Source organism: Nannobrachium achirus (assembly GCF_963921795.1).
Source record: "Nannobrachium achirus genome assembly, chromosome: 19".
Taxonomy (NCBI): domain Eukaryota; kingdom Metazoa; phylum Chordata; class Actinopteri; order Myctophiformes; family Myctophidae; genus Nannobrachium; species Nannobrachium achirus.
Genome location: NC_137826.1, coordinates 29,280,240 through 29,387,636, shown reverse-complemented (window position 1 = coordinate 29,387,636; position 107,397 = coordinate 29,280,240). Strand labels below are relative to the sequence as shown.

Below are 107,397 nucleotides of genomic sequence, written 5' to 3'. Positions count from 1 at the left end.
TATTTGGGCAGGGAAAAAACCTAGGGTGAGGTTTAAAATATTACAACTATAAAAGGAAAGAGGGGGTCTGGGTCTTCCATGTTTGAGAGATTATTACAGAGCAGCTCAAATTAGACCTTTGATTGGATGGTGTAAACCAAGTTACGAATCAAGATGGAAAGATATAGAATGCTTGATGGGGAGGGACCTACCAATTAATATGTTGATTGGAGACCCATCTTTAGTTAAACATCTGTCAGGTTCATTGAGAGTGTGGAGAGAATTAATTAAGAGGTATCAGCTGAGGGACAAAATTGGAATTTTGAAGTGGTTTGCATATGATTCGGATTTCGTACCTAGTACACAAGACATGACGTTTAAAAGATGGGTTGGGAATGGTCTTACTACATATTGTACACTGTTAAAGCAGGGTAATGTTATGAGCTTCCAGGACCTGAAAAAACGTTTTAAATTACAGAATCAGGACCACTTTAGGTACCTACAAATTAGAGACTTTATTAACACAAAATTACTAAGAAGAAACTCTGACCTGGGAGTAGAGATCATTTGGCTTTTCCGAAATGCATATGAAGACTATACCTACCAAAAGATAGTTTCGACAATATATGCGCTTCTTCAAAATTTGAAAGACGAGAATACTTTGAATATTAAAGCAAGATGGGAAACAGAGGGCAACCTTACAATAACAACAGAAGAATGGGGCAGGATATGCGAACAGCAATGGAAAATGACTTGTTCTCCCACATGGAGAGAATTCAGCTGGAAAAATGTGTCTTGTTTCTTCTGTACTCCAGCACAGAAAAGCAAATACTCTATTCAGACTGACTGCTGGAGATCATGTGGAGAGACGTTGGCGAACCATTTTCATATTTTCTGGGGTTGCCCTTCTGTGGTTCCATTTTGGAGAAGTGTTCACAGTGTCCTGGAAGCAGTTTTCAGAGTTACAATTGAATTTGATTTCAAAACCTTGTACCTAGCTGATATAGAAGAACTTCACTGTTCAAAGCAGGATCAATATTTGCTAAGGGTACTATTAGTAGCATCTAAAAAGGCCATAACAAAAAAATGGCTCACTAATGTTATACCAACTATAGATGAATGGATTGATTTAATCTATAATATATATATTATGGAGAGAATCACATTTAACTTTAGGGGTCAAGGGGAGATTTTCATCGACAACTGGTCTAAATGGCTTACTCATGTCGCTAATATAAGGCCTGATTTAATTTTTTCTTTTATGTGACATTTATTCTATGTATATTTTGACCTCCTGTTAAGAGATGTGGTTTGAGTTCGCCCCATAGCGGACCGTGCATTTTGAAATGAATGTGCTATATGTATAGAGAGTAACTAATGTGTAGAGTGGCAGATACCTCCCCCTTGGATATGTGTGTATTTCTATAAGTGTTTATTTTTTTATTTTATGATTATGTTTGCTTTGTTTTTGTGATTTATATGAAAAATACAATAAAACATAAATGAAAAAAAAAAAAAAAAAGATTTTTTAAACAAACAAACAAATCTAATACATTCCATAAATAAAAAATATTAATAATTTATAAGTAGTGAAAATAGCGAATCTACAAGCTCGCAACGCGGTGCGAAGCGATGCATTGTGTGCTTGTAGATCTGCTATTTTCACCAGTTTGGGTCCCAGGTTTTCCGATCGCCAAAATAAAAGCCTGGGTTCCCGAGGCTAGGTCCCAGGCAAACGTCTAATTTCTCTTTTGGGTCTCGACCTGAAAAGTATGGGAACCGCATTACTGTACATGATTAGGACTAAGGCACTGCAACCTTTAGAGAATAGGCATGATGATGTCAGATGACAGGCATTGAGTGAACTGCTTTAAAATAAACATTTGTTCTTTAAGGAAAATATTGTTAAAGGTTATCTGATATGACCAGCTAGCAAAGTGAGCACAACTATATTTTGTTTGTTCATATTTGTGTGTACAAGGCTGGCTACTTTAAACAGTTGAATTCCAGTTTGAAGGAGGAATTATTATTTATTTATTTATTTTCAGAAATTTCAGAACAGTAAGTTTCATTAACTATTATTATGGTTACAGGTGAGGTAAGTAAGTTCTAAATAATCTATAGTTGCGTTTCCATAAAGCCTCTTAATGTGCATTAAGGGTTTTGCGAATAAATCTTTTTATGGAAACACTTCAGTGTCATAGCCTGGATAATACCGAATCTAGGTGATTAATTGTACCGATACAAGCGGTTTAACAAACATATAGCCTAGTAATCACGCAAATCATGAGAGTTGACTGCTTTCCACTCAAACTGTTTGTGTATATGCTTCTTTCTGTTGGAATACACCCCCAGCGTTTAATTCACAGGAGAGATAAAGAGAGAAGTACAGTACCCTCAGAAAACCCTAACTCTCTAACTTCTTTGTAATTATTTCTTTCATTTTTGTCAGGTCTAATAAGCAATAAGCAAAATTGTCATATTTATTGATTTAATAAAGGGAATATATAATTTATATGTATCTTCGTTGAGGTAGGCCTAGCGTATCTGTAAGGGCACAAGAGGGGCAGCTGTTATGTTTTTCTTTCTTGTCAGAGGCTACCAGAGGCTCAGAGGTGGATGAGGAGGAGAGATAGAATCTTCCATAACATCTAATTTATACTGCAAAGTACGAACAACATTGTTGGATGACAATGTATACATTTTGCATTTGGCCCTCCTACCTTTCATGTTTCTCAGGCTCCGTGCTCTCAGGAGCTAGCTACCCACGCCAGGTGAACCAACCCACCTGCCTTTCTCTTTTTTGCTTACCGTTCTAACAGATTTTCCTTTTATTCTTTCCCTGCATTCTTGCATTTTTGTATCTCTCAAAAACAAATGGCCCAACAAACACCAGGGTTGTACTGTCACAATGCTTAGATTCTACTGCCTTGTCACTGGATTGATTATTTATATTTTTATTGAGAACTTTAAGGAACCAGTTGGACTAGGTTTTGGATCCTTGGTTTTTCTTTTGTTGGATTGTCACTGGAATGAATAAGAGCAGTTGCTTTTAGTCAGTGGCAACCCTTCTAGGGGTCATTCTTATAATAGGCCTTTGTCAAAAGTAGTTCCCAGACTACGAGTTGTTACTTATTGGGATGATTGATTACCGATTAATATGATCTAGGTGTCAGGTGTATGGCTTCAGTGCCACATATACAGTAACTCACTCATGTACTTTGGACAAAACAGAAGTTGCATGCATATGCACATATTGTGTGCTGTCATGCGCAAAGAACAGATGCTTCATGGACAGTGGTCGGGCCTGTGTGACACAGTCAGGAGTTTTTGCCGGTAGATTGCTATCCCTCCTGGGTGGATAAGACTGGTTTGGGGGACTGGCAGAGAGCCCACCACATGGCCATGCATCAGTGCTAACCATAGCAGGACAGATGAACAGAGAGACTGTAAAGGAGGGCAGAATGTTAAAAGGAAAGAAGAGATTGAGGTGGTGGAGTTATACAAGGCACTCTATACTATGTTACCTCTGTGCTGCAAGGGCACTGCTGCTACAATCAGGCTCACTGGGCCAACTACCCCCTCCTCCACCACATAGTGGACACTGCAGCACACATCACATACAAACAACTTTGCATGCATGCATATCACGCACACCTGCACACAAGCTTGACCAAGCTAAAACACAATGATGGCATCTTATTCTGTCATTTCAAGAGACAAATCATAAACTAAGTAAGTGTGGTGAGACGCATGAGTGGATAGACGGACCAAGGACGAAGTCATGTGAACTGGATAGATGGGGAGGACCTTTGGTGCACACCAAGGTACTTTTAGTGTAGGTCAAGAATGTTATTGAGATAAGTATCTGGGTATGCCATTCAGGCTGTGCCTCTGAGCCGACAGACTCCTGAGTATCCCATGATCCTCCGTCACTGCTGTTTTTGCATATTGTACACACTGAGAGGGAAATCACCATGATTAGGAGCAATCTCACCCACTGCCTGCGTGAACTAATCTTAGCTCACATACTCAAGGTTCATGGCAATATTGAACTCTAGTCTTTGAGATATATAACCAGTTTAAACCAATATATCTACTATTAAGACATCTATGTAGGCTTACAGCCCCCCACCACCACCACCCCTAAATGTAATAGTCTTCTGTTCTATCTCCAACTCAGGATTCACTTGCTCCACATCCACTTGGATTCAGGTCACACATAACTGCACAGCAATGTGCTGCAGTGGTCTGCTTGTAACTCTATCACTAACTTGGCGGCCCACAGTACACACATCTATTGTTCTGCTGTGTTCACTGTACTAGAACCCTTTTGGATGGATTTAGACGGTCCAGTGGAGTCAGCGCCTTGAAAGATGACACTACTATATATTTTTAATGGAGTCCCCAGTGCTTTGTAGATTTTATTCGTCAATGACCTTGATAGATGAAGCAGCTGCAATGCCAATGAACATGAGAGCTGGTTAATAGTTAATGTCCATGTCTATTACTGTGTTAACTTGAGCATTACAGCCCACACCTGTGTGTGTGTGTGTGATTGCGCATGTAGGCATGGGAGGGTGGTCGGGTCACAGCGGGTTAGAGGGGAAAATAGTTCCTGTCAATTTTGCTCAGTTTGCGTAAGTCCCAATCTTACAGAGAGCCATTGAGCCAACGTTACAAAATTGTGAAAGTCAAGCAGGCGAGGGTTACATAGTCATGAGGAACTATCCAGTCCAGATCTGCCACTATGGAGGCTGAGTGACAGCAATACTTAAGTATAAACAACGACCATCATCTTAGAATGATGCTCCAGACACTGTGTGTGTGTGTGTGTGTGTGTGTGTGTGTGTGTGTGTGTGTGTGTGTGTGTGTGTGTGTGTGTGTGTGTGTGAGAGAGAGAGAGAGAGAAAGAGAGAGAGAGAGAGAGAGAGAGAGAGAGAGAGAGAGAGAGAGAGAGAGATACTAGGAAAGAGAAAACTGACTGAACTTACTGTACATACATATAAAAGGCAGTGTCCTGGCTATCTGTCATTGGCAGCTGGTTTGTCACTAAATTTAAGACGCTGCTGTCTTAGCCATCTGTGTGTGTGCGTGTGTGCGCGTGTGCGTGTGTGTGTGTGTGTGTGTGTGTGTGTGTGTGTGTGTGTGTGTGTGTGTGTGTGTGTGTGTGTCCGTCCTGACAGGCCATGTTTCCTGGCACACATTTTGGACATCAAACCAACTGATTATTAGATTAGAATTACATTCTGACTACAGCTTGTCATATATTGTTGGCTTCAGCCAGACCATTTTATTGGCTGTATTTTTCGACAATGGATTTCTTTACATTTTCTCCAAACTTATTAAAACATTATTGAATTTACCTAAATAACCAAGTAAATACATTATTTTCTCCAGGGACTCTTTTCAACTACACATTTAAAAATCAGTCTGCACATTAAACCACTATAACTTTGTTAGTTAGTTGCTTTTCATACTGTACTGAAATTAACTGAATCTAATTACTTGCTACTTAGAAAATCAAACAAAGCACAGTATACTTTGAAAAACAGTCAGCAGTAATGTCAAGTATACCATGAGTTGGAGTCAATAAGCTAAAAACTATAGACCACCTGTACGGTCTGTTTAAGGTTTAAGTTTAAGGGGACATTATTGCTACTGGTACATCAGCCATGGAAGATCATTGGAGTTTTGGCTTAAAATAAATCTAAACGATTCTTTTCATGAAGTGAATTGGACCTTAGCTTTCATGAGCTGTCAATTCTATAGTGACAATGATATGTTCTATATTTAAACCGAAGGTGTGGCGTATTCAACTTCAGTGTAACTTCCTGTTCTCCCTTGTCCTTGTATCGGGTTGGTCAGCATGTACTTAAGCTCCTGCACCAATGTCCCAAATTCCAGCACACTCATTGCCGTTGGCAAGCAGCTAAAGTGATTCTGTTTTCCCCCCTCTTTTAATTTCCCCTTAAAATAGTTATTGTCACTTTTTGGATGGCAAGGTCATCAAGTACATAAATATGACAATAATTCGTCCACACAGACACCAGGCTCCCTTCACCCTGTCTCACTGTCTCACCTCTGTCAGCTCTTTTGCGTGTCCATCTCTGCCTGCCATCATTTGTTAGGCAAATGATGCACCAGGTCAACCAGCCTTCCACCTTCAGTCAGACACACCGGCCTTCAGAGAAGCCTTTCCCATGGCTTGTCACAGTGACAGAGGGTCAGAATGTCAAGGTCACAAACCGGTTACATGATAATGAAGGGTGTGTTCCTCCTGACCTCTCACTGTGTGTTTAAATATCATGCCTTCTCATCCCGTCTTGTCACGTTTGTGCAACTGAGAAATGTCAAGACTTTTTGAGCTTTGGACGTGTGCTTGCCGCCCGTCTGAATGTGCCTATCTCCTGTCCTGCTCTCTGCTGAACCGAGTTAGCCTTGCATGTGGGCCATGAGCAGGCTGTTGCGCGCTGCCTGTATCTGAAGCTGAACACTGTTCTGGGGAGAGAGAAAGAGAGTAGAATCAGGCCAGAGTTTTATTTAAAGGCTGTAACGTGGGCAGCAGCAGTCCTCTGGGGCTCCGATGCTTCACAGCTCTTATAGAGGTGATCAGAGCTTCCTACTAAACTTTAACCACCTCAGCCCTTTTTCTCCAACCCATCCTGGAGTCTGGTGGAGTCCACAGCTGGACCGGGGGGCTTTGCTGCGTTATCATTAGTTTTTATTTTATTATCATGAGCAATGGTGAAGACACACGATGAAGGGAGATAGATTAGAGGTGTTCGTAAGTTGAACATTGTTTTGCACACATGCACATATGTTTATCAAAATATGCTGGAATGAGCAGAGTCGAAGACTTTTTACGTTTCATTAATGTAGCAGGTGGTGTTGGCTCTGGCTGTTGGGTAAATAATTAGGTTCCATGTAAGAACAAAATTCTCTGTACCAGATATACAAGTATCCAAAAAATTTAATTGGAATTGATAAAATCCTAATCATTAAAGGGTCCAGTATTTTCCTATGAATAAATCAAGAATAAAACAAGCTTTACTGTTTTTTTTTTTCTTTTTTTTAAGATTTGTTTATGGGCTTTTTATGCCTTTATTGATAGGACAGTAGACTGACAGGAAATGGGGAGAGAGATGGGGAGTGACATGTGGCAAAGGTCGTCCGGATCGGGAATCGAACCGGCGACGCCAGCAGGCATCATAGCCCAGTATGTGGTATGCGCCTTGACCACCAGGCCAGGGGGCGCCCACACAAGCTTTACTGTTTTAATTTGCGATGTCATGGAATGTCAAACTATGAGAGGTTACTATTCTTTACATTTCTTAAAGTAGACAATTCTTGACGGTTGCGTTTGGTTACAGTAAGTTAAACACCAATATTCTCAGTCAGGACAAAGTTTCAGCATTGGCTCTCACAGATGCCACTACACAGTTTGTATTAATACTTCAGTTAACACCCTCCCAAAAAAAACAGAATTGATAACCAGAAGTCCTAATGATATCCATCCCTAAGCGTATAGTAGGTGCTTGTGTGTATGTGTGTTAGAGAGAGAAAGTGACAGAGAAGGAGAGAAACTAAGCTAGTGTGTGGGTGTGTGTTTGACCAATGCAGTAATTATGTGTTTGTTTGTTGGCTGATGCGGGTCTGACATGCTGGTTAATGCGTGTGCCATGTGCATATCATCGTTGTCAGGTGGAAACCTTGTATGTCCAAAACAGTTCCTTTTTATCATTTAGAAAAATGAACTAAATTGAACGCCTCGCGGTGCGAGGTGTTGTGTGCTTGTAGATCGGCTGTTTTCACAACTTTTGTGCGACGGCCTTGTCTGATGATGAAGCAGGGCTTTACCTCGCGAAAAAACATACACATTTGAAATTTGGAGATACGAGGTTTCTGCCCCACAGTGACGATATGTAGGGGGAGGAGTATGCAAATGCAACACTTTTGTCGTTGTGTAATGTGGGTGAGAGGAGGATGTGGGAGGGCTGGAGAGTGACTTTGGTGAGAGCTTGAACTCGCAACCAACGTTGTGATTCATTAGAGCTTTAAAGGTCCAGGAGCGAGGGAGGCCAGCCCACCTGAAATAACAAGCGCTCCCAAAATCACAACAGCCGTAACAGCACAGCAACAACAGCAGTATAGGAGCTTAAAGGATGAACAGTGGTGGATGTCTGCCAAACACCCTGCAGGAGGCAAGAAAGATGCACTGCTGTGGGTAGGAGGGTGAACCAGGCGCACCACACAACACAGTCAAACCCTCAGGCTTAATTACACTCTCAGAGTTATCGGAATTCTGAGTATTACAGTGCAATGGTGCACAGGGGGGGAAAAAACATTTGATAATGGATTGATTGCCTCTTTAGACACTGTAGATTTCAGACAACACAACATAGTTTAGGAATGAGAAACATCATCGTGCAAGTCATGCAGCAGGTGCACAGTAAAGTTCAGAGTAAGAGAAAAGATATGGAGCGCAAGGGTCATTGATCCTCATTTTCACTGACTATCCCAGCTATAAGCTCATGAGATGTAAGCTACCAAGCTTATCTTCAATGGCCCCCTAATAAATCCTTAACCACTTAAACCCTCTGTATTCAGTAAAGTTGACCTAAGTTGGCTTGTACTGTACGCTTATTTTTCCCACTACACCAAATCTCTCCGCCAATAATAGCCGATCTACAAGCTCACAACACGTGACAAAGAATAGGGATGCTAGGATTCAGGTGGTCAAGTTCATCAGGGTCTATTGATTATTAGAGGGAGCGACAATGATCTGGTACCTACTTACAGAACAAACATGAAAAAAATCTCATTCTACTACTCTGCCACCAAAATGTGGAATACCCTGACACCATCCCTTAAAAAATGTGGATCACTGGCTTCTTTCAAAACAGACCTGAAAAAACATCTATCAGGAGACCACAAGGGGAGGTAAATGCATGTTTCCCATAGAAATGGTGTCATTCACAGCTGACATATATTCCCTTTTCTCCTTTGTACATACAGTATAGTGTTTTGTATTTGTTATTGATATGTATTATTGTGTTGATGAACTGAATACATAGTACCACAATGGAAACAAGTCTCCAGGACTTTTGTGTTATACGTTTTACCTAAATGTCTGACTGTACCTCGTACTGTTTACATTTCTGACTAATAAAGTATTCAATCAATCAATACCATGACTTACTGTACATACTTTATGTGACCAAAGGGGCATTTACTGTAGGCTCTTTGATGAATGGTTTCAAACTTTGTAACAGTTGCGATGGGAGGAAGAAAGTTGATTTCATGTCAGGTAAAAGAGCAACATATTTTGACTTGAAGATGTCAGAACGAATGCTTATAAAGATATAATGGGTGTTGGCTGGTAGACTTGGTGAGAGAGAAGCTTAACTTTGAGAGGCATTATGTGTGAAACAGAGGTTTGTGTTCAGTCACATCCGCTGAAGTCGGGATGCTTTGCATGAAGTGTTTTGTTTGCTTTCCCATTATAATCCAGTGTGTGGATTCAGGTTCCCTCAAATGGAGCCACACTGCAGTTGGAGAGAAGGACACTGCTCACCACCAACTATTAGTCTAAGCAGCTGGCATGACTATGATATATAACACTATATAACACTTCATTCAGTGGGTTGAGTTTGCCACCTACCACAAGCTGATGTTATTCCAATGCCCCAAAATGACACATTTTAGATATACAATCACAATGTACAAATATTAGATGGATTGCAGTATTAGAGGTTCAATAATTTGTTGCCTTCACTATATTTCCCCCTAGATCTTCTCAGGTTCAAGGGAAATTGCTATGAGTATCATATTCATTTGCCTAGAATTGCCATTTATGGCTATGTTGTCATCAGCAAATTTATGTTATGATGATCATTTGTTTGACTTAGCAGAGAGGAGGAAGGAACCGTGGCTTCAGCATGTAATGAGATGACGGTTGTAACTCTGACAAAGACCAGCCTGTGGTTTGTTTCTAGATTTCCTTTTTTCTCTCTTTCTGTGGAATGACTTAACCAATTAAATAAAGCCTTTTTGGTATTCTTAGAGAAGAGTGAATTTGGACTGTCTATTGTACCTCTCTATTCATTGCTTGTCCCTTGCGGCTTTGACCTGTATGCAATGTGTTAGTAATATGCAGTACGCTCTTTTACTTATTATGCATGTTCCCCTTTGGTTTTATACTGTAGAACAGGGGTCTTCAACAGGGGGTCCGGGACCCCTAGGGGGTCCTCAGAGTTACTACAGGGGGTCCTCCAAATCTTTGTGTGGTAGAAACCTTTTTTCTCCTTTTTTATATTAACAATTTCAACCCTAGCGTCCATATTCTGAGAACTTTAGTCAAAAATAGCCGATCTACAAGCTCACAACGCCTCGCAGCGCGAGGCGTTGTGAGCTTGTAGATCTACTATTTTTGGCAAAGAGCTTTGGTGTATAGGGGAAAAAGAGATGACTAATTACAGAGTGAAAGGTCAAGTTTATTAAGTATTGACGGCTCAAGTGGTTAAATATCTGAAAACCCAAATTGACATGAATCCAAGATACACTGATGATTGTGCTGTCAAACAATGAAACTATATGGAATCTATAAAAAGGTTGTGGGGGTCCCTGCCTCATCTCTCTCTCAACTAAGGGGTCCTTGGCCTGAAAACGTTGAAGACCCCTGCTGTAGAATCATGCCCAAATTATGCTCTGTCGTATGACGTGTCACACGCCGAAAATAGCTGATCTATAACCTTTTGTCTGAGGTTATTTTCGGCATGCAACATCGTCCGGCGTACGACAAAGTATAAATCCTGCTTCAGTCTCGCATCTTGGACGAGGGTCAGGAGATACAGTAGTCCCCAGGTACAGGAATGAATGCAGAATTCCATAACAAGCTGTCATGTAAAAACTGCCAAACGAACAGAGGTGTAGGGCAAACACTGTGTGTGTGTGTGTGTGTGTGTGTGTGTGTGTGTGTGTGTGTGTGTGTGTGTGTGTGTGTGTGTGTGTGTGTGTGACTGATTGACAGACAGACAGAGTGACTTAAGAGATCTACAGCGTCACCTATATTTGGAGCTGTGTGCAGCTCCCTATACGTGGCTGTGTGGGTCTGTCTGTGTGTCTGTCTGTGTGTGTGTCTGTCTGTGTGTGTGTATGTAGCCTGACTTCGGCGCGTAACTAGTGCCGCACCATTTACGCCACTCGCGCAATATATACATCAAAATGTGCGGCTCGGCCGGGAATGGTGTTCTATTACCTTTCGTTCCGATCCGCCTTACCATGCCGACGTAATCGGCAAAAAACAACGCTTAATTGTCCCCATTGACTTATAATGGGACAATGCAAGAAATCACTTTCAAGTATTTTTCTCTCGTAAACCATAGGAGCTACAGTTTCAAACCTCGGAGAGGAGATTCATAATGATTTTAAGAATGAATCGAAAAATAATTACATCACTCGGCCTCATGGTGGCGCTATAACGGCCCACTTTACGTTTTGCCCCGTAACTCTTGAACCGTAGATCGGAAAATTAAAATTCCTTTTTCCCTGGATTCCTTGGGTCAAGACGCATCTCCCCATATAGGCCACGCCCATTTGCGCCAGGATAGATTTTCCGCCATCTTGAATTTTCTCCAAAACACACTTTTTGCTCCTTTTCCTACATATTTTCTTCAAATGTCACAAAAATCGGTACACATGATTTACACACACACACACACACACACACACACACACACACACACACACACACACACACACACACACACACACACACACACACACACACACAGCTCCACTTCACACGGGTGTGATTTTTGTATTCTGAGGCTGTGCCTGACAAACTACCTGTCTAACATCAGTCTACAGGAAAGGGCTTTGTGTGTGTGTGTGTGTGTGTGTGTGTGTGTGTGTGTGTGTGTGTGTGTGTGTGTGTGTGTGTGTGTGTGTGTGTGTGTGTGTGCGTGCGCGCAAATACATATAAATCAATGTGTATTTAATGGATGTGCTTGTTTCACTGAATTACATTCAAGGTTATGTAACCAGTGACTGCATCAATCCTCCTCATTCTCTTGAAATGTTAAGTCTGGAGAGTGAGACTCTCAGTAATAAACAACATGTGTCTCTCCAAACAGCAAGATATAGTGAATCTCTCTCTCTCTCTCTCTCTCTCTCTCTCTCTCTCTCTCTCTCTCTCTCTCTGTGTCTGGGGCAGCGTGACTGTGTGAGAGTCAGTCATTTTACCTATCTATACTATAATTTTGCGAATGTCTGAGTGAGTGAGTGAGTGAGTGTCTGTCTGTCTGTCTGTCTGTCTGTCTGTCTGTCTGTCTGTCTGTCTGTCTGTCTGTCTGTCTGTCTGTCTGTCTGTCTGTCTGTCTGTCTGTCTGTCTGAAACAGCGTTTCTCCTCAGTGGCTGGAGCAATTGATCTGAAATCGCATCACCATTAGCATATGAACACACCTAACATAACTGTGAAGCCCGTTTGTCACTTTCACAAATCGTATGCTGTATATTAGCATTTTTATGGTGCACAGCCTGTTCAGCTCAGCCTGTTGTCAGGGTTACAGTCCGTTCCTCCAGGCCATGGGATCCCACACACCTCTCTCACAGTTAGGAACGTTGCAGTGAAGAGACACACGCTCTCGCTCTCTCTCTCTCTCTCTCTCTCTCTCTCTCTCTCTCTCTCTCTCTCTCTCTCTCTCTCTCTCTCTGCATTCATGGGTCATGCATGCACCGGGTCATCTTCCAACGGGTATGGAAAAAACTATGTGGAGACAGTAAGTGCATACATCCCCATACTTCTATTCACCTAATTTTGCTGTTAAATTAGTTGTATCCATCATAAATATACACTCCTCCATGGGCTGCTCCTTACATTATGATGCTCCCACATATTCTCATGCATGCACCAGTTACAGTAACTTGGAGCACATATCTTTGAACGGGTAAGGTCTAGTAGTTTTTAATGGAACCATCTTCTCCAGCCATCACATATGGGAAAGTAATGGAGTGCTTACAGCAGAGAAAGACAGAGAGAGAAATTAGGTGTCAGGCTGGTGCAAGGAGATCTCAGCAGCCAGTGAACTTTGTGTCTATTAAAAGACTGAGACTTCCCAGAGGACCAGTACTCCCCACGGAATCAACATCCGCTGGCCTAATCGCTAACCCCCATCACAATCACTCCACTCGCCTCCCTTCTCTTCTCTCCTCTCCTCCTGGTGCATTCCCTCCCTCATACCTACAGGCGGCAGATACAGAGATTACAGCAGGAGAGAGGAACGTAAGCATAGGAAGCACTGAATCAGTTTGTGCGACAGGAGCCCCAATTTGTCCAAGTCTGACAACATTGTTTCAGAAGGTTCAAGTGTTATGATGTGAGGGCCATATTATACTCATTTTAGGCGTACGTGAGATGTGTGCCATCCCCTGTTTTTTGATTCTAAAATCATAATAGGGGGTGGGGGGATTAATCACTATAATACAACGCAAAATGACAGGAAAACTTGTCAGGAGACTATTACGGTTACCATTGGCAGTTGATGTGATGAATTCAAATGATCTTTTGTTTTGTTGCATTGTACTGTAGGTATGTTACCTTTTGAGACTAGAATTGAGATTTACAAGTACAATTTTTAGTTATTTGTACTTTACAATACTTTTACTTCTACTCCATTACATCTCTGGTCCAAATATTGTACTTTTATTACAATACAGTTATTTGAAAACTTTAGTTACTAATTATAATAAACATACATTAATGACTTTAGCCCTATTTTATAGGCCTACCTAGGCTATTTGAAAATAGACAATCTACAAGCATCACAACGCTTTGTGAGCTTGTAGATCTGCAATTTTCAAACATTTCGTACTTTTACTTTTTGTACTTTGCGAACATTTTTAAGCTTTCATACTTTTACTCAAGTAACATTTTGAATTCCGGACTTTTACTTGTACATTGTAGTATACCTTTACTTAAGTTAAGTCAAATATGTGAGTACTTTTTTTCCCCCCACCACTGACACAGACAGTTTTCAAAAGCTTTCAATTCAATGCACCTTTAGAGTAGCCAGGCACAGCTAGAGAGTTGCCATAATGAACTGTTCTTCTCTATTGTTTTGCCATATTCCAGACAATTAATGTAGTTAGCTACTTGAGAGAAAGGATTTGATCCAGGGAGTATTCTTCTTCTTCTTCTAGTTGAGAACTTCACAATTAAAGTAGGTGACACTGTGATAGAAAGAAAAAACACATCTGCTACCTGGGTTGCATCCTGGAGGCTAACCTATCCAGTGAAAAAATGACTACCAAGGTAATCAAAAAAGTCAACTAACGAATTCGTTTCTTGCAAAGGGTTGCCCCGCTGATCAATATTAAATCTCGAAAGACACTAGGAGGTGCTCTTATTGGGCCCCTCATTGATTACGGAGTCTTTGTCTGGTATCGCGACGCCCCAGCTACCTTAAAGTTAAAGCTCCAAACAGCCCAGAACAAACTAATTAGGGTTGTGCTTGGTCTTCCACCTCAGACCCACCTTACCGATCATCACCACGAAAGCGTGGGATGGCTCAAAGTAGCTGACAGAGTACAGCATCTTGCAATGGGCCTGGTGTACAATATTCACTACACCTCCAAGATACCCATGTACCTGGCAAACTACTTCTTAAAGGTCAAGGATGTTCACGATCACAACACCAGAGGCAGCTCCACTAATCATCATCAACGTAGATTTAACACTAAACAAGGCGCTAACTCGTTCTCCTGCTATATCATCAACATGTGGAACGCCCTTCCACAAGCCTTAAAGGAGAGCAAATCCCTAGCCTCCTTCAAAATTGGTATGAAAAGTCACCTTCAGACAGCTGCTACCCGTGACTTGTAAATAGACTAAGCCCCCATGCTCTCCCCCCCCCCCCTTTTCTTTTTTTTCTGCCTTTGTATTTGATGTTATGCTTTTGAAACGGATATTATCCTAGATAAAGTACTATGTTCTATCCGTCTGTCTTTCAATGTTATATGAGATATACTTAAAGTGTGGTTCCTGTGGAAATAAGCCTCGGCTTTCTAGGATCTCCTTTTAGTTGACCTTGTACCAGTGATTTGTACTGTCATGAAACTGTACTTTTTTCTATTGCAAACTTCTAATAAATTCTTCAATCAATCAATCAATTCTACAAGTTTGTTGCACCATGCATCTTGACAACTTGCCCCTCCCCCTCCTGTTATTCTTCCATTTCACAAGAATATTGTCAGCACCCAAGTCCTCGTAGATGTGTTTAAACACTCTTCCTTTGTCTGGGGTGCTTCAGCTGAAATTATATTTGACAATATAGCAGCCAAGCACCCAGCCATTGTGGGTATTAAGGCTTTAAAGGGCAATTACCCGGGCGGGCACACACACTTACAACAATTAGTGATAATTACGAATAGGCTAATCTGCTCTATCAAAGATGGAAGGAATATTCTTCAAAAAGAATGTCAAGTGTTAAAATTTCAAGTATACCTTTTCTTACTACTGACCTCATGCCATTTCAGTAAATATGCCTCAAGCAGAGAGGAGTAGTATGTGGTAGTGGTATACTCCAGAATATGTGTTCACTCTGTTCATTTAGGCTATGAGTCCCATCCCTGAAGCTTTCAGCACTAAATGTAAAAGTAAAGAGGGTGCTTTTTCAATGAATTGTGTCTTTGTCCCTTTTATGCCCATATGGCGATCCCTGATGTCATCATATTAAGCCCATATCTGGGAATGCCCATATAAGGATATATTGTGTCAGTCTCTGTTGGTTCAGCGCAACCGGTCACTTCTCACCCTTAGGGTTACTAAATATATATATACTTTATATATATATATATACAGTAGTTAGGTGAATGTAAATTCACGATTTATATAGGTTGTACTGGCTGTACAAGCTCACAACGCCTCGCACTACGCAGCTTGCAGATTTGCTGTTTCCGCTCTTCTGAAGTGAATACAAGTCTGTTCTCTGCCCCATTGTGGGCATTAAAGATGAATCAGTCAAACACTGACAAGCCGGCAAAACATGGTGGCCAGTTTCTCTTACACTGACAGCCAGGACTCAAAGCAGGAGGGGAAGTCTGCCTCTCTTGGCTACTTTACATAAACACGCACGCTTTCTAAAAGGGGAAGTATTTGATATTCAAATGAAGCCGTCAATAATATCATCCACCTGCGCTCGCTCTCTGACAGTGTCATGATACAGCAGTATGATACTTTTCCCTGACGTGGCCCTGTTTACCATCTCGATACCATTATGGAGGGGTGCACCTATACAGACAACAGTGGCCAGTGTCTTTAAGCTGCTGCTCCCCTTCCCTTTACACTGCTGTAATGTAGCCAGATAATAATGAGAGAAAGAGAGAGAGAAGAGAGAGAGAGAGAGAGAGAGAGAGAGAGAGAGAGAGAGAGAGAGTGAGAGAGAGAGAGAGAGTGGTAGAGAAGCCAGTTTAGAGGGCAGTCTGCAGGTCAATGCTGGAAACAGTAATTTCTTCATTCTGACAGACAAACGGGTATGCTCTCTTTCTTACACGCATGCGCGCGCGCGCGCGCGCACGCACGCACACACACACACACACACACACACACACACACACACACACACACACACACACACACACCACGGATGTGGAAAGCCACTTGGAGGGAGAATGGTTTGTGTAATTCCCTGGTGATGCAGGACAAGGCAGGAATCCCACTCTGTCACAGGAACCCAGAAAGTACAAAAAGTGATGATATTGAATGCTTTTTGGTGGATGAACTGAATACCTACAGTAGGACCCCAATGGACCACAAGGACTTTTTCGTGTTATCCTTTTAGACTACGTGTTTTGACTGTACTCTTACATTTCTGTCTAATCAATCAACCAATCAGTAGAGGGTTTAGAACTGGGGAAAAAAGAGCATACCTTGTTGAGCAACATTGTTGTTTTTAAGCATGTCCCATTTGTGTTATAGTAAAGACACAAGACACAAATCCGCTTACTGTATAACAAACTATCTATCAAACTATTTTATCACTATTTTCACACACCTCTTGGTATAATAATTGCCAGGCCCTATGAACTTAAGGCCTTCTGATACTCATGCTATGAAGCTTCACCAATAAGGTGGAGAACGCAGCCCTATCGTCCACATGTGCTACACAACCTCCACCTGAGGGCTTTAACTGTCCCCAGTAACCCATGGCACCTAAAGGCGCAATTATACTCCCCAATCAAAACAAATATGTGTGCCTATATATATTATACAAATAAAAGCACTGTTCTTCACATACTCCGATCAATACTTGTCTTAATTGAGATTAAACCATTTAGCCGATAACTCTTGAACTGTAGGTCGTACAATCAAAAATGTTTGCACCCCTGGATTCCTTGGATCAAAACGCAACTCCCAAGAGTTTCTGCCATTTCCAAACTTGTTGCTACTACTCAAACTAACCCAACTTGGAATACCTTATATACTGTATGTAATCATGTGATCAAGATGTTTTTTCCGATTTTTCCAATTTTGACACTTCAAATGTTTCAAATAAGCCTCATGATGGGCCTATAACTGGCCTGGCAGTAATCTGCGCTCCGTGCAGCATGTTTTTGGAGCTGTGTGCAGCTCCCTATACGTGGCTGTGTGGGTCTGTGTGTGTGTCTGTCTGTCTGTGTGTCTGTATGTAGCCTGACTTCGGCGCGTAACTAGTGCCGCACCATTTACGCCACTCGCGCAATATATACATCAAAATGTGCGGCTCGGCCGGGAATGGTGTTCTATTACCTTTCGTTCCGATCCGCCTTACCATGCCGACGTAATCGGCAAAAAACGACGCTTAATTGTCCCCATTGACTTATAATGGGACAATGCAAGAAATCACTTTCAAGTATTTTTCTCTCGTAAACCATAGGAGCTACAGTTTCAGACCTCGGAGAGGAGATTCATAATGATTTTAAGAATGAATCGGAAAAAGATTACATCACTCGGCCTCATGGTGGCGCTATAACGGCCCACTTTACGTTTTGCCCCGTAACTCTTGAACCGTAGATCGGAAAATTAAAATTCTTTTTTCCCTGGATTCCTTGGGTCAAGACGCATCTCCCCATATAGGCCACGCCCATTTGCGCCAGGATAGATTTTCCGCCATCTTGAATTTTCTCCAAAACACACTTTTTGCTCCTTTTCCTACATATTTTCTTCAAATGTCACAAAAATCGGTACACATGATCTACACACACACACACACACACACACACACACACACACACACACACACACACACACACACACACACACACACACACACACACACACAGCTCCACTTCACACGGGTGTGATTTTTCTAATTTAATTTAACTCTGGGAGTGTAAAATGGATCCAAAGTGACCCTTACGGGTACACTAACACTGAGGATTCTACAGTGGAGGAATATTGTGGAGGCAGGTGGGTCAGAGAGATCTGATTGGTTATTAAACATCTCATTTGTCAGAATCACAGATTATTGCTTTGTGCATCACCTGCTTCCTTCTCTCTCTGTTTCTCTTGTTCCTTCCCCGGTCGTTGCCTACACCGGTCAGTGTTCGGTAACAACTGTCTGAGAGGAAGCCTGCGTTATTGTTGTGGCCTGTCTGTCCTGATGGGAAGCAGCAGTGCTCATTGGGAATTTACATAAAGGCCCTTAGGGACATGTACTGTAATGTCCCCGTCTGTATGCAGGCAAGAGACAGTTCCTAGAGAGCACAACATGATGCTAGTGACGAATACAAGAACGCTCGCCCCAAAACAAACTGCGGTGCCTCAAGTCTGCTTCAGCCTCTGTTGTTAACGTAATAATTGTCTCCGCCAGGCCGAAGGCGTGGCGAGAGAGTATGTTTTGCACCCTGTCCTTGAGTCTATGTGTCTGTCTGTGAACAGCTAATCTCCGGCACCGTTGACACGGTTCATAAAATAATTTTGTTAATTCATGAAAGATACAATTTTTTGGGGAATGTTTTTTGAAATGTTTTGAAATAAAATATAGAAAACAAAAAATAAATGGACCCATAAAAATGTGTCCGCGACCCACAAATGTGTTCCGACCCAGTGTTTGGAAACCAGTGCCTTAGAGCACCTCCTGGTGACAAGTTGTCATATTGGTGGTCATTTGTCTGCATGACCTGTCAATCAACTGGTCTCTGCTTGGCTAAACACAATGAGTTGGTAGGGGAGATCACAAACACGACATAGCCCTATTGTAACTATAACTACAAAATTGGTTTCATTTTGACCAGGCACGTGCACACATAGACATCAAAGGGGGCTTGAGCCCTTTTATGCGCCTGTAAAAAGTGCCCTCTCCAGACACTGAATGCAGTTTTTACTATGATGGAAGAAATGCAAATGCCCTCTTTCCATGCCATACCTGAAGGCAGCATTCAAGAGAAATGCCATGTCCAAACTCTCCTGAACTTGAATGCAGCATCCCTTGCCCTCTCTGTGTAGAAATCCATGCCATACGCCACATCTGCAGTATTGACTTGATTGTGTGTTGATTCAGTGTGGTATCACGCACCGAAAATAGCCGACCTCCAAGCTCACAACTGCGACATGTTGTGAGCTTGGAGGGCTGCTATTTTCAATATTTCCACCAAAAGGCCCTTTTAGAAATGTCAGCCCCTGCCTCTCTAACATTCTCAGCACGTTCCTGATTTGAACACCTTCGGAGTCCAAGTCAAATGAACACAGACGATTTCACAGTGCAGGTTCACAGAGGAATACCAGTGAAATGGCCGTGAACTGTGATGTCCCAGGGTAACCCCTAACTGCAGTGCAGTTTCTCAATCTGTGACGTAACTAACAGACAAAAAGGGACATTATGGAGAGTCCACTTTGGCTTTCTTAGATATCACGACCATAAGATGAAGTTCCTTTGAATGCAAACAGATGGGTAACAATAAGTAACTTATACTAGGGTTCTTGTAATAAGCATTAACTAACAATTAATAAGGCCCTTATAAGATGCTTATTACAGTAAGTGTATAGGGCGGCATAGCTCAGGGGTAGAGAAACCGTTATTAGAGCACGAAGGGTTCCCGAAGGGTTCCCAGTTCGAATCCGGGCTCCCCCTGAGTTAATGTCGAAGGGTCCTTGAGCAAGACTCTGAACCCCTAATTGCTCCTGGTGAGCAGGTTGGTGCCTTGCATGGTTTCCTCTGACATCGGTGTATGAAAGTATGGGTGAATGTAATGCACAATCTATGTAAAGCGCATTGGATAAAAGCGCTATATAAATGCACCATTTACCATTTATAAGACCATAAAAGTGTTAGCATTGTAAACATGTTCATTGCGCAGTTAACTATGAAAACCGGCACATCTTGTCCGCGTATTTCTGTAGGTCACGCCTGACACTGTGGTTCCCCTGACACATCACTGCGACATCACAGGTCTATGGGTTTGCTGTGATGTCAGGAGAACCAGTCTTAACAGAATGGGTTTGCCGCGCTGACATCACGCTCTGGCTTCACTGTGATTGCACACTAACAGAATCCCTTTTATGCCCATATATGGAGTTCCCTGATGTCATCAATACTAAGCCCATATCTAACAGGACTTCTTATGGGAATGCCCATATATGGAGGCCACATCAGCCACATACCACACTAACAGAATCCATATAGGCCAAGACAGATTGCCAAGACAGCCCATATCTGTGTGGCTGGTTCTACAGACAGGGATCTCCATGTATGGGCATAAAAGGGTATGTCAGATGTCATAGACATAATAGGACTTTCACATAACGAATAACCGAGTAAGCATATTTGGGCTCTCACAGCATATTATCTCCATATACAGTACATGGATCTCCGTATATGGGTACCAGGGGTCTCCATATATGGGTAACTGGTCCGATTACAAGACATTTAGTGCTTAAGAAACAACAATACTTGTGAGTGTCTTACAATTATTTATAATAGCATTACCAAAACGGACGCTTACGGGTCCATTTGGTTGAATTTTATGCTCTTTAGAGTTAAATGATTGTTAAACATCTGCATTACTTAATTTACAAGAAGTCTAACACAATTAGAGAAAGTAGAAGAATTGTTATTTTGATCAACGTTTGACTTTTATCTCTCCTATGGTACAGTACCATGCACATCAATACAGCATGGATACAGCATATCACACCCTATGTCTATGATTTTAAAGCCCACTTATTAGATTATTGGTGGACTGGGATGTGGGCTGTGCTCTCATGACATCGATATGGTGTTTACTGTAGAATGATAAGAATGTATGTCCTTTTACTTACTGCATGAAAAGCTTGACTATGTAGAATGTCAACCTCCAAGACATCAAAACATATTTGAAATGCGACAAATATAGCTAGGTTCACTGGGTGCGCTTAAGAAGAAAATAAGTGCCTGCATCTGCGTTAAGGAAAACAAATTGCTGTGTTGTCTTTGATGTGATATGATGAACACTGTTTTCTCCATCACTCCTCTGTCCTTCCAGGATCTCCTCTATCAATATTTCTGAGATATTGTACAGCTCTGACCAACCCTCAGCCGCCTGTTACATGGAATAATATAATTGCCTCTGGTAATTGCTTCAAATGCAGCGTTTTATTCCATTAATTACTGATGGACAGCAGCATGAAAATTAGCCAGCCATTCCTCAGTGAGTCATCCTGCTCATAAATGATTACCGTAGTCATATGTGGACGTGATAAGTGGTGCGTGCGTGCGTGCGTGCGTGCGTGCGTGCGTGCGTGCGTGCGTGCGTGCGGGCGTGCGTGCGTGACTCATTCTGATTTCAAGTGCTGGCTTTATGAATAGAGAAATGTTTTTGCGACTGAAGGTCGCAGTATACCATGAGAAATGTCGCAGCTTGTCTCCGTGTCAGTCAGTCAGTCAGTACAGTCTATTGGTTACCTTGTCACTGTGACATCACAGGTGATATCACAGGTGACATCACCTATGTAAAAATCCATATGTGGGTATTCCCCAGAATCTCTTTTATGCCCATATATGAAGATCCCTGATGTCATCGATATATATATATATCACTGACCAGATGGCCAAGCCATGACCCTTATCTGTGTGGCTGGTTCAGATAGGGATCTCCATGTATGGGCATAAAATATAGTGTATGCATATGGATGCATATTATTAATAAAGGATAAAATAAAATAATATATATGGGCATTCCCAGAAACAAAATCCATGTTATGCCCATATATGGAGATTTCTGATGTCATCAATCCCAGGCCCTAACTGGCCCAAGAGCCTGATTTACACCCTACCTTCCCAGAAAACGTTAATATTAAGTCCATATATTATATGGATATATATTAATAAAGGATAAAATAAATAACATTTCCATATACAGTATGGGCATTCCCAGATGATGCCCTGGCTGTTAGGGTACCCCCTTATGCCCATATATGGAGATCCCCAGGCATCAAACCCAGGCCCTAACTCGCCATGGCCCTGCTTGGCTTTACTAATTAACATACGTTTTATGCCCATATATGGAGCTCCCTGTCCCAATGTCATCAATATTAAGGACATACTGTATCTGGGAATGCCCATATTTGGTAATGCCCATATATGGGCATGTTTTGACATAACATTGTTGTCTATCATGTAGGGATCTCCATATATGGGTAAATGGTCCGATATACAGAACATCACTGGCCAGATGGCCAAGAATTGGCGCGACCTCACCCTTTAGAGCGAGTTCGCATGTCGCCCTGAGGCAACTTACTAGTAATTAGTGTTGAAGATATCCTGTCAAAGGCTATTTAACCCCACATCACACACAACTATCAAGTTTAATAAAAACAGATTTGAAAAAGTTTTACAATATTGGAACTAAAAGAACCAACAAGGGTGAAACAAACAGAAACAAGTACAACGGGTGATGCTTTACTGTACAAAGCATCTTTTCTTTTGGGAGTTAATTACTTGAAAGAGAAAATAGTTTGGGATGCTCAATGCTGTACCCCCTCCAACTGTATATATTCCCCATTTTCAACTGTTTTTATTATATTTGTGATACTTGCTTTGGCAATGTAAACGTATGTTTTCTCATGCCAATAAAGCTCCTTTGAATTGAATTGAATTGAATTGGATGAAATAAATGGATATACTGGCTGGCTTTTCTTTGGTTAGAAAATGTCCCATTTTGCCAATTTCACTGAAGTCATAATGAATCAGAAAAGATTTTTTGGGGGGCTTTTTCTGCCTTTATTGATAGGTATATAGTAGGTCAATCTGCTCGAACCCGCAACACGCTGTCAGTCAGGATTAGAAGAGTTGCTACTTAAGATCACGTACAATCAGACCTCCTCTGACAAAAAGAAATGCTTCTCTTCCCAGGGCAGACAGACTATGTGGCATCCCTCAGAGCCACACTGTGAAATGATGACTGCGTCACAGATGTGCACTGTGCAGAGCCCCAATGCGGGCACAAACAATGGGGAATGGATGAAGCGGGGAAATGTGTGTGTGTGTGTGTGTGGGGGGGGGGGGGGGGGGGGGGGTTATTAAAGGAGATAGAGGTGAGTGGGGTTGACTCACTCCTTCAGCTGCTTGTCAGGTACAGATGCTTCACACTGGGGTTGTTGACACCACATCACAACTCTTCCATTCCAAGTCAATGGCAGCAGCAGCTGTTTTGTCCCTCCAGCATTCAGCATTGTGGAACCATCAAGCAGAGATGGCACAAACATAATGCACCGAGCGCTATGTGGGTATATCAGAGGAAGAGTCAAATGCAATATAACAAACGTTGTTTGTTTGTAAATAAAAGTGCAAAGAATAACTAAAGCACTGCATCATATTAGGTTTAATGAGGATGAAAACAATATTGAATCAAGATATAGGACTATTGTAGAAAGTGGAATTAGGTCTTTGTGGCAACTCACATGCAAGGAGGAGGTAAAATGTGTGTCTTTCATGCATGGGAGGCCATGGCTCTTTTCCCTAATGCAAATGAAAGCTGTGAGCAAAATGAAGCCCAATGCTGCTGTATGCCGACAGTGCTGTGTGGAAAATGTAGTGTGACTGGAGCTGGGACTAGCACAGTTCCTCAGTGTGTGTGCGGCGTGCCACTGCGAAGGGGGTGGAGGTGGGTAGGGATATTCTTTTCATGAAAAATGAAAACGAAAAATGTGTGTATATAGGACTGTAGTGTTACAGTATGTTCTTCCTTTCTTCTTGCCACAATGATTTGAGTCTACTAAGACAGTCAGATATCTTTTTGGTGTGTGTGTGTGTGTCTGTCTGTGTGTCTGTGTGTATGTAGCCTGACTTCGGCGCGTAACTAGTGCCGCACCATTTACGCCACTCGCGCAATATATACATCAAAATGTGCGGCTCGGCCGGGAATGGTGTTCTATTACCTTTCGTTCCGATCCGCCTTACCATGCCGACGTAATCGGCAAAAAACGACGCTTAATTGTTCCCATTGACTTATAATGGGACAATGCAAGAAATCACTTTCAAGTATTTTTCTCTCGTAAACCATAGGAGCTACAGTTTCAAACCTCGGAGAGGAGATTCATAATGATTTTAAGAATGAATCGAAAAATAATTACATCACTCGGCCTCATGGTGGCGCTATAACGGCCCACTTTACGTTTTGCCCCGTAACTCTTGAACCGTAGATCTCCCCATATAGGCCACGCCCATTTGCGCCAGGATAGATTTTCCGCCATCTTGAATTTTCTCCAAAACACACTTTTTGCTCCTTTTCCTACATATTTTCTTCAAATGTCACAAAGATCGGTACACATGATCTACACACACACACACACACACACACACACACACACACACACACACACACACACACACACACACACACACACAGCTCCACTTCACACAGGTGTGATTTTTTATTTTCTCTTTACATTTTCTCCCCAATTAAGTCATTTGCAATCCATCTGTATATAGTGTAGACCTATGTAGTCTCTGTCACTGCCAAGCCCCTCCTACTGTTGGAGGGAGGAGAGGTTGCAGACAAATATGTCTCTTCCTATTCACATATTCACCAGCCACTTCTTTTCACCTGACAGTGAGGAGTTTCACTGTGAGTACAAAATACTATCCCAGTTCCGTTCCTTGCTGAACAGGCGCCCCGACCAACTTGCAGGAGTCTCTAGCGCAGCTACAGAGAAAAAGAAAGAGTGGGAAACCCTTCTGGTTTCCCACCTGCGAGCGAACATGGAAAGAAATTGTGTTTATTGCAGCGCTCGGCCAAGCCGGAGGCACAATGGAGGAATTGAATCCCAGTCTCCATGGTGGGCAGATACTTCTGTGCCACCTGGACGCCCCCATGCACGCGCGCACACACACACGCACGCACGCACGCACGCACGCACGCACGCACGCACACACACACACACACACAAGTATAAGTTAAAGGACCTACACCATGAATTTTCACTTTTTCTATTTTAAAACCTTTTTTTGGGGTCCCACTGGCACCTTCTATCCTCACAAAGTCCTATTTCTGACCATTGTGTCTTTCTCTGGTTTTGGGAAGACAGAGATGAAAAGCTTTCCACGGGTTCTCAGAACAGTGCTGTTCTGAGAGTTGATCCGTGTGACGTCACACGGATTCCCGTTTTTTTTTTAGAGTAAAAAAAAAAAAAAAAAAAAAATCTAAAAAAATTTTTTTTTACTTTTTTTTTTTCAAAAAATTTTTTTTTCAAAACTTTTTTTCAAAAAATTTATTTTTTTTTCAAAAAAATTTAAACTTTTTTTTCAAAAAACATTTTTTTTCAAAAACTTTTTCAAAAAACTTTTTTTTTTTTTTACTTTTTTTTTACTTTAACTTTCTGTAATGTCTGGTCTAGCAACGGTCGCCCTGTGTCATTTGACAGTAGGCCTAGGCTATAACATACAACATAGGCGGCCTACAGTAGGCTATAATCAGAGCTGCAACATTATCCTATTTTTGTATTGGCCCAATATTAACATTATTTGTTGTCAACGTGGGGTCCGGGGAGGAGTGAAGAGGAGGGGAGGGGGGAGGGGTGGAAAAACCCCACTAGATGCGCCCCTGAGCAAACAGAGGCCGTTTTGGTATTGCAGCTGGAGAGCCTCATTATAGTAGAGCTAGAACAAACAAAAATAATGGTCAGAGTGTTTGTTGAGGGTTAAAACCTGTCTAAGACTCAATTTTGAGCATATATTTATACAAAAAATATAGTTTTAAAAGCATGGTGTAGGCCCTTTAAGAATGAAATAAATGTTTAATGATTGTTTGGCTTATGTGAGTGGGTGTACTGGAGAACAAGTGGGACTGGTGTTTGTAGCCTGTGTATCTATCTATTCTGCTGGGAATGTGTGGAGGAGCGCAACTGTATACAGCAAGGTAAATTTTTTTTTTGTAATCTTTAAATAGAATCCTCTGCATGGGTCTGCCGATTGATGCAGCAGCACTTTGCAGGACGTTGGAGGACCCTCCAAGTTAAAGGTCATTAAGAAAAACACTGGCAGGCATTTAAGATCCAAGAACTTAATGGAACCAGCTACCATCATCTGGACAGTAGTTCTGGAAGTTATGTAACCTCTGGTTGTATTCATACTTTTTTATTTATTTTTTGCCATGAGAGAGGAGGCCAGCTGTGAGCGGGGACAGAATTGGAGCACCTTGTTCCTTTTATGCTTCACTTCCAAAGAAGTCCCAGTCCACTTCCTACCATCTCCTACAAGTGGACCCATTTCAGCCTCTGCGGAGATCACGCTGCAGTGACCTTTCACTAAAGATAAGGTGATGGAAGGGAATGTAGAACATTGCTTACCTTAATGATGTGTTTTGAGGGCTGCTCCTTCTGCAGGCGGCAGCCAACAGATACTGAGCAGCCTGCATTTCACAGAAAAGCAGGGATTTGGCTCCACGCTGCCCTGTAAACAAATGTTTTCAACTGTTTGCAAAGTTTTGATAATGTCTAGAAAATGCTAAATAAAATGTGTAATTGTAGCCTATACGCCAATTAAAGGCACACTTGTTCTCTGACACATTGTAAAGGGTTCCTAATATTGAGAGGAAACTAGATAAGTCTGTGTGTACAAACACCCCCCCCCCCCCCACACACACACACACACACACACACACACAAACACACACACACACACACACACACACACACACACACACACACACACACACACACACACACACACACACACACACACACACACACACTCTGACAGGTCTGACAGGTATCGAACAGGTACAATCAATCAACTCAGTTCACAACCCCTTTGAAGCTCAAAGGGAGAAATTAAGAGCTCTGGCCGAGCTCCCCCCTCCCCTCACAGAGAAAGAAGTCCCTGCAAGGTACAGTATGAATGACATAAACAGTGGAATGTCAACATAAACCGTGGAACAAAACCAAAATACAGCTAGAGGGATGTGTCTTTCTCCAAGAAAACGCCACAGCAAAAATAAATATATATATTAGGGATGCGAAGATATACCGGTACGGATCGTAATCGCGATACAAACATCCGCGATACGAGTGAATCGGTTCATTCAGTGTGTACCGGTACAATATACGGCTGAAATCGTGATGGATCGTTCCGTGAGTGACTGGATCGGTAAATTCCGCGATTGTATCGGTTCTTCCATTATAGTATTTCATTCTATCCTGTGTTTCCGAGGCGCCTTGAATGCACCATCAGCCCAGCATTCAGCCCCCTCCCCAAAAGCCAGTCTAAATGCGAGCTGCGACTCGGACAACATCTGCGCTCTGCATGCAGGCAACCAGGGAGACAGACAGTGCAGCGAAATGCGAGTGAAAGTGAATCAACACAGACGAACTAGCAGCCCCACGGGTTAAAAAGATGCAAGATTAGTAGCCTACTTAGCTTTATAACATCCAAGTCCGCTGCGCTGATTGTTGTCACAGAGTGGCACAGGCTGAGTGATATGTAATCAACAGCCGTTTCTTAGCGAATCTCCGACGGACAATTGATTGATAGACTATTAACTGCACGCACACACACAACAACAATGTTGCTGGGTGTTGTAGGACTACTGCTTGCGTTTAACAAAGTATTTGTCACTGTTCTGCAACTTTCCTGTTTGATGCAAGCAACTCTCACTTTCTCTGCTGCTAGTTGTGCTCTGGGAAAGAAGCCTACTTTATACAACGCAGTACAAGGGTGTCGCACCTAAAATAGCAGACCCTCAAGCTCACAATGCGTCGTGGATGCGACGCGCAGTGAGCTTGTAGGTCTGTTTTAAAACATTTTGGCTATAAAAAATGCATAATCCTGGATAAAATATAATATAATATGATATTATATAATATTATTATATCATATAATGATATAATAATACAAACCAGGGAGGGACTTTATAGTTTTTCAGGTTAAGGACCCCTTAGCTCAGACAGAGATCAAGCAGGGACCCTCGCTGTAGGCTAGGCATTATAGCCTACTGTATCACACAAATATTTGGCAGGCCCCCTGTAATAACCCTGGATTGGGGTCCCTGACCCCCAGTTGAAGACATATAGGCCTACTAATAATGACATAGGCCTTCTATATGATTAGTTATCAAACAATTCTACAATAGCCAGCAGCTTTGTGTTCTCCCAGAATACTATATGTTGGGTTGTTAGACAGAGCCTAGTACTATAGTGAAACAATAAATTGCCTTGAATTTAAATTTCATAAATTTTTAGTCGCTATGTTTTGTAAATTTTGGGATTTGGGCTTGAATCGTGGTGAATCGTGAATCGTATCGCATCGTGTCGGGAACAGGGGTAAATCGTGATGTATCGTATCGGCAGGATTTTAATGTATCGCAATTATATCGTATCGCTGGCAGTGTATCGAGGTGCGTATCGTATCGCGTCAGTGGTCGAGATTCACATCCCTAATATATATATATATAGACCTATATATATATATATATATATATATATATATATATATATAGGTCTATATGTGTGTGAGTGTGTGTGTCTATACACACACACACACACACACACACACACACACACACACACACACACACACACACACACACACACACACACACACACACACACACACACACACACACACACACAAATGGGCTTAAAGTTACCTAGTTTACCTTTAATACAAACATATTTTAATTTCATGTTTCTGCTCATGAAAATGTCCATTGTAAACGGATGAGGGGAAGAAACTCGCCACAGAACTCAGGTAGGCTAAATAACCAATAGCAGCAAGAGAGCGAGTGTGCTCTGTGGCGCTCCCCCACCATAGAGGCGGTCCGTATCTCTCACTCTCACTCACTCACTCACTCACACACACACACACACACACACGCACACGCACATACACACTTACCTTGGCTTCACATGTTGATGAAGTACGAACAGCAATCTGATCTACTGAGTGTGTGTTATTATAGCAGCGTCGCGACCAGGAACCCGGAGGTATCGTCGCTGCAGGTGACAGTCCGTGCAAAGGACTATACGGCATTATAGTAGCATTTTCAACGTACGTCGCAGGAAATTACGGTTGTTTTATGGTTTGTGTTCTCGCTGTCACGGTAGATGTTACTTACAACTACATGCATCTCGACCTGATCTTTTAGCCAGTCCGCCAAGATGGAAAATGCGCACACTAAATCGGCAACCGAAGTTTTAGCCAACTTCGGTGTCAACGAAAACACCGGGCTGACACTGGAGCAAGTGAAAATCAATGTGGAGAAATATGGACCAAACGGTGAGTATAGGTTTGTTTGTATTTACCTAGTCTAAGTCTAATAGAATGCACCTACATGAAAAGATGAATGAAGCAAAATACAACCGTGTCTGCTATGATAGACGTATTAAATTCCCTGTTGCGCACAGTCAATTGAAATGCTGCCCCATGTGTCAAGTTCATTCATGTGGTGAAATAATTTAGTGCATTAAAGTTATCGGTATTCGTAGGAGCAGCACTGGTGGAGAAAGTAGCCTACTCAAATTTTTTACTTGAGTAAAAGTACCGATCTGCAATGTACTCTTACAAGCCCGAAATTCAAAATATAGCTATTTGAGTAAAAGTATGAAAGTGGCATCAAAAGGTAGCCTACTTAAAGTACCAAAAATAAAAGTAGAATGTCCCATCTAAATTGTGTAAAAGTCTATTGAAATAGCTGATCTACACGCACACAACACGCTGTGAGCTTGTAGATAGGCTATTTTCAAATAGCCAAGTTTAAATTGGGTTCAAGTGGTAAAATGTATGTTCATCAAAATCTACAAAGTAACTATAGCAACTAAAGTTTTCAAATAGAGGAGTAAAAGTACAATATTTGGATCCGAGATGTAGTGGAGTATAAGTAAAAGTATTGGAAATTGGAAATACTCAATTAAAGTACAAATACCTCAACATACTTAAGTACATGTACTTAGATAGCCTACTTACTTTCCACCAGTGCGCAGGGGGCGCATTGATATTAAGCATGCACTGCACATGCTGCACATCATCGTGACAAATACACGTGGTCGGTTCACAAAATTGACTGAACGATAAACGAAGAATGGTGACGATGATGAATTTCTTTAATGAGGACCGCCGCTGTTCACTATGTGCGCACAAGACACCATTACGCAGTAAACGCACGATGCACTTTCTTCTGTCCTTCACTGTCATTAGCCACGATGAATGCTGAATCATTTAGGAGCACGTTTAGTGACGTTGACCTCCTAGAGTGAATAGGTATAAGACGGCTACAGCAGCCTATTTATTTATGTAATATTAGCAATTATTATAATAACCTCGTCTGCTGCAATGCATCTGTCGAGAGAGAGAGAGAGAGAGAGAGAGAGAGAGAGAGAGAGAGAGAGAGAGAGAGAGAGAGAGAAACGATTTATCACCCGTGCCTCTCATCAGTGATGGAAAAAGTAGCCTACTCACATATTTTACTTTAAGTAAAAGTGTCAATACTGCAATATAGAAATAGTAGCCAACTCTGTTACAAGTAAAATTCCGCAATTCAAAATGTAGGTCTACTTGAATAAAGGTATGAAAGAGTTGGCATGAAATTGTACTTGGGCCTACCAAAATGTAAAAGTACAAAATGTTTGAAAATGGCCAAGGTATAAAATGTATGATTATATATAATTTTCTGCAAAGTAAGTTTGTTGTGTGAGTAAAAGTAAAATATTTGAATCCGAGATGTAGTGGAGTAATAGTATTGAAAATTGGAAATACCCAAGTAAAGTTCAAATACCTCAAAATTTTACAGTACTTGAGTAAATGTACTTTAGTTACTTTACACCACTGCCTCATGCTGAGATAAGGAAGTGCAGTGCAGGATATAGTGGAGGAAGATGAACTAAGATACAAGGGGAAGAAAAAACTTGAACGACCTGTTTCCACTTTCAACAACTGTATGCCACATTATGGCTCGTACTTCTCGGTTTAAATTACATCATGTTGTTGTAGAATTATTATCGATACATACAGTGTTATATGCACTGTGATATTGTCACTAAGGCACAACGTGGACCAGAAGGAATAGCCTGCCCTATTTGACTGAAAAGAAATGCCACCAATTTAGCAGTACTACTAACATGTGAGGGCCTTTGCAATATTGCTTGGCTTGCAACCTTGGTAATTATTAATTAACCAGTTATTGTCAAGCTGGAATAAATTATTAGATTTAGGTGGAGCAGATTTCATAGAGTTCTGCTGGGTCTAAGCTAGCCAGGTCTTCTTGCATTTTGATTGAATGCTTTTTCGATGTGGATGCTGCCGAACTTGGGTGTTTGACATTACTACCTTTCCTCCAGCCTGTCATTTGCATGTGTGCCCAAGCTCTAGAGTGGAGCAGCATATTGTCCCAGTCAAACAGAAGCCCTTTTGTTGCACTCTACCCCAGCGGCTCCTGATGACTTCATGGAAAAAGCAACGTCTTGCTACAGATAGCATCTTTTTCGCTTTTAGTTGTGAACTTCCTGCTTGTGTGAGTGCACACATGAATGTCGGAGGGAATACCCTTTCCTTTTTTGGGTCGATTGTAGAGTCTTTCATTCTTGCTGGCTGCTCTTTTCTTTCCAGTGAAAATGTACATTTATCATGTGTTTGCTGTTTTTAGTGCATTTTACTGTGCCAAGTGATATATTGACTGCTGAATGGCTCATTCCCTCCTCTTTCAAACTTGGTAGTTGACTGCAAGGACTTTTACGAGCATTTGTTCCAACTAGCTTCCGTTCAAATATAATTTGTGGGTGGTGTTATCACCTCACTCAGACATCAAGTATGTAGGTACACCAAGCAGTAGGTTTCCTATTGGTTACAGGTAGAGAATTGTCATCATAGCATAACTAATTCAGCAACTCAACAAAAATGCTATCTAATGCAAAACAGGTCAACAGAGATTCCAGGTTTGCTGTGAATGTGACGTATGTACATGCACTGTGGGCTATCCCTCCAGAGGAAGACCAGAGGAACATTGTCATTTTTCAACAGCAGCAGCACTGCTCCAGGGTGCCCACTTGAGGAGGCACTGACATTCTGGGATTATATTATGTGCTGTCTCTGTGACTGTGTACACACACACACACACACACACACACACACACACACACACACACACACCACCGATAGAAAGTCTTCCCCAGGAGTCTTGGTATGGATGAGTTTGCCAAAAATAGCAGCAGATCTACAAGCTCACAGCGCATCGCTATGCTACACATTGTGAGCTTGTAGATCGGCAAGTACGGAACCAACGCGGGTCCTAGAGTAGCAGATCAATACCTTATAGTTTATTTAAGGTCATTTAGATAGTACATACTATTCTACACTACTGTAACAAACTATAGTGTTCATTAGTGACTTTTGTAGAGTTTATGGTTTCATCTTTATTATTACTGCACACAAGATCTATCAATTATGTATTTTGTGTGTGGGTGTATCTATGTAAATAAATTATACTTGGTGCTTGATGTCTCAGTAGCCGAACATTTATAATTTTATCTTTAACTGATGAGAAAGAGTCTCACCGCCAGTAGCTTTATAGAACCTTTGGAATTGAAAATGTAAGACTTATACGTACATTTCCTCTGAGGACAGTGGTTTGAGCCTAGTTCTGATCCTTAAGCTCTGACAGATCCGTCTGTCCCCAGGTCATAGAGAGATCATTGTGTTCTTTTGGGTCACCACAATTGGATTAATGTTTCTTAATATTACTGTACAGTATGACTGACAGGGAAAACATCAAAGCTCAGTTATGGTTATCCATGTTGCTTCCCAATTATGTGGTACAGTTTTGCATTGCCGTTTTATTAGATTTAATCTGATTACTTAAAGTTGTGTGTTGTGATGTGATCTTGTTCTTATTTGGACCTCTGAATATGCTGGCTTTATTGCGCGTGCCGCTTATATCTCTCATAATCTTGTTAAGATGAATATGCTGCCTTCCCATGCCATGAGAGAACCACTGAATGTGTGCTGGATGCTTGGCCCTATTAGAACATCAGTGCTTTCATGTGCCGTTGCAGAGGAACCAAAGTAAACATAATGTCCAGAGTATCTAGTCCTTTCTGGGATGTTGGAAAATTGGCTTGTTCTGCCCATCTGGTCAACCTTTTCTACAAAGCAGTCTGTGCGGGTGGAGGGAAGTGCCTGACCTTCTATTCACATGTTCCATTTATGGTCCACTCTTAATTTGCCTTACTTGCTAACACACACACACACACACACACACACACACACACACACACACACACACACACACACACACACACACACACACACACACACGTGCATATCTCCTATGGGCTGTTCTGTCCGTGATGTTAGTTGACTCCATACATGGAGTTCAGTGCTCATACGGACACTAACGCCAGTTATCTCCATACATGGAGTTCCGTGCTCAAACGGACACTCATACATACACACAAATCCGGAAGTACAGTAGCACCGCTCAAAAATAGACTTACAAATGCAGCATTTTTAACTATTTTTCCAGACTGTGTCAACTAGAGGTTAACATGGTTTCTGTTGTGTCTGACGTCGGTGCATTTTGAGAATCTCCATATGTGCATTTGATACAGTTTCTGTTGTCTGACTTGAAATTTAATTGAATCTATTTGCATTTGGTTCATGTTGTGTATGACATCAGTGCATCTTGATGTGCATTTGACATGACATCCGTGCATGTTCTCCATATACAGTATGTGCACTGGTGCTATGAGCATTTCACTCCATATGTGCATTTGACGTTTGACAGTGGGCTTTCATGTCATCTATGGTTGACCACATTAGATCGCCATTGTTACTCCAGTGGAAGTTACGGTACGTTCAGTGGATTGGTTTGTCACTTCGCTTCTCAGTCTGGCAAGCCTCCATTTGACTCATATTTCCGAACATCACCTGTTACGTAAGTGACGTCGTTGCTGATTGGATCATGTCCCGCCTCCCTTGGAGGAGCCTGGCCAGACTAAGAAGCAAAGTTACAAAACCAATGCTCTGAAAGTAGCGTAGCAGGCTGGTACCCAGGCTACTGGTCTACAAGCTAGCAATACGTTGCACTGCAAGGTGGTGACAGCTTGTCGAACTGTTATTTTTGACTCAAGGCATGCAGGGTCTAAAACGGCATTGCTCATGTTGATGATGTCATATTGATGACAACAGTCTCGCTCAAAGGGACTTTCATACAGATTGCCTGTTCAGTCGAGAGAGTCAGTACATGCATGGCATTACGTTTCTCTTGTACTTTCATTGTAAACAGGCTACTACCTTCATCACAATGGCTGATAAACTGACTCAGGAACAGGTTGCCGAGTTCAACGAGGCCTTTTCACTTTTCGACAAAGATGGCGATGGCACCATCAGCACCAAGGATCTTGGTAGCGTAATGCGCTCTCTGGGTCAGAGCCCCACAGAGGTAGAACTGCAGGACCTGATCAATGGAGTGGATGCAGACCGCAACGGAACCATAGACTTGTCAGAGTTCTTGACCTTGATGTCCATGAAGCTGAAGGATGCAGACAGCGAGGAGGAGATCAGAGAGACATTCCGTGTCTTTGACAAGGATGGCAATGGATTCATCAGTGCTGCTGAGCTGCGCCATGTGATGACAAATCTGGGAGAGAAGCTCACTGATGAGGAAGTTGATGAGATGATCAGAGAAGCAGATATTGACGGTGACGGACAGGTCAGCTATGAAGAGTTTGTACAAATGATGACAGCGAAGTGAAGGCCTTGTACAGGTTCTTCTAACAGAAATAGTTTTCCTTTTAATTATAAATTATAACAGATCCTTGAGTGTGTATGCACTGTAATAATTCACATTTTTGTATTGCCAGGATTCTCCTTTTTTGCCAACAATGTTTAATGTTCCGCTAAGCTCACATCAAATCAGAATCGGTCACATCAATCACTGGTTTACAGGTGTAAAGAAGAGGGTGAGATTAGTTGTTTAATCCACATGCATTTTGTAGTTTGTTGTGAGATGAAGAGGATGAGGGAGAGGATTGAGATAGTGTAAGATCAGAAGAGAAACTAGAAGCAGTGCTCTTCCGACCACAGGTCTCCACCAGGTCAGGAAGGTTATTGTGGCCTCCTGCTGGCGCTCTAATGGGTCAATGTGAAAAGGGTGCCGTGTCTTTTTCGGCCTTTCACGGCAATCGGATTCTGCATTCATGGTGTTGTTCCAAAAATGTGTTTTGCAAAAGTCGACCTGCTGTTGGCGCTATAACAGGCCAATGTGAAAAGGGTGGCATTTGTTTCTTGACCTAGAGGGAATGTGCGTGCATAGTTTTCGGAAAGCGCAAGCCGCGTTCATGATTTGAGGCATTTTGTTCTGCCAACTTTGGAAGCCAATCAGGATGGAATATGAAATATCTGAGAGATATGTCTTGATCACATGACAGTAGAGATACTCTGTACTGATTTGTGTGATTTTAGAAGTGATATTTGACCACCATTTGATGACATTTAGCCACTCAAACCCCTCAAGGACCATTGGTTAAAAAAAAAGAAAATTTTAAGGTTTTGAAGGTAAGAACCATAACAACCATTGCATACACTAGACCAGGGCTCTGTTCAACAGGGGTTCCGGGACCCCTAGGGTGGCCTTCAGATTTACTACAGGGGGGCCGCCAAATCCTTGTGTGATAGGATCATGTTTTTTACATTAACCATTTGAACCCTAGCATCCCCTAGCATCCCTATTCTGAGTGGAACATTAGCCAAAAATCCTTGTTTTTATAAGTAATATTAGACCACCATTTAATGACATTTAGCCACTCAGACCCAAAACATAGAATATATTGTCGTTGCCCGTAATGATCCATTGGGTTTCCTTTTACACTCATGCGTTAAAGATCTCATAAAGGGTCCATTTGGTTACCAAATCTCCATCATTTAGCTGTGGACCACCTGGAAACCCCTCAAGGACCACTGGTGGTCCCAGGACCATTGTTAAAAAAAGGGAAAAAAAGGTTCTGAGGTTTTGAAGGTAAGAAGTTTTTGAAACTTAGGCTATTTATTATTATTTTATATTATTACAAAACATCAGTTAAACATCGGCAATCGGTGGTATAGCACTCACCATCGGCAAACATCGGCATCGGTCAAGAAATATGGCATCGGTCGGGCTCCAATGTGAAATATGCAGGGCAAAGGTTTTTCCTTGGCCTCTAGGGAGTGCGCATACAAAGTTTTACACTATCAGTGGAGTTATAGGTAAAAACACAAATTGACCTGTCATAGCGCCACCATGAGGCTGATTAGAAATAAATCAAGTGGCATTTCTTCCTCGGCCTTGTGGGAATGTGCATGCAAAATATCACGGAGAAATATCACGGAAATCGCACTCTGTTCATGATTTGAGACATTTTGTTCAAAAGGGAGCACTCTTGCAAACTTTGGAAGCCAATCTTGGAAGCCAATCTTAGCCAATCAGGATGGAATGTGAAAAATCTGAAAGACTTGTTTCGTTTAATGGCTATAGAGATACTGTGTACCGATTTGCGTGATTTTTTTACAACATTTGTAGGAGTACCAAAAATGTGTTTTGCACAAACCCGTGCATGTACGGTTTCACTGCCATCGTGCCAACGGTGCCGGGGATTAGCTGTCCACAAACAGACGGAAGGACGGACACGGATGGACAGACGGACTGGGGCTCGGTCATGCCTTTCAACCTGGCGGAGACAATTTGCACATATTAAGCCCATATCTGGGAATGCCCATGTATGGACATATTCTGTCAGTCTCGTGATAACCAGTGTGGTTGCTGCAACATAAGTCACACTTGCAAATGAATTCTGTCCTTGTCCCTTTTATGCCCATATATGGAGATTTTATGCCCATATATAGACATCGCGACCAAGGTCGCTTCTCGCCCGAGGGCGCTTCTTGCCTGAGGTTGCTTCTCGCCCTTAGGGCATTTTACTAGTTTTAACAGTCGTTTGCGACATATGACGTAGTGTAGCACTTCATCTGTTCTTGAGAGATTAATGGGACCTAAGCGTCACAGGTCTTTGTGCGACAAGGAAAGGTACAATCCACCTCTAACCTATATTAGAATTTTCCGGCAGCCAGTGGACCATATCATCACGCTCATGTCGCTATGACTCAGCAATAACCATGTAAGGAGGTCCAAATGCAGCTACGCCCAAATATGGAATGTGTGACCTCACTGTGTCATCATGACATCAGGGATCAAACAAAACATTCAGCTCCATATGGGCAAAAAAGGCCCATTTATGGCCATGGATTATACTGATGACATCAGGGATCTCCATATATGGGCATAAAAGGAAAAATGGCTGACAGGTAGAGCGATGCCATAATATAATATAAGACGGAATTCAATGATGAATGTCAAATTGCATGAGATCTTATGACATTGAATTCTGGAGATAGTATCTGTTACGAAGGCTCTCACACAGGTCACCATCAAACCTGGATCTCCATTCATGGAGCTGACTGGATCATCACCCGGATCTCCATATATGGAGCTGACCGATACATCTACGTCTGAGTCTCCATATACAGTTATAACTCGCTGCTGACTCATTCTGACATCACCATGATGATGACATCACCATGATGACTCAACCAGCTCAGTGGAAGGGTATAAAGAGACCACTCCCACTCTCTCCTAGAAGCACAGATTCAACAACGCTCCCCAGGATCTCCAACAGGACTCTTCTCAGCACAGAACATAGAATACTTGACTCTGGAAAACAGTACACAGAACATTGACAGGACACAGACCTCTTCAGGACTCAACCAAGACCATCCATAGGCCTTCCGGATATGCATCATCAGGAATCTAGGACTCCTCACCATCTAACTTCCATTGGGGATCGAGCTCAGTAGCTACTGCGCTAGCCAGGGTGTCTGGCCCAGATATCCTGGATTGTACAGAGCCACCTTCTGAACCACACAGGTTTGATAGTTAAGTTCTAATCAGACACCACTGCGGCGGGTCCTAGTCGCCTTTGAATAGCGGTCCTTTTCTTAGGCAGTATTTTTCCATCTTTCCAGATAAACATTATTTTGCCACGCTACTCCCACAGTTTTGGTCAATCATCATCGGGAATCGTCTGCTTGCATTTTGCTAAAGGTTATGTTATCTATCTATCTATCAGACAAATCTATGCGTGTCTGAATGTCTGTGTTTACAATCAAATCAAAAGATGGGGAAAGCAGATTTCTTGAGCCCTAAGGCGATAGGCAACAGACTCAAAGCCAAGGGTCTTCGGAAGCTGAGATGGTATTGTCAGATGTGTCAGAAACAGTGTCGAGACGGGAATGGTTTCAAGTGTCACTGCATGTCGGAGTCCCACCAGAGGCAGCTGTTGTTGGCCTCAGAAGATCCTAACCAGTTCATGGACTTCTTCTCAGAGGAGTTTAAAAGTGACTTTTTGGACTTGTTGAGAAGACGTTTTGGGACCAAGCGAGTTCATAACAACATAATCTATAACAACATAATCTATAATGAGTACATAAATGACAGGGAACACGTCCATATGAACGCTACACAGTGGGAGACGCTGACAGACTTTACAAAGTGGCTGGGGAAAGAAAGTCTGGCAAAGGTTGACGAGACTCCTAAAGGCTGGTACGTTCAGTACATTGACCGTGATCCGGAGACAACACGCCGTCAGGAGGAGTTGGAAAAGAAGAAACAGGATTTGGATGATGAGGAGCGTCGTGCTAAGTTCATTGAAGAGCAGGTCCGCAGAGGCCGCAATGGCAAAGAACCAGCGCAAGCACCAGTTTACACTGAGCTCAAGCGAGAGAACGAGGACGAAACAGTTGTCTTCAATCTGGGAGCATGCTCTTCTGCAGCAGGTCCTTCAAAACCAAGTGCTGTCAAAGTTCCTGTCAGAGGTCCAAGTGCCCTGACAGTAGCGGCATCAGCAAAGAGGAAAGCACACTCTTCCATTTCAGAGTCCAAAGAAAAGAAGAAGAAATGTGCCCTGGATGAGATCAAGGAGATGGAGGAACAGAAGAAGTCAATCAGAACTGACTATTGGCTGCAGCCTAACATTGTGGTGAAAGTCATCACTAAGAAACTGGGAGAGAAGTACCACAAGAAGAAGGCGATCATCAGGGAAGTGCGAGACAATTACACCGCTATAGTGAGGATTATTGGTTCTGGAAACAAACTGAAACTAGACCAGAGTCATCTGGAGACTGTTATCCCTGCAGTCGGTAGACGTGTCTTGATTCTGAATGGCCAGTACAGAGACACGGAGGCTGTGTTGGAGGGTATCGATGAGGAAAAGTTTTGTGCTTCACTCACGCTCAACTCTGGTCGGATGAAAAGGAGGCGAGTTGATGGCATCGCTTATGAGGACTTTTCAAAACTGGACAGTCCTCCTGCCTAAAGACCCTCACTGACCAGTGACCACTGGCTGAGGGATTATACTGTGCCAGGCTCCCTCCCAACCTGTATATGAAGTACTGTGCGTGTACAGTGTGTGTGTGTGTGTGTGTGTGTATATATAATGTGTGTACATATGCCACAGTGCATTGTCTGTGCAGCTACAGTACCACCTTTACAGGTTGCTTATCTCTCGATTAGGGAGTCTTACTGGTTTTATTTGGTGAAATTAATGAAGTCACTCTTGACGATGAAGATGTATAATTTTTCTGGAATACAAACAAAAGTGAGAGGGGTAAGGATTGGTCAAGCTTCACGTGACATCATATACCTTACTATAAAACAACTTCAAGGACCCCCAATAACTCAGAGAGTGCACAAATGGACTGCAGGTTTCCTGTGCAGATAAGCTTAGTCTTTTCTAGGATTTCCTTTTAGTAGACCTTGTACCAGTGAACTGTACCGTCATGAAACTGTACCTTTTCCTATGCAAACTTCTAATAAAGTCTTCAATCAATCAATCAATCCATTTGGAACCCCTCCTTAAAGGGCCATTTCACCTCTGGGACAACCCGATCTTATTTTATTGTTGTTTGGGACACGATCAACACAATCCCGAGTTATTTTTTGTGTTCAATCTGGGTTTTTAGATATTTTAGTATTTCAGCATGTACTAGTGATGCGTTTTGCATCATATGATGCGTTTTGCATCACTAGTACATGCTGAAATACTAAAATATCTCAAAACATAGATTGAACACAAAAAATAACTCAGGATTGTGTTGATCGTGTCCCAAACAACAATAAAATAAGATCGGGTTGTCCCAGAGGTGAAATGGCCCTTTAAGGAACCCTGGACCTCACTTTGAGAACCACTGGGATGTGGAGCGGGCTTGGCCGTCTCTAGTATAGTTTAATTTATATTAATTTATTAGTGAATTAATTGTCTCCATTGACTTGAATGGAGAAAATGCAAAAATGTACCTTTTCCCAAATATGGAAATGACTGACATCATAGATGTCTGACGTCATAGATGTCATGAGACTGACATTGAAGCCAAATGGGAAAATGCAGATTCAACCAGTATGTCCATACAGGATATGAGCATTCCAAGATATGGGCTTAATATTGATGACATCAGGGATCTCCATATATGGGCATAAAAGGGATAAGGACTGACACAGAGATCTCCATGAGTCAAACGATTTTTACCATATTAACGATTATTCTGACGGTTCCCTACAAATCAGCCCGGTGATTTTACTAATGTTGAAAAAGTACTAATTTATTCAAAGAGGAAGACATTATTTTTTTCTCCAAACACAGACTTTAACTATTAACTAGAAATACTGTTCCTACGAAACGGTTTGGGCTCGCTCATGACTATATTCTGCTGCGTGCTAACTGTCATGTGAAGCTCAACCAATACTCCAGCTAACACCACTCCGCACCTCAATTGCACCTCATTGGCTAAGGGCCCTGCCTTTGTACTGTCGTGGCGGAACTTCATAAATAAACTAGACCAGGTCAACCTGGTTGTGCCAGACCCCCTGTCTGTCATCATCATTTATGACATCATGCCTTTTGTAGGCATGTCATCATCATGTCATCATCATATATACCCTTTATATAGAAAAGGGACAGACCGACATTTGCTTATGTAGGCCTACCCATTTCATGGGTCTGGCAATAATGAAGATAACATAGTGTTCTCGCGTTTCAGGCGAGCCCACAATTACTTTGGTACTCTATATGGATTGTTATATGATTTGTTTGAGTTTGATGTCACGATGACACGGTTGGTTGGGTCATGCTGTCACAGTCAGCATGACACAATGCCATATTTGGGTGTTGCTGCAGTGGGAACTATATTGTTATGTCTGACTCTGAGTCCTAGTGAACTCTATGGTTATGTCTGAGTTATAGTGACGGACGGTGGCCAGTGCCGTGGTGGTCCGCCAGTCGGATCTGCCAGACCCATTAGGCCATTTTAATTTAATCATAGGATAAAGGGGTGTAAAGACTTTGATAAAAATGTATAAGAATGTCTTGTTTGGACTTTGGAATGGCATTGGATGATGTTTAAAATTCTAGTCTGAGAGATCTCCTAAACTCTGCACTTGCAGTACTGTATGTACAAGTGTGTGCGTGTGCATCTGCACTCACCAGCCTGATTAAAGGCACAGTTTGTGCATTTGTAGAAGCTGCTACAATTTTGTGAGGCATGTTGTGTCTAAAAATTAAGCTTGAGACTTGTGCCACGACGAGATGCGGCGAGCGAGCTCGGGAATGTTTCGAATCAGTCAGACCTAGTGTGTGTGAATCCATTACAACCTGGCAGGCTATCCCAGTCACAATGACATTACTTTTGCGATTTATTCTTGTTTGTAACCTATTACTGTATTTAACCAGGAGTCATTTAAGAACAAAGTATATGAAGGACGGCCTTGGGCAGTGGGAGCCCCAGTGTGCACTTGCCTAGCTGTTGAATGGATCTGCAATCCTGAGCTAAGTTGTCACTTGGATTCTTACCCCATAACTCTCCAGCTGTCAAACGCCTTGTCATTGTGTAGGTGATGTAGTCACTGAGCCCTTAACACCACCACACCACACACTCCCGTTTTGGACAATCTGGTACACTGAGTACACTGAAAGTGCAAGGGCGTTATGAAGGATTATGGGTGTTCTTAACTACTTGACCGTGGTCCCTCAGGGCTCTGTACTTTCCCCCCTCCTTTTTCCCTCTATACCAATTCTCTGCCAAAAATAGCAGATCTGCAAGCTTGTAGATCTGCTATTTTCATTAAATGTTTGCCACAGAATAGGAAGGCTAGGGTTCACGTAGTTAGTGTTTGTTTTTCAATACATGGAGCATATACAGTACCTCTGCCCACCAATGTCAACATTAGGTTCTCTGTTTGCACTGCTGATCTGCTCTTTGTATAATCCATTTGATGTACAGTAACTTGTAGGTAGCAGGTTTGTATTAATGTAAAAGGAATCGTACATTTTTATGAGAAATGATGATATCTTAGGTTGAATCATAGTAGAATCTCATGTAATGGAATGAAATGGGGGTCCGACATGAATGAATGCCTGAATGACCAGAGCAGGTAATAAAAACATGTGGGCAAGTGAAACCTGTTGGTACTTGCCTGACCTGCCAGGTCAGGCAAGTAGCAATTGAGAGCAATGTTTTCTGTTTTCATTCTCAATTTCTCCTGTCAGTTGTGGCTGCCTCTCTCTGCCTTTTCTGAACCTCTCTACTTGAGCAGGGCTAGTCTGTAGTCTGTGACCAAAAACATTACCTGGTCCCATTTGTATGAGTGCATGGTGATCACGAGGTCGGTCTCGCCCCGGTCTCATCATCAGTGTGTGTGTGTGTGTATATTGATGAAAGTTTTGAAACTTTTTCAAAGCGACTGAAGCAAGACTTGCGTAACGCCATATGATGTCTTGTGAAGCGAGTCATTTAAATTAAGCTGGAGCCCTGCTGAGCATGTCTGATTTGAAATGACTGATCTGAAATGATTCAGTTTGTCATATTGCTTTTACCTGGCGAATGCGATGCTTCAAATAAATTAATAGGTGGAACTTGGAACCAATTCTCAACTATTGATTGTTGTAAGATAGTCGAGACTGGTAATGGATTTACATACATGAGAGAAAACTACATGTAATTCCAAGAAGAGGCCAACAATGGTAGGTTCACGAGATCTCAATCTGACAAATCAAAAGTCATCAAAAGACGGCATATCATTTTGACATGAATAATAATAATTAATATTCAAAACTTGATAGTTTTAAATAATTAACTATTAACTAACATCCATTGATTTGACCATCCTCAAAGAGATTACCGGTAGATATAAATAGAATGGTGTTGATACAGACATTTAAACCAAACATTGTAGGGCAGGGGTCTTCAACGTTTTCAGGCCGGGGACCCCCAAACTGATGGGGAGATGGAGCAGGGACCCCCTACACCTCGTAGGGTGGGGGGGGGGGGGGTCGGGGCTACGACATATTTTTTATTTTAAACATGTACAAGTTACAGCGAACAGGGTGGGCCGTACCACTACCATTTCTAAACACTACTTATTAACTGAGAACCAATGTCAATAATATCAACAATCTGTCAATTGCATAGTAATCATGTATTCAAGCTATTCAAAATGGATAGAATCATGATTTTTTTTTTACATAAATGTGGAAAAAAAAAAAAAAAATTTAAGCAATAATTTCGCGGACCCCCTGCAGTACCTCCGCGGACCCCCTAGGGGTCGCGGACCCCCTGTTGAAGACCCCTGTTGTAGGGGATTGCTCACTGACCAAAAATGCTGTTTCTCTGTTGACCTTGCAGAGGAAACTACTGGTGCATTGATAGGATAAATGCTACAAAAAGACAGTATGCGTCTTTCTCAGACAGCAGCCACTTTCCTTTCTTCTCTAACTCAGTGGTTCTCAACCTGTGGGTCGGGACTCCTGGGGGTCCCCAAATTATTTTGGGGGGGTCCTCAGATGATTAACTTAATGTGGAACATTGTTTTCTCACTCAACAGTAAACAAACCAACATAAAATGTAAGTGTATAGAGCGTATAGAGGGTATATGCACATTTCTAAAGTGACAATTTAAGGACTTTTTAATACCTCTAGAGGCAGAAATTGTGAAAATAGACTATTTACATGTGAGCATGTATATCTGCTATTTTCACAATAGAACATGTTATACACAATGTAATTCCTCAACTCTTAATGCTCGTCAGGGGAGAGAGGGGGGGGGGGGGGTCCCCAGTTAAAATATGATTATTTTGGGGGTCGCTGCCTGAAACTAACTAACTACTCTTAACTAACAGTGGAATTGTAAAACAACAATCTCCTTTTTATTAAATTGTTTTGAAAATCACTGTTGTGGGCGAGTGTTACATAACATGTTATGGGAAATGTACAAGGGTGTTTACCCGGGAGGATACAAAACACAAAAAAAGCTTTTTTAATCAAAACCTAATGATGCGCACATAGTTTCGAGGAATCCTCTTGACCAGTTATTTAGGTCCTTATGCAGTTTATTGACTTGTTTAAGAGCCACATCAACAGCCAGCAGCTGCACTAGCAGAGCAACTGCTTCCAAGGTTGTGATTATTTGGGGGGTTAAAGATATGACATTCATTTATATATTTCTAGTAATTTTGACATGTGCAAGGATTTCTGAGAGGTGTTAATTTAACATGCAACAACTTGAAGTTACAGCTCAACGTTGTCAACAGAATTATTTTTTGATTGATTGACAACTATAGAGTAGACAATACAATAGAAATGTAGTACAGTACAAGTAAAGTTAAACAACCTGCCTAAAAGGAACATCCCAAATAAGACCTTTTACGGTCTTATTTACGTTGGAAGTCCTTGGTATTTCATTCATGGACAAATAGCAAGCGAAAACATTCAATAATATCGCAGTTATAAAAACACTATGTACAGGATAGGGGAAGCAAGGGGGTGGGGCTAAGGTGTGTGTGTGTGTGGGGGGGGGGGGGGTTGCTCACTTCTCGCCTGTCTATGGGAGAAGTGATAACTACCTCCTTGTCTTTGTTGGCAGCGTTGAGTTTATTCCTCTGGTAGGGGATTCTCACATTATACTGGAGATGCATGATAACTGACTTACCTGACAAAATTCACTTATTGTGGCCTGCTACTCATATATATCTGTATAACAGAGGAAATCAGCCTGATGAGAGAATGGCACAATATATTAATATCGATTACTTCTTCTTACTACTTACTTCGAAACCGTGTGTCCCAGGCATTACTCGGGCGCTGCCCAAATGGCCTCAAACTTGCGATCAGTGTCCCATATGTGTGCGTGGCCGAGTGGAAATTCGATTGGACCAGCGTTTTCAAGAACCAAACATTTTTGTCCAACAAAAAAAACTATTTGTCCCGGCTCTACGGAGGACACTGAATATTTGTGTGTTTGGAGGAAGTGTATGCATCGGCTTCCCTAATTGGCCAACCAGACCCGTATACGGGTACAACGAGTACATCAGATAACAGTAGTGTTGCACAATGGGTGGGCGTGTATTACCGACCTGCATCTCTCCCAACTTGCATGCCCCGAGTAGGCTGAGTTATATTATTTATTTATAATTTACAATTTCTATGGTTGATGTATTCAGACCTTTCTGGAGGGAGGATAAATTAGTATTGGGTCTAGTGTTTAGCCTGTTACATATTCCAATGGTATCTTGCTCTTCGGACCTTTAGATACTCAGTAGCACCTCTCAATCTCGCCTCATCACTCCCTGCCACAGCAAATGGCGCCTCATTGCTCCTAGACCCTGCCACAGCAAATGGCAGGTTACTCAATTTACAATTCAAAATTTTTGGTATTTAACACAAACTCTTATCCAGAGCAACTTGCAAAGTGCAAGGTCAGAGTTGGCAGCACGAACCTCAGTCAAGCAACAACAGTGTAAGCGGTCGAGTAATTGGAGTGCCAAGAAAACAAACCTGTACAAACACTACACTGTATGACCAAAAGTCAGTTGATTCCCTTTCTAATTAGTGTTTCTAATGAGTGCCCTTTATTCCACTGAATGGAAATCTTCATGCTACAGTGACATTCTACCAACAGTTTGCAGAAGGCCATTTCCTGATACAGAATAACAATCCCCCTGTGCCCGTCATGCTCCCCCATACAGATCTATATGGTTTGTTGAGGTTTGTGAGGAATAACTTGACTGGCCTGCGCAGCCAGAGCCCTGACAAACGCCTATTAACCCTATCAAACACCTTTCTTGGAATGCCATGTGAGCCAGGTTTGAAATCATCCTCAATCATGATCTTGTTGGGCATGGGCATTGACATGGAGTTGGTCCCTCCTTTACTATAACATTCTCTACTATTCTGTGGCTTTTCACTAGTTGGAACATCTTCCGTTCAGCCACAAGACCGTTAATGAGGGCTGGCTCGAATTTGAGTTCGAGTTCATGCTATGTTTGATAAGGTTAAAGGGGTATTTTACTTTAAAACACTTCTGGGGTCATTTCATTTACTATGGCGTTTGTGTGCACCCCAGACAGTTTTTAAAGATTTTTCCAGGTCGTCCGGATCGGGAATCGAACCGGCGACGCTGTCAGACATCAATGACTATGTCTTTAAGTTTTTCACACAACTTGTTTTTAAGTATTATTATTATTAGTTATATAATTGATCATTGTCTATGTGCTACATAGTAACTAGTATAGAAGTAGACAACAAACCTGTCCTCTATCTAATACTGCCTCACAGCTAAATGTATATTCGTAACTTAAAAAGGCCACAAACTGAGTTCATCATTTGAAATGTAGTTATGATGCCTGGAGGCCGTTCATGCTATAACAAGGCCCTGCAGATTGCATAACAAGTTATTCTTGGTAAGTTTTGATTCTGGCACCGTGGGCGTGGCACATCAGCACGTTACCTATTGAAACTGTTTCCTGGAAGATTCATGAGCCAAGTTAGCTCCTTTCGGAAACACTCACTCGTCACTCCACGGCTATGCCGCTCCGAGATGTGGTTCCTACTCACTGCATGCCCAAATGAGGTTTCTCCGGGGTAGTTCGCCAGGTTATCAACCGCTCGTACCGTCACTAAGCGTTGTATCCAAAAAGCAATGGTCCTATACCTGTCTCTTGCATCTCTACTTTTTTAGCGGCGGGGGTAATCCAAGCGATGTGTTGAAAACAATACTTTAAACACGCTCTTTTTGTCAAGTAGCCATTGTAACAGTTCTGAAAACGTCTCCTCATATTTGCAGTTTACAAATGAGGTGCAAGATACTTGTATCGGGTCCTGATAATCTGGCCTCAAATGTGTTAATGAGCTCATTCACACCGTGTGTGTGTGTGTGTGTGTGTGTGTGTGTGTGTGTGTGTGTGTGTGTGTGTGTGTGTGTGTGTGTGTGTGTGTGTGTGTGTGTGTGTGTGTGTGTGTGTGTGTGTGTGTGTGTGTGTGTGTGTGTGTGTGTGTGTGTGTGTGTGTGCGGCGTGAACACAGGAACAGGAATGAGTATTGCAGATCTAGTGATCCCATATCGGCAGATCCCTTGCAGCACGGGTTAGGGTAAGGATGAATGGCAAGTTGGCAAGTTTCCTACTCCTCTCCCCTCCTCGCAGGCCATGCGGCACCCACTCCCCACTGTTGTTGGCAACAGTCTCCAGGAAGTGTTTCCCCTTTGCTCACATCACTGCTAAAGTGTAAACAAGCTGGCTCTTTTATTCATTGTCTGGCCTGGGAGGGGAGGAATGGGGGGAGAGAGAGAGAGAGGTAGTGAAGTCAGTTTGCAGGAATGTGCCTGGGCAGGCCTGGGTTGAGACGACCCAGATGACTGTGAGGGAATCCTTGGCAGAGGGAAGACGGGGAACCCCGATCAACACCTCCTCCAGCCCTCTCTCTCCCTCCCTCTTTATTTTTCCTTTCTTCTGTCTCTTCCCTCCAGTAATGCCTGCCTTTGTATCCAGCACTGGAGCTGCAGACAGCCTGTCTGTCATGAAAACATAATACAAGAACGGGAGGCAGAGTTGTAGGGAGAGGACTTGTGTCACACTGGTGGAGCATGGAAAACAGCGAGACACATTTCTGCTGCTTTTGGCATAGAGCGAAATCCTGAGTGTTTCCATTTAAGTCTAAGAGGGTAAATATTTATAGTCAAATTGACACACTGATCAGGATTTTGCCGGACTCACCCGTAAGTTAAACTGTGCGAAGCCTGAAAACGGACGTAATTTCAGGAAAGAAAACTAGAGGTTTGCAGCACGTGTTTAAAAAAGATTGTGACGAGACAGCATGTGTCTATAACGAGTTGACATGATGGATTGGCATGGATTTTATAGGTGCACTCATTATCAATGAATCTGCAAAAAGGGGGAGAAAATATGCATAAGATAATTGCATTTTGGGTTAAAAGCAAATGCTAGTGGGTGGCAGTTACCATCCAATGGGTCCCCAAATGATGCGCCTGTCTGATAATTCAGAAAACCCACCATGCAGCAAGTTTGAAAACTTGGAACACAATGGTTCATCAACTATCATTACAAAAGTTGATGATCTGTCCCATAGCTTTAACTCTGAGAGTGTACCAATGTAATCTTACGGGTCCATCAGGTTGCATTTTTACACAGCTCGCTCAGTCTACAGTATGTGTTGAAGTGTCCCTGAGCAAGACATTTAAGCCCTAACTGTTCCCTTGTTGCTGTGTTAATGGCACCCACTGCTCCTAACAGTTAAGATAAAATGCAGAGGACAAATTCCATGTTTTTGTACTCTGCCAAAATACCAACAATAACAAATGGATAAGTTAACACTGGGGCCTTTACTGTGCAGGAAGCTGCTTGTTGACTAATTCACTGGTTGATGTGCTGGGTTGCCTGAGGGCATTTTGAAAAAGTTTCCTAAACACAACACACACATTTGAGTAGGCTGCTTTCATGCAGCCTACTCAAATAGCATATTTTCTGAAAAAGAGACTAGACCTCTGTGTACTTAAAAACACAATAGCCTCTTTGTGTTTCAACAATACACTCTCACTGAACCTAAAATAAAACTAATTAAAAGAATATTATGAACTGACATAATCAGCAAACAAACGTTCCATGTTGCTGTTTCGAAATTAGAACATTTTGACTGTGCCAAGTGCCAACTTGGTCTTGTGTCTAGGATCATTTGGCTGTTCTATTCATTAAGAAGTTCTTGGGTGACTCCGGTGGTCGTGATATAAAATATTTTTTCTTTCAGCATGTGTAATGTAAGTGGCTTTTAGAGTTTTGTTTTTGGAAGGAGCTTGTGGGCTCACGTCATGGCCATGTCCTCTTTCCACCTCCCCTCTTCACAGGGTCATGTTTGATGGGCATGTAACACACCACAGAAACCTACTGCCCTGGTCAAAACACACCAGAGAAACATGGGATTTCCACTGCTTTAAATAAACAGATGTGATATGACTGAGGCTTATGAGAATCTTAACACAATGGTGAAACGCTGTCCCTGCCTGACTTAAAGCTACACTATGTAACACGGGCGGCAGTCAGGCATCTGCTTGAGAAAAGGCTCAGTCCCTGGGCCCCTGGCTTAGTATCGAAATGTCCTTGAGCAAGACACTGGTGCCTTGCATGGTTTGGTTTCCTCTGCCATAGATTAAGGCGCTATATAAATGCACTTTTCATATCCTACCGGTGATTCGAACCCGGGTCTACCACACATGTGCTGATATTTATTTATACTCACTTCCTCTCAAGTGAGTATAAAAGGGCCACTTTTAAATGTTTGGCCTGTTTTGTCAAACTTTGCACAACCGTCAATGTGCATGTGTTTATTTTCACCATAAGCCTTATTAACACTTGGGATGCCATTATTTTTGTTAATTATTTGGCTACAGAGTACCACGATTCACTGCGCTTAATTTTGAAGTGTTGTGGAAATTCAATAAATCTGGATGTAGACTGGGGTGTTCTAAGATCTAAGCGTTTTAAGACACCTGTCTATAAGCATTAAGCATGCAAGATGGCAGTGTGTGAAACACAGACATCAGGATAGGATGAGGACAGACTCGTTTTGTTTCATCATAGCTTTTTCATCATAGCCTTGTGGGAGTTTTCTGACTGATGTTTCATCATAGCTCTGTGGTTTCATCATAGCCTTGTGGTAGTCTTGATGAGCCAGTTGCAGACGATGAGCCAGGTATGTGTCTCATTGTTGTGGCCTATCAGTGACATTAAATTATTGATGTGTTGTGATGAACGACTAGTATTGACCAGTGTTGTGGCTAAGATGTTCAACTCGTAACCAACTCTAAAGAACTACTTTTTCAGATGAGTAATGCAAAATGACAATATCAGATGAAAGAAGTACAGTGACATCACTGACATGGGGTTCATTACAGATATTTCTAACCCACTGATCGATTCCAAATGCAGTTTATTTAGAACAGAGGCTGCTGTTAATATTAAATCACCACAACTTGAGAATAGAAAGGGTAATGTCTGGAAAATCCTGTTCCTGTTACCAAATATGTACATACGGGATCACTGATGTCGCCCAAAACTGCCGACGACGTGTTGATGACGTACATGGGCATAGAAGGAATACGGATGGACCTGCAGACAGACAGTGAGTGTGTGCATTGCAGAGTTCTATTGTGCAAGCTACCACTTGTGTTTTCCTTTTTTTAAATCCTAAAAAAAGAGAGAGACTTTTTTTTGTTTCGGTGACATACCCTGAAATCAAAAAATATTTGGTGACCATAAGGCTGTCTTACAGCACCCTCCAGTGTTGGATTGCAACAAGACTTAAGGCGTGTTTGGCAGTCAATAAAATATGTCCGTTTTCTTTATCTTTGCCAAGTAAGGTGAATGTGAAAAAAATGGCAAAATCGCGCTCTTTCGAACGACCATCATTTCGACCGGAGGGTTAGCGACTCACTCCACGGAGGTTAGGGTTAGGGTGAGAGTCGGGTGTCGAAAAGATGACATGTAGTAGTTTTATACCATAACTATTTTTAAAATTCCAGGTCAACATTGCTTCACCAACATGACTCTTTGCCGATAGCCCATTTACAAGCTACAACGACGTGTCATGATGAGCTTTTTGCAACCGCCAGGTCGCAAGTTACTATGAAAAGCTCCACCGTCTGTCTGTCTGTCCGTCCGTCTGTCTGTCTGTCCGTCCATCTGTATGTCCGTCACACCACATCACACTTTTGCCCCTACTTTTATCTCTGCCACCGTTGGCAATATCGATGCCAAACTTGCACACACACTCCTTGGGTGGCAAATCACAACCTCTGCCCCTGATTTCTCACATGGCCCGAAAACACATTATTGGAGACGGCTCCTACAGATTTTGGCCTAAAATCACGCAAAGCGGTACACACTACACAGTATCTCATGTCATCAACATGGATCTGTCCCATTTCCCATATTCCCTCCTGATTGGCTACGGTTGCATTCTAAAGTTTGTGTATGCGACGTGACGGACGATTAGGGAGTCTTACTGGTAGATCTGTTATTTTCTGTGTATGTTACGCCCAAAATAGCGATGCTAGGGTTCATTTGGTTAATTGCACTTTTGTCTTTCTCCCACCACCTGCCACTCCAACGCGCGTCATTCCTCTACAAACTGCATGGTGTGACATCCACAGAGCTCCCAGCTGAAGAAGGTAAATATTGATTTTTCCTGTGTGCTGTCTGTGATCCTCCTCCCTTTACTATCTGATTAATGTTTTTCAGATAGGAGGACCCATTGTGTTTTTTAGGCCGGGAGGTAAACTTGGAGAGTGTACACAGCCACAGAATCACACCCATAGACATACACACTACAACTCCTCTGTCAATACATCGATGGATCACCTTGCTTCACAGATGACTCAAGCTGCCTAATATTTTGTAGATCCAACAACAGGGAAAATATAAGTCAATATACCCTAGCCTAGATTCTAGCCATGCATTTGTGTAAAAACACACATTTTATGTATGTTTATTTAACAAACTGAAAAAGAATGAACCACTTCAGCCCAAATATACTTGTTGTAGAGTAAAACGAATAGGGAAAACAGCTGTTCCACCATGCACACTTGTGAATCTGCAAGTTTTGCTGTTTTATATTTGAGAAAAAAACATTTGAACATTTTTGCAAGTTTAAAACATTTGGGAGAGTTTTGTATACAATGACATGCCCAACATAGGGAGATCAGATTGAAAGTGGTTCATTCAGTTTTATGCTGGTCCTGTTGATGAACATTTGTGACTATGCATGTTCTAGGCAAATCGCTATGGGAGCTGGTGGCGGAGCAGTTTGAAGACCTCCTGGTCAGGATTCTGCTGCTAGCTGCCTGTGTCTCCTTTGTAAGTACCCAAACCACTAACCAGCTAGCTATAGCTACCAATAAATGTCACTGCTCACCAATGACTGACAAAATCTCATTTTAAGACAGAGTTCACACAGTGATTCGACGGCCCTGGTATTTTGCTCTGTATTTCTCATGTACATACTTTTCTTCTCATGTACATACAGTACCTCCATGTACAGTACAATATATTCTTCCCCGCTTATGAGTATACTTAAACTACAGACTTCCCTCCTCATGTGCATACCTCGCATACATATTTCTGCAGTCACTCATGTGCATACTTCATATACTTCGGTCAGCATTTGCAGCTCAGTGGCCTTGTGGTTAGAGTGTCTGCCCTGAGATTGGGAAGTCGGGATTCAATGCCCGGCTGAGTCATGTCAAAGACTATTAAAAACAATGTACCCGACGCATCCCTGCTTGGCACTCAAGGGTTGGATTGGGTTTAAGTCCCACTCCCTGCAACATACTAGCATCATGTCCAGGGTTGAACTTATCCTCCTCATATGGTAGAGTGGCCGGTAGAGCAGCCTGATGGGAACCGTGAGGTTCCCAGTTCGATCCCGGGCTCCCCCAGAGTTGGTGTCGAAGTGTCCTTGAGCAAGACTCCGAACCCCTAATTGCTCCCGATGTGCAGGTTGGTGCCTTGCATCGTTTCCTCCGCCATCGGTGTATGAATGTGTGTGAATGGGTGAGAGTAATGCACAATCTATGTAAAGTGCTTTGGATAAAAAGCGCTTTATAAATGCACTATTTATTTAACCATTTACATAGTTCCCTCCTCATGTGCATATTTCGTCAACATAATTCCCTCCTCCATGTCCATAGTGCCTATGTACTTCTGTCCTCATACGTCATTTACATAATTACATGCTCATGTGCATAACTTGTATACATGCTTAATATATATTTTTTACTGCTATAGATACTTCATTCTCTGCCCAGGATTGATATAGGGATTACTTCCCTATGACACAATGGCCTCAAATGGTGACACATGTTATAGGACTATAACTAGGTCGGAGAGGGGCGTGGCAGGGAGGGGAGGGGAATTCTAACTACATAATAACTTTTTCCCATCTATTACAGTGAGTCCCCGGTGCTTCAGAGTGGAGTTGCTGTGCTATTTCTGAGAGTAGGAAAACGGCTATAAAAATGTATATGTGACACAATATATCTCCTCTAACGGGCCGTGTGTGCTCTGTGCTGCAGCTTTTCCGAGCCAGATGCTTGGAGTCCAGGCGTGGGCCGTAACTGCAGGGGTTTGGAGTGTGGGCTTACTTTTCCTAATGTGAATTGGGCTTCCCTTAGTTGTAATTTAAAATGCACTGTTTATAGTGGAACAAGGCCTCTGTCCTGTTCCATTGGTGCATGGCTCCCAAAGAGCCCTTACAATATTGAGAGCTGCCTTGCATGTTTTCATTATTCAGGCCGGCAAGTCTCTCAATGTAGTTCCCCTCGGGTCCAACACACCAACTTTTGTAAGCACAGAGGTCTCTCTGAACTTGTGCATTGATGAATTGAGCTCTCACTGATGGTGTACACCTCTGCCCCCAAGTGCTTCATGAACTAACTTGTTTATGATGCAGCTATTAATAGTTACAGTGTGTTGTTGATAAAAAAGAAGGAAAAAGAAAACTATTCAAACACACAGACAAATGGTTTAATTATATTTCACTCAAATTGGGACATTGGACTTGCCTGCATTATTTGTATAGTGGAGCTTATTGCGACCGTAGGTCACAGTTTACTATGAAAACCGGCAGATCGTGTCCGTCAGTGACTCAGTCAGTCACGTTGTGAGCTTGTAGATTGTCTATTTTCACTATTTTTGAAAATATGAAAAATGTTCAACATGGAAATGATTATGACCATTATGACAAAATAATTGCGATTATGGAAAATAATTATTTGCGATTAAACGATTATGTAATAATTGTGACATGCCTAGTGCCAATCACCAAATCCTCATTGGTAACCTGAAACAATTACTGCACATCCTTCATTTGATTTCAAGGAAGGAGGAAGGCTGGCTTACCTTTTCTTACTTGTCGTTTTAGATTGCGGAGGAAAGGTGGAAAACACAAGTGACCACTGAATTGGATATGCTTCTCGTGGTACAGATTTTGATATAAAGCTAGTGATATTACCAGGAATGTCTTAACTGACTCCACTCACTAAGAGTCGTACCGTATAGTTACTGGTCAGGAGGGTGAATTCAATTGTCATCCCAAATGACAGGTAATGATGAGTTATCGACCAGGTAGGCAGCGAGGCAGCAGCCACAGCATCATATAGTACACTACACTCTGGTGCTCAATATCTTGGGTGGAGAATCAGCTTTTTCATGATGTGCTGCTATCACCAATAATGCAACACTCATTCTATCTCTCATTCTTGGTATTGTTTTTTCTTTCTGTTGTGAAATGTTCATATTGCATTTTTATTTATTTATATATAATTATGTGAGTTCACAGATCATCACTAATACACAATACTAGGTACACAAAATCTGGGTCTATGGCGGAAATCATGCTCTCTAAAATCTTGTTCAGCAGGTTTCATATTTGGTTAGGGAAAGGTTGGTTTAAAAAGCTACTTGCACTCAGAATCTTCTAAGCATTTAGATGTTCTACTGAACAGCATGTACTGTAAACAAAAGGAGTAAGAGAAAAAAGAGGAAAATAAACCTAAAGAATCAGCATTGCATGGGTGGGCACTGGGCATGTATTGCATAGTTCCCCACTTGTGTGGTTTCTATAGCCTGATATTTTTCACCATTTAAATTCAAATTCATTATTTTTGTTTGTGGGAGATGTTTTTGTAGTCCCCTTGGGGTTAATTTAATGTCACACAGGCAAATTACTAATTTATGTCCTATCATTCTAAATGTTAATCATATTACGCTTACCTTATATCAATTTTGCTCTGTTTTCAATTATAGTGCAGATGAAACTACCACTTTTCCCCTGAACAGTCTTTTAGTGAATTAATCTGGGACTTGATGATGAGACACAAAGTGTGTGTGTGTGTGTGTGTGTGTGTGTGTGTGTGTGTGTGTGTGTGTGTGTGTGTGTGTGTGTGTGTGTGTGTGTGTGTGTGTGTGTGTGTGTGTGTGTGTGTGTGTGTGTGTGTGTGTGTGTGTGTGTGTGTGTGTGTGTGTGTGTGTGTGTGTGTGTGTGTGTGTGTGTGTGTGTGTGTGTGTGTGTGCGTGCGTGTGTGTGTGTGTTTCTTCAGGTCTTGGCTCTATTTGAGGAAGGAGAGGAGACCGTCACTGCCTTCGTTGAGCCTATCGTCATCCTTCTCATTCTCATCGCCAATGCTGTTATTGGGGTCTGGCAGGTGAGACATTGTGTGTGTGTGTGTGTGCGTGAGCACAAGCACACGTGCCTGCACCTACTGATGCACACCTGTTATCTGTTATTTGCATGGGAAAGAAATGCTATGAACTGATTGGACATCAAGGCTAAGAGTATTATGCCTGCACTAACCCCAACTCTCATGGTTTACTGTATGTCTGCGAGTGTCTGTAGTTTGCATGGGACTTGTATCGCTGCTCATTTTAGTGGGCTTAAATATTTAGTAAACGTGGTCAGAATGATCAGTCGGCTGCCCGAAAGAGATTATTGAGATTTGGGTTGAAAAGGCCAACGTCACAATTGAGAGACTTAATAGATGTTGTCGTTGCATGGTTTACAGCTGCAGGGTTTGCAGATGCATTTCTTTAAACAATGTCTGTATTTCTGTCCCATCAGGAAAGGAATGCTGAGAATGCCATTGAGGCTCTGAAGGAGTATGAACCAGAGATGGGCAAGGTGTATCGTATGAACAGGAAGGCTGTGCAGAGGATCAAGGCTCGGGACATAGTCCCTGGAGACATAGTGGAGGTGGCAGGTATGCAATGAAAAACATTGTATGTTTCTCACAGAGACGGTACCTTGCTTTGGTCTTATATACAGTATTAGCTCACAACGCATCATGGATGTGACATGTTGTGTGAGCTTATAGATCTGCTATTTTCGGTCTGCAACACCATTGTACAATGGAACATAAATTAGGCTTAACTCACACATAGCTGCTTGTGTGCCTGTGAACCAGTATTGCTGGCACGAGCATGTCCACAAACACAGACATACACACAACCCATGCCAATGAACCAGTGAGTCTGGAAACACTACTGGAATATCTCAAACCAGGTTACATAAGAGCCTTTTCTCTGGACCTGCAGGTGCCAAGGCCGGTATCCAGTCATGTTTGTATCTGTTTTGTGTGTGTGTGTGTGTGTGTGTGTGTGTGTGTGTGTGTGTGTGTGTGTGTGTGTGTGTGTGTGTGTGTGTGTGTGTGTGTGTGTGTGTGTGTGTGTGTGTGTGTGTGTGTGTGTGTGTGTGTGTGTGTGTGTGTGTGTGTGTGTGTTACTGTAAGTGGCTGCGGTCATTTCTGCATTTAGGGTCCTATTTAAATTTCCACAGCTTTCCTCTTCCCTTTGCTTTCCATGCTCTCAGTCTAACCACCTGGACGCTGCTGGATGTTTGTCAGCTTCACTCACACTCCTAGCTGGTACCCCCCACCCCCACAAACACACACGTGCACACACCAAGATACAATACACACATAGACACACACTTCCTTGCTGTAAACTCGCCCATGTGTGGGCAGTCTCATCTAAAAATAGACTTGTTGTCACTTTGGTTCTGCAATATCTGTATGGAGTTGTGTGTGAACGCGCGTATAGACATAGTAAGATACACTCACGTGTACTGGAAGGACATAACTTCACTATTATCATGAATGGATTATTGATGGAAACTTTGGAAATCTCAATTTAACTCATATAGTGCCAATCCCGCGAAGACTCGTGAAATGTAATAGAGTATCCGCAGTGCCAATCCCGAGTATACTCGTGAAAAGTAATATATTACTGTAACGGCGGATACATTACCGAGAAGAATGGCCGGAGGTCCGGAGACGAAATCCGTCGCTGATTTCGCATCATCACGGCTCCACGAGCACAAAATAGTCCCATCCATAACATTGAGGTGGACGGGGGATCTCATCTTTAATGTCCATTATCTCAAAACTACACTTTAGAAGCTAGGATGGAGGCAGATGCTCGCTTATGTTATACATGTATAAAAGCTCCCGGTCCGCCATTACACAACTCCACGTGGACAAGGATCGGTTCCGGCGCAGGACCCGATGACGTCAGACCGGAAGTGATTGCGCTGTGGACTTCTGGCCTTCAAAATAAGATAACGGTGGTGATGCCAGCCTGAAGGTGGCATCGTGGACTTTATAATCCGTTAATTTCAGGGGCACTAAATGAGTTAAAGGAGCTATAGTCAACTTTTTCTTGAAAAACGGATGCTAAAATAAAAATAAGGTTTCGAAAATATTTTATAAAAAAATAAGCTTCATATATGCGTTTCTATTCAAAAATGACCACAAAAAGCGTAAAATAATGATAAAATACTCATTTTGGTCATTGTCAGACCAACACTTTGTTTACATTCTAGTCTATAAACTAGGATGTAAACAAAGTGTCAGCCCTACAATGAAAAAGTTGACTATAGCTCCTTTAACTGTGACTTAGAAGGTTTCTCAAAAGCATCAGAATGGTGTCTCAGGACGGAGCGAGTATGGAATGGAGTGAGATCACAGCGTTCATTCATAATCGGTGCTCTGCCGGCTTCAAGGCCAGTCACATCACAAGGCACAGGTATTTTATGCACTGTATTAGTGATGCTACAGTATGTGCAAGATACACAGCAGCCTGCATCCATTCCAGTTTAGCTCCATAACTAAGTAGTGCAGAGGGCCTTTCAGACTTGTCATTGTTGGCTGCAATCTTACATGTGGGAACTGGCCTACCATTTATGATGTAACATTTAATCAAATGGAGTAAGTAAGTAGTACCTGTGAGGATGGACTTGATAATTCACTAAACTGGTTCTATCAGATGCATGAGAGCAAGACTGGAGTTTGTAGTTACCTACAAACTCCATCATTGGAAATAACATTTATTTAGTTTATGTGTAAGTGTGAGCACACAAGTGTGTACCATTGCACACGGTGGCCCTTGAGGTACATGTCATTTCAGACGGTGAAGTGACAGTGAAGTACACACCAGTACACACACAAACATGGACGGAATAAGAGATGGGCCGTATTTGAAATACATGTATTTGAAATACGTATTTGAAATCCTTTTTTGTATTTTGAAATACGTATTTGAAATACAAAAAAGTATTTGAAATAGGTATTTTAAAATACAAAAAAGGATTTCAAATACGTATTTCAAATACATGTATTTCAAATCCTGCCCATCTCTCATACACGCACAAGCATGTTCACACAAGTTAGATGACAACTGCGTAAACACAGATACCCTCCTCACCATTAACAATACCACCAGTGTCACTATGACAACCTCGCTCACTGTAGCTCACTTGTGATATCTTCGAGCATGCAAGCTATTGAGGTTCAATGACTCCTTTGTCCCTGATGCCAAAGAAAGAAAGACATTAGTAGTGTATGTCATGATTGGATCAGTATGGAAATCATCTGCTATTAGATTAGATTAGTCTCTTGAGCCAGTTGACTCACACAATTTGCGTCAGTCAGTTTCTGCAAAGGAAGCGCAGAAGATGATCTGTCCTACTGTAAATCAAATTAGTTGAATCATATATAGCTTTCTGCTTAGCAGAAATGGAACTCAAAAATATATTTTAAATCTATATAATATTTAAATATATTTCCCCCAATGGAAATGACAAACAATGACAGCTTCCGTTTTCGGCTTTCAGGAGGTGTAGTTACAGACTCTATAGAGCATTCCTAGATTGTGGAATAGTTGTCTGGTTACGCGAGACTATCATTAAACCGCCTTTGAACTTAAATGACCTATCTGCTATTGGAATAGAGGGAGCATTATGGTTAGCTCTACTTCCCAATCCCATATAGCCTAATGTACAATTGTACATTTCATTCTTCATTAGCCTGATATGTCAGTACTGTCCATCTCACAGAATGAACGGGTAGCATTAATTTACTCTTTGTAGTATGATCATGTCGCTTGCCGCAGAATAACTAACTTCCACTTTAAAAATGCCATTTAAAGAATAGCTAAAGAGATGGAAGCCTCACTTGTAGCACACTTTATAATTAATATTTTTTTAGCTAGTGGAAATAGCTGGTTAGGAAGGAGCTTTCGGTCTACCAGTGAAGTGGATGTTGTGAGCATAATGAGGTTCATGGATCATGGTTGGCATATAAATACACTCAGAAAGGAATGTAATTTTATCAAAGAGCATGCATCTGTGGAAGTGTTTTGATAATCTAGTGCTAGTATGCACTATGCAGCCTGGCACATATTTTATAAACACAGTCATATATCCTGCTCTTCATTTTGATCTCGTTGCTAAGCGGTGTTAAAACAGCGGTAAACACATGAGCTTGGTAGTGCACCACCACACAGTTTGTCTTCCTTTTCTCTCTCAGAAAGTGTGTGTCAGGGATGTTGAAGCCCTCCTGGCTCAAACACATTTGGGGTTTGGTGACAAAAGCAAACAAACAAATTTATATTTTCCTTGGAATCTGCCATCAAATTTCCCAAGCGTTTCTGCACTTCAGATTACCCAGCCTCTGTTCCATGGGAACTGGATGTTGGAGGACAAAAATAATCTATTTGGAGGCATTGGAAAAGGACACTGGTATAGACCACAAATGCCTTTGAGGAGTGAAAAGCACATAAATATATTTACACACAATTTTCCACCCTTTCTCGATGACTGTCCATTTGTAGATTCATTGTCAGCAGTGACAGCCAAGGGTTATGCCATACATGTGATTTACTTCTGCACTGGAACCTTCCTGCGTTTCTAACCACTTGAACTCTAGCATTCCTATTCTGAGCATTTCATGCAAAAAATAGTTGATCTATAAGCTCACAATGTGTCGCCGAGCTATTTTTGGCATGAAGATTGGGTTCGGAAGGGAGAAAATGAGGGAGAGATTTTAAGTGGTTCATGGGAGTCAATCCAGCGGCCATGTTTTCAGGAGCTCCTAGAGGGCTTACACAAGGCCTGAAGAGATGGAAATCTATGATGAGATGTTCCCGACAAACAGTCAAGGCCATCCTGCATGTAAATTAGAGGATGACATTTTATTCCCGTTCCCGTGGGTCCCGCGGGATTCCCGTGGGACAGGAGTCAAATTTGTATTAATGCCAGGATCGGGACGGGACAGGATTGAAAATCAACAGGAGTGGGCAGGAGCGGGAATCATCCCAGACGGTTCATCAAATCACAGAAATAAATTGCACAGGAAAGTGAGGTCTTTGAACTGCGAACATTATAAGATTATACATTATATAATAATAAACATGATATCAAATATAATATGGATCAAAATAGATAAACATCTGCACGATTTTATTTTTTTATATTTTTTTCGGGAGCGGGATGTGAACGGGAGTGATTTTGACCAGGAGCGGGATGGGACCAGGAGTCATTTTACAGGAGTGGGACAGGATGGGATTTTTTTCCCCACTCTAGCCCAGGATTGGGATGGGACAGGATTTTTTCTGCGGGAGTGGGACGGGACAGGAGTGAAAATTCATCAAAATGTCATCCTCTAATGTAAATGAGCATCCCTTCGCCAGTGCGTTCCGTAAACTTGATAATGGACATGCAGCTGGTGATCTGCAAAGTTGACCTTTTCTAAACTTTGGTGCTTCACTTTTGGCTGGTTTCGCCTCTGGCCATGGTGGAGAAAGCACCAGTCACTCTCCATAGACGATGCATTGAATCTCGCTGTGGCAGTGACATTTCATGGCTGATATGAATTCGACTTGAGGCCAGTACCTGGACTCTGGCAGGAGTATGTCCTTAACAACCCTTTCAATGCCACCTTTTCACCACTAGAGGGCGCCCAATGGCCATAGAATCCACCATAGAAAAGCGCTGTATATGCACAAGCCTTGCACAGCCATGACGCGCCTGAACACTTTCCTTTGTGTCATGAACAGGGACAGGATGAAGTTAGCTTGAAGTTAGCTATTGGCTACCAAGCATTTTAGAAGCCCTATTTTTGGCGATTTAGCCATGATTAAACCTTGCACACCTCATGGATATGCATGGAACAGAGAAAATGAGCTCTAAAGATCCTGGATTGCATTGGAGTGGATGGTAAATATCGGCGGCGCGACGCTCTCGTGGGCCGTGTAAACAGATGACGGCCGGCGGCCCGGCTCAAAAAAAAAGAAGAAAAAAAGCAGAACTAGTTCGGGATAGGCACCCAGGACGTTAATAATTATCCCGAACTAGTTCGGGATAGGCACAATAAGAGTTAACATGCATGTCTTCTTGGTCAGGACAGGAGTATGTGTCTTAACAGGCATGTCTTCCGGTGTTGAATGAGACAACTTGAAACTCAATACAGCTTCCAACTGCCTTCTAGCAAGGCTTCTCACTTCCAAGTGCTAACCACTGAGTTGAGCCACTGTACCAGATGTAAAGAAATATAAGGTGTTCAGTTTTTTCCACACTCTACCCTCATTGACAGATAAATGTAATGCTACATAAGCATCAAAGATTAGAGAATGCCATGACACTTGTAGAAGTGACAAAGGAGAATGTAACCTCATTTACAGAGTTCTGTCTGGGGGGGAAAGGAGAAAAACAAGGACGTTAGGAGCGTTTTAAGTGATGTCCTTCTCCTTTCTGTTTATTGTCCTTGAAAACTTTATGAAACTCTTTCACTTCTTTGAGAATGGGGTGAGTCGTGACAAACATCTTGGGCCATATTAAAATGGGGTGAACTTGACCCTCAGTGGTAGGAAACCCCCAAATGGACAGAGTTGGGTCTTTGCTGTAGAAAGGAGGTGAATTTGTGACTTTGGCGTGAAAGGGTGAGATGTAGGGAGAAGGATTTGAGCAAACAAGAGTAGAGGTATGCAGGTAATATACAAGAGAGCATATGATGGGATGTGACATGTCCTCTCGCTTGCTGCGTGACTGTACGCAATTCACCTTTTGTCAAGTCTTGCCCCTGTTCCTGCCCCTCATCCGCACCCATTTTTGCAGTTTCTAGATCCTCTCTCTCCATCCACTGCCAATCTGCCTTTGAAAAAAAATGTTCAGTCGCCTCAGCTTCAGTCGCTTCAATTCTTATTGGTGCAGTATAGTGACTTGAGTTGAATCAGCAGATTGAATCCCTCACTGAATGAATCCATTACATAGATTTGAAGTAGACATCGACTCTACTTTGTTCCTGCTGCATGTGAGAAAGTAGTTTATCGAAGGAATGAAGAATTGAAAACGGGAAAAGGCAGTCCAAGATTGAGAGGGTAGTATTGATCATTTTAAGAAGGCACTGTATTGAGCTGTTGTTTACCTGTGCCTGCTGCTTTAACAGAGAGCCAGGGCTGACTGGCACAGTACAATCCTGAGTGTTAATTTAACTCTGAGCGCATACAAATGAAACCAAATGGGGAGGTTCCATTTGTATGCTCTCAGAGTTAAATTAACACTCAGGATTTTACAGCGTTCCCGCTGTTTTCTTTGCTCAGGGTTTCACTATTTGAACACATAACTGAATGGAGACGGGTGTAACTGCCTGTGGTTTCACAAGGTAACAAGCTAACCCTTTTCCTCTGTGAATGAACTGTAGTAGAGTACCAAAAGTAGAAAGTACTCAGTATGCAGAATGTCCCGTTTTCACAAGTTTTCAAATGTATAAAATGTATAAAGAGCTTTTGAGAGCAGATCCACAAGCTCACAATGTGTCTCATCGCGGTGCATTGTGAGCTTGTAGATCGGCTATTTTCAAATGGCCAAAACATAATATAGAGCTGAAGTGGCTAATGTATGTTTATTCTAAATCTACAAAGTAACTAGTAGCTAAAGTTGTCAAATAAATGTAGTGGAGTAAAAGCTCACAGGGTCTCATGTTGACACATTGTGAGTTTTGTAGGCCTAGGTGTACAAAATATATAGGGTTAAATCAATGCCAGTCTTTTGTTGTTGTTTTTGTCATTCTGTTGTGGTGTTTAGTTGGTGACAAAGTGCCTGCTGACATCAGGGTGACGTCTATAAAGTCGACCACCTTGCGAGTGGACCAGTCCATCCTCACAGGTACTGTCATCTCTCTTGGTCCACCACATTTTGACCTTATGACATCATCTACATTATATGTTATTGTTTTGTAAATTTAAAAAAATCTACAACGATGTTGATTGAATTGAAAGAAAGTTATAACCATGATTTAAGGATAATAGCACTTGTGCAGTTGTCAAGTCAGACTGCAATTTGATATCTGGTGTCTGTAGTCACATACATGTTGGATGCATGTAATGGCAAGTGCCTTCAATACTAGTTTTGTTTTAAGTTTGATTTAAAGATTTTACTTAATTCAATGATTGCTATGCAGATAGACATTTCTGATCATTTTAATTGGATGTCCATTTGATACACATTTTCTATTACTGCAGTCTAAGATCCAGATTCAATACTTTATTAGTCAGAATGTAAACAAATTCCCTAGGGACTTAGGGACTCCATTGTGGTCCAGAATGCTTTTAAGCGTTTAAAAATAAAAGTAGTAGAGTGTGCAGGTATGGATTGGTGATATAATGCGTTGGGAGTGTTCACATGTGTCTGAGGTTCTGATCGTCTCTTCAGGGGAGTCTGTGTCGGTCATCAAACACACTGACCCTGTTCCTGACCCCAGAGCTGTCAATCAAGACAAGAAGAACATGCTGTTTTCTGTGAGTATCCCTCCTTTGGGTGTTTTCACACTGCTCACATGTTAGGAAGAATAAGCGCTGCCTAGAGCACTTTTTCCTGATGATTCACTGGGATCAATAACATTTTCGGGTTTCTGATCTGGTCTGAGCAGAAATAACTTTTGGTCATCAGTTGGTTGGAACCCACGACCGGTACCTCCAAAATGATTCCTCTAGCTTAAAATGAGTTTAGTTTGTTACAGTATAATCATTTAGTTTCTTTTTGTATTATAATCGTTTGGTCTCTATCTTTTATTTTAACTGGTGGCGCGAGACAAAACAAATTGATTTACAATATGTGGAGAACAAAAACAATGCGACGCCATCCGTAACCCACCACCGAAACACAATTAATTTTTTCCTTTCTTCTAAACCGGATCGCACAGACCAGTTTGGAACGAATACCAGGCTTTCCTTCGCAGTGGAAAGCCTGGTTACGCGAGGTTAGTCCTAATACGGTATATATTAACTCATTCACTGCTTTTTCAAAATGGCCCCCGAGTTCCTCACTGCCACGTTCCTAAATTTCTAGTGCACCGATCAATTTTTAGTGCACGGATCGTGCACGCCCATGCCTAGATCATGCACCATATGTGTAGTACTTTTTGACAGCTTTCAAACAAAAAGATCCGCTTGGAAATCCGTTCAGGCATTCATGAGATAGAAGCCTTCAAAGTCAAACAAAACAAACAAACACTGCCATTTTGAAAGATGTTTGTTATGGGGCTAATAGTGTGGTATGCTATGTCCAAAATACAGCTCCCGTAGGATTTTTGTGCTAAAATTGATTTTTTTGCAGTTTTGGCTTCTATAGGGACCAAACTATCGGAAAATGATGGGGGTCAAATTTTCAGACCCCTCCCTCATTTCCTGGGGGCGGGTCACTTCAGTTATGGCCCTATTTGGCTATGTATTCCCAATTTCCATAGGAATATTTTGCAAAAATACTTTGTTTTGCAGTTTTGGCTTCTATAGGGACTAAACTATCGGAAAATGATGGGGGTCAAATTTTCAGACCCCTCCCTTATTTCCTGGGGGCGGGTCACTTCAGTTTTGGCCCTATTCGGCTATGTATTCCCAATTTCCCATAGTATTTTTTGCTAATATTTATTTGTTTGCTGTTTTGGCTTCTATAGGGACCAAACTATCAGAAAATTACGGGGGTCAAATTTTCAGACCCCTCCCTCATTTCCTGGGGGCGGGTCACTTCAGTTTTAGCCCTATTCGGCTATGTATTCCCAATTTCCCATAGGATATTTTTGCAAAAAATGTTTTGTTTTCTGTTTTGGCTTCCATAGGGAACAAACTATCAGAAAATAACGGGGTTGACATTTTCAGACCCCTCCCTCATTTCCTGGGGGCGGGTCACTTCAGTTTTGTCCCTATTCGGCAATGCATTCCAATTTCCCATAGGATTTTCTTTTTTTTTTTGTTTTGCTAAAATTGTTTTGTTTGCCGTTTAGGCTTCTGGGAACCAAACTATCAGAACATGACAGGGTTCAAATTTTCATACCCCTCCCCCATTTCCTGAGGCGGCGAGGGGGAGGGGGGTTTCAGTTTTGGCCCTATTCGGCTCTATATTCCCATAGATTTAGTTTTTCTTCATTTCTGTTTTGGCTTCTTTAGGGACCAAACTGTCAGAACATGAGGGGGTTCAGATTTTGCATGCAATTGAAGATGCCAGGGCAGAGCCCCTGTAGGAAGATCTTCCATGTGTCCCATATATGATCTGACGGAGGACGATTATTCTGTCAAAGTTCTTATTGTTGATGCCATGGGTGTGCTTCAGAACATGAAAAAGACAAAAAGCTGTCAGATCTTCAGGATGCATTCAGCAAAACGAATCATAACGATGATGGCTGGCTATGTTGAGGGTCGAGTTGTCTTTGCTAGGTAATATTAGTTGTATATGGATCAGTCATTAAAAAATATGAAGTCTTCATCCAGAGATGAAGCTCACTATGTCCATCAAGGAACTCCTGACTGTGTGATCAACCAAGGAGAAGTTGACATGTTAGGCCAGGGACTGCTTGAGTATTTCTCAAGGGACAGTTCTTTCATGCTCTTTGTCATATATGATACCTTCATAAGGGACATGATTTTGAAGAGGTTCGCAGAACTTCGCACATCGAAGAGGCTGCTGACACCGATGTCCAATTGCCCTGAGCTCTGAGCTTCCACCAATTGAAGGGAATTGATGGAATTCACAGAGTGGAGGGTATGTTCTAGTCAGGTGTCTTGCCCTCCCTGCTCCAAAGGCAATACTTGAGCTCATCACATTTGGCTGCAAAGCAGGTTGCAAGGGACAGTCAGTCTCTGCAAGTGCTATGGCACTGGACTGGAGACTTTGCCAACAGTATAAAGGCCCATTCCCACTGGGTCAGATTAACAGATAAAGAAATATCTTTCTCCATTCAAGTGGATGGTAAGACACAGCTAAAAGAGACAGATATTTTCTTTTATCTATCTTACCATCCACTTGAATGGAGAAAGATATGTTTGTATCTGTTTATCTGGCCCAGTGGGAATGAGCCTTAAGGGAGGACATAGATAACAGTAACGATGAATAGATCCTGTATTTGACAAGAATAATAACAGGTCAGAAGTATAAATGCTACCCCATCCTCCTCACCTGAACTGTTCCTACCTAAACTATTGAATAGCCTCAGAATATACTGTGAAGTTGTTTATAAAGTACTGTAAAGTACTCCCCCCCAGGATATGAGGGAGGGGTCTGAAAATTGGAAACCTGTCATTTTGTGATAGTTTGGTCCCTATAGAAGCCGAAACAGCAAAGAAATCAATTTTGAGCAAAATACTCCTATGGGAATACATAGGTGAATAGGTTTTCTGATAGTTTGGTCCCTATAGAAGCCAAAACAGCAAGAAATCAATTTTGGCCAGAAAAAATCTTTGGGAAATTGGGAAAACAAGCCCGAATAGGGCCAAAACTGAAGTGACCCGCCCCCAGGAAATGAGGAGGGGGTCTGAAAATTTGACCCCCATCATTTTCTGATAGTTTGGTCCCTATAGAAGCCAAAACAGCAAAAAAAAATATTTGGGAAATTGGGAAAACAAGCCCGAATAGGGCCAAAACTGAAGTGACCCGCCCCCCAGGAAATGGGGGAGGGGTCTGAAAATTTGACCCCCGTCATTTTCTGATAGTTTGGTCCCTATAGAAGCCAAAACAGCAAAAAAATCAATTTGGGCACAACAATCCTATGGGAGATTGGGAAAACAAGGCAGAATAGGGACAAAACTGAAGTGACCCGCCCCCAGGAAATGAGGGAGGGGTCTGAAAATTTGACCCCTGTCATTTTCTGATAGTCTGGTCCCTATAGAAGCCAACACAGCAAAAAAATCAATTTGGGCAAAAAAATCCTATGGGAAATTGGGAAAACAAGGCCGAATAGGGCCAAAACTGAAGTGACCCGCCCACAGGAAATGAGGGAGGGGTCTGAAAATTTGACCCCCGTCATTTTCTGATAGTTTGGTCCCTATAGAAGCCAAAACAGCAAAAAAATCAATTTTAGCAAAAAATTCCTACGGGAATACATAGCATACCGCACTATAAACATGCAATTTCGCGATTGCGATCATGCCTAATACATTTTAGGCATTTTTGGATTTTTTTTTTTTTTGAAAAATAGCTGCCAACTCGGGAAACTCGGGTTGTGGCAGTCTGGGGGTACTGAAATAACTCGGGAAACTTGTGGCTTGGCTATGAATGAGTTAACCAATTAGGTGAGAGAGGTAAACCACTTCCAATCAGGCAACGTCTAAGTCATGGAATTGGAGCATCTGATTTCTCATCAGTACTTTTCCATGACCCCTAACATGTGTCCCCCCAAAGGGCACAAACATTGCAGCTGGCCGGGCCATTGGTATTGTGGTGTCCACCGGGGTCTCCACAGAGATCGGTAAGATCCGTAACCAGATGGCAGCCACAGAGCAGGAGAAGACCCCCCTACAGCAGAAGCTGGACGAGTTTGGCCAGCAGCTGTCCAAGGTCATCTCTCTCATCTGCGTGGCTGTGTGGGTCATCAACATCGGCCATTTTGGGGACCCCGTCCACGGCGGCTCCTGGGTCAGAGGAGCGATCTACTACTTTAAGATAGCTGTAGCCCTGGCTGTGGCCGCCATTCCTGAGGGCCTGCCCGCTGTCATCACCACCTGCCTTGCCCTTGGCACTCGACGCATGGCCAAAAAGAACGCCATCGTTCGCAGCCTGCCCTCTGTGGAGACGCTGGGCTGTACCTCCGTCATCTGCTCTGACAAGACGGGAACCCTCACCACCAATCAAATGTCTGTTTGCAGGGTGAGTGGCATCTACACTGGGCTTCGTTCGTAGAGTTTTTTGTTTGAATTAACAGAATAGTGCAAGTAGTGGTCTATTGTGGTTTTCAACCTCTTTCATATCACGGTCCATTATTTATTCGGCATTTGAGCCACGGACCACCATTTGATGAGATTTAGCCTCTCAGACGCAAAACAAGAAAGAATATTTTGTTAGCGTTGAATAAGATTTTGAATTCCATGCTATATTGATGTGGTGCCATAGGAGAGATAACAGGCACATCGTTGATCAAAATAATTCTTCTACAGACTTGTGTAGACTTCTTGTAAATTAAGTAATGAAGATGTTTAACAATAATTGAACTCTTGAAAGCGTAAAATGAAACCAAATGGACACCTGTAAAGGTCCATTTGGTTTCACAAGTTCTGTGTGGGTCCATTTGGTTACCAACTATCCATCATTTAGCTGGGGACCATCTGGAACCCCTTCAAGGACCACTGGTGATGATACTTCTGTAAAGCAGTGGTTCTCAAACCTTTTCTTGTCAAGGACCCCCAAATTGATAGGTTTTTTTTATACAAACCCCCATCTGAATGTTATGGCATTCACCCCCAAAATATCAAAAAGGTTTTCAAGATTTTTCTCACAATTTTCAAAACTTTTCAACTTAGAAAATATCAACACGTTTTGCTGGGGACCCACTGGAACTCCTTGAAAGACCCCCTGGGGGTCCCCGCACGCCACTTTGAGAACCACTGCTGTAAAGAATAGCTTCTAGGAATTTCCTCAGAAAGGGTGTCCCATGTGTGTGAATTCTAAGGCATTATGCCAAGAGCTCCTCCTTCATATTTTAGTGGCTTTTTGTTGTTGTGTTTTTTCACCCAATGCCAGTGGGTTCCACACAGTGCGATGGAAAATGCCTGCGGTGCTCTAATGTTTGTCTTCCTCAGACAGACTTGTGAAAGCCGCTGGTGCAGTATAGTGCAGCCTGACATGACTCAACAGCACCCATAACACCTCCCTCACATTTCTGCACCCGTAACACCTCCTCCCTCACATTCTGCAGGCTTTTACAACGTCGCATCCCCTGAAAGCTTACAAATATGAAAATAATAATAATATTAACAGAGATCTGTTTTCAATATTCCCACGCATTGCAGAGTGGATATTGAAATCACTGGTGTGTGTCTGTCTGTTTGTCGCAGCGATAACTAGATTTAAACAGATTTGCATCAAACTGGCGTAGGTGGTAGGTTCAGTGATGTTTTGTATTTTCTTTATTAATCCGTCAAAGGTCAAGTTCACAGCACAAAGGTCAAATTTTAACCTATACTTATACACAACATTGTGGGTGTAGCCCCTTCCGTAGTGCATTTCTAGTGATTGTAGAGTAGATATACAGGATGTGAAGTAAGTGTGTGTGTGTGTGTGTGTGTGTGTGTGTGTGTGTGTGTGTGTGTGTGTGTGTGTGTGTGTGTGTGAGTGTGAGTGAGTGATATGGCAGTTCTACTCAAAGCAATACTTGCGCTTTTGTTTGTCTTGGCATCTGGCTCTGACACACACACCTACTGTATATATACAACACACACACATAATTTATCCCAGTTAACACCTCTTGTTCTACATCCAAAGTTACTGGCCAAGGCCGTCTAACCTGATAACCGAAGTATGAATGCCAGTGCACATAATTGTTCTTTATTATGATTTATAGTTAACAGTATGCTCTACAATGGTTATGAGTTTGTAGTGCATTATATCCTGTGTAACATGATGCATCAAGTGTGACAGAGTTTTCCTAAGGTCAATTGCCAGAAAGTGTGCATGCAAGCTTCATCTTGGTGACTCAACACAGCTTGTGTTTTGAGATGAAACCTAACCGGGGTCATCAACCTGTCTGTACAAGGATGGTACAAATAGTACAAATATGTCTGTGGCAAGACTTGGTCTTAGATGTTTTACACAACATTATAATGTTCTTATTTTGATCATAAGACCCACAATACTGAATGTCAAGTCCAATTAGTAATAGAGGTTCTCAAATGTTTTATTGGCCTGGCCCCTAGGGTCCATTTGGGTCATTTTGAACACTCAGAGTTACAGACCTGTTATGGCCATTCAGGGCTATCTCTTTATGTGTTTCTGGTAGTATTATTGTCCACTCATTTTGTATGTCTGTGGCAAATATTGAAGTTTGGCGAAAATGTCCACCACAAGTCAGCATAGCGATGACACCTGAACCTGACCTATTTAATTGCAACGGCTTTACTCCCTGTCTGCAGTTCACCTAGACTAGAGCTTGTGTAACACCAGGGCTTCGACCCGGGGCTCCCGCAGGAATGGACACTGGAGCCACCATCTTAAACACCACTAATCAGCAACACTAGCTTGGCCTGTGTAGTACTGCAGTAAACATGGTACTCTGGTTGTGTCTCAACATGTGTGGATGGTGTGCTCACATTGCACAAGCATGCATCACAGGTCTTAACTGTCTTGCTGTCTTTTTTCCAGTCAGCCAGACTTGGACAGGGAAACCTAGACCTCTGTTCAGTTAAAACGGATAAAAAACTTTGTACAGTATATGTTACTGTCATGTTTCAATAATGTGCGAGTACGTGCATGTGTGTTCGTGTGTGCCTGGCTCTTTGAATCTTTTCTTCCTACAGTCTATTTTGTAGAGGGAATTCTAAGCACGTGCCTCAGTGGTTTTTGTGTGTTTCCTGTGGAGCAGCTCTCCCTGACTGCTCCCTCCCCTCCCTGTGATGACGTACGGGTGCTTTGCAGTACTAGGGAGTTCCCTCCGGTGGGGGAGGGGTGGGGGTAGCCGTGGACTGGAGATATCTCATTTCTAACCCTGGGAAAAAAAAGAAGGGAACGAGTGCAAGCAGCTCGGTTAAATATTGACCCTCTGCTCTCAACTCAGTTCCGTGGGCTGCTACTGATAGCTCTCTCTCTGGTGGACCACTGGCGCACACACACTGAGACACGTCAGACTTCCGCCTCTGTGGGGTTTTTATGGTGTTTCCTGGTGATAGTAATTTCAAGGTTGTTAACTAACCACATGAGCCCTGGCGTCCCTATTCTGGGCATGTCATAATAGGTGGAAAAAAGGAGGGGACCAAGCCATTTTGCATTTTCTTTTCTTTTCTTTTCTTTTTTTTGGGTCCAAAACTATTTTTTGGTCCAAGACAAATCGGTCCACAATATCTCTGGAGTTGTTTGATCAAGATGTATCAGTCAGATTTGTTACATATTCCAATTGGCTATGATTGGCTTCCAAATTTGCATGAGGGGCGCAAAAATAAAATCCCAAAACATTTTAGCCCGTGACCCAAAAGAGAAATGAGATGTTTGCCCGGGGCCAGAATCCCCAACTGCAACTAAGGCAGGGAGTGGTTAAAACATCTGAGACCTGTTTCTTTTTTATCGCTGAGAGATGAGGGAGCTCAAGTTAAGTTTGCCCTAAAGCTCATTCCTGATCCAGAGGGGAAACTCCTCTTTCTAGCTTCGTCATATGTATCAGAGTTTTGTGTGAGAGACAATTTAGAGCAGTGTTTCTCAAACTTTTACATTTCAAGGTCTCCCCTTAACTCTGACAGTATACAAATGGAACCGATTCCACTTTGAGAACCAATGATTTAGACAGAGGTACACTGGCAGTCTGTGAAAGACAGCCTTATATACTTAGATAGTTGTCAATGTATATACTTTTTAGAGAATGTGAATGTACGCACTTCTTGTGTCTTTTCTGTCGATGTTTTAAGCCAGAGTTATACTGTACTTGGTTGCGTATAGAAATAGCCTTTAGGTCCCTGTGAGCTGTTTACTCAGCCTTTTCCATCTGTCCAATTCGTTTAGTTTTTTTTCCCTTGGGCTGGACCTTGTCCTGAGCTGCAGATAGGAATATGCATCTCCCTGCCCAGCTGTCCAGCCCTGTTTTTCTGGCCTTGAGGATATCCCCCGCTCTCAGTGCAGTGGTGTAAAGCAGTGGTTCTCAACCTGTGGGTCGGGACCCCTAGGGGGGTCCCCAAATTATTTTGGGGGGTCCCCAGCAGATGATTAACTTAATGTGCAACATTGTTTTTTCTTTCAACAGTAATCAAGCCAACATAAAATAACTTAATATGCAACATTGTTTTCTCTCTCAACAGTAATCAAGCCAACATAAAGTTTAAATGTATAGAGCAGTGTTTCTCAAATGGGGGTACGTGTACCCCTAGGGGTACGCAGAGGTACTGCAGGGGGTACTCAGGTAAATGCCCCCCCAAACATATTATTATTCATAGGGTTAAAGAATTAAAAAACATTAAATTAGGAGGGGGGAAATATGTTATGTTTAATGATGATACATGGAGACATTGGTGTGAGCCTGATAGTTGCCACCCCAAATTTAATAGTACCAGGGACCTGGGATGTGCTTGAAAGTTTTATAGTTATTGACATGAAAACTGGACTTAAATGTTTTGGCCACAGTGTTGAGAATAAATCTGTTCAGTGCTCATATAGGCCTACCATTATTTATGGTTTGGTGCACCATGGAGCTTTATGAGCAAAATGTTGTCGGGTAAAGGGGGTACTTGGATTCAGAAATCAGGGAAAGGGGGTGCTCAAGCCTAAAAAGATTGAGAAACACTGGTATAGAGGGTATCTACACATTTCTAAAGTGAGAATTTAAGGACTTTTAAATACTTCTAAAATGGCAAATTCAACATTGGCCAAATTGTCAACATTTTGTAGGCTACTTTTACTTTTGGTACTTTAAGTACGTCTTGATGCCAGCACTTTCATACTTTTGCTACATTACAAGTACATTTGTTGAATTACGGACTTTTACTTGAAATAGAGTATTTCTTAGCAGCATTGATGAAAAATAATCGAGTACTTTTCCCACCACTGCCTCAGTGATGTTTCCAGGGAACCCCCACCGTATCATAACAGCACACTTCCCTGCACTACACACACACACACACACACACACACACACACACACACACACACACACACACACACACACACACACACACACACACACACACACACACATCCATCTGCATACAAACCACCTCAGAGGAAGTGAATGGTTTAACACAAACGTTGGCCAGCACTAATGAGTCACGTGGCTCATGCCGTCTGTCTGCTGTTTCCTTGGTGACCACAGCGGATGAAATGGTGATAGAATGACTGGTAGGAAGCATGGTTGACCTAAAATGCAGGAAACAAGGATAATTATAATGACTCTTTAGTCCCTGTATTGTGTCTGTTCTTCATTGAGGGCATTGTGTTATTGTTCTTACGAAGTTTTTTGCTTCGATTTTTCCTCTATCTCTTTTTTCCAAGGACTATATATAAGTGTTCCTCTTGGTTTCTAAGAGTCAAGGTGGGACAGAATATGACATAAAACGGTATTTTAGCACATTCAATGTGCTGGGAGCGTTTCGCTATTTCTACAAGTCATCTTTTCGACAACCAAACCTATCCCTAACCCTACCTCCGTGGGGTGAGTAGCGATACCTGCCGACGCTCCGTTGTCGAAATGATGTGCGTTCGAAAAAGCGAGATTTCTCCGATCTGTCTCTCTCTCATCTATTGTGGGTGTGGGTGTGCTCGCTAATACAGTAGACAAGATCTATAACCTTTTTGTGTGCGGGTATCCATTCTATTGCGAGAAAATAATCAAAACATGTTTGATTCATAAGTCATAACACAAGACATTATTTGGAAACGGTGTACATCCAATATACACACACACACACACAGGCACACTAGCAATGTCGCCGCAATGTCACCGCCGGGTTCGATTTCTTGGGACCTGCATTGCATGTCCTTCCCTCTCTCTGGCCTCATTTTCCTGTCTCTGTACTGCGCTATATCTAAATAAAGCAAATAACTGGTCCCAAAAAGAGGCTCAGAACAAATGGTGACTGGTACAGAGGCACCATGCCTCTGAGTGGAGGAAAGCCCTTGGCAGGGCATATGCTGTCTTTCTCACTCCACTTCTCTGTTTCCCCTTGACGTCACTGGCCTGAAATCACCTCTCCCTTTTCAGCTCTCCCTGGCCCTTTTCCAGCCTGCAGAGTACTTCACATTCAGTGCACATACACACACTCTTTGCGCCGAGGATTTCTCATCCAAATGCTGCAGATGCGTCAGGCCAGCATCACTATTCTGGGCATGTCATCATAGGTGAACATTTGCTGAAAATAGCAGAGTAATCTAAAGGTGTGCATAGTAGGGCATTCACGAATAGTGATTTTTTGTATTCGAATTATTCTACCTCAAAGTATTCGAATAGTCGAATATTCGACAGGACTGTCCAAACTGTCAAATATTAAGTAAGCAAGAGGCGAAAAATAGCCAATCTTCATGCTCACAACGTCTCGCGTTGCGAGGCGTTGTGAGCATGTAGATCTGCTATTTTCACAATATTTATCTGTGGAACCGAGTCACATTAAATGTAATACCTACAATTCCAAGTGCCTGTCAGGGTGGGGGTCCCCTGTTCAAATATGTTTATTTTGGGTGTCACAGCCTAAAAAAGTTTGAGAACCCCTGGTATAGAGCATTAACAAATTCATCCACCAGGGGCATTGACAACTCATTCTTATGACTTCCTATCTAGCCAAGCTTTATAAACTACCGGCATATATTTTTTAAAGAGAAAACAATTTAAAAAAAAGAAAAGAGCTAATATTCAACTTCGGTAACCTGACTTTCGTCAGATGGTGGCAGTAGTGCGTAGGCTACCGCTCTACTTTACCATCTGAGCTCTCTCGGTGGGAGTTGATAACGCTCGTAAAGCCCCGGGCCGGACCAATCAGCGGCAGCTACGGGCGGGCTCTGAGCGGCTCTGAGCCAATAGAGTCTGATTGCAGACCACGTGGAAACCCAGGAGGCGGATTCTGGGTGTAACGTCATGCAGACAGGCCAATATGAGTGGTTGGAGTTGGCACTCCCACACTGTGATAGAGAGACGGCCACATCCAATCACCTGCTAAAGAAATTCAAAAAATGGCCCGCCCCTTACATCGAGTCTGCCCGAGAGAGCCCAGATGTAAGGCAGAGCCTTACGCACTGCTGCAATATCTGGCGCAGTCAGGTTACAACTTCGGTGAACAACGTCGAATAGTGACTTTGATATTCTAATATTTGGTGAATGCCCTAGTGCATAGCATGACTCTTGGCGCATCACTGACCTTGACCATTGCACCACATTAAAGCACAGTATGTCAGATATTGACCAACAGATCTAATATGAAGTTACATGCACTTGTGTTCTGATTTGAGTGACGGACACAGACAAAGAGCCTCATTACTATAGATTTGCAATTACTTCACGGCTCAACTATGAAACAAATTTGACAATGATGTTTCTTCTCATAACCTTTGTGTTTTTCTCTCCAGATGTTAGTTGCAGACACGGTGCAAGATTCAAGTTGCACGCTTCATGAGTTCTGTATAACCGGCTCTACATACGCACCTGAAGGACAAATGTGAGTGTCTCTGCTGTTCCGAGAATTTATCACCAACCATACATAAAAAGAAATCCAGCTTAATTTAATGTCTGATTGTATCGGCCCCATTGGTGGCTGTGCTCTGTTTAGGGTTACAGATTTGATGGTTTGGCTGTGTGGTTTCCATTCTCTCTTTTGTGTGGTGTCTGCTTGTATTTTGGTTTGCCAGGCGCACACATACATTGTTTTCTTTGATAGGGTGGACAAGCCTGTGCTTTTAGCGACTCCATAGTACCACCACATTGTCCTAGGATAGATTTTCAGATTCACAATTAAATCGCCGTTGAAAAGTTCAGGAATAATTTCAACAATAACATTTTCTTGGATTGGAATAGAACAATTATAGTGTAGAACCACAAAGTAGTGATGGGGAAATACAGAACAGGGAAGATGACCATGAAACCAAAATGGAACCAAAATAGACCCAATGCCCATTTGTAACTCTGGGAATGTACAAATATAACCAAGGGGTCCATTAATGCTCAGGGGTTTATGGTGTATACAGTAAAGGTCTTTTGATGACCACAATGTGTGGAAGAAAGCCTATGTACTTTACGGTACAATATATACTGTACACACAGTAAAAAGCAGAACTGTCCTAACGGTTAGAAGTAGGGCTGTCGTGAAAGTGAATAATGAACTGCTCAGTGTGCATGCCTACGAACCGCGTGGTTGTCTGCGGCGCAGCGTAGTCTCAATGTGCATGAACTTGTGGATTTCATAACAGTAGTGTGGGTTATTGTGTGGGAGCCCCGTTAGCAACAGTTGCCCTCTCTACCTGGCAGAGATCCATGGTGGTCATGCAATCAACCGTAGCTTGACAGCAACAACACACACTTTTAACTTGTAAAACCACTCCTCCCCGGTCATCAGAGGCTTTTTAAAGTATCGAATGTACCACTAAACATTGATGAAGTGACTGGTTCTCAACCACTTAAGCCCTGTATAATTAGTCGTACGACGAATAGTGAGAATAGCTGATATCTCAAGGCCACAATGCATTGTGAGCTGACATTTTAAATTGGTAAATGGTGCATACAGTGCTATTTATCCAAAGCGCTTTACCTAGATTGTGCATTACATTCACCCATTCACACACATATTCATACAACGATGGAGGAGGAAACCATGCAAGGCACCAACCTGCTCATCGGGAGCAATTAGGGGTTCAGAGTCTTGCTCAAGGACACTTTGACACTAACTCTGGGGGAGCCCGGGATCGAACTGGGAACCTCGCGGTTCCCACCCACCTTAGTCTAATTTCATCTCGACCAAAAGAGGGACACCAGTGTTCCTGTGTATAACATCCATTGCGTTGTGCATGCTCTTTTGAGAGACCTGTGTGTACATTATGCTTGTTTGCTCTCTTCTAGATTGAAAGGAGACAAGCCAGTCCAGTGTGGAGACTATGATGGGCTGTTGGAGCTGGCCACTATCTGTGCCATGTGCAATGACTCTTCTCTTGACTATAATGAGGTCCGTACCACACACACACACACACACACACACACACACACACACACACACACACACACACACACACACACACACACACACACACACACACACACACACAAGTGTACAGTAGGTGGGATAGAGGAGTGACAACACATCTGCCGCCGCTGTGAGACCTGATGTCATTAACTTGGGAGGAGGGGAAGCCTCCTCTGCAGCACATGTACAAACATAGTTGTCTTATAAATGTTCTTGACTCATTTATGTACAATATGCATGTACAACATTACTTCATGCCATGAACATTGGAATGCTCACCCAAAAATACAAGCATTCTCAGAGTATGATCCTTTCCTCTGGCATAGATCAGTTTTCTCTCACCAACCGTTGTTATCACCAAGGTATCAGAGAGCGAGAGATTTTAGTCCCCTCATTGAATATCGTTGAATCTCTTTCAGATCACCTACAGTGTGGATTGTATGTGTAATGTGACAGTTCACCTACAAGATGCTCACTGTTAATGTATCCATTTGTAACTAAGAGTATGTACAAAATTAACTAAATTGACCCTTTCGTGTCCATTTGGTTGTACCTGAGCATGATTTTGTACAGTACATGCTCCAGGTCAAATCCTTATCTCTTGTCTCTCCCATGCAGGCCAAGGGGGTGTATGAGAAAGTGGGGGAGGCAACAGAGACGGCTCTCACGACCCTGGTGGAGAAGATGAACGTCTTCAAGACTGACCTCTCAGGAATCAGCAAGGTGGAACGCGCTGGAGCATGTAACTCGGTGAGCCATACTAAAGTGATCCTGAAGTGAAATCCATGAGCGCTCAATACGTATGAGACGTGTTCTGTAGGTGAGGAGATGTTTGTCTCACACTGCGGTACAGTAGGTTCTGCAGTACACTATGTACTGTACTCTGGTGCGCTGGTTTCCAAACACTGGGTCTGGAGCCATTTGTGGAGCGCGGACATATTTTGAAGTGTCCTTTATTTTTGTTTTTGTTTCCTACATTTTGTTTTTAATTGTTATTATTTCAAAACATTTTCAAAAAACATTCCCCAAAAAGCAAAAAAATAGATAAAACAAATCTATCAGTAATTTCTTAAATAAAAAGAAATCTAAGAAATTCCATAAATTAGAAAACAAATGTTTAAAGAAGTAGTGAAAATAGCCGATCTGCTATTTTCACTGGTTTGGGTCCTTGTGTTGAAATTCTTTATTAGGAATAACCCCGTTGAGATGTAGCATCTCGTTTTCGAGAGGATCCTCCTAAGCACAAACAAAAATGTACAACAGAGCAAGAAAAAAGTGCAGAGAGAAAAGAAAAGAGAAAAAAACAACAACAAACAGAAACAAAGCAAAACAAAATCAATCAGAAAATACAACAACCAAATCAACCCTCAACTGACAAGACAATGGAAAACAGACAACAAGGAAAACAGTAGAACATAACTCAAACATAAAACAAAACAAAAACAACCAAATCAACCCAGAAAGAATAATAGACAATACAAGTAAACAAACAGGACAACGGAAAACAGACAAGGAAAACAGAACCGTCAAACAAAGACTGGATCATTAAAAAGCAATATAATGGATGTCATAACTGCTGTGATAGTATGTAGTAAAGTCATACTTAATAAAGGATAAGATATAAAGTTGTAACTTCTAAAGTTAAGCAAAAGTTATTAATTATTATAAGTTAAAAACATGTACATGTACTCTCATAATAAGAAGACAGCTTATTTTTAAACATATTAAATGAGGAAATGGAACGAATATCTGCAGGTAAGTTATTCCAATCAGAAGGACCTTTGAACAGAAAGGCTTTCTTGGCTGTTGCTTTTTTAATTGATGAAGGAACAATGAAATAATGTTGGGTGGTGTGCCTCAGATGATAATTAGATGTAAATGGAGACAAGTATTGTTTTAGATATTGTGGATAATTAAAATGAATACATTTGAAGATGAATTGAAACCAGTGGAGCTGTCTTCTTACAGCGGGAGAGGGCAGATTCAAGTTTTTATACATTACACAATGATGAGTTGTGAATGGGCATCCAAGAACAAATCTGCATAATTTGTTATAAACTGTATTGAGCAAGATTAGAATAGTTTTTGGGGCAGTAATATTGGCAAAGGTCTAATTTCTTTTTGGGGTCTTGAGCTATAAAGGAACCACTGCTCTTGGGACTTAAAACCATACCATAAAACCAGCCTGAGGTTTTGCACATATCATTTTTGAACTAACCATTACAACACATTGTTTCAGTGATTGGTGTACTGCAAAGCAGGCTTATGTAATGGCTTAGATGATATGATTTGTGAACCTGTATCCACCTCTGTATCTGTGTGTCTATGCAGCATAAGCTGTTCTAGACTATTTTGTATTTAATCCATCACTGAGGAATTTGATTTGAACATTGAAAATGTATGTCATAAGAAACATGGTCCATAAACAACAGAAAAGTCTCACACACTGACAGATGAACGTTGAGGCTCTTTGGATAGAAGAACATAATAGAATCCTTTAATTACATTACATGATTGGATTTTGATACAGTATATGCATGTAAAAAAAAAAAAATGTATTTGTGGGGGCCATGTACAGTATTGTTAGAATGTGGCCAATATGACTGGGGGATGTGATCTACGAGAGTTAAAAATACATTTTTTGACTTGAACGTAATGGCCAATCGTTTTCAACTCAACTCCATACCTCCAAAGCCTGATCAACCCCTACAACCCCACCTGTTCACTCAGATCAGCTAACACAGGGATGATGACGAAACCCCAGGACAAAAATCCACTCATCCTAGAGTCTAGACAATTTGCCCTCCTGGCCCCCAAACTGTGGAATAAACTCCCTGTCGCACTTAGAACAACAGACTCACTCCCTAGCTTCTGCTGTGGCCAGAAGACCCACCTCTTCAGACTCCACCTAAGCACATAGTACTTACCGTAGCACTCACCTACCCCAACAACCATACATGAAAGCTAGATGTCTTTTTTGTTGTTGTTGTTGTTGTTAATATAAAGCTTTTTTTACTGATTAGGTGCTCGGTCTACCTACATTATTTTTTTCTAGATTGATATTTCTATGCATTTGATGTATTAATATTGATGTATTAGAGCGTCTGCTAAATGCCTAAATTGGAAATTGTAACTGTAACTCTAGATAAAGGCAATTTAAATCCCTAGTGAGAAGAAATCCTGTTACAGTTTTGGAGGTCATAACTAATATTTAGAGTGGCTTTTAGCCTTACGCCTGATTTATGCTTCGGTGACAAAGTGTTCCAACGCATTTTTAGATTAAAAAACGTTTTTTGGGGATATGAGGTTGTAAAGTTGGAGAAGCGAGATTGCAGGCTCAAAGTCACCTCTACCATATGGATTGTGTGAGCACTGAGCATACAGTATATATACTTAAAATGTGATTGAAATTTATGATGAAAGGTTAATTTCCTACCCTGCTGTGCCAAGACAAACTAACTGGGATAGAGATCTGTCCATATGACAAAACTCCTGTGTGTGGAGTCCCCTAGCAGGGTGTGACTACGTCACAACCATCTGTTCTGGCAGAGAGTAGATGCCTTCTAGCTAGTGCCACCAGGGGTCAAGCTCAGAGGTAGAGGGACCCCTACTGGTATAATAAGACATTGATACTCTACACAAATATTTGATATATTTAGTACTATAATTTCATTTTTATGGAGCTTTTGAAATGGATACACATTATGTTCAAATTTAGTTTTGACGTGGTCATTTTCATAATATCAAAAACAGGTTTGCAAAGTGCTTCACAGATGTAAAAACACAAGAAATATGAAAGCAATTCAATAAAAGAAATAAAGCACATAAAAGTGACAATAATAGAAAAAAAGCTAAAACTATCTGTCAATTCCTCTAGTTAAAAGCCATTATACAAAAAATAGTTTTTAAAAGATTTGTAAAAGTAAGACAGTCAATTAGCCTGTCTATTTTCCAGTGGAGGTTTATTCCACTTAAGTCGAGCCCTTGCAGACACCCAGTGATTTAAAAAACAAACTGACCAATTTTAAAATTAATTCTGAATGCCACGAGTAGCCAGTGCAATGAGATAGCATCTCTTCAAGTTTTTTTCACATGCAGTCATGTTGCACAAGCAATGCAATGAGCTTACTTTGGGCACTTACTGACACGTATCTTTGTGTACGGTTGGTTTGCGTCTGGCACAGAGAGTGTTCTGCTCAGTGGTAACTAAGTACATTTACTTAGGTACTGTACTTAAGTTCAATTTTGAGGTATTTGTACTTTACTTGAGTATTTCCAATTTCCAATACTTTTACTTCTACTCCACTACATTCTCGAATCTACATATTGTACTTTTACTCCACTACAATCATTTGAAAACATTACTAATCAGCCTACTTTGTAGATTTGGATTATTACAAAACATACTTCAGCCCTATATACATTTCGGCCACATGAAAATGGCCGATTTACAAGCTCACAATGAGCTTGTAGATCTGCTATTTTAAAATGACTTTTTATACATTTGAAACATTTGAAAACTTGTGAAACAGGGACATTCTGCATAATGAGTACTTAGTTTCTACTTTAGTACTTTAGTACATTTTGATACCAATACTTTTGTACTTTTACTCAAGTAGAATTCCGGACGTTTACTTGTAGCGGAGTATTTTTACATTGCAGTATTGATACTTTTACCTAAGTAAAAAATGTGAGTGGTTTTCCACCACTGCAGACACTAGACAAGATGGTGTCTGATCTAAAACACCAAAACACAATCTATCAGCTGTCGACAACTCAGCCAAACCTCTAAGTCACCTGCCACCAGCCAGACAGCTGCTCACAAATAAAGCTACTTAGCTCTAGCACTCGCACTACCATTTATTTTCACTCTTCTGTGTATAACTCCTTCTCTCCTCTCCCTCCCATCCATCAGTTGATCAAGCAGTTGATGAAAAAGGAGTTCACTCTGGAATTCTCTCGTGACCGCAAGTCCATGTCCGTCTACTGCACCCCCACCAAGGATGGCTCTCAGAGCAAGATGTTTGTTAAGGTAGAAATATATTTAATTCCACTCAAAACATGATTATATCGTATACAATACACAGGTTATGATATGATGTGCTTCACAAGATATACTGTACCAAGTATAGAAACATTGAGCAAACTCTGTACAAGTTAAAGAATATATTATATGAAAAAACTGTGCAAATGGAAAATATAAAATGTTGCAACTTTCTACCGGTAGATGTTTCCATACATACATGCATGCTAACATACAATAATTATATTTTTCTTCATCAGACTATTGTCATGAGCTTCTTTCACAGTGTCTGGCCATTTGATCCCTCTCTCTAGGGCGCGCCAGAGAGTGTGATTGAGCGATGTCAATACCTGCGTGTGGGTTCAGGGAAGGTGACCCTAACTGCTGCCTTACGGGAGCAGTTGCTGGCCAAAATCAGGGACTGGGGGACTGGCAGGGACACACTGCGCTGCCTGGCCCTGGCAACCCGCGACACTCCACCACGCCAAGACCTCATGGACCTGGAGAATTCCAACAAGTTTGCAGAGTATGAGGTAGGATTCTACAGAAATCTACGGGATAAGCAAAACTGGTTCAGCATGATTGTTTGATTTTGTTCTTGTGTATTTTGACTTGATGCTTGGTCTCTTTCTTGATCCTTGATCTCTTCCATCCATCTCCTCTTGTTTCCACGTAGACGTGTCTAACATTCGTTGGCTGTGTTGGAATGCTGGACCCTCCCAGGAAGGAAGTCATTGGCGCCTTGAAACTGTGCTGTGAGGCAGGCATTCGTGTCATCATGATCACGGGAGACAACAAGGGCACCGCTGTGGCGATTTGCCGGCGCATCGGCATCTTCGGCGAGGATGAGGATGTGACAGGAAAGGCCTACACAGGCCGTGAGTTTGATGACCTTGCGCCAGAGGCCCAGAGGGAAGCCGTCAAGCGTGCACGCTGCTTCGCCCGCGTGGAGCCAGCTCACAAGTCCAAGATTGTGGGTTACCTGCAGTCCTTGGACGAGATCACCGCCATGGTGAGCAGTAGGCGTACTCTCTCCTGCCTCCTCTCTCTCACTTCTGCTCTCACCTTAGTTTTTCTCTTCCTCAGGGAGCATAAATAAATGTGCACAGTATATGAACAGTATTTCTGTGCAAAAAGTTCTCTCATCTCTGTGGATGGTGTATGAAGAAGTATGAATCAGCAGAAGCCAGTGAGCCATGACTTCTTTCAGGTCTCTTAAAAGGTTGCTCCCTCAGGCACTACTGTCAGAGCTGTCATCTAAGATGAACCTTTATTGATCCCAGTGGGGAAATTCAGGCGTCATAGCATGCAACAGCAGTAAGCATGAAACTCACGATAGGTACAGGTAAGAGTATAGAGATAAGAATAAAAATGAAAATGAATAGCTCAAGCACATTTCGGCATGTCCAACTCCAGTTTAGCTAGTTAGATCAGTCATCTGGCTTTCCTGGTTCCACACGGAGGAAAATGAACGACTCGGGCAACGTTAAGGTTTCAGGAAGTAAATTAATTTGCTCACGTTCACACTAAAGATCAAATCATTTCGACTGGGGTGCTCTCTGTCGCTGCTCCTATGACCTACTACAGTATCTCGACACATGTCTCAAAAGAAAGAATGGAAAAGCAAAGAAAGGGAGACAAACATTATCAGCTTTGCCTGTCATAAAGTCTTGACACATAATTCACAACAGCACAAAGCAGCTGTAGGCCCTGCACCTTACAAAGCATATTTTCCAGCTACATTTCAAACTTAGCTAGTTTGTACAACGTTGGTTAAATATTGCAAGCACTTCTGAACACTGTTAATAATAATGCAAATTGGATTTGCATTACGTTACACGGTTTGGCTCTGTTTGGCTGTCCATGGTTGTACCCATGACCCATGTTTGGCTAACCGAGCTCAACAGAACCATGCAATGCCAAACCAATCCGGTAGGAAGGCTTAATGACGATGATGTTTGAATGATTTGTTTTAAACCAAACCATTAACAAAGCACTCGGAGGGTCAGAACAAAATGCAATTCTTGGTATACTCAGCTTGTGTTGTCAGTCATTTAGTATTTGGGCAAGGTTTTAGCCTGATTCAAAAAGTGTAAAACATATGTCATAGTCACTTGTGTGCCCAATGGCATGTTTGTACAAGAAATGTTGCGCTGATCAGTCCAGCAGTTTGATTAGATTAAGAGCACAGAACTTTGTTTGGCTAGTTAGACAATCTTGTATAGGTGCCCAAAATAGGGATGCCAGGCTTAATGATCAGCTCTTTTCCCATAGACTGGAGATGGCGTGAATGATGCGCCAGCCCTGAAGAAGGCAGAGATTGGCATTGCCATGGGCTCCGGCACGGCGGTGGCCAAGTCCGCCTCTGAAATGGTTCTATCCGATGACAACTTCTCTACCATAGTAGCTGCTGTGGAGGAGGGCAGAGCCATCTATAACAACATGAAGCAGTTCATCAGATATCTCATCTCCTCCAATGTGGGAGAGGTGGTCTGGTGAGGTCACTCACTCACTCACACACTCACTCACTCACTCACTCACTCACGCACGCACGCACGCACGCACGCACGCACGCACGCACGCACGCACGCTCGCTCGCTCGCTCACTCACTCACTCACTCACTCACTCACTCACTCACTCACTCACTCACTCACTCACTGTGCCTCTCTTGCAAAAATATAACCTCCCCGCCCTCCTCCCTATAGATGTAGTTACATTTGTTAATGGTTGATTGTGGATTGTACTGTGTTTCTATGGATTGATTATGATATGTAAAGTCTGAATAAATGGTTAATGGTTATTTCTGAGCTGAAGTGTCTAAATGAATTACTCAATGTTTCAATTTCTTCTGTATGCAGTATCTTTCTGACCGCTATCCTGGGGCTCCCTGAGGCTTTGATTCCAGTCCAGTTGCTGTGGGTTAATCTGGTTACTGATGGACTGCCTGCCACTGCCTTGGGATTTAACCCACCAGACCTGGACATTATGGACAAGCCGCCCCGTAACCCCAAAGAACCTCTAATCTCTGGCTGGCTCTTCTTCAGATATCTGGCAATTGGAGGTAACTTACCTGAAGCACTGCATGATACATATCACCTGAAGCACTGCATGATACATATCACCTGTAGCACTGCATGATACTATATGTCATACATGGGCAACTGGCGGCCCGGGGGCCACATGCGGCCCCCACTTTCACTTAATGCGGCCCGCAGGTTGATATTGGAGTACTGATATATTATTGATTTCAGCTGTTACAATTGCAAACATGGAAAAATTACCCGCTTTAATTACTTCAGTCTATATTAGTAGCTTAATGACTAGTGTTATTGTATTTTTCATGTCCAATGTATTTGTATTTCAGTTCATAAAGTTAACATAAGAACATATGAATGCATTTGAAATCAACAAATAAAATTAAAAAAAGTTACTTTTCAGGATTCCACTTCAAAAATAGCAAAAATAGCAGATCTACAAGCTCAAAACGCGTCACAGACTATGTATATGCATTGTGGCCCTCTGGAGTGAGTGTGAAAATGTAGTGGCCCTCTCCATCATCAAAGTTGCCCACCCCTGCTAAATGTAGATAACAATATTAGTTAGCATTACTGTTGGCATGCTGGTGATGTGCTATACGATGGTGCGGACTCGGTGATACATTTGTTTAACGTTGATTAACAATGCTCAGTACAAGCCATGCTGCCAACACATCTTACTTTTCTCACATGTTGACGAAAGAGCTGGGGAGCTGGGCAGACCCCTGTAACTGACAAGCACACTGTGTAGCGATGAATACTAGGGGAATATAGAGCTATTCATTACATACGGTCATTTACAACCCCTTTAACTAATAATAATTTAATACTGATTTAAATTAACATTGTTTGTTATTCATCATCATACTTTTGTTGCACAATAATGTTTTATTTGATGATGACATTACTTGATGTGACTGTGACTGACTCCGCCTGCAGGATATGTGGGTCTTGGAACAGTGAGCGCTGCTATGTGGTGGTACATGTTCGATGATGAAGGCCCTAAAATCTCCTTCTATCAGCTGGTGAGTACTGTAGGCTGTGCTCCCAACTCATCAGACTCCATCTTAAGGCGTATTCAGAATGAATACAAAAATAAAAATGTCTATCATTATTTTACAGTGTAGCCCCTTCTTCTGAGCTTAATTTTCTATTCTGTTATGCCATTATATTCCCTCTACACATATTGTACTCTGCAATATTTGCCGATCCCAGCATTCTACAAAATTAGACAGTGTGTCGGTGGGAAGCAAGACCCCTGTGGTTTGGTTTCAGACTGGGAGGGAACGGGGCCAGGGTTCCCCAGCTGCTCCACTGTCAGATCTGAGCTTCATCAAACCACAGAGGTCCTATCCACATATCCTGTTGAAGACACTCATGCTATGCCAGCATGAGTGTCGTCAAACAAACACATGCACATAAACATAAACACACACAGCTTGGGTAACTAACAACATACCATATATCAGTGATAATCAGCCTTTTTTAATGTCAAGGACCCCCAATGTCATTTGGCCACTGACCCCCAGCTGATGATTTGTTTTTTTAATCTCTGGGACCCCAATCTACATTATAACATTCTTGTTGTAAAATCCAGTGTTAATTTAACTCTTACAAGTGTACAAATATGTGCATTTGTGTAGATTCAAGGGTCCATTTGTTCCCTAACTGTCAATCATTTGGCTGAACACCCCCTGGAGCCCACTGAAGGACCCCTGGGGGTCCCCACTCCCCAGACCCCAAGTTGACAAACACTGCCCAACATAGTTAAGTGCAGAGTGTTAATTTAACTTTGAAAGTGTTAAAATGTTCTTTTTTTAGGAGTTCAATAAACACTTTGGATTTGACTGTCTACCTAATACTGTACATGCACGTGTGTCTGTATCTGACACTCTCTACAGAGACATTTCATGCATTGCACTGAGGAGAACCCCATGTTCCAGGGGATAGACTGTGATGTTTTTGAATCCCGCTACCCTACCACGATGGCCCTGTCTGTGCTGGTCACTATTGAAATGCTCAACGCTCTCAACAGGTCAGTCATCTTCTGCTGTGTTCAGGTCAGGGCTATAGTGGTAATGGGGCCATCCCCCTAACGTCTTAGCATTAGTAATGTAATGCTGGTATTTTTTCTATCTCCAAATTGTTAACACCCAGCATTAGTCTGGCTATGCATTCTACTTGATTGCTGGACTAGTCAAGCAAGATCATATGAGCAGACCTTGGCAAGTTGGCACATGGCTAATGTCAGTGTGTTCTTCAAATAACTGGGTGACCGTCTTTACCAGCATTGTCAGTAGGGACATTATGCCAAAAGCTAATAAATAAGATTCTTTTTTCTTTTCTTTTTTAATTAGCTTAGGCTTCAAATAGATTTCCTGGAGTCCCAAAATGCCAGAATCCTTCATTTCTACAAGACTTAATGCTGTGTTGACTGTATGCAGTACAATATTATTATAATGCATACAACATAACACTTCACACATTGTTTACATGCTAACATTTGGATTCTTGTTGCAAAGGAGTTAGGCTTAGCTCCACCTATTAATAATGTGTAATGCTATTGCAGAAAAGGGGTGAAAGATGATGAGTGTTTGGGGAAAACTCCCGGTGTAGTTGCCAGGGTTGCTCATGGAGCAAGCCTGTCAAATACTCCCCATAGAAACCAATGTCTCATTATAGAAAAGTGTTTTAGGAATAGAATTCTAAATGAGAGGGGCTTCCCTTGCCGATGAAAAGGCACACTACTGTGGTTGATAGCCCCATGCCAAAAAAGACAGTAAAAGTGACAAGTCCACCACATGTTTACATGGTTGCTAGCTACACTAGCTTGGGAAGTCTGTTGTCATGATTTAGTCAGCGTTGTTATTCATTTTGAATCATCGTGAAGTCTCTCTGTGTGACCGCATGCCTTTAATTGTAGAGTGATTGCTTTTTCCTCAATCCCCACTGGAAGATGACAAAACTGGATTCTTTAATCCTCTGGGGATTTAAACAAGTTTTGCTGTTGTTTTTTTCTGATATAATTTTTTGCTTCATGGTTAGTCACTAATCTTCAATTTAATTTCCTTTTTCCATTTATTTGAACACAAATTAGCCTGTCTGAGAACCAGTCCCTGATCAGGATGCCTCCCTGGGTCAACTTCTGGCTGCTTGGAGCCATCGTCCTCTCCCTCTCCCTTCACTTCCTCATCCTCTACGTTGAGCCTCTGCCTGTGAGTAGTGCACTGTCAAGATGCTAGAATAGATGGAGCACAACACAGTTTGGGCCCATTAAACCACTCAAGATTTTGACCCCTTTAACCATTTTTTTATACTTTTAGCTATTCCAAATTAGCAGATATACAATCTCATACATAGCACTGCAAGCTTGTAGATCTGCTATTTTTGAAAATTTGTGCAAATCTCAAATTGTGCAAAAATCTGTACATGTTTAACTAAATTATTTGCTTCTGGGTGGTCCCTGGAACAAAAATAATATTTTGAGATGGGGGTCCATGGCTGAATAGGCTACATCTTATTTTAGGGGTTCTTCACCTGAAAAAGTTTGAGAACCACTGAAACCGTTTTTTTCAGAAACCTGTTAGAATTTATAGAATCGGCTGACACTTTGTTTACATCCTAGTCTATTCTTTTATATGGATTGATAGGATGTAAACAAAGTGTCGGCCGACTAAAATTATTATTTTATCATTATTTTACGCTTTTTGTGGACATTTTTAAACAGAAACACATATTTGAAGCATATTTTTTTTATAAAATATTTTCGAACATTATTTTTAACTTGGCATCCGTTTCTCAAGAAAGAGTTGTCTATAGCTCCTTTAACTTATCGGTGAGGCTTATCCAGTTTCAAAGTAGTGTTTTCCAATAGTTAAGTTGCATTTATTGTAAACAAAGACTCTGAGAGAAAGACCTTCTGTCTTTTAAGCTGATGCATCTCTGACTGCTTGCAGCTATCTAAAGACTTATCTTTGTCTCTAGACCAATTACCGTGTTGGGTCTGTCATCGGGAGACGTATTAACTGTTTGTGCTCTCCAATCCCCCAGCTGATATTCCAGGTGACGCCTCTGCACTTGGGCCAGTGGATAGTGGTGCTGAAGATCTCCATCCCAGTCATCCTTCTGGATGAGGCCCTGAAGTACATCTCCAGGAACCATCTAGAAGGTATGGTAGACCTCAACCTTTAATAAATAAGTTAATTCAAGTCATTGAGTGACGGTGCAATGTCAAATCAGAAGTCAGCTTTCAGTTGTAATTAATCTCTTTACTCTCTTTTCTCATGCATTTATAATGCAGCCTAAATTCTTTCTCACCTTCTCTGAAAAGGTACTCTTTATTTACAACTCTTCCTCTTTTTTTGCTTTAAAGGTCAGGTAAGTGATTTCATTTAAGTTTCAGTTTTCATGTAGATGACAGGCAGGGGCCTTCCTCCAATCATGACCAAGTGGGGCGGGCCTTGGTGCGCATAAGGCCCGCCCTCACTCGACCATGATTGGAGGAAGGCCCCACTCTATTCTGATTGGAGGAAAACCTGTCTCCTCCACCAAAACTGAAACTGCTTTTTTCACCTCACAGGGGATAAGCCTGAAGTCCAAATTTGTACCAAACATTCTATAATAACTATTTGCGACCATAGTCGCATATTGGTATGTGAACGGTCACAGCTTGTCCGTATGTGTGTATCTCTGTCTGTCTGTCTGTCACGCCTGACACTGTGGTTCTATGGGTTTGTCATTCTGACATGCTCTGCTGTCACTGTGATGTCAGGGGAACGACTCTGAACAGAATGGGTTTGCCGCTTTGACATCATGCTCTGGTTTCACTGTGATGTCACACTAACAGAATCCCTTTTATGCCCATATATGGAGTTCCCTGATGTCATCAATATTAAGCCCATATCTAACAGGGAGACTTCATATGGGAATGCCCATATATGGAGGCCACATCGGCCACATACCACACTAACGGCTGGTTCTACAGACAGCGATCTCCATGTATGGGCATAAAAGGGTATGATGTCAGATGTCATAGAAATCATAAGACTTTCATATAACGAATAACTGAGTAGGCATGTTTGGGCTCTCACAGCATATCATGGATCTCCATATATGGGTAACTGGTCCGATATACATCACTGGCCAAATGGCCAAGAATTGGCTTGTCGCTCTGAGGCGTCTTACTATTACTATCAGAAAATATACCCATTTTGTTATTATTTTAATTAAATTAAATCACTTAACCTACCTTTTAAACTAGCAACTCCTACAGTAGCAGTAGCCTGGTAGAACAACATGTCTTTTCTAATTGTATTTTTTGTTTTTATCGCTGGCAGGTGATGAGGAGAAGAAATACAGGAGGAGACGGCTGCTGGACTAAGACCTCTCCCTCAACACAAACACACATGCACACTCATACACTTACACACAGACTTAGCCACATGCCTGCCCTCTTCCCCTCTTCACCATACACCCTCTATCTCTCCTCTCCTCTGTCCCTGGTCCTGCATGTCCCAGCCAACCACCACTAGAAATCAGCAGGGCTTGCATGAGGCAGTGAGAGTGAGGAAGTGTGCATGTGTGTCACTGCGAGCATGTGTCGTCTTTAGCGTACATTTGGAGCGTGTGAAAGAAAGCGTGAATGAGAGTGACTTGTGAGGTGTCACCGTAGCTGTGACCCAACTTCACAGTTCTAGGAAAGTATGACAGAAAAAAAAAATACCCAGGGCTCCGCCCTTCAAACATCTCTGCCCGTTGTTGTTGTTGTTGTTTCTTTTCCCCTCACTGTACAATTCAAGATATCGGTGCAGTAGTTACTAGACCTTTGGGGGGGGTGGAGCACAGAGGTTTAGAGAAGTTGGCGGGGTGTCTAAAATCAGCATGGGAACAGAGAGACCTGGAGAGGCGAGGACTTCCCAGGAGAACACAGAGAGAGACCGCTATTCACACTGGCAAGACAGACACTGGCAAGCACCTGGAGGGTGGCACCCACCCCTGCTCCATCTCTCTTATTACGTGTGTCACCATAAAAGCTTCATCTCTGAGGTATCTCCTGCTACCCCCACACTACTGGCAGTGGCCCAGCACTGTATGAGCAGGGCCTGTCAAAAAAGTGAAACTGCATCTCTGATCTCTGGCCAGTGTGTCATAACACTGTTTCTCCATTTCTGCTGTCTTTACTCTTGCCACATGGAACCTCTTCCTCTTATTTGTTGCAAGATTATGCAGAATTGGTCCTTTTGCACTCTCCTCCCCCCTCCCCCTCCCCTCTTCTTGCTACTTCCCCCCTCACTTCTCCTTGCTCTTTTTCTGTTTCTCTCTCTCTGTCTTTGTCTCATGTCACTCTCAAATTCTCTCTCTCTGTTGAGGAGGACTTGTAGGACTCTGGGATGTGGAGGGGCTTCCCCTCCTGAAGGTGTGAATAGCTTTATGCTGCTTGGCTTCTTCATTTAGTTCTTATGCGGAGCTGGGGTCAGCTCACAGACAGAAAACAAAAGCAAAACAATAATAGTAGTAATAACAATAATAAGTAGAAAGAAATGTGAAATGTCTAACCTTACCAAACCAGCATACTTATGGTGCTTTTACACTGCATGGTACCAGTTCAGCTCCACTCCACACTACTCGACAATGGCTAGTTTAAAAGGCTGTAAACAGCGGGAACTTACATGTAGTATAGGGCAAGTCCACTGGCAATGATTCTCTTTGACCAATCTGCAGTCTGCAGTGTTTTCACATCACATTTTGGTGTCTCAGCTCGCTTGGAACACCGACAGAGGTGATACCAAAAAAGTACTTGCTACCAGGTACTAGGTAGGCCACTGCTTTTGTCCACTGGAAAACCAAAAAGGGCGAGTCAAATCGAGCCGTACCATACAGTAGAAAAGTGACTATACACATACAGTACAGTTATCAATAGCGCCTCTCCTAGCTGACTGTCATATACAACTGCTGTGCTGACACTGGAGCATTCAGTTATCAATCATCTGATGTTGACTTAATGGGTCTGGGTGAAATAGATCTTCAGTTTTTGACTTGCGACTTGCACAGCTGATGTGGCATGACTTAAGATGGGCATGGATATCAAGCACACAGATGGTTTACTCGGCCTTTAATAATTTAATAATTTGCGACACATGAGAACGTGCCCATGTTAATCCCATCATCAACATCAATGCCTTATATAACCCACTGAACTTCCACATTGAGTAATGTGGTCAAAAAGAATGTGTTTTTATAAGCCTTTTTGATTTTGTGTTATACATTCATATCCATATGTGTGATTATCATAATCTTGGAGCTAAGTGCTCCAAGATAGTCTTAAAGAATGTCTTAAGCATGGTCTAATACAGTGGTTCTCAAAGTGAATTTTAGGGACTCTCTAGGTTCCTTTATGGAAGTCTGTAACTTTGACAGTGTACAAATGGAACCAAACAGACCCTAATGGGTCCAAATGGACCCTAATGGGTCCATTTACTGTCAAATTTAAGGGGGGGGGCTTCAAATTTCAAAGTTTGAGAACCACTGATCTAATACGTATCGTTTAGTGCTCCCCTCTATTGTGTACTCTCTGTGTACTGTTCCCTCAGCTCCTCTCGCTCCCAGCGCTTTAGCAATTCAGGCTCATGTGGGTATTGTTTTATAACGACTAAATAATAATGTATTTGACTGAATAAACCCCGGGGGTTTGGATTGTGTCTATTAGTTCTTAATTGTGGGTTTTTGTTGTGGGTCCCGGTGCTCTGCGGGCTGGGCCAGACTGATGCAGTAACTAACGGGGTGTGCAGACACTGCTCAGATCACTTTCATAGTGCCACTATTTTTATTTGGGATAGGTTACTTTGTGTGTTGTTCTTGCAGCGCTCACACATTACCTTTAACGAACCACTTCACGCATTTTCAACCTTCTCTTCATATCATTCTAACTCCGTAATGTTTACCGTTTCTGTGTTCTTGCTCTCTCAGAGGTGGACAGTTCCGAAACCTTCCTGCAATGACATCATCTGTTTCCTCTAGTGATCGGTGGTAATTTCAAACGAGATGTCAAACCTTTTTCTTTTTATGTATTGGTGCAAGTACAATGGCTTCTATTTCAGAGCGCCAACTTTCCAGCAAGAGAGGCTGTAGTTTCCAATAGCCTGGAATCCCCACCGATGATGTCTTTTGAGGAATGTTTCTAAACCGTCGACAGCACGCCTCTGAGACACAGAGCGAGTAGACAGAAATGGTGCCGTCTTACGATGAGCATCAGTGAGGACCACTATATGAAGATAAGAATGAAAATAGGCACCTACTGTACTTAAAACTGTACCCATGTTCATTGATTTCATAAGCTTAGTTTCCATATGAATTTGTAACCAAGTCGACATGTTCATTTGGTATCTTCTTTCTATACCAGCAGTGGTTTAGCCCAATTTATACATAGTCCTATGACCTCGTCAGTCTGCGTAAATATACTGTAGCTCAGTGGTTCTCAAAGTGGGGTCCGGGGACCCAGCTAAATATAGTTAGGAACCAAATGGAACCTTTTTAGGTATGTAACTCAAATTACATACATAAGAGTCCATACATGACGGTTCCATTTGGTTCCATTTGTATGCTCAGTTTAATTAGGGCCCGAGCACACACAGTGTGAGGACCCTATTGTAATTGCAAAGATTATTATTATTATTCCCAATAATAAATCGCGTTTTTGAGGCGCAAAACGTACTCCAAAAGTTGCGCAACTTTGCACGCACATCACAAGTGGTGAAAATGTACATACCGGTATTTAAAAATAATCAAAAGGGGGCGTGGCCTAATGACTCAACAGCGCCCCCTACAACATTTCAACGCTAATTGGCTGCTACCCCTTGTGACGTGGGTAGAGCTGCGAGGGCCCGGTCATTGCTGCTTGCAGCTTTAATTAACATTGAATTTACAATTTAAGTTGGGGTACCAGAGATAGAAGTGACATTAAAAAGGGTCCGTAGGCTAATGCATGTCAAACTGGGCCTCCTTGAAATTAAAATGTTTGCGAATCACTGCTAGAGCCGTACAAATCTTCTCTTATGAGGATCCCTAGCATATATTTTAAAATGGGGGTCCGCGGGTGTCAATGTGTGTCAGTGTCCTTGACATGGAAAAAGTTTGAAAACCACTGCTTGTAGCTGGTTTTCACGTAAAGAAATAAATGTGATGCGGTCGTACACGTACAGCAGAATATTAATGAAGTGACTGACTCCCTCTTAGCTGCTACATCAGCCCCTTGACCCTGTGGCCCTTCGACATTATGGCACTCTGAGGCCACCAGGCACTATGGTTCTGTATAACCTTGTTCTTTACTACTGAATCCTCAAACTCTGTACAGAAGATGAAAAGATGGTCGCATGGAACCTTGTTACTGTAATTAATAACCTATACAGTATATGTTATTTAAAATGTTTGTTTTTTTATAACATACATCGATGAAGCCTACTTACCAACGACAAACCGAATTGCGAGAAACCATTTTTATTTTTATTTGAGCACATAGTATCTAAGAATCTCCCCCTTTTTTTTCTTTTCTTTTTTTTTTTTTTTTTTAGACTAGAAAGTTTGTTTCTTGTTCAGTTTGGTTTTTACAGTTGCTGGGTTTTTGTGTCTTTTACTGTAGGGAAAAAATATGACGTGTCATTGTTTAAGATACTGTAGGCAAGAGAATATTTAAAACTGTGTAAATTACCTGTCTGGTTTGAGGCTACTTTGTTGCACAAATCTAGTTGAGCGATACTCAACAAGGGTCATGCACCAAAGTATAAACAAGCTTATATACTGAGTGACAAGCAGTGAGAAATCCTGCGTTATGAAGTTTATAAAGGATGTACATTGAAGGGCTCAGTGTGGCTGCAGGATCTAGAGACCTGTGACAAACCTGCTGGGTTCGACCATTTGGAATGCATATGTCTTAAGTATGGCACTCAAGTTCTCCTGTCCTCTAAAACTAATAACCTCCTATATTATTTAAAAAGAGAATCATGTTGCTGTTGCCGACATTTGACCATTCCATCGCTCCTCTGTTGTCCGCAGTAGTGACATAGACTGGTCTTTAGAACCTGACTCCCACCACTGAGAAATTAAAAGCATTCTCTGTATTGCCTTGTTGATATTAATTGTGGACACATAATTTTATAAATGACAAAGACGTGGAAATAAAGATTATTTATCTTGTTATTTATTCCGTGATCGTGTTCCTTCTTGCTTGACCCAAAGGTAGGCATTTGTTACTTAAGACCTTGTCACTCGCCAGAAATCTTTCTAAAATTAAATTAGCTACAGTTCAAGATGTCAGAAACATAACCACAACAGCGAGGGGCCAAACAAAGCCATATCTCTTCTTCCCATCAAGGAGGGAGTGAGTTCATTTTCTCCAACTTAAAATGCTATTAAGGTCACCAAATAATTTGATTTGAGGGTGGAGTGACACTAATAGCTGACTCATGATCACTTAACCTATTGGAACAAAATGCCCCCCATAAAATAAACATCAGCCAACCATAACCTATTTGGTTCAGGTTTTCAGCCACATCAAAGCGACTACAGTATAAACAATAAATATGCTATAACAAAACTTGTTTATGAATACCTTTCCACCAGCAGAGGGCGATGTTACATCATTTCTTTGAGAAAAAAGGAAAAGAAGACCAATTTCTGATAGTAATTGTTCCTGTAGAGTTCAGTAAGAGGTTACACCATTTCTTTAGTAAACAATTTAGTCACCAGCAAAGCCAATTGATTCCTCCCCACATACTGTATATATATACTGTATACAGATTCACATGCCAGTGAGGAGCCCCCTGGGAGGACATGGAGCCCTTCATTCACACTCCTTGCTAATAGGTGCCAGCCCATAGGAGTGACAAATATCACCCTCCCCGCCCGGCTTCCCTCCTCACACGGGTCAATTGTGTTCGTATAGACACTCAAGGTTCGACAAAGCCAGATGCACCACGGTGGATTCTAACCCACAACCTCCACTGTGGTGGGCAGTGCGCCACCCGAGTGCCTTTGCCTCACAACACCGTAACCTGGATATGGATTTGTCTGACTCAAGTATCTTGAACATTCTGCATAAATAGCCAATCTACAAGCTAAGTTTGCCCCCTGGTTTCAGAGGCACAGAGAGTCAAGGTGATAGGGCTTCACCGTGACTATGATGGCCTCCACTTGTTATCTCATTTTTAGATGAGATAAATGTTGAGGTGATCACCCTTCACCTCGGACTATGATAAAGCCTTTACATCTCCACAGGGCTGTTTCTTGCCGTTATGCAGACTGCGGTTGCATAGGACCCCCAGAGCCAACAGAGGAACCACACACTCCCTCATGTGCTTATGGGTTAATCTAAACGGTAGGTTCCGTACGGAACCATTGTTTACTTAGATATGGAAGGATGACCTCCCACTTGGGTAATGACGCCCCCTGGCGATCATTCAGAGAAACTACTTCAGCTCCCGTACTAACGTAGGTAGGAAGGGCCTGTCACTCAAACCGGAGTGACCCGCCTCCAGGCTATATAAACCCCCGGAGGCGGAAGTAACATCCTCTTAATACCACTCTCTGCCACATTCAGTGAAACAGAGGGGCATTACGTGGGAGGTCATCCTTCCATATCTAAGTAAACAATGGTTCCGTACGGAACCTACCGTTTACTGTCAATATTCCAGGATGACCTCCCACTTGGGATTCTTAAACTCCCCTCTAAGCCACAACCTACTCTCATACCCCCACACACCCCTCATACGGGTGAGCACAGCCCAAACGGGCGTGACCCATCACCCAGAAGGTCCCAGGCCCACCGGACCTGGGTGTGAAGGCATGAGAAAATAAAGAGAGACCCTGACAGACCGAAGTCCGCCTCATTCAACTAAATGAAAAGGACAAGTCCGCCTTATAAGTAAGACACACTATATAAGGAAAACACAGGGTCCCCCCAAAGTACCCCAGGTGGCTACATGCCCACCTGTGGGAGGGGAAGATCCGACTCCTCTATGACGTAGAGGAGGCAACTGCACCCAGAACCGAATGCGCTAGCGAAGAGGATTCGATATCCAGGTGATAGTAGGCTGCAAAGGTAGAAGGCGAAGACCAATTCGCCGAAACACAAATCTCCTGAACGGAGACTCCCTTTGCCAGTGCCCACGAAGTAGCCACACCTCTAGTGCTATGGGCTTTAAGTGCCGCCGGCACTTCCACACCCGCACTAGAGTAAGCCAGCCTAATAGCATCCACAATCCACCTCGAAAGAGTGGGTCTAGACACCGGCTTTCTGACAAGAACATTGCCCATTTCTACAAAGAGCTGAGAAGAAGCTCTAGAACCAGCAGTCCTGTCACAGTAGGCCTTCAATGCCCTGACAGGACAAAGGCAATTCAGCCGTTCATCCTCCACCGAGACAAACGGAGGAGGATGAAAAGCCAGAAGAACAACAGGCTCCTTAGGAACCACCATGTTCTTAGGAACAAACTTAAGATGAGGCTTGAGCAACACCTTGAGATCATTGTTCATAAACTGCATGCACTCCGCAGACACCGAGAGAGCTTGCAGGTCACCAACTCTTTTAGCCGTGGCCAAAGCCAGCAAAAGAGCCGTCTTGAAACTCAAAAGTTTCAAAGGCATCCCTACAAGCGGCTCAAAGGGAGCCCGACATAGGCCCCCTAGAACCACCTGCAGATCCCAAACTGGGAACAAAGACCTAGTCACCGGCCTCAAACGTTCAACTCCTTGCATGAACTTGATGACCTCCGGGACTTTAGAAGGTGCCTTGCCCGCCACCCCCAGGTGACAGGCATTAATAGCCGCCAAATACCCCCTAAGGGTAGAAAATGCTAGACCACTTCTCAAGCGGTTCTGCATAAATTCCAGAATTTCCTGGGCTGACGCCACATGAGCCACCACAGGTGGAACACGCGACTCACACCAGTCCTCAAAGGCATTCCACCTTCCATCATAAGACGCCCTCGTAGAGGGCGCCTTAGCACTCTGAATGGTATCAACCACTTCAGAAGAAAAACCGGCTGCCAGCAGGTTTAACCTTTCACGTGCCAAACCCACAGGTCTAGGACCTGCAGGTCTTGGTGGAAGATCTCCCCCCTGGCCTGACTCAACAGGTCCCTGCCCTGAGGCAGCTGCCAACCCGGTTCGCAAAGGAGAGGGGCGATCGCCGATCTCCACGTGCCCTTGTAGGGAGCCACCAGGAGCATCTCCAGACCGAACCTCCTGACTCTCTCCAGAGTGGGTCGGATTAAGTCGAAGGGGGGAAACGCGTACAGTAGACCTCTCGGCCACGTGTGCGCTAAGGCGTCCAACCCCAAGGGAGGACTGCCCTTCACCGCGAAGAACAACGGACACTTCGTATTCTCCGCTGACGCAAACAGGTCCGCCACTGGCTGACCAAACTTGCGAAAAATCTGGCTCACCACCCTGGGGTGGAGAGACCAATCCTCGTAGCGAGGACCTCCCCTGGACAGGAGATCTGCTCCGCTGTTGAGGAGACCTGGGACGTGTGAGGCCCTGATCGACTTGAGGCGCGACAAGCACCAAACCGTCAATTCTCGAGCCAGACGGTCCAGTGGCAACGACGACAGGCCCCCCTGTTTGTTGACATAAAACATGGCCGTCGTATTGTCTGTCCTGACCAGGACGTGACAATGCAAAATCCAAGGCTCGAAATGCTTGAGCGCCAGGAGTATAGCCATCAACTCCAAATAGTTGATGTGACGACCCCTCATCTCCAGAGGCCAAAGCCCCTGCGCTGTGCGCCCCTCGAAAGTGGCTCCCCATCCACTGAGACTGGCGTCTGTCGTGATCGACTTGTGGGAAACCACCTCGCCAATCGAGACTCCGCTGGTGAGGAACCCCTCCACCAGCCACGGAGACAGGGCGATCGCGCAGGAAGGGGAAACCGTAACCTTCTTGTACTTCAAGGAGGGCGGGATCCCGAGGGATAACATCCATCTTTGAAAAGGTCTCATATGAAACCTGCCCAAACGCAACAGATGTACTGCGGAAGCCATCATTCCCGTCAGTACCATGCAACTCCTGTAAGTGACCTCCTGGCCCACTTGAAAGGAGTCGAGACATTCCCGAAACCTGTCCACCCTCTCCTCTGAGAGACGGGCCGACATGTCGGATGAGTCCAGAAGGACCCCAATGAATGTAAGACGACTTGCTGGAGTCAGCATGCTCTTGCCGTGGTTGACTATGAAACCTAAGGCCTTCAGGTGAGCCAAAACCACTTGTGTGTGACGCGCCACTTCGTGGGCGGAGCTCGCTGAAATCATCCAATCGTCGATGTACGTCGCCAACCTGACGCCCTGCTGTCTCAGCGGGGCGATGGCTGCTTCGGTCACTTTCACGAAAACCCTCGGGCTCAGTGACAGACCGAAAGGGAGTACTGTATACTCGTACAGGCGACCCTCGAAGGCGAACCGAAGGAATTTCCTGTGTGGGGGATAAATCTGGACGTGCTGATAAGCATCCTTCAGATCCACTGAACAGTGGAAATCCCCTTGCCTGACCGACCGTAACATGGTGGGTACTGTTAGCATCCTGAAAACGTACTTCTTCAGGTACACGTTTAGTGCCTTTAGGTCCAGGATGGGACGTAGCCCCCCCCCCTTTTTGGGCACCAGGAAATAACGGCTCCAAAATCCCATGCGGGATTGGGTCCTGTCCAGCTCCACTATAGCACCCTTGCTTAGCAATGAGCTGATCTCTTCTCTCAAAAGACTTGCTTTTAAACCACGTGCTCTGGTATGAATAACCCTGCTCGAAAGCGGGGGTATATCTGCGAACTGTAACCTGTAACCCCTGGTTATCGTTCGAAATACCCAATGGCTCGGGTTGCATAACTTCCACTGGCGCGCACAGCGTGCTAGCGTGTTTTGAGCGAGAGAAACCCCACCACTGCGCTTCCGTGACGGCGGAGCTTTTTGGCGGCCGGACCGGAAGTGGGGAACCTGCGTATCCGTATCCGGAACGACCGGATGCGGAGCGCAAGGGTTCAATAGGCCGCATGGCGGAAACACCTTCTGGTTGTACCGCTTGACTAGCGGAGCTATTTTGCGGCGGGACCGGAAGTGGGGAACCTGCGTATCCGTATCCGGAACACCCGGATGCGGAGCGCGGGGGTTCAATAGGCCGCAAGGTGGGAACACCTTCTGATTGTACCGCTTGACTAGCGGAGCTCTTTTGCGGCCGGACCGGAAGCGGGGAGCTAGCGAATCCGTATCCGGTGAAACCGGAAGCGTTCGGTTTTCGCTCGATAGAGCGACAGGAAGAGCAAAGCGATTCGACTGATAAACAGACTCGCCCACAACTAAAGCATTCTCCCCTGACAGGAGAGGAACTTTTACGTTTAATACCTGCTCTAAGGCCTTTATGCTTGTCCCTTGACCCGGGCTCATAGTAGGCCGACAGAATTTCTGACTCAAGGTTAAATTCATAGCATCGCTCACGCGAGGGAAAATCCACTCGCGCGCATGAGGAACCATATAATTGTTTGACGTTAACATTACTGGTTGCTGATAAAACCTCTGACTGATTAAAGAGTCCTGACGGGACTCCATCATTCTTACAGGAGGCATGCATAAAGGATTCATATTGTCGACGCGAGGGATATCCCACTCGCGCGCTTGAGGAACCACATAATTGTTTGACATTAACATTACTGGATTCTGATAAAACCTGTGATTGATTATCGAGTCCTGACAGGACTTCATCATTACTACAGGAGGCATGCACGATGGGGTCGTCTGTGCTAGTGCGAGAGAGTTGGACAGAGACAGACTTTGCTCTTTCAACATGTTTATTGTCGACACAGGAGGCATCAAAATTAACATTTTCATTTCCCCGACACGGGGTACCGAAAAACGCCCTCGTTTGGGGGGAGGGGGACCGAGAGACACCTCGGACCCCCGCCCCAGCACAATTCCCCTCTTCAAAGTGTCATTTGCGCTGTCCCCTACCGCGGCCACCGCGGTATGAAGACTGCTGCCTGCCATCCTTGGACGGGCGGCGCGGCTGAGCGCGCTCGGGAACCACAGCCTTGCTGCGGGGCCTGTCAGGCGCCCTGGCTGCAGAGGCTCCCCTGGAGGAAGACGAGTGCTTCTTAAAAGAAGCAGAGCGGCCCCTTTCCTTGGCGCGGGAGGAGCGGGACGTCCTCCTAGCTTGCTGCGGTTCATCCTGTGGCACTGTGGTGGACTCGACGATGTCCTTAGCCGCCTTGAAGAAGGTAACTCTACCCTGCAGCAGCTCCAAGCCCCCACCCATGAGGGTGGTGGGACTGTTCTCCATGTTTATGAGAGACTTGTACATCTCCCCGCGAGGACCTAGAGGCTTCTCGCCCACGTCCCTCTTAGGCTCGAGGTCGACATAGTCGAGCCAGCGGGCTCTCTCAGACTGGAGGTTGTAGTCCATGGACCTGCCCATCCACTTAACCGCATGCCAATTGACCTTCAGCATGATGTCAAATAGGGTGTTCAGTTCAGCTGTGTGCTCCCCCGTGGGCAGACCTTTGACCAGGTCCTTGGTGGAAGCGAGCAAGAGCTGGATCAGATTCAGGTCCTTAGCGGCCAGAGCAGCGGACCGGTAGGCGTTACGAGCCCTGTCTGACTGCAGCTTGTCCTCCAGGACAGTGAACCCCGGCGGGTTGGTGCCGACGGGGCCAACAAACGGCCCGTTTTTAGCTGTGCCTACATCTTTGTACTGGGGTCTGACGGAACTCAGAAAAGATTGTGCCAACAGGTGGTCCAGGTTAGGGCAGGTGGACATGCCTGCCTCCGCACCGCCCACCAAATCCAACACAGAAAAAGGCAGCTTCCTGGGGTCTTTATGTGTCTTCCATGAGGAATGGAGGGCCTTGGTGAAACCTTTCACCAGCGGCAGCCTGGAGAGGACATACGGGGCAGGAACCGAAGGCTCCTGCCCGGGCATTTCGTCATCATCCTCGGCCTCTTCAGAGGGGAGAGGAGGTGGCAACTCCTCTCCAACTCTGGCCAGAGCTCTCATGTAGACTGTGAGATGATCCAGCATTTCTGCTGCAGAATCGACGTCCTCTGCTCCCGCTTCACTCGCTTGACTGGCGGGTGGAGGGGCAGTGGTGCCTGAGGAGGCCTGGGAGCTCCCTGCGGCGTCCAGTTGACGTGCTGGAGCCGCAGGGGCATTACCTTTCACAGTGACCGTGAGTCGAGAACCCTCGTCCTCGACGGAGTCCTCCTCCTCCTCGGCCGTGTATCCAGAGTATTCAGAACCAGAACCCTCGCTCTGACAGGAGCTCAGGTCCGACTCTCGCCTGAAGGTCTGGACTGTTTTGGTGATGCTCACGTCGAGGGGGACGTCCCCGACGGTCACATCCAAGCGTTTCTTTTTGGGCACCGCGCCCGAAGGGGAAAAGGCTACCGGAGATTTCTGGATGTTAGCCTTCTTGGTCGCCTTCTTAGCGGCGACTTCACCAGACCCGCCAGCTCCAGTGACAGTGGAGCTAGCTGCGGTCGGTTGCGCGGCAGGCGGTGTCTCATGTAGCACGGCGCCATCTTGACTTGGAATGGCGCGCTGATTGCCAAGCGGATCTCCGGAAGGCAGCGCCGCACCTTGACCAACGGTGCGGGCCGCCTGGGGAAGGAAAGACTGGGCTGTGGGGTTGAGAGCAGTGGACCCACCTGGTGGAGCGCAGGCCCCGAGGCCTGCCCTGGCTAGGTAGAACCGGTGTATCAGTACATCTTGGTCGTAGGCCACGCAGCAGTCACAGAAAGGTCCTGCTCTCCCCTGAGGACTCAGTGCAGAGAAGGCGTGTGCAACGCCCATGCAGCCGACACAGAGATGGTGAAGATCCTGTCCGTCGATGAGTCCTGGACAGCCTGGACATTGCCTCGGCAGGAAGGCCAGAGGATCCATGGCGAAGCACTGTAGATAGAGTTAACCAGAAGCAGACGAGCTAACAAGCTAACGGCTAAGGCTAGGCCACGCTTGATTCGGGTAGGGCCTGAACAAGCGGTAAGCAGTGTAGCTAACGTTAACAATAGCAGACGAGCTAACAAGCTAACGGCTAATGCTATGCCACGCTTGCTTCGGCGGAGGCCTGAACAAGCAGTAATAATCCTTTGTTATAAAAGGAAATAACCGTCGATTTAGGACGGAACAAGAATAAGTATTCTTAAGTACGGGTTAATTCAACACTCGCCAGTGGGCGACTCCAATGCCACCGCTTTAGGCTAATGCGCGAAGAATAATAATACAAAGGCTGAGTTTCAACTTATCTGAATGTGATATCGCAGAGAGTGAAAAGAGGATGTTACTTCCGCCTCCGGGTGTTTATATAGCCTGGAGGCGGGTCACTCCGGTTTGAGTGACAGGCCCTTCCTACCTACGTTAGTACGGGAGCTGAAGTAGTTTCTCTGAATGATCGCCAGGGGGCGTCATTACCCAAGTGGGAGGTCATCCTGGAATATTGACAGTAAACTAAGCACCTCCTGCTTCATTAGGCCTCACATGTGGAAATGGCACACAGACCATACCCAGTGGCAGTGCCAGTGATCCAGGGGATTCTCAGGGCTATGAAGAGCGAGGAAGTGGAACTCATTAGTATCAATGTGACAAGTTGGTTCGGCTATACCAGGCAGAGGCTTCATGATTTCTGCCAGGCAGGCATTCTGTTTTCGCCCCTGCATCTGACCGTGCATCTGAGAGACTGTTTGCAGCTATTCTTGGACACCACTGCCCGATCGGCATGAAGCTGTACACATACACTCCACAGAAGAAACCCCAGCTCAAATCTTTCAAATCGACAACATGGTGGTGCTATAACAGACTCATTCACATTGTTGCCTACAACTCTTGGAAGGTTAGGTTGTGATGTATCATTTAGCTAGGGCCTATGTTCCGTTCCATCCCACATTGGCCAAGCTTTGCGGGACGCTTAATAAAATTGACTCATAGATAGTGTTCCAAATCCTGATTGGCTATGATTGGAGAGTGTACAAATGGAATTATTTAGTTATATTAAATAGATTGCTCTGAAGCTTAGTCCACACCAATAATTTGCAACACACACGCTGCAATTTGCAACCAGTTGCAGCGGTCTGAATTGACCCGGCGTTGCAGGTCGGTGCACTATGGGGATTCTGTTTCAAGTGGTTGCAGTTGCAACTATGAACAACCCTGATCTGTGCACTGTGGTGCTATTATATCCCAATGAATTTACCAAATATTGGGCCCCATACAAATAATCTAGTTATACTTCATTGCACATCATTATTTTGCCATTTAAATACTATTTACCTACACACATAATCAGGCTTGTCAACACTCCTGGATTTCCCAGGAGTCTCCTGGATTTTGACACCATCTCCTGGCATGCTCCTGGATTGGCAAATCTCCTGGATTTCTCCTGGATTTTGTATCAAACTCCCAAAATTCACCAGAACACAGGAAATTACATCTACTATGTTAGTTTTTTTCTGGGGGAGGACCCCCAGACCCCCGCTTTAGGGGTGGGGCAATGAATGCAAGAAAGATCAGACACTATTCACTTAAGTAATGACTTAAAAAAATTAGAAGTCATCGTTAAAGATGTCCTTTGGTTCAGTCAATCTGTATACCTACATTTGGCATTTTAAGGCTGAATTTGTACCCATGCTAGTAAAGCAAGCCTGATAAACATATAAAACATGCACAAAATTCACCAGAGCACAGGAAATTACATCTATATGTTACATTTTTTCTGGGACCACCTGCTTTAGGGTTGGCTGCAATGCATGCAAGAAAGATCATATACATGTAATGTCTTCAAGATGAGAACTCATTATTATTCACCTACATTTGGCATTTTAAAGCTGAAATTGTACCAGTGCTAGTAAAGAAAGCCTGATACAAGTATCAAACATGGACAAAATTTAACAGAACACAGGAAAATATATATCTGTTAAAGAGGTTTTGGGGAGAGGACCCCCAGACAGACCCCGTTAGAGGAGTTCCGCGCACCCCCAAAAAATAAATCTCCTGGATTCTGACCGTCCAATGTTGACAACCCTGCACATAATACAGTAACAGTATATAGGTCTAAACACATTGCAAGCATGCACGCACGTGTGCGCACACACGCGCAGTCGCGCACACAATTGTGGGACTACACCAAAAAATGTGCACATACGCGCGTACTGTCCGTGAAGAGGCTCGCGTATGCGTAAACGCTCCAGGCTACACCAAGGAGGGAGTATATGTGAGGAAGACCAGATAGTCTATGTACAAAACGCATAGGCGTGCTTAAAAAATAGAACCGATCCTATTTTTAGGGAATGCGTATCCGTGGTTCGCGCTATCCGTACGCCTGGTGTAGCCGGCTGAATTGATATACATTGGATCTATCCAAAACGCGCATACGCGTGCGTGCCCCGCATACGCACGCATACGCACTCACGCGCGCGAAACGGCTTGGTGTAGTCCCACCGTGAATCATTTATTTATGTCCACATGGAAGCACACAAGTATGTATGCGCATGCATAAAGTGAATCGAGTGGCAAAGTGAGTTTAACATCGTTTAACGTCGTTTAATGCAATCAGATAGTATTTTTCTGTTTGGATGTATGGGCTGTCAAGGCCAGAAAGTATTTTTTTGCCACTCAGTAGGCGTTCCCGCATAACTTCCGGGTTACCGGGTATGATGATGATGTCACACGCATGCACTCTATTACAAGGTGCTGTAAAAGGTGTGCAGTCAGCTAATCTTGGACAAATACCCACACACCCTTTGACCCTTACAGCATCTTATTAGCACCTTATTACATTAACGGTGGTAATTACAACGAACCTGGTTCCGAGTTATGGTGATCCTTGTAAATAAAACGTCTGGGAACCACAATTGTGCTGTAGTAAATCAGTCAGTGTCATGCATACTGTATTCTGAAGAAACCCTGAAGACTTGACGTTCAGTAATTGGGTCTTATGATCAAATTAAGAACATTATAATGGTGTGTAAAACTTTGTTTGCCAAAGACAAGGTCAAGTCTTTGCCATGGACACGATTGTCTGTGTACGGACATATTGATGACCTTTGATCTGAGAGCCCATTTGGGCACAACCTGACGACTGAGGTGGTCCAGTTGATCAACCTGACCACATATTTGTTGTATTGTGGATAATTTCCATCATGAATCATATGATAACAAACATAGGCTGCCTACTGTGCAGAAAGGCTCTAGAGAGAGGTTACAACAGAGGCCAAGAGAGAGCACACACTCATGCAGTAGAGGCGAGATCATCCTACAACCTACGACCTGGTTAAATTCAACAACCAGGTTGGTAAAACAGCGACCTGGTTGCTAAATCCAACAACCAGGTTGGTAAAACAGCGATGATCTCGCCCTCTCTCCACTCATGGACGCACACATAGACAATTGCTCTGAGAAGGTGTGTGTGTGTGTGTGTGTGTGTGTGTGTGTGTGTGTGTGTGTGTGTGTGTGTGTGTGTGTGTGTGTGTGTGTGTGTGTGTGTGTGTGTGTGTGTGTGTGTGTGTGTGTGTGTGTGTGTGTGTG

The 107,397-nt window shown here is 42.9% G+C and overlaps 3 protein-coding genes across 3 annotated transcripts; all 3 read left to right on the top strand.

Moving 5' to 3' along the window:
* The first annotated feature begins 29,444 nt into the window (after nucleotides 1–29,444).
* On the top strand, nucleotides 29,445–91,368 carry atp2a3 (ATPase sarcoplasmic/endoplasmic reticulum Ca2+ transporting 3). Its single transcript, XM_080748589.1, has 21 exons — nucleotides 29,445–29,709; nucleotides 52,001–52,018; nucleotides 52,621–52,703; nucleotides 55,946–56,050; nucleotides 56,464–56,602; nucleotides 63,760–63,840; nucleotides 64,387–64,472; nucleotides 68,344–68,808; nucleotides 76,186–76,274; nucleotides 77,669–77,771; nucleotides 78,408–78,539; nucleotides 82,705–82,821; nucleotides 83,127–83,345; nucleotides 83,489–83,824; nucleotides 85,087–85,307; nucleotides 85,672–85,874; nucleotides 86,788–86,873; nucleotides 87,750–87,883; nucleotides 88,946–89,063; nucleotides 89,899–90,016; nucleotides 91,185–91,368. The coding sequence occupies exons 1-21, from the start codon at nucleotides 29,592–29,594 to the stop codon at nucleotides 91,226–91,228; spliced, it is 3,015 nt and encodes a 1,004-aa protein (XP_080604715.1). The 5' UTR covers nucleotides 29,445–29,591; the 3' UTR covers nucleotides 91,229–91,368.
* LOC308304034 (calmodulin-1-like) lies at nucleotides 34,727–35,176 on the top strand (the record flags this gene model as incomplete). Its single annotated transcript, XM_080748593.1, has 1 exon — nucleotides 34,727–35,176. The coding sequence occupies one exon, from the start codon at nucleotides 34,727–34,729 to the stop codon at nucleotides 35,174–35,176; it is 450 nt and encodes a 149-aa protein (XP_080604719.1).
* LOC308304061 (DNA/RNA-binding protein KIN17-like) lies at nucleotides 38,631–39,827 on the top strand (the record flags this gene model as incomplete). The annotated part of the gene is made up of 1 exon (XM_080748620.1): nucleotides 38,631–39,827. The coding sequence occupies one exon, from the start codon at nucleotides 38,631–38,633 to the stop codon at nucleotides 39,825–39,827; it is 1,197 nt and encodes a 398-aa protein (XP_080604746.1).
* Nucleotides 91,369–107,397: the final 16,029 nt, after the last annotated feature.

Coding starts and splice junctions, on each gene's coding strand:
- atp2a3 (XM_080748589.1), top strand. CDS start 29,592: ATGGAAAATGCGCACACTAAATCGGCAACCGAAGTTTTAGCCAACTTC. Junction 68,809..76,185: donor ATCAAATGTCTGTTTGCAGG/GTGAGTGGCATC, acceptor TTTTCTCTCCAG/ATGTTAGTTGCAGACACGGT. Junction 78,540..82,704: donor GCGCTGGAGCATGTAACTCG/GTGAGCCATACT, acceptor CCCATCCATCAG/TTGATCAAGCAGTTGATGAA.